General features: G+C 39.7%; 7 protein-coding genes and 2 long non-coding RNA genes across 17 annotated transcripts; 6 read left to right on the top strand and 3 right to left on the bottom strand.

The window, feature by feature from the left end:
* The first annotated feature begins 928 nt into the window (after nt 1-928).
* Nucleotides 929-3,342, top strand: LOC124284291 (clumping factor A-like). Its single transcript, XM_046720363.1, has 4 exons — nt 929-964; nt 1,242-1,311; nt 1,664-2,728; nt 3,206-3,342. The coding sequence occupies exons 1-4, from the start codon at nt 929-931 to the stop codon at nt 3,340-3,342; spliced, it is 1,308 nt and encodes a 435-aa protein (XP_046576319.1).
* A 3,673-nt stretch (nt 3,343-7,015) lies between these two features.
* LOC124284290 (extensin-like) lies at nt 7,016-7,397 on the bottom strand (the record flags this gene model as incomplete). Its single annotated transcript, XM_046720361.1, has 2 exons — nt 7,016-7,162; nt 7,326-7,397. Coding segments are annotated over 2 exons (219 nt in total), but the record flags the coding sequence as incomplete, so codon positions are not given.
* Nucleotides 7,398-22,694: 15,297 nt separating this feature from the next.
* Nucleotides 22,695-27,560, top strand: LOC124284314 (clumping factor A-like). Its single transcript, XM_046720398.1, has 4 exons — nt 22,695-22,782; nt 25,202-25,334; nt 25,753-26,722; nt 26,963-27,560. The coding sequence occupies exons 2-4, from the start codon at nt 25,212-25,214 to the stop codon at nt 27,517-27,519; spliced, it is 1,650 nt and encodes a 549-aa protein (XP_046576354.1). The 5' UTR covers nt 22,695-22,782; nt 25,202-25,211; the 3' UTR covers nt 27,520-27,560.
* On the bottom strand, nt 25,157-37,173 carry LOC124284315. The gene is made up of 3 exons (XR_006900525.1): nt 37,018-37,173; nt 28,623-28,765; nt 25,157-25,366 (listed from the first exon to the last, which is right to left on the bottom strand). It is a non-coding gene; the product is annotated as an uncharacterized LOC124284315 (long non-coding RNA).
* A 145-nt stretch (nt 37,174-37,318) lies between these two features.
* LOC124284312 lies at nt 37,319-41,479 on the top strand. The gene is made up of 4 exons (XM_046720396.1): nt 37,319-37,414; nt 38,624-38,783; nt 40,214-40,320; nt 41,363-41,479. Exons 1-4 carry the CDS (start codon nt 37,365-37,367, stop codon nt 41,367-41,369), a joined length of 324 nt encoding a protein of 107 aa, XP_046576352.1. The 5' UTR covers nt 37,319-37,364; the 3' UTR covers nt 41,370-41,479.
* A 14,614-nt stretch (nt 41,480-56,093) lies between these two features.
* On the top strand, nt 56,094-63,691 carry LOC124284311 (FGFR1 oncogene partner 2 homolog). Its single transcript, XM_046720395.1, has 4 exons — nt 56,094-56,149; nt 57,753-57,888; nt 58,341-58,592; nt 59,745-63,691. The coding sequence occupies exons 2-4, from the start codon at nt 57,754-57,756 to the stop codon at nt 59,973-59,975; spliced, it is 618 nt and encodes a 205-aa protein (XP_046576351.1). The 5' UTR covers nt 56,094-56,149; nt 57,753; the 3' UTR covers nt 59,976-63,691.
* A 1,458-nt stretch (nt 63,692-65,149) lies between these two features.
* LOC124284313 lies at nt 65,150-84,189 on the top strand. The gene is made up of 4 exons (XR_006900524.1): nt 65,150-65,292; nt 71,889-71,895; nt 80,350-80,354; nt 84,178-84,189. It is a non-coding gene; the product is annotated as an uncharacterized LOC124284313 (long non-coding RNA).
* On the bottom strand, nt 67,341-86,778 carry LOC124284309 (transmembrane 7 superfamily member 3-like). Its single transcript, XM_046720394.1, is given in 11 exon segments — nt 67,341-67,658; nt 71,838-71,981; nt 71,984-71,999; nt 73,148-73,245; nt 75,462-75,614; nt 76,496-76,576; nt 79,049-79,135; nt 80,206-80,377; nt 80,974-81,251; nt 83,171-83,479; nt 86,646-86,778. Coding segments are annotated over 11 exon segments (1,686 nt in total). The 5' UTR covers nt 86,722-86,778; the 3' UTR covers nt 67,341-67,386.
* Nucleotides 86,779-94,872: 8,094 nt separating this feature from the next.
* On the top strand, nt 94,873-142,186 carry LOC124284308 (nucleosome assembly protein 1-like 1-A). 9 transcript variants are annotated; one of them, XR_006900523.1, is made up of 18 exons: nt 94,878-94,961; nt 96,636-96,670; nt 105,295-105,359; nt 107,683-107,797; nt 111,870-112,011; nt 112,922-113,011; nt 114,155-114,221; nt 114,812-114,885; nt 115,414-115,482; nt 117,948-118,087; nt 118,995-119,140; nt 119,735-119,760; nt 120,067-120,183; nt 120,798-120,821; nt 122,171-122,224; nt 122,393-122,439; nt 124,218-124,251; nt 139,340-142,186. XR_006900523.1 is itself a non-coding variant. In XM_046720389.1 (18 exons), exons 2-16 carry the CDS (start codon nt 96,654-96,656, stop codon nt 122,420-122,422), a joined length of 1,176 nt encoding a protein of 391 aa, XP_046576345.1. In that variant the 5' UTR covers nt 94,878-94,961; nt 96,636-96,653; the 3' UTR covers nt 122,423-122,439; nt 124,145-124,163; nt 139,340-142,186. The 9 variants fall into 9 exon arrangements, 8 of the variants coding, with proteins under 8 accessions (XP_046576342.1, XP_046576345.1, XP_046576346.1 ...); XM_046720389.1 differs by lacking the exon at nt 124,218-124,251 and adding an exon at nt 124,145-124,163; XM_046720390.1 differs by lacking the exon at nt 122,393-122,439.
* Nucleotides 142,187-144,179: the final 1,993 nt, after the last annotated feature.

Below are 144,179 nucleotides of genomic sequence, written 5' to 3'. Positions count from 1 at the left end.
AATGTCGTGTCGAGACAATCATGAAGTAAATAAAGTAATGTCGTCGAGACAATAAAGAACAATAAATCGAACAATCCGCAAATAATATCGTAAAGATTAATAAAGTAGATATCGTCAGGATAAATAATGTCATCGTAATGTCGTCGAATAATCGTCGAAGCAATCGCCAGTAATGTCATCGGGAACAAAGTAAATCCATGGTAATGTCGTAGAATGATAAACAATCTCGCAAATGTCGTCGAGATCGCCGGAATTTCTTTCGTCAGCTGTCGCCAGTAACAATCATCATTTCTCGTGAAGATAATCGTCGAAGACTCTTTCATCAATAATAAATTAAAGGATGTCGTCATTTCTTCAAATAAAATGCTGTCGTAAAGGATATCATGAGATATCGCGAAATTGTCTTTCGTCGAGATAATAAATAAAGGACAATCGTCGAACAATCGTCGTAACAATAAATATTAACCATTAAAGGATGTCATCGAACAATAAATAAAGTAACAATAAATAAAGGATATCCGCAAAGTTAAACCATGAAGTAATGTCGCGAATAATCGTCGGCAATTTCGTCGTGAACATCGCGATAATGTCGTCGTAATGTCGTCGATTAATCGTCGTGAACAATACCAATCGTAACAAATCGAGGATAATCGTCGGTATCGTATTAACAATCATTAAAGATAATCGCAAAGATGAAAACGCAATAAACAGATTAGAACAAAGTAAATTAATGTCGCAATATTAATAAATTAATTAATGTCGTCGGACAATCGCCAGAAGACAATAAATAATAAGTCAAGGACAATCGTCGGTTCACCAATATTAATGAAGTAAATCAAAGTTAATCGTCGACAATAAAGTAATGTCGTCGGGATTATCGTCGACAATAAAATGTCGTCCGGAAGTTAATCATCGAACAATCGCAGTAATGTCGTCAGGATATCGCGATAATGTCGCGGATAAAGTAAATGTCATAGGCAAATTATGGGATAATCTCGTCGACAATCGTCGTAAGATATAGTGGGGATGATAAGCGGGGATGATAGCGGTGATGACAGTGGGGATGATAGTGGAGGCGACGGTGGTGGCGATGATGATAATTGAAGGTGATGATAGTGGGGACGATAGTGGGAGACGATGAGTGGTAGCGATAAGCGATGATGACGAGTGGGGATGTTAGTGGAGACGATAATTGGTGATGATGAGTGGGATCATAGGGGATGATAAGCGGTGACCAGTAGGTGGATGATAGTGGAGGGAAAGTGGTGACGATAGCTGATGATGACAGTGGGGATGATAGTGGAGACGATAGTGGTGATGATAGTGGGGATAATAAGCGGGGATGATGAGGGTGATGACACAGTGGGGATGATAGTGGTGAAGAAGTGGTGACGATGGCGATGATGATGATTGGGGATGATAATTGGGGACGATGGCGGAGACGATAGCGGTGATGATGATTTGGGGATGATGGTGGAGACGATATAGCGGAGACGATAGCGATGACGATGAGTGGTGATGATAATTAGGGGACGATAGTGGAGACGATAGCGGTATTGATAATCGTGATGATAGTGGGGACAGCGATAGTGGAGACGATAAGCGGTGACGATAGCGATGATGACGGTGGGGATGATAGTGGAGGCGATAGTGGTGTCGATAGGTGGGGATGATAGCGGGGATGATAGCGCTGATGACAGTGGGGATGATAGTGGCGACGAAAGTGGTGACGATAGCGATGATGATAATGGTGATGATAGTGGGGACGATAGCGATGACGATAGCGGTGATGATAGTGGGGATGATAGTGGAGACGATAGCGATGATGATAGTGGTAATGATAGTGGGGACGATAGTGGAGAAGATAGCGATGATGATAGTGGGGATGATAGTGGAGACGATAGCGGTGATGATAGTGGGGACGATAGTGGAGACGATAGCGGAGATGATAGTGGTGATGATAGCGGAGGCGACAGGGGGGATGATAGCGGGGATGATAGCGATGATGACAGTGGGGATTATAGTGGAGACGACAGTGGTGACGATAGCAATGATGATAGTGGTGATGATAGTGGGGACGATAGTGGAGACGATAGTGGTGACGATAGCGATGATGACAGTGGGGATGATAGTGGAGACGATAGTGGTGATGATAGTGGGGATTATAGCGACGATGATAGCGGAGATGATAGTGGTGATGATAGCGGAGGCGACAGTGGGGATGATAGTGGAGACGATAGTGGTGATGATAGTGGGGATTATAGCGGGGATGATAGCGGTGATGACAGTGGGGATGATAGTGGAGAAGAAAGTGGTGACGATAGCGATGGTGATAGTGGTGATGATAGTGGGGACGATAGTGTTGACGATAGCGATGATGATAGTGGGGATGATAGTGGGGACGATAGTGGAGACGATAGCGATGATGATAGTGGTGATGATAGTGGGGATGATAGTGGAGACGATAGCGGTGATGATAGTGGGGACGATGGTGGAGACGATAGCGGTGATGATAGTGGGGATGATAGCGACGATGATAGCGGAGATGATAGTGGTGATGATAGCGGAGACGACAGTGGAGACGATGGCGTTGACGATAGTGGAGAAAATAGTGGAGATGATAGTGGAGACGACAGCGGCGATGATAGCGGGGATGATAGTGGCGATGATAGTGGTGACGATAGTGGTGACGGCAGTGGAGACGACAGTGGAGGTGATAGCGTTGATAGTAAGTGCCAACCCCACAGACATCGAAAGCATCCTTGGCACCATCGTAGACATCACAGGCACGGCTGGCACCATGGCAGGCATCGTAGGTACGGCCGGCACCGTGGCAGACATGGCAGACATGGCAGACATGGTAGACGCGGCATATACAGATGGCGTCGTTAGTAATGCGTCTGGCATTTTGTCAGGTTAGTGTAAATGTTTACTGTTTTACTGCATAGATGTAATTTCACAAATTTAATCTGCTAACTGCTACGTGAGATAACACATGTAATTCTGGATCAGTTGCAGCCAAATTTCACGGAATAAATGTATGTTAACATGTATAGCTTATAAAAGTTCCATTAAGCGAAGACGCCCATTCCCCAACTGGGCGTTGCTTAACATGAGCCTCACAACTACTCTGCCGCACCTTACCTTTCGGAATAAGTCCCTGAATTCGACCTCCAGGAATTCACGGCCCATTCCACCTTTGCAGTGCCTGCGATTGCAGTTGATCTAACGTCGGTTGACGCTTACGCACTCGTCGGCCGGGGTCATCCTCACAAATACTCTACTGAGTTTGAGTTTTGGGCGATTTGGAAGGCCATGAGCACTGTACCGAATAGCAAATAAATTACGTCCTGAAGGCCTACAATGTGATTTGCGTTTTTTGGATAGCTGAAACCCACACCATGACGCTTTCTGGCCAACTATATCTGTGAACCTGGAGCGACACAATCCGACGTCGATGGGCGAAAATACTCTTCCGTCACGGCTTTTGAAGCGAAAACGCCTGATTCGTCACTGAACCATACACGTACCCAGTTTTGTAGATCCCACGGTCAAGCGATCATTGGGCCCGTCGACGTCGATGCCAGGAAATCGCTGCTGTACAGGGCCAAATAGGGTCTTCTTGATCGAAGGTCAGCTTCTCGTAAACAGGTTACGAATGGTTTGCGCCGACAGTCTCCTTGAAACCAGGCACGGCACTTGCAGTTACAGTTACATATGCTGGCGACAGTTCGATTCCGCAAAATGAAGCACCGAGATCCATCTTCCTGCGCTGCGGAAGTGGTTACATCCGAGTCCTACCACTTCGAGAGTCTGGTATTGTACAATTGGTTTTGCTGATATCGATTCCAAAAACGACTGCTGGTACTCTGTTGAACATTGGTACGGCGATGCAACGGCAGGGTGAGACTCCCTAGCCTGCGGGCGTCCAACGGTAATGTTTACAGCAGTGAGTCGCGAAGCATAACGGTATTTCTTTCATTTGGCTAAAATGCCATTTGATGGTCTAAGAGCAAAGTCCGCCTTAAATGAGCAATGTCTCTGTTCACGATTCCTCATAACTGTACGTGCATATTAAGTGGAACCATTTTGACTTTCTAAGCGACATTTTTTATGTAAGTTAAGACATTTTCGAACGTGAAACCTGAATTCAAGTTTCCGTAGATGCGTTTTTGCGCTGTACGCAAACCAGCAGAAATTATAACAATCCACACACTCATTCTTTTTCATATATCAGTTTTACATATGCGCTTCTTATTGGGGAGAGTATATGCTTAACGAATATGAAAGGTCATCATAAGAGGCTTCATTGTGAAACTTTTTGACAAATGGCGATGAAAATATGAAAATATTTTGGTTGCTTTGGTGTCTTTGCTAATAGCGCTGTTGAATAACTCGATTATCCTCCTTACTGAAATTTGATTTAAGCTTAAATAACAAGGGTTATGTCATCTAGTTTCTTAATTAGAGCTGACGGTTAAATAACTGGATTATGCTACTGTCGGACAAAAAGTAACTGTAACTATTAGAGAACTTCGTTATTCTGATACTTCGTCTGTTACTAAAGTGTTCAAAATATTCATTCAATAACTCGGTGTTGTTACTGTCTGAACATTCGATTACGCTTCTTGTCTGATAACGAGATCAATTCTTGGATTGTGATCATAATGTCATTAATTTATGTACCGAAATTTCAAAACGCGACTCAGAGGCGGTGTGGTTGCTCTAGTAACGTTCGCTCTTCATGCCAAGGACAAGGTTCGATTTCAATTAAAGGTAAACTGCGTGGAAGCGCATTTCTGTGTCTCCTGACTGTGATTGAGTTTGGGTTTACGCCGCTTTTAGCAATATTCCAGCAACAACATCACGGCGGGGAACACCAGAAATGGGCTTCACACATTGTAACCCATGTGGGGAATCGAACCCGGGTCTTCGGCGTGACGAGCCAGCACTTTAACCATTAACTAGGCTAAATTCCGCCGCCCCCTATTGAAATGCTCAAATCATATTCAAAGCGGCATGAAACCCAGCTCCCTCACTCACACAAATGGCCTATCAAAGATATCTGAAGCTATTCCGGCTTTTCCAAGTACTGATCCGTAAATTATATTCTTTAGCTCTAGGTGACGTAATGATATCTCAAATCAGGGTAGCATCATGACAGGACGTATGATGTTCTTCACTGCTCAAAGTCAATTTATTTACAATAAATGAACATTGATTTACGCCGCAGGGTAACGGTATTTCATCAATAATTACTTACTTAATCTCAATATGTTTTAGTTCAAAGTAGCACTTCATCATTTCTGTTCTTGCATAGGTTTTCTCTATACCTGTTTGAAATAATACATAGGTTGGAGATATGGGTGGAGACGTGGCTGGGGACATAACGGCGGCGGTAGAGGCGATGATAGTGGTGACGGTAGCGGCGATGGTAGCGGTGACGATAGTGGCGACGGTAGTGGTAGCGGCGACGATAGTGGCGATGATAGTGGGGATGATAGTGGAGATGACAGCGGCGATGATAGTGGGGATGACAGCGGTGATGATAGTGGAGACGACAGCGGTGATGAAAGTGGAGACGATAGTGGCGATGATAGTGGGGATGATAGTGGAGACGATAGTGGCGATGATAGTGGTGACGATAGTGGAGATGATAGCGGTGACGATAGTGGAGACAATAGCGGCGATGATAGTGGAGACGATAGCGGCGACGATAGCGATGATGATAGTGGTGACGACAGTGGGGATGATAGAGCAGACGATAGCGGCGATGATAGTGGAGACGATAGTGGAGACGATAGTGGTGACGATAGTGGGGATGATAGCGGGGATGATAGCGGTGATAACAGTGGGGATGATAGTGGAGACGATAGTGGTGACGATAGCGATGATGATAATGGTGATGATAGTGGTGATGACAGCAGTGATGATAGTGGAGATGACAGCGGTGATGAAAGTGGAGACGATAGCGGCGATGATAGTGGTAATGATAGTGGAGACGATAGTGTCGATGATAGTGGCGATGATAGTGGTGACGATAGTGGAGATTATAGTGGTGACGATAGTGGAGACAATAGCGGTGATGATAGTGGAGACCATAGCGGCGACGATAGTGGTGACGACAGCGATGATGACAGTGGGGATGATAGTGGAGACGATAGTGGTGACGATAGTGGGGATGATAGCGGGGATGGCAGCGGTCATGACAGTGGGGATGATAGCGGAGACGATAGTGGTGACGATAGTGGGGATTATAGTGGAGACGATAGTGGTGACGATAGTGGGGATGATAGCGAGGATGATAGCGGTGATGACAGTCGAGATGATAGCGGAGACAATAGTGGTGACGATAGCGATGATGATAGTGGTGATGATAGTGGGGACGATAGTGGAGACGATATCGGAGACGATAGCGATGATGATAGTGGTGATGATAGTGGGGACGATAGTGGAGACGATAGCGCTGATGGGATGGTGGAGGACAAAGGAGGAAATAGCGGATGAGGGATGGAGGGTGGAGGAGGATGGAGGACAGTGGATGGAGAGACAGTGGTGGAGGAGGGGTGGAGAGATAGTGGAGGAAGGAAGGATGGATGGAATGAGGATGGAGGGACAGTGGATGATATGGAGAGGAAGATGGACAGGTGGAATGGATGGAGGTGGATGATAGTGGAAGGAGGGATGGAAAGTGGATGGAGGTGGTGGAAGGATATGGTGGAGGAAGAATGGATGGAAGGAGGATGAAGGAAGGATAGAGGGAGGTGGACCGGATAGTGGTGGATGGAGGATGGAGGATGGAGGAGTGGATGGAAGTGGAGGATGGAGGAAGGATGGAGGTGGATGGATGGAGGAGGTGGATGGATGGAGGGAAGGATGGAGTGGATGGATGGAGGAAGGATGGAGAAGGAAGGAAGGAGGAAGGAGGTGGATGGTGGAGGAGAGGATGGAGGTGGAAGGAGGATGGAGGTGGATGGAGGATGGATGGAGGAGTGGATGGAGGATGGAAGGAATGGATGGAGGTGGAGGATGGAAGGAGGATGAAGGATGGAGGTGGAAGGATGGATGGAGGAGGAAGAATGGATGGAAGGAGGGAGGGAGGATGGATGGATAGAAGGATGGATGGAATGGAAGGATGGGATGGAGATGGAGGTGGAGGATGGATGATGGAAAGGGAGGATGGAGATGGAGGATAATGGAGGAAAGGAGGATGGAGGAGATGGATGGAGTGGAGGATGGATGGAGGAAGGAGGATGGATGGAGGAGGAGATGGATGGAGTGGATGGATGGAGGGTGGAGGTGGATGGAGGATGGATGGAGGAATGGAGGAAGGAAGGAAGGAGGATGGTGGAGGGAGGAGGATGAATGGATGGAGGAAGGAGGATGGATGGAAGGAGTGGATGGATGGAGGAGGATGGAGGTGGAAGGAGGATGGATGGAGGAAGTGGAGGATGGAGGATGGAGGAGGTGGATGGAGGAAGGATGGATGGATGGAAGGATGGATGGATGGAGGAAGAGTGGAGGGAGATGGATGGAGGAGGAGGGATGGAGATGGTGGATGGAGGATGGAGGAAGGATGGAGGAGGGAAGGAGGGAGGATGGAGGAGGAAGATGGATGGATGGATGGAGGAAGGAAGGGATGGATGGATGGAGGATGGAGGTGGAGGAAGGATGGAGGATGGAATGGAGGAAGGGAGGGATGGAGGGATGGATGGAGGATGGATGGAGGAGGAAGGATGGATGGATGGATGGATGGAGGAAGGATGGATGGAGGATGGATGGAGGAGGATGGATGGAAGGAGGAAGGATGGAGGGATGGATGGATGGAAGGATGTGGATGGAAGGATGGATGGATGGAGGGATGGATGGATGGATGGAGGATGGATGAGGATGGATGGAGATGGTGGATGGATGGAGGAGGAAGGAGGATGGAGGGAGGATGGAGGATGGAGGGATGGTGGATGGAGGATGGGATGGATGGAGGATGGAGGATGGAAGGAGGAGGATGGATGGATGGAGGTGGAAGGGATGGATGGATGGAGGATGGATGGATGGATGGAGGATGGGAGGATGGATGGAGGAAGGTGGATGGAGGATGGAGGGATGGAGGAGGAGGGATGGATGGAGGATGGGGATGGAAGGAGGAAGGAGGAAGGGAGGAGGTGATGGAGGATGGAGGAAGGTGGATGGAGGGTGGATGGAATGGAGGAGGATGGAGAGGATGGATGGAAGGTGGATGGATGGATGGAGGATGGAGGAGTGGATGGAAGGATGGAGTGGAGGAAGGAAGGAATGGATGGAAGGAATGGGATGGATGGAGGATGGAAGGGAAGGGAGGAAGGATGGAAGGATGGGGAGGAAGGATGGAGGAGGAGGAGGATGGATGGATGGAGGATGGAGGAGGATGGATGGAGGATGGAGGATGGAGGATGGTGGAGGAATGGATGGATGGATGGAGGGGATGGAGGAAGATGGATGGAAGGAGGGTGGATGGATGAATGGATGGATGGAGGATGGAAGGGAGTGGAAGGAATGGAGGGAGGAGGAGGAAGGATGGAGATGGATGGATGGAGGATGGAGGTGGATGGAGGTGGATGGATGGAAGGTGGAATGGAGGAAGGAGGTGGATGGATGGATGGTGGAAGGAGGAAGGAGGAAGGAATGGAGGAAGGAAGGAGGATGATGGAGGAGGAGGATGGATGGAGGATGGATGGAGTGGAGGGAGGTGGAGGAGGAGATGGAGGATGGATGGAGGATGGATGGATGGATGGAGGATAGGAAGGAAGGATGGAGTGGATGGATGGAGGATGGATGGAGGATGGATGGATGGATGGATGGATGGATGGATGGATGGAGGAGGAATGGAGGAGGAGGAGGAAGGAATGGATGGAGGAGTGGAGGAAGATGAGGAATGGAGGAGGATGGATGGTGGAGGAGGAATGGAGGATGGAGGATGGTGGAGTGGAGGATGGAGGATGGATGGAGGATGGATGGATGGAGGATGGAGTGAGGATGGATGGAAGGTGGATGGATGGAGGGAGGATGGAGGGGGATGGAATGGTGGAAGGAGGATGGATGGAAGGGATGGATGGATGGATGGTGGATGGAGGAATGGATGGAAGGGAGGAAGGAAGGATGGATGGATGGGTGGATGGGAAGGATGGATGGATGGATGGATGGAGGATGGATGGATGGATGGATGGAAGGAGGAATGGAAGGATGGTGGATGGATGGAGGGAGGATGGTGGAGGATGGAGGATGGATGGTGGATGGATGGATGGATGGTGGAGGAAGATGGATGGTGGATGGAGTGGGAATGGAGTGGAAGGGATGGAGGGATGATAGTGGAGGGAGTGGATGGATGGAATGGATGGAGGAAGATGGATGGATGGAAGGATGAGATAGTGGATGGATGGAGGATGGATAGGAGGATGATAGTGGGGATGGATAGCGGTGATGATAGTGGGGACGATAGTGGAGACGATAGCGATGATGATAGTGGGGATGATAGTGGGGATGATAGTGGAGACGATAGCGGTGATGATAGTGGGGACGATGGTGGAGACGATAGCGGTGATGATAGTGGGGATGATAGCGACGATGATAGCGGAGATGATAGTGGTGATGATAGCGGAGACGACAGTGGAGACGATGGCGTTGACGATAGTGGAGAAAATAGTGGAGATGATAGTGGAGACGACAGCGGCGATGATAGCGGGGATGATAGTGGCGATGATAGTGGTGACGATAGTGGTGACGGCAGTGGAGACGACAGTGGAGGTGATAGCGTTGATAGTAAGTGCCAACCCCACAGACATCGAAAGCATCCTTGGCACCATCGTAGACATCACAGGCACGGCTGGCACCATGGCAGGCATCGTAGGTACGGCCGGCACCGTGGCAGACATGGCAGACATGGCAGACATGGTAGACGCGGCATATACAGATGGCGTCGTTAGTAATGCGTCTGGCATTTTGTCAGGTTAGTGTAAATGTTTACTGATTAATCAATACAAAAGCTACGAGTGTAGCAGATTCTGTTGGAATAGACTTGAGCTATACTCTCCCAAGCGCATAGATGTAATTTCACAAATTTAATCTGCTAACTGCTACGTGAGATAACACATGTAATTCTGGATCAGTTGCAGCCAAATTTCACGGAATAAATGTATGTTAACATGTATAGCTTATAAAAAGTTCAATAAGCGAAGACGCCCATTCCCAATTGGGCGTTGCCAACATGAGCCCTCACAACTACTCTGCACCACCTTGGCATGGCGGAATAAGTCCCTGAATTCGACCTTGTGGAATTCTGGCCCATTCCTCTTGCAGTGCCTGCGACAGTTGATCTAACGTCGGTTGACGTTTACGTACTCGTCGGCCGAGGTCATCTCACAAATACTCTACTGGGTTGAGTTTTGGGCGATTTGGAAGGCCATGAGCACTGTACCGAATAGCAAATAAATTGCCCTGAAGGCCTACAATATGATTTGCGTTTTGGATATGGCTCCCCACACCATGACGCTTTCACAACTATATCTGTGAACCTGGGCGACACAATCCGACGTCGATAGACACGTACTCTTCCGTCACGGCACTGAAGCAGAAAGCATGATTCGTCACTGAACCATACACGTACCCAGTTTTGTAGATCCCACGATCAAACGTCATTGGGCCCGTCGACGTCGATGTAGTCGCTGCTGTTCAGGGCCAAAATAGGGTCTTCTTGATCGAACGTCAGCTTCTCGTAAATGATTACGAATGGTTTGCGCCGACAGTCTCCTGAAACCAGGCACGGCACTTGCAGTTACATATGCTGTGACAGTTCGATTCCGCAAATGAAGTACCCGGATCCATCTCTCCTGCGCTGCAGTGGTAATCCGAGGTCTACCACTTCGAGGTCTATTGTGTACAATTGGTTTGCTGATATCGATTCCAAAAACGACTGCTGGTACTCTGTTGAACATTGAGGTCACGTGCAACGGCAGATTGAGACTCCCTAGCCTGCAGACGTCCAACGGTAATGTTTACAGCAGTGAGTCGCGGCATAACGATATTCTTTCATTTTGGCTAAAATGCCATTTGATGGTCTAAGAGCAAAACCGCCTTAAATAGGCAATGTCTCTGTTCACGATTCCTCATAACTGCACGTGCATATTGCGAACCATTTTGGCTCTATGACATTTTTATGTAAGTTGACATTTTCGAACGTAAACCTGCATTAAAGTTTCCGTAGATGCGTTTTTGCGCTGTACGCAAACCAGCAGAAATTATAACAATCACACCCTAATTCTTTCCATATATCAATTTTACATATGCGCTTCTTATTGGGGAGAGTATATATAACAGGCTTAATGAAGGTCATCAAGAGGCTTCATTGTGCAACTTTTTGACAAATGGCGATGAAAATATGAAATATTTCGGTTACTTTGGTGTCTTGCTAATAGCGCTGTTGAATAACTCGATTACCCTCCTTACTGAAATTTGGTTAAAATTTGAATAACAAGGTTATGTCATCGTTTCTTAATTAGAGCTGACAGTTAAATAACTGGATTATGCTGCTGTCGGACAAAAAGTAACTGTAACTATTAGAGAACTTCGTTATTCTGATACTTCGTCTGTTACTAAGTGTTCAAAATATTCATTCAATAACTCGGTGTTAGTACTGTCTGAACATTCGATTACGCTTCTGTCTGATAACGAGATCAATTCTTGGACAGATCATAATGTCATTAATTATGTACCAAAATTTAAAACGCTACTCAGAGGCGGTGTGGTTGCCTAGTAACGTTCGCTCTTCATGCCAAGGACAAAGGTTCGATTTCAATTAAGGTAAACTGCGTGAAGCGCATTTCTATTGTCTCCTGACTGACTGAGTTTGGTTTAACGCCGCTTTTAGCAATATTCCAGCAACATCACGGCTGGGGACACCAGAAATCGGCTTCACACATTGTACCCATGTGGGGATTCGAACCCGGGTCTTCGGCGTGACGAGCCAACGCTTTAACCACTAGGCTACCCCACCGCCCCCCTATTGTCTCAAATCGTATTCAAAGCGGCATGAAACCCAGCTCCCTCACTCACACAAATGGCCTATCAAAGATATCTGAAGCTATTCCGGCTTTTCCAATTACTGATCCGTAAATTATATTCTTTAGCTCTAGGTGACATGTGATATCTCAAATCAGGGAGTGGCATCATGACAGGCGTGGATGTTCTTCACTGCTCAAGTCAATTTGTTACAATAAATGAACGTTGATTTACGCCGCAGACAGCATTATTCCATCAATAATTACTTACTTCTAATCTCAATATGTTTAGCTCCAAATGTACTTCATCATTTCTGTTCTTGCCTAGGTTTTCTCTATACCTGTTTTGAAATAATACATCTAAATATGTTAAACTGTTACCTGACCCGAGAAGATGCGGGTTAGAATTAGTCTTCAGTAACCCATGCTTGTCGTAACAAGCGACTAACGGGATCGGATGGTCAGGCTCGCTGACTTGGTTGACACTTGTCATCGTATCCCAATGGCGTAGATGCTGTTGATCACTGGATTGAGTAGTCCAGACTCGATTATTTACAGACCGCCGCAATATAACTGGAATATTGCTGAATGCAGCCTAAAACTAAACTCACTCACTCACGAAACTGTTACCTGTAGTAATCATCATTAAATATAACTTCTTGTATCATGTTTCTTATGCAATACATTTTAATCATATTCATATATATCACTCCACTGAAGACCTAAAGATTTTTCCTTTATGTTCCAGCGATAAAACTCACAAAGACCAACTCATGCCCAAAGGACTACCAGAATCCATTTATGAAAATGTATGAAATCATATGTTTATTACACGAAATAAATTGTGCAATGAATTTTCTGCGAGTTTATTATGAATTGTGTTTGTTGTTTCACCGCACTAGCATTATCCCAGCTATATAGTGTTAGAATTGGTTTTCAGCAACCCATTCTTGTCGTCAGAGGCGACTAACAGGATCGGGTGGTCAGGCTCGCTGAATTGATTGACAAATGTTATCGTAACCCATCGTAACTCGATGCTCCTGATGTCAGTCACTAGATTGTCTAGTCCAGACTCGATTATTTACAGACCGCCGCCATATATCTAGAATGTTGCTGAGTGCGGTGTTAAACGATAAACAAACAAGCAAAAAACAAACAATTTTACAAGAGCATGGAGACACACTCTAGAAGTCAATAGAAGATGAAACCAACAATAATGATATCCAAAGCGACAAAGCCGCCATTTTCAGTCGTACAAGAAATCTCTGAAATGCTGCAAGCCGAGTCAGTACTTGATAAATGCACTATCATTTAAAGGTACTTGCATCTGTACCCAAACAAGTACTTGATAAATGCACTATCATATGAAGGTACTAGCATCTGTACCCAAACAAGTACTTGATAAATGCACTATCATATGAAGGTACTAGCATCTGTACCCAAACAAGTGCTTGATAAATGCACTATCATATGAAGGTACTAGCATCTGTACCCAAACAAGTACTTGATAAATGCACTATCATATGAAGGTACTAGCATCTGTACCGAAACAAGTGCCTGATAAATGCACCAACTTATGTACCCAAACACGTGCTTATGTACCCAAAACAAGTGCTTGATAAATGCAATATCATATACAGGTACTTGCATCTGTACCCAAAACAAATGCTTGATAAATGCACTATCATATGAAGGTACTAGCATTTGTATCCAAACAAGTGCTTGACAAATGCACTATGATATAAAGGTACCAGCATCTGTACCCAAACAAGTGCTTGATAAATGCAATATCATATGAAGGTACTAGCATTTGAACCCCAAAAAGTGCTTGATAAATGCATTATCATATAGAGGTACTTGCATCTGTACCGAAACAAGTGCTTGATAAATGCACTATGATATAAAGGTACCAGCATCTGTACCCAAACAAGTGCTTGATAAATGCAATATCATATGAAGGTACTAGCATTTGAACCCAAACAAGTGCTTGATAAATGCATTATCATATAGAGGTACTTGCATCTGTACCGAAACAAGTGCTTGATAAATGCACTATGATATAAAGGTACCAGCATCTGTACCCAAACAAATTAGCTTGATAAATGCACTATCATATAAAGGTACTCCAGCATCTGTACCCAAACAAGTGCTTTCGATAAATGCACAATCATATGAAGGTACTCAGCATCTGTACCCAAACAAGTGCTTGATAAATGCACTATCATATACAACTTGTATCTGTACCCAAACAAGTGCTTGATAAATGCTATAGAGGTACTAGCATCTGTACCAAACAAGTGCTTGATAAATGCACTATCATATAAAGGTACCTAGCATCTGTACCAAACAAGTGCTTGATAAATGCAATATCATATGAAGGTACTAGCATTTGAACCCAAACAAGTGCTTGATAAATGCATTATCATATAGAGGTACTTGCATCTGTACCGAAACAAGTGCTTGATAAATGCACTATGATATAAAGGTACCAGCATCTGTACCCAAACAAGTGCTTGATAAATGCAATATCATATAAAGGTACTAGCATTTGTACCCAAACAAGTGCTTGATAAATGCACTATCATATGAAGGTACTAGCATCTGTACCCAAACAAGTGCTTGATAAATGCACTATCATATAGAGGTACTAGTATCTGTACCCAAACAAGTGCCTGATAAATGCAATATCATATGAAGGTACTAGCATCTGTACCCAAACAAGTGCTTGATAAATGCACTATCATATGAAGGTACTAGCATCTGAACCCAAACAAGTGCTTGATAAATGCAATATCATATGAATGTACTAGCATCTGTACCCAAACAAGTGCTTGATAAATGCACTATCATATGAGAGGAATTTACTAGCATCTGTACCCAAACAAGTGCTTGATAAATGCACTATCATATGTAAGGTACTAGCATCTGTGTACCCAAACAAGTGCTTGATAAATGCACTATCATATGAAAGTACTAGCATCTGTACCCAAACAAGTGCTTGATAAATGCACTATCATATGAAGGTACTAGCATCTGTACCCAAACAAGTGCTTTGATAAATGCACTATCATATGAATGTACTAGCATCTGTACCCAAACAAGTGCTTGATAAATGCAATATCATATGAAGGTACTAGCATTTGAACCCAAACAAGTGCTTGATAAATGCAATATCATATGAATGTACTAGCATCTGTACCCAAACAAGTGCTTGATAAATGCACTATCATATAAAGGTACTAGCATCTGTACCCAAAAAGTGCTTGAAAGCGCTAATGCTATCTTCGAGAAAACTCTGTGTAGAAGAAGGAAAACATATACGTTGCGTTCATTCATTTTAAAAAAGCTTTTGATTTTGTAAATAGCGATAGACACCGGAAATTGCTCTCATCATATGGCGTAAACGGTAAAATGTTGCAAGCTCTTATACTGCATATTCTGTTACCTGTAATCAATAATATATTGATGTTGCATGGTGCTATCGTTTCAGGATCACAAACCTAACCAATCATTACTAACCAATGGTCACAAACCTAACCAATCACTACTAATCATAACTACAAACCTAACCAATCACTACTAATTATAATCACAAACCTAACCAATCACTACTAATCAATGGTCACAAACCTAACCAATCACTACTAATCATAACTACAAACCTAACCAATCACTACTGATTATAATCACAAACCTAACCAATCACTACTAATGAATAATCACAAACCTAATCAATCACTACTTATAAACAAATCACAAACCTAACCATTCACTACTAATCAATAATCACAAACCTAGCCAAACACTACTAATCAATGAATTCTGTCATGGACCCGTGAAGGTTAGAATATTGGCCTTCAGTAACCCATGCTTGTCGTAAGAGGCGACTAACGGGATCTGGTGGTCAGGCTCGCTGACTTGGTTGACACGTCATCGGTTCCCAATTGCGCAGATCGATGCTCATGCTGTTGATCACTAGATTGTCTGGTACATACTCGATTATTTACAGACCGCCGCCATATAGCTGGAATATTGCTGAAGGCGGCGTAAAACTCAATCACTCACCCACTAATCAATGATCACAAACCTAACCAATGACTACTCATCAATGATCACAAATCTAACCAATCACTACCAATCATAAGATGGGTCTTGTCTTTCAGATGAGGATAGTGATCTTAATCGTGACGTTGAATATTAACTCACTCACTCACTATTCTTAATCGTCGCCTTCAAAGATGGTGTGAGGATCATGATATTATCAGTGAATCACAGATAAGTTTCAGGGCTGATTATTCAACGATTGACCTTTTTTTTTCATTGCAGTCCTTAATTAAAAAATATGTTAGCAAAAAAAGGGTAGATTTTATTGTCTTTTTGTAGACTTTCAAAAGGCTTTTTGATACTCTAAGCATGATGTTCTTCTAAAGTAACTCTATGAAGCTGGTATAAGAGGTAAGTTTCTTATGCTGTTAACTTCTATGTATAGTTCTTTATCAGCTTCAGTCAGGACATCTAAGGGTGTATCAAATAGTTTTTCTTGTAAAATCGTTACTCGTCAAGGCTGTGTTTTGAGCCCTCAGATCTTTATTATATCCATAAATAGGTTATGGAGTCTTATGGAGTTCAAGGAGGTCAAGGTATTATAGTTTATTCTTTTATTAGGCTATCTCTGTTCTCTTATGTTTGTTGATGATGTGTCAGCAATAGCTGACACCTGTGCACAGTTGCAAAAAAAAAGATTAATGTACTTGGGAAAAAATTGTGAGCAAACTGGTATGAGCATGAATTTAAAGAAAACCAAGATTATTGTGTTTAGAAATGGTGGTTCCTTGCGCTCATATGAAAACTGGTTTTATAATGGTAATGTTATTGACACTGTATCATTTTGCAAGTACCTTGGAATTATGTTCACTCCTAAATTACCCTGGAGTAAAGCTCCATCTTGTCTTGCATCACAAGCTAATAAGGCAATATTCTCTGTTAAAAATATCCAAAGGCAACTTGGCAGCATTAATTGTACATATTTATTTAAGATTTGTGATTGTATGATATCACCTATCCTATGTTATGGGTCTGAAATATGGGGCACATCCTACTGTAATACTATTGAATCAGTCCATATTAAATTTTGTAAATATGTTTTGAAACTTAGAAAATCCACCTGTAACAATATGGCCTTGGGTGAATGTGGAAAAGTGCCTTTACAGTTTGATTTATACAACCAGTGCAGTGAAATACTGGTGTAGACTTCTAAACATGCCTGGCTATAGATTACCTAAACAATGTTATTTTATGCTATCATCTCTAGACAGGGTAGGACGAAATTCATGGGCAACTAGAATTAAAATTATTCTTTTTCAATTTGGTTTTTGATTTGGTTGGATAAGCCAGGGATTTGGTGATCACAAAATAATTATTAAAAGATTTAAACAGACATTACTGATATTTATTCCCACTTTGGCAAATCATCTTTGGATAGCAGCCATAAATGTTTTTACTATAAGCAATACAAATCTTTATTAAATGTAGAGAGCTACTTGGTACAAAATGATATCCCTCAATATTTAAAAATTATATATGGACGGTTTCGGTGTTGTCATTTTCAACTGGTAGATACATTAATGTATCATATACTGAAAGGCATTGCATGTTTTGTAAATTAAATGGCATCTTCGTTGTTGAAGATAAATGACATTATATATATATATATATATTACAGAGTAAAAATGTTAATATCATCAAGGATGAATGTCTATTTGTATACGCTGTTGACAAGAAAAACTGAATGAAATACATTACATGTGCTCTAATTATCCATCAATTTATGCATATGTATTTTGGGCCGGAGGCCTGTTACTGAAATAAAATTCTGCTCTTTTCTGTTACTGCTATTTAATAATCACAAACCTATCAATAATTCCTCGAAGGCTAGAGGTTACTTTTGAGGAAAAACTGAGAATGCAGAAAAAACCCTGAAATGTTCGTGTTGCAGAGAAACCCACTCACCTTATCATTGTTGTCGACACTGGAGCTTCAAAGTGGTTTAAGTGCTGGCTCGTGACATCTCCATATATTGCACACGTTGTGTTGATGCTAATTCTGATTTGCAGAGATTGATGTGATGATGGTGATAATGATGATGATGACGGCGGTGGCAGCGGCAGCAGTGGTGATTCTGCTGAAGATGATAAAGAATATAGCCGTTATCATACAGAATCAATATGGCATAAAATATATCTTGAAATGAATGACGCATTTGTTGATTAAATCTCTGACACACATGTGATGTTATAGAATATATATCACAGAAGATAACGCTTATCTATATGTGGCTCACAATCTATATAAAGCTATTGTACGTTTATGTGGCCAAACGTTGAAGTCATTAGTGTTGGTAATGCGATTGTGAACCTGTGTCACAGACCTCGTTAATTCGGGCAATTGCGTTTTGCCAATTGGTGAATTAATATAGAATCAGTGTTTATGGTACACGAGGGCAATAAACGTACTTGTCCTAATTATTAGTGGTTTTTAAGGTGCATTTTCACAAAGGAAATTCAAAAACATATTCGTTCACATTTAATCGCAAATTAACTAAACTGACGTACAGTGAAAGCACGTACCTGATGTTTTGGCAATTTTAATCCCTCAAAAATCACAACGTAAATCATTTGAAAAGTCAAAATTCATGCGTTGGCATACATGTAGACTAACAACTAGTCTCTGAAATGAACATATTTTACTGAAAAAAGTTCATAGTAAAAAAAAAAAAATATATATAATGAAAAGGAGCCCTGAGACTTTCTTCATTTTCAGAGCTGAGGAAATCTAGACTTGCCACATTTTCTAGACTTGTGTGGGCTTTCTTGGATATATTTGCTTCAGGGTCTGTACGAGAGACTAGCATACATGCTACCTCTGAGTATATATATGCAGGTTAATCTGTCTACGTGTGCAGATCCCTGTGTGTACGTTTGTACGTTTGCACGTATATATGTTACCTCTCAGTATGTACACTTTCACCTGTGTACGTGTACAGATCCTTGTGTATGTATATGTGTTCCCACTGAGTATGTATACATGTTCACCTGTGTACATGTGCAGAACCCTGAGTACGTACATATGTTCCCTCTGAGTATGTATACAGGTTCACCGGTGCACGTGTGCAGATCTATATATACGTACATATGTTCCCTCTGAGTATAGATACAGGTTCACCTGTGCACATGTGCAGATCCTTATGTACGTACATATGTTCCCTCTGAGTATGTATACAGGTTCACCGGTGCACGTGTGCAGATCTATATATACGTACATATGTTCCCTCTGAGTATAGATACAGGTTCACCTGTGCACATGTGCAGATCCTTATGTACGTATATATGTTCCCTCTGAGTATGAATACAGGTTCACCTGTGTACGTGTGCAGATCCATGTGTACGTATGCATTTTCCCACTGAGTATGTATACAGGTTCACCGGTGTACGTGCTGCAATTTCTACTCCATAACGTCTCAGAACAGTTCGATCCGTTACAGTTCACCTACCGCTCCAAGCGCGGAGTCGAGGATGCAACACTAACTATTCTTAATAATGTATATAAACATTTGGAAAAGCCACGATCCTATGTAGGCATTTTATTTGGTGACTTCTCGTCTGCTTTTAACACAATTCATTCACATATTTTTATTGGAAAGCCTGTTATCTATGAATGTGAATTTTAACCTCTTGTTAAGGATTGAAAACTTTGTAACTGAAAGACCACAATTGTTAGAGTGAACACATATCACTCAGAGACACTGATCACCAACACTGGAGCTCCACAGGGTTGCGTAATCTCACCGGTGTTGTTCATATTGTAGACAAATTACTTTGTTAGCCAGCATGATGATTGCTCTATAGTTAAGTTTGCTGACAACGCAGCTCTTGTAAGCCTGTTGACCAACACCGAGGACGCCTTCAGACAGGAAATCGTGAATCTCACAAGCTGGTGTAAAGACAATCACTTAGAGCTCAATGTGTCTAAAACTAAAGACATGATAATTGACTTCAGAACAAGTAAGCCTGTGCATTTACCAGTCATTGTCCATGGTTCAGATGTTGAAATTGTTAAGAACTACAAATATCTTGGTACAACAATTGATGACAAATTGAATAGGAATGATAATACAAATGCTCTATACATTAAACGTCAACAACGTTTATATTTCGGTCTTTTAATGTTGACAAAACTATTCTCTCGCTGTTTTATCGTACTTTATTTTAAAAAGTGTCTTAACCTTCTCAATCCAGTGCTGGTATGGATCCCTGTCAGTTCAAAACGGAAACAAACTCAACAAAATCGTCAAATTAAGCAGTAAAATCGCAATTGTGGATTTCGACCCTTTGGCTTACTGACTGACTGACTGAGTTTGGTTTTTACGCCGCTGTTAGCAATATTCCAGCAACATCACGGCGCGGGGACACCAGAAATGGGCCTCACACATTGTACCCATGTGGGGATTCGAACCCGGGTCTTCGGCGTGACGAGCCATCGCTTTAACCACTAGGCTACCCCACCGCCCCCCTTTGGCTTACGTGTATGAGGAAAGAGTTTTAACTTTGGCAAATAAAATCTTACATGACTCCTCACACATTGTAAACACAGAATATAAACTTTTACCATCTGGCAGACGTTTCCAAATTCCAAAATTTAAATCAAATAGAGCCCTGAAATCGTTCATCCCGTCCAGCATCGGCTTTTTAAAAAATAAATGATGTTTGTTTACATACAAATCTAATCTTTACCTGTATATGGACATTGTTGTTATATTAATCATAACTGTTTTACCTGCATATCTTTAATCTGTGTTGAATGATTTATGTACAGTACTTTTACCTGTGACAAACGCTATTATATTTATATTATTCATCCTATATTCATATGTGTGCTCTGTGATGATGTACAGCAAATTCCCATTCAGGGTAATACAGTTTTTTTCTTTCATTTTTTTCTTTTCTTACGTGTGCAGATCCCTATGTATGTACATATGTTTCCACTGAGTACGCATACAAGTTCACCTGTTTACGTGTGCAGATACCTATGTACGTATATATATGTTACAGGGAATGTGTAAAACCAGGGATTTCCACTGAGAATGCATACAATTTCATATCTTTATTTGTGCAGATCCCTGTGTGTACTAATGTGCGTAACTACGTATATATGTTCCCTCTCCATATGTTTACAGGTTCACCTGTTTAAGTGTGCACATTATTATTATTATTAGTAGTAGTAGTAGTATTCTTGGATATTTATATAGCGCACATATCCACGCAATAGTGCATGCTCAAGGCGCTGGTATTTTCCCCCCTCGATCATTGGATGTCAATCTCAACGGCACATCGTATTATCAAATCAATCTCCCTGGGGAGCATACAACTCTTGCTGGCGCACCGAGTTATTGCGGCTTTCCCATCCTTACGAGGTACCCATTTACAGCTGGGTGGAGGGGAACACATAGTCACAGTATTTGTCCAAGTTTAATGCACGTTGCTGTACCTGCAACTAGGTGTTTGCACGTATTCATGTGGCCACCATCTGGTCATATACCAACGGATTCGTGGGACTTTTAAGTGCACAGGGTTGTGTAGTGTACACTAGGGGTTGTAACAACACGGAAAGAGTCTGCACACAAAGTTGACTCCAGGGTTTTTACACCCGGTCACAGGTGGGCTCGATCCCGGCACCTCATGCCCGCTGGATCACTAGCCTGGCGCCTTAGCCAGCTCGCCCACCACGCCCCTAAATACGATCCCTAAGCAGATCCCAAAGTATGTATATATCTTCCCTCTGTGTATATACACAGGTTCACCTGTGCACGTGTGCAGATCCCTTTGTGCGTATATATGTTCCAACTGAGTATGTATACAGGATCACATGTGTATGTGTGCAGATCCCCATATATGCACACATGTTCACTCAGAATATGTTTACAGTTTCACCTTTGTACATGTGCATATCCCTGTGTACGTATATATGTTCCCTCTGAGTATGTAAGCCGTGAATTTCTAGATTAGAATATTGATATTCAGTAACCCATGCTTGTCGTAAGAGGCGAGTAACGGAATCGGTGGTCAGGTTCGCTGACTTGGTTGACACATGTCCTCGGTTCCCAGTTTCGCAGATCGATGCTCATGCTGTTGATTACTGGATTGTCTGGTCAATGACTCGATTTTTTACAGACTGCCGCATTATAGCTGGGATATTGCTGAGTGCGGCGTAAAACTAAACTCACTCACTCACTCTGAATATAGATGTACAGTTTACCTGTGTACGTGTGCAGATCCCTATGTATGTATACATGTTCCCTCTGAGTATGTATACAGGTTCGCCCGTGTACGTGTGCAAATCCCTGTGTACGTACATACGTTCCCTTTCAGTATTCGAGACCATTTCACTTCTTCTTTCCATCACCTCACGTTTCTGTTGAATTGTCGCCTGTTTTTTGTTACTGAGTTATCTCTGTTTCTAAGAATAGAGTCATATCTATATATTTGAATATTCATAACCACATATATAAAATAAACCCATCCCAACACCCTATACCTACTGCACACATATCTGACACTTCTAACTTACAACTTCAGTGAGATGCGTTCTTTTCAAATCGAGGGGCTATATCAAGGGTGGCAGCCATGCAGATCCTCGTCAACACCTGGACACGCTTGACCCACTGATAGTTAAGACATCAAACAAGTCAACCATCCAGGTACGTTATCGACTTCTTGGGGAGTACAGGTAACAAATGCTGGCAACTGATCTATAGTTTGTTTTCGTTGCACCAAAACGTATAGTTTTAACTGAATTTAATAAATTTGATTTTATATTTTGAGGTTATAGTTTCTTCTTAAGACGCTCCGTCTTAGGTATATATTGCAAGCATCCCTTCTTAAGTAATTTATATATTGCATGTCTTCCCCCTAAGTATATATTGCAAGCATTTTTCTAAGTATATATTACAAGTAATCTTCCAAAGTATTTATTACTATTATTCTTCTGATGTATATGCTAAACATATTTTTCCTAAGTATAAAATATGTTTATACTAAGTATTCTTCTAAAGCACATATCACAAATATTCATCCAAAGTATAGTATTCTTCTAACGTATATATTGCAATCTCCAATTCTAAAGTGTATGTTTAAATTCTTGTTTTTAAAAGTACATCTTAATGGTATCACTTCCAATGGGTATATACTACAACTATTCCTTCTGAAATGTATTTGAAAGTATTTTATCGAAAGTATATATTGTAATCGACCCTTGCCTGGGTGAATTAACTTGTGCAGGTGACTTACCTTTGGTTTGTAATTGCGACAGGAATGGAAAGCCGGATGATGTGGTTGACATATATATACTCTCCCAAAAAAGAAACGCATCATGAAAATAGCAATTTCATGTAGCAATGAATTAAAACGTGATTCATTTCACAAAAGGTTTTGCTCTGTTTATGAGTCCCATGGTGTTTATGTTTTGAAACATCACAACAAAACGCACCATCCGTAAAATACCCGTATTTAACAGCATGATTTTCAATTTCGGCGTGTAGTGTCACAGAATACACAATTCACATGCAATGCACGTGAAAGTTGGGGATCAGATAGTCTCAATGATAGGTATAGAAGGTTGATCGCTGTCTGTCGATTATTCACTGTATTTGGAATATTGTTGACGAACGCAAAATGCCACGTCTAAGTGAAGCCAACCGTCATATCGCCATTGGTTTGCTAGAAGCTGGCCAGTCTCAACGTGCAGTTGCCCGACGCATGAATGTTCACCAAAGCACCATTTCACGGCTCTGGGAGAGATATCGCCGGCAGAATTCGGTAGCAGATGCCCCTCGTAGTGGGCGACTGCGGCGCAGGATCGCTACATCCGGGTACATCACCTGCGTCATCGAACAGCTACGGCGACCAATACCGCTCGACAAATACCCGGATTGAGGAGGCTTTCTGCACAGACCGTCAGGAACAGGTTGAGAGAGGCTGGTTGACGTACCAGAAGACCTTATTTTGGCCCTGTGCTTCGACAACAACATCGTCGACATCGAGTTCAATGGTGCACCAACGTTCAGGCCTGGAGCCTACCGAATTGGCGTAGAATATTCCATTGACTCATAAAGCCGACAATATGTTTCAAAATAAACAAAATAATACAGTTGAACTTCCTATATGCGTTTCTTTTTGGGGAGAGTATATTTACAGTCGTAACTGAGTTCATTCGGTATTTAAATTTAGTAAGATAGAAATGAGACGTGTTTACATTTTAGTTGAAATGTAAAAAAAGATGAAATGTAAAAATGAAACTGATAAAGTGATGTAACGTCAATACTTGACGGGCATCTCCATTTGAAAATGTCACCGGTCATTTGTATTTAGATGTAGCTGCTACACTGAGCATCCACATATTCTACCATGACAAGACTGACTTGTCGGCTAGGTTTCCGGTGTTTATGCATCAGGATCCAGGTTGTATTAAAATGTAACCACTCATTTGCTGTCCGTGATATTATGAAGTTGGCGGAATGAGCCGAATACATTTTGTGATATAAGGTGCACGGCATACACAAAGAATGGTTCTAAGTGAGTGAGTGAGTTGGGTTTTGCGCCGCTTTTAGCCATATTCCAGCAGGGGACACCAGAAACCCTTGTTTTGTTGAATGTGAAATAGGAGTGCTGCGTGAAGTTATGTTACAGCCAAAGCAGGGGTAACAAATTCACCCTGCACACTCACTGACCCGTAACTGTTAATCTCTTCTAATCCCCGGTAAGTGAGAATGAGCCCCTGCCGCCTCTAATAGTTCTGAGGACGTAATCATGACAAATTAGAATGGCCTCCAGTCCCAGAATCACTGATGCCGTTATGCCTGTTTTCACTGTTAGATTGTTGTATTTTACTTGAAGCATATCTTTACCGTAATTGTTCACCCGAAGAATTGACTTGTCTTTCCATGTGTTGTGATGTGTGGGGCAGGATGCGCCCACCTTTTCGCTAACACCTGTCATCATCACTATTTGCTGAAAGAAACACACTCGTATTTCACCCACATTACAATGGACGAGATTTCTTATGACAGTGGAAAATTGATTTAGTCGCTTTTATTATCAGTTGACGCGTTTTTGTTTCAGATCTGTTGCCATGAAGACCTCAGTTGTCTTCATCTGCCTACTCCTCATCCTTCCAGGATGCACAGCGGAGGCTGTAGCGGGTGAAGGTGCTGACGACCAGCCTCACTTATCCAAGAAAGATGCTGAAGTACCGGTAAGCCCTATTCCATATAACATTTCTGAAACCTATCAAGGACACAGCATATTCAATAAATGTAAAGCAATCTAAAATGATAGCATTGCAAGTGTGAAGGAAAATGTCCCGCACGGTTATAATCAACGCAAAGTCAGGTAGTGGATGGGAGGGATGTTGTTGGCGTAGAGTTTGGAGAGGGAGGTGTGAGGGGGGTGAGTTGCGCTCTGTACATGAACCATATGTGACCTGAGGGCCGATTCCTTCGACCATCTAAGATGTACACGATCGTTCAATAAGATAAATTATACTGCAATCCATAACGAATTACTAATGCGTGTGTCGAGTTAGAGACATTGCAGTGTGATCGTATAAAGATGTCCTTCACAGCATAGCAGTCGTATCACTTGACACCCCGTCACCTTTTGTTTTTGTTCAGGCTGAAGCTGATACAAACGAAGTCGAAAAGAACATTGAATCAAGACACGTAAGATATGGCAGCAGTAACGGCATTGGATGGGGAAGCAGAACTGCGAGGACCTACGGGACCAGAACTGGGAGCACTTACGGAAGAAGAACTGGGAGCACTTACGTAAGGAGAATTGGTGGCAGTAGCAGCGTTGGATGGGGAAGCAGAACTGGGAGCACTTACGGAAGAAGAACTGGGAGCACTTACGTAAGGAGAATTGGTGGCAGTAGCAGCGTTGGATGGGGAAGCAGAACTGGGAGCACCTACGGAAGAAGAACTGGGAGCACTTACGTAAGGAGAATTGGTGGCAGTAGCAGCGTTGGATGGGGAAGCAGAACTGGGAGCACCTACGGAAGAAGAACTGGGAGCACTTACGTAAGGAGAATTGGTGGCAGTAGCAGCGTTGGATGGGGAAGCAGAACTGGGAGCACCTACGGAAGAAGAACCGGTATCAGATTGGGAAGCAGATTTGGAACCTTATTCCGAAGGTGGGGACAGACACGCAGTGGAATACGCCGACAAGGACACCGCAGGGGAGGCATAGGTTGGAGATATGGGTGGAGACGTGGCTGGGGACAAAGCGGCGGCGGTAGCGGCGATGATAGTGGTGACGGTAGCGGCGACGGTAGCGGTGACGATAGTGGCGACGGTAGTGGTAGCGGCGACGATAGTGGCGACGGTAGTGGTAGCGGCGACGACAGTGGCGACGGTAGTGGTAGCGGAGACGATAGTGGCGATGATAGTGGGGATGATAGTGGAGATGACAGCGGCGATGATAGTGGTGATGACAGCGGTGATGATAGTGGAGACGACAGCGGTGATGAAAGTGGAGACGATAGCGACGATGATAGTGGCGATGATAGTGGAGACGATAGTGGCGATGATAGTGGCGATGATAGTGGTGACGATAGCGATGATGATAGTGGTGACGACAGTGGGGGTGATAGTGGAGATGACAGCGGTGATGATAGTGGAGACGATAGCGGCGATGATAGTGGAGACGATAGTGGGGATGATAGCGATGATGACAGTGGTGATGATAGTGGAGACGATAGTGGTGACGATAGCGGGGATGATAGTGGGGATGATAGCGGTGATGACAGTGGGGATGATAGTGGCGACGATAGTGGTGACGATAGCGATGATGATAGTGGTGATGATAGTGGGGATGATAGTGGAGACGATAGTGGTGACGATAGCGATGATGACAGTGGGGATGATAGTGGTGACGATAGTGGAGATGATAGCGGCGATGATAGCGGCGATGATAGTGGGGATGATAGCGATGATGACAGTGGGGACGATAGTGGAGACGATAGTGGTGACGATAGTGGAGACAATAGCGGCGATGATAGTGGAGACGATAGCGGCGACGATAGCGATGATGATAGTGGTGACGACAGTGGGGATGATAGTGGAGATGACAGCGGTGATGATGGTGGAGACGATAGCGGCGATGATAGTGGGGATGATAGCGATGATGACAGTGGGGATGATAGTGGAGACGATAGTGGTGCCGATAGTGGGGATGATAGTGGGGATGACAGCGGTGATGACAGTGGGGATGATAGTGGAGACGATAGTGGTGACGATAGTGATGATGATAGTGGTGATGATAGTGGGGACGATAGTGGAGACGATAGCGACGATGTGGATGACAGTGGGGACGATAGTGGTGACGATAGCGATGATGATAGTGGTGATGATAGTGGGGATGATAGTGGGGACGATATGTGATGATGATAGTGGTGATGATAGTGGGGACGATAGCGGTGATGATAGTGGGGATGATAGCGACGATGATAGCGGAGATGATAGTGGTGATGATAGCGGAGACGACAGTGGAGACGATAGCGGTGACGATAGTGGAGACAATAGTGGAGATGATAGTGGAGACGACAGCGGCGATGATAGCGGGGATGATAGTGGCGATGATAGTGGTGACGATAGTGGTGACGGCAGTGGAGACAACAGTGGAGATGATAGCGGCGATGGTAAGTGCAAACCCCACAGACATCGAAAGCATCCTTGGCACCATCGTAGACATCACAGGCACGGCTGGCACCATGGCAGGCATCGTAGGTACGGCCGGCACCGTGGCAGACATGGCAGACATGGCAGATATGGCAGACATGGCAGACGCAGCATATACAGATGGCGTCGTTAGTAATGCGTCTGGCATGTTTTCAGGTTAGTGTAAATGTTTACTGATTAATCAATACAAAAGCTACGAGTGTAGCAGATTCTGTTGGAATAGACTTGAGCTATACTCTCCCAAGCGCATAGATGTAATTTCACAAATTTAATCTGCTAACTGCTACGTGAGATAACACATGTAATTCTGGATCAGTTGCAGCCAAATTTCACGGAATAAATGTATGTTAACATGTATAGCTTATAAAAAGTTCAATAAGCGAAGACGCCCATTCCCAATTGGGCGTTGCCACCATGAGCCCTCACAACTACTCTGCACCACCTTGGCATGGCGGAATAAGTCCCTGAATTCGACCTTGTGGAATTCTGGCCCATTCCTCTTGCAGTGCCTGCGACAGTTGATCTAACGTCGGTTGACGTTTACGTACTCGTCGGCCGAGGTCATCTCACAAATACTCTACTGGGTTGAGTTTTGGGCGATTTGGAAGGCCATGAGCACTGTACCGAATAAATTGCCCCGAAGGCCTACAAAATTGTTTGCGTTTTGGATATGGCTCCCCACACCATGACGCTTTCACAACCATATCTGTGAACCTGGGCGACACAATCCGACGTCGATAGACACGTACTCTTCCGTCACGGCACTGAAGCAGAAAGCATGATTCGTCACTGAACCATACACGTACCCAGTTTTGTAGATCCCACGATCAAACGTCATTGGGCCCGTCGACGTCGATGTAGTCGCTGCTGTACAGGGCCAAAATAGGGTCTTCTTGATCGAAGGTCAGCTTCTCGTAAATGATTACGAATGGTTTGCGCCGACAGTCTCCTGAAACCAGGCACGGCACTTGCAGTTACAGTTACATATGCTGTGACAGTTCGATTCCGCAAATGAAGTACCCGGATCCATCTCTCCTGCGCTGCAGTGGTTATCCGAGGTCTACCACTTCGAGGTCTATTGTGTACAATTGGTTTGCTGATATCGATTCCAAAAACGACTGCTGGTACTCTGTTGAACATTGAGGTGACGTGCAACGGCAGATTGAGACTCCCTAGCCTGCAGACGTCCAACGGTAATGTTTACAGCAGTGAGTCGCGGCATAACGATATTCTTTCATTTGGCTAAAATGCCATTTGATGGTCTAAGAGCAAAACCGCCTTAAATAGGCAATGTCTCTGTTCACGATTCCTCATAACTGCACGTGCATATTGCGAACCATTTTGGCTCTATGACATTTTTATGTAAGTTGACATTTTCGAACGTAAACCTGCATTAAAGTTTCCGTAGATGCGTTTTTGCGCTGTACGCAAACCAGCAGAAATTATAACAATCACACCCTAATTCTTTCCATTTATCAACTTGACATATGCGCTTCTTATTGGGGAGAGTATATGTAACAGGCTTAATGAAGGTCATCAAGAGGCTTCATTGTGAAACTTTTTGACAAATGGCGATGAAAATATGAAATATTTTGGTTACTTTGGTGTCTTGCTAATAGCGCTGTTAAATAACTCTATTATCCTTCTTACTGAAATTTGGTTAAAATTTGAATAACAAGGTTATGTCATCGTTTCTTAATTAGAGCTGACAGTTAAATAACTGGATTATGCTACTGTCGGACAAAAAGTAACTGTAACTATTAGAGAACTTCGTTATTCTGATACTTCGTCTGTTACTAAGTGTTCTGAACATTCGATTACGCTTCTGTCTGATAAAGAGATCAATTCTTGGACAGATCATAATGTCATTAATGATGTACCGAAATTTAAAACGCTACTCAGAGGCGGTGTGGTTGCCTAGTAACGCTCGCTCTTCATGCCAAGGACAAAAGTTCGATTTCAATTAAGGTAAACTGCGTGAAGCGCATTTCTATTGTCTCCTATTGCTTTTAGCAATATTCCAGCAACATCACGGCGGGGACACCAGAAATGGGCTTCACACATTGTACCCATGTGGGGAATCGAACCCGGGTCTTCGGCGTGACGAGCCAACGCTTTAACCACTAGGCTACCCCACCGCCCCCCTATTGTCTCGTCGTATTCAAAGCGGCATGAAACCCAGCTCCCTCACTCACACAAATGGCCTATCAAAGATATCTGAAGCTATTCCGGCTTTTCCAATTACTGATCCGTAAATTATATTCTTTAGCTCTAGGTGACATGTGATATCTCAAATCAGGGAGTGGCATCATGACAGGCGTGGATGTTCTTCACTGCTCAAGTGAATTTGTTACAATAAATGAACGTTGATTTACGCCGCTAAATATGTTTAGCTCCCAATGTACTTCATAATTTCTGTTCTTGCTTAGGTTTTCTCTATACCTGTTTTGAAATAATACATCTAACTATGTTAAACTGTTACCTGACCCGAGAAGATGCGGGTTAGAATTAGTCTTCAGTAACCCATGCTTGTCGTAACAAGCGACTAACGGGATCGGGGGGTCAGGCTCGCTGACTTGGTTGACACTTGTCATCGTATCCCAATGGCGTAGATGCTGTTGATCACTGGATTGAGTAGTCCAGACTCGATTATTTACAGACCGCCGCAATATAGATGGAATATTGCTGATTGCAGCCTAAAACTAAACTCACTCACTCACGAAACTGTTACCTGTAGTAATCATCATTAAATATAACTGACTGACTGACTGACTGAGTTTAGTGTTACGTCGCTTTGAGCAATATTTCAGCAACATCATGGCGGGGGTCACCAGAAATGGGCTTCACACAATGTACCCATGTGGGGATTCGAACCCGGGTCTTCGGCGTGACGAGCCAACGCTTTAACCACTAGGCTACCCCACCGCCCCTTAAATATAACTTCTTGTATCATGTTTCTTATGCAATACATTTTAATCATATACATATATCATCTCCACTGATGACCTAAAGACATGTCCTATCTGTTCCAGCGATATAAATCACACAGACCAACTCATGCCCAAAGGACTACCAGAATCCATTTTTGAAAATGTATGAAATCATATGTTAATTACACGAAATAAATTGTGCAATGAATTTTCTGCGAGTTTATTATGAATTGTGTTTGTTGTTTCAACGCACTAGCAATATCCCAGCTATATAGTGTTAGAATTGGTCTTCAGCAACCCATTCTTGTCGTCAGAGGCGACTAACAGGATCGGGTGGTCAGGCTCGCTGAATTGATTGACAAATGTTATCGTAACCCATCGTAACTCGATGCTCCTGATGTCAGTCACTAGATTGTCTAGTCCAGACTCGATTATGTACAGACCGCCGCCATATATCTAGAATGTTGCTGAGTGCGGTGTTAAACGATAAACAAACAAGCAAAAAACAAACAATTTTACAAGAGCATGGAGACACACTCTAGAAGTCAATAGAAGATGAAACCAACAATAATTATATACAAAGCGACAAAGCCGCCATTTTCAGTCGTACAAGAAATCTCTAAAATGCTGCAAGCCGAGTCAGTCGTACGTTCCGACTGGATTGGGTATGTCTTCATGTGTCAAACAGTAGCGTATATTAGTTAACTCTGTCTCTGTCAGCTGAAACTTAATGAAGGTACTAAAAATAATATAGCATATGTACCCAAACAAGTACTTGATAAATGCACCAACTTATGTACCCAAACACGTGCTTATGTACCCAGACAAGTGCTTGATAAATCCACTATGAAATAAAGGGACTAGCATCTGTACCCAAACAAATACTTGATAAATGCACTATCATATAAAGGTACTAGCATCTGTACCCAAACAAGTGCTTGATAAATGCACTATCATATAAAGGTACTTGCATCTATACCCAAACAAGTACTTGATAAATGCACCAACTTATGTACCCAAACACATGCTTATGTACCCAAACAAGTACTTGATAAATGCAGTCATATAAAGGTAGTAGCATCTGCACCCAAACAAGTGCTTGATAAATGCACTATCAAATAAAGGTACTAGCATCTGTACCCAAACAAGTGCTTGATAAATGCATTATCATATAAAGGTACAAGAATCAGTACCTAAACAAGTGCTTCTTGCTACTAGCATCTGCACCCAAACAAGTGCTTGGTAAATACACTATCATATAAAGGTACTAGCATCTGTACCCAAACAAGTGCTTGATAAATGCACTATCATATAAAGGTACTTGCATCTATACCGAAACAAGTACTTGATGAATGCACCAACTTATGTGCCAAACACATGCTTATGTACCCAAACAAGTGCTTGATAAATGCAGTCATATAAAGGTAGTAGCATCTGTACCCAAACAAGTGCTTGATAAATGCACTATCATATAAAGGTACTTGCATCTATACCCAAAGAAGTACTTGATAAATGCACCAACTTATGTACCCAAACACGTGGTTATGTACCCAAACAAGTGCTTGATAAATGCACTATCATATAAAGGTACAAGAATCAGTACCTAAACAAGTACTTGATAAAGGCACCATCATATAAAGGTAGTAGCATCTGCACCTAAACAACTGCTTGACAAATACACAATCATATAAAGGTACTAGCATCTGTACCCAAACAAGTGCTTGATAAATGCACTATCATATAAAGGTACTTGCATCTTTACCCAAACAAGTGCTTGATGAATGCTCTATCATATAAAGGTACTTGCATCTATACCCAAACAAGTACTTGATAAATGCACTATCATATAAAGGTACTAGCATTTGTACCCAAACAAGTGCTTGATAAATGCACTATCTTAGAGAGGTACTAGCCTCTGTACCCAAACAAGTGCTTGATAAATGCACAATCATATAAAGGTACTTGCATCTATACCCAAACAAGTACTTGATAAATGCACCAACTTATGTACCAAACACGTGCTTATGTACCCAAACAAGTGCTTGATAAATTCAGTCATATTAAGGTAGTAGCATCTGTACCCAAACAAGTGCTTGATCAATGCACTATCATATAAAGGAACTTGCATCTATACCCAAAGAAGTACTTGATAAATGCACCAAATTATGTACCCAAACACGTGGTTATGTACCCAAACAAGTGCTTGATAAATGCAGTCATATAAAGGTAGTAGCATCTGTACCCAAACAAGTGCTTGATAAATGCACTATCATATAAAGGAACTTGCATCTATACCCAAAGAAGTACTTGATAAATGCACCAAATTATGTACCCAAACACGTGGTTATGTACCCAAACAAGTGCTTGATACATGCAGTCATATAAAGGTAGTAGCATCTGTACCCAAACAAGTGCTTGATAAATGCACTATCATATAAAGGTACTAGCATCTGTACCCAAACAAATACTTGATAAATGCACTATCAAATAAAGGTAATAGCATCTGCATCCAAACAAGTGCCTGACGAATACATTATCATATAAAGGTACTTGCATCTCTACCCAAACAAGTGCTTGATAAATACACTATCAAAAAAAGGTACTAGCATCTGTACCCAAACAAGTGCTTGATAAATGCCCTATCATATAAAGGTACTTGCATCTATACCCGAACAAGTACTTGATAAATGCACCAACTTATGTACCCATCACGTGGTTATGTACCCAAGCAGGTGCTTGATAAATACACTATCAAATAAAGGTACTAGCATCTGTACCCAAACAAGTGCTTGATAAATGCACTATCATATAAAGTTTCAAGCATCTGTGCCCAGAAAAGTGCTTGATGTGTGGTATTGAAACATATCCAAGTTAACGCGTTTATCTCACCCCTAAGTTACATTTACTGTATGGATATCAGATTGCTGGTAATACATGCTGGTAATACATGCCGGTAATACATGCTGGTAATACATGCTGGTAATATATGCTGGTAATATATGCCGGTAATACATGCTGGTAATACATGCTGGTAATACATGCTGGTAATACATGCTGGTAATACATGCTGGTAATACATGCTGATAATACGTGCTGGTAATACATGATGGTAATACATGCTGGTAATACATGCTGGTAATATATGCCGGTAATATATGCCGGTAATACATGCCGGTAATACATGCCGGTAATACATGCTGGTAATACATGCTGGTAATACATGCTGGTAATACATGCTGGTAATACACGCTGGTTATACATGCCAGTAATACATGCCGGTAATACATGCCGGTAATACATGCTGGTAATACATGCTGGTAATACATGCTGGTAATACATGCTGGTTATACATGCCAGTAATACATGCCGGTAATACATGCCGGTAATACATGCTGGTAATATATGCCGGTAATACATGCCGGTAATACATGCTGGTAATACATGCCGGTAATACATGCTGGTAATACATGCCGGTAATACATGCCGGTAATACATGCTGGCTGGTAATACGGTGTACATGCCGGTAATACATGCTGGTAATACATGCTGGTAATATAATACATGCTGGTAATACATGCCGGTAATACATGCCGGTAATATGCATGCCGGTAATATGCTGGTAATGCCGGTAATACATGCTGGTAATACATGCCGGTAATACATGCTGGTAATACATGCCGGTAATACATGCCGGTAATACATGCCGGTAATACATGCCGGTAATACATGCCGGTAATACATGCTGGTAATACATGCCGGTAATACATGCTGGTAATACATGCTGGTAATACATGCTGGAATATTGCTGAGTGTGGCGTTAAACAATAAACTGAACGGGAACATGCTTTACATTAGACATGCAGTCTTCCGTCAATAAACATTCAAACTTACAAACTTTCTGATTTCAGTGATTACATTTTGACTGTATTGGTTGGTTGGGATAAAGCTGGACTGCCTATATTAACTATTTTGGGAGTTTAGAATAAAGCTGGACTGCCTGTATTAACTATATTGGGTGTTTAGAATAAAGCTTGACTGTTTAGAATAAAGCTTGACTGCCTGTATTAACTATATTGGGAGTTTGGGATAAAGCTTGACTGCCTATATTAACTATATTGGGAGTTTAGAATAAAGCTTGACTGCCTATATTAACTATATTGGGAGTTTAGAATAAAGCTTGACTGCCTATATTAACTATATTGGGAGTTTAGAATAAAGCTTGACTGCCTATATTAACTATATTGGGAGTTTAGAATAAAGCTTGACTGCCTATATTAACTATATTGGGAGTTTAGAATAAAGCCTATATTAACTATATTGGGAGTTTAGAATAAAGCTTGACTGCCTATATTAACTATATTGGGAGTTTAGAATAAAGCTTGACTGCCTATATTAACCATATTGGGAGTTTAGAATAAAGCTTGACTGCCTATATTAACTATATTGGGAGTTTAGAATAAAGCTGGACTGCCTATATTAACCATATTGGGAGTTAAGAATAAAGCTGGACTGCCTATATCAACTATTTTGGGAGTTTAGAATAAAGCTTGACTGCCTATATTAACTATATTGAGTGTTTAGAATAAAGCTGGACTGCCTATATTAACTATTTTGGGAGTTTAGAATAAAGCTGGACTGCCTATATTAACTATATTGGGAGTTTAGAATAAAGCTGGACTGCCTATATTAACTATTTTGGGAGTTTAGAATAAAGCTTGACTGCCTATATTAACTATATTGGGTGTTTAGAATAAAGCTGGACTGCCTATATTAACTATATTGGGAGTTTAGAATAAAGCTTGACTGACTGCCTATATTAACTATATTGGGAGTTTAGAATAAAGCTTGACTGCCTATATTAACTATATTGGGAGTTTAGAATAAAGCTGACTGACTGCCTATATTAACTATATTGGGAGTTTAGAATAAAGCTTGACTGCCTATATTAACTATATTATTAACTATATTGGGAGTTTAGAATAAAGCTTGACTGCCTATATTAACTATATTGGGAGTTTAGAATAAAGCTTGACTGCCTATATTAACTATTTTGGGAGTTTAGAATAAAGCTGACTGCCTATATTAACTATATTGGGAGTTTAGTTTGAGAATAAAGCTGGACTGCCTATATTAACTATTTTGGGAGTTTAGAATAAAAGCTGGACTGCCTATATTAACTATATTGGGAGTTTAGAATAAAGCTTGACTGCCTATATTAACTATATTGGGAGTTTAGAATTTAGAAGTTTAGAATAAAGCTGGACTGCCTATATTAACTAAAGTTTGAGCTTGACTGCCTATATTAACTATATTGGGAGTTTAGAATATTGGGAGTTTAGAATAAAGCTTGACTGCCTATATTAACTATATTGGGAGTTTAGAATAAAGCTTGACTGCCTATATTAACTATATTGGGAGTTTAGAATAAAGCTGGACTGCCTATATTAACTATATTGGGAGTTTAGAATAAAGCTTGACTGCCTATATTAACTATATTGGGAGTTTAGAATAAAGCGTCTGGACCAAACAGTCCAGTGAACACCAGCATGAACATCGATCTACGCAATTAGGTTAACCAAGACAGCGAGCCTGACCACCCGATCACGTTAGTCGCCTCTTACGACAAGCATGGGTTACTGAAGATCAATTCTAACCCGGATCTTCACAAATCAAACGCAAACGGATTTACCACAATAAAACAGTTTCGAAGGAAAGAAAAAGCGGAGTGAACCTTGATGGGATGCACATAACTTGAATCAAATAAACCACACAGCAAACTATACGGCTAGGTTGACTAATTTTATCTGTGGAAATCAATAAATGTGCATTTAACACATGCAATGGTGATGTGGTTGCAAATTCATAACATATCGCAGTCTTCTCTATACCAGATTTTACCAAAATTACTCAGCCACAAATGTGTATTTTATCTTTAAAGAATGTTTAGGAATGAGTGCCGGTGTATTAAGCATAATCAAATTTAACAACAGTTCCTCAATTTACAAGTATTAAAAGTCAAACTTTGTATATTCATTTTTGCCTGTTAGTTTCCTAAGTATCGTTGACACACATACAGGGGTAGCCCTGTGGTTTAAGCGATCCCCGTCACGCCGAAGACCCGGGTTCAATTCCTGGGTTCTGTACTTTGTGTGAAGCCCATTTCTTACGTTCCCCATTGTGATAGTGCTGAACATTATACTCACTCACTCACACATGTATGGAAATTGCAGCTATGTAATGATATAATCAGTTATGAGTGAAAATACTGTACCTTTAAACGGCGACAAAACTGCCATTTGTCTGAACAACACGGTGTGACCGGACAACGTCACGTCAGGGCTGACCATCAACACTTGCAATGTGGAGTGGCAAAGGTAGTGCGCACAGGAGAGTGAGGAGGGTGGACGACTACTGACAACTTCCACGATGCATGTTTAAACATACTGATAAATAACAATGTATCTGCTTCAACGGTCATGCGATACCATGTTTTACGTGTAAAAATTCAAACTTCAGAACATGCTGTATCTACCAGACACCGTCATGGTCAGCCGCGTCCGTTGATGTACTAGGGCGAATACTTCGGACTTCAGGATCATCCAGAGACTATTTCTACCGATGCCAGTCCTTGGATGTGTCAGTTCCACTCTGCTTGCTGTTTGTGTAAGGTAAGGAGACAACACTACACAAAATCCCTTATTTTCCCGTTTGAACAGTCAGTGGTATGTCCAGATGTAAATTTTGTATTTGTTTGTTGTCTACTCAGCACTATTCCAGCTATATTCCAGTCTGTGAATAAGCAGGACTAGACTAGACAATCCAGTCTTTGAGATCAAGAGTACCAATGTAAGCTAGTTGGTTACGATAAGACCCATGAAGGTCCGGGTTAGAATTGGTCTTCAGCAACCCATGCTTGTCGTATGAAGCGATTAACGGGATCGGGTGGTTAGGTGATTTGGTTAACGCATGTTCTCGTATCCAAGTTTCCTAAATCAATGCTCATGCTGTTGATCACTAGCTTGTCTGGCCCAGTTCGATTATTTACAGACCGCTGCCATACAGCTGGAATATTGCTGAGCGCGGCATAAAACAACATAAAAACGTTACGATGACATGCATTAACCAGTCAGCGAGCTTGACCACCCGACCCCGTTAGTTGCCTACCACGACAAGCATGGTTTGTCAGGAAACATGTTACCTTAGTTTATATCCTTTCAAGGAAGCATGATGTGTAGCTATATACAGGACTGAGCTTCGGAATGAGTGAGTGAGTTTAGTTTTACGCCGCTTTTAGCAAAACTCCAGCAATATCACTGGACACCAGAAATGGGCTTCATACATGGTGCCCATGTGGGGAATCGAACCCGGGTCATCGGTGTGACGAGTGAACGCTTTAACCACTAGGCTACACCACAGTCCCCATGAGCGCCTGTCTAAATTTACCATTTACTCGACAATGTCAACCGAAAAGTCGAATGTCGAACGCTGTGTACCTGAGGCGGATCTGGGTTAAAATGGGGACACCAAGTGTCCCATTTGGTGTAAATGTCCCATATATTTATGTCGTGTTTAAATGAGTGAACATTGTTTTACAATGGGACATCAGAAATGTCCATTTGATGTTTACCTCGGCATTATTCACCCTTTATAACGACATGCACATAACTGAATCTGTGCAAAGGAAATGATTGGTTCGTGTTAGTCATGTGACTTACTTATTTCTTCATATTGTAATCTTTATTCAGTTGGAGGAAATAAGGAATATGTCTCTATGTAATGTCCCCACACAGTTAGGATACGATGGCATCCAGCCGCTTCCCGAGCCTTATCGAATCCGATACGTGATTACTAAAGTTAACCGTAATATTCTGTTGTAGAATAGACGATACCGAAGTAACCATGAACACCACAGGTCTGTTTCTCTGCATCCTGCTCCTCCTCCCAGCATGCTTTGCGGACACCGATGTGGAGAGTGACCTCTCTGAAAAAATGGCAGAGAAATTGGATGAAGTCGCCAGCCTAAATGCCGCTGATGTCGTAAGAAACTTAAACCTATTTCATCACAATCACCAAGCCAATTAAAAAATTAATTTGTATTACAATCTTTGGTATTTGACTAAACCGAGGGGCTAAAGAAAGTATACATCTATAAAGAAACAGAAAGGTACTTGGTACCTGGATCAAAGTTATATTTTGGAAATGAACTTTGCAGTATTTGGGTAACAGTTTTCAGCTCACTAACGCTTGATAACATCAACACGTGGATCCAATCTAAACTGACGTTCAAAAGAAAGTACACACCTGATGCTTTAGTAAAATGTTTTCCTAAAAACAGCGTAATATTTAGAAACGTGTTTTGATTGCGACTCACAAGTCACAAACATTGTGTACGTGTTGCAATAACATCACAGATATCGTACCCAATTGGAACATTGCTAGCAAAATATTTACGTTTTTAATAGTCTCAAAACACCAGGTGTGTACTTTCTTTTGTACATCAGTATAGTTTTTAAACGTATGCGTATTTTTTCTTTTTCCTTAACTGATAAACAAAATAGTGTCTGTATAACAAATGCATGATTACTAAAAGAATCACTGACTCACCTAGAGACCGGGGCCCACTTGTTTGAGGCGTCTCGATTACCTGTGCAAAGTTGCGTATCTTGGGCAAGGCAGAATCCTATGATCGTAGGTCCGACACCCAGTTCGCGCAAGTTTTGTTTTAAGGTTTGGTAGCAAACTAGCCGTTTTCGTGGATTTTACCCAAATTATCAACGTCTGGGACCTGCATCACTTCGGGCTTTCTTCCCGCAGCACACTTACACGACGTAATAGAACTGGGAAACTGTTTACAGATGCCTTTAAAATACACCATTTGTGTACTCAGATAGTTGGACGCAAACTCAAACTCAAAAATTATGGACCTAAGTGATGGGTCAGTGCCGTCAATTACGCCGCACTCAGCAATATTTCAGCTATATGGCGGCGGTTTTGAAATAATAAAATCTGGACCAGGCAATCCAGTGATCAACATCATGAGCATCCATCTACACAATTGGGATACGATGTGTCAACCAAGTCAGCGAGTCTGACCACCCGTTCCCGTTACGACAAGCATGGGTAATGAAGATCATTTCTAAACCGGATCTTCACGGGTTCCGTCAATTAATTACTGTGTCACAATATATACTATTAGTGAAAAGAGTTTAAGAATTTTCACTAGGTGTCAGCTTAATGTAGATGAAAGCCACAAAAAGTAGACAAATGTTGGGGTCTCTGTACTTTAGTAATCGGCTTATAGACCGTGTAATAACCATTATCGTGACAGATACGGGATTCGAACCCAACATCAGAGAGTCTTAAGAGTATGTTAAATGGTCACCACAGATGATGATTTCCTCTATAAAACTGGACCTAAGTGCAAGGGGCAGTGTAAGTCAAACACATTGTACCTTTACTTTTTCCAGATACAAGATATCCGGGAACAGTTGGGTTATTCCGGATCCGGATCTGGATCTGGATCTGGATCTGACGACACATTTATGGATGGGGTCTATGATGATGATGACACTATGTAAGTATCGCCTTTTGCTGCGTGTTACACCAATGAATCGCCACAATTCACTCACTGAGTTACGTCCCTTAGCCACATCAGGATCAGATAATCTTTTATCCGAATTTCGGTTTGCCCAAAATTTACTGCATTGTGGCCTGTATTTCGCCAGAAAATGAAACTGTAGCCTGTTATGGAATGTGTCTCAGATATCATCTCTGCCATTATTAGAACACGCCGGGTTAACCTGAAATAACTTTCAAAACCATGATGACAAAACCTGCAGTCAGTATTGATCTGGGCTCACATGCACCATGAAATCTCAGCGCTGCTCGGAATCAGTTCGTCGTAGGGTACCCGTGAAGATCCGTGTTAGAACTGGTCTTCAGCAAACCATGCTTGTCGTAAGAGGCGACTAACGGGATCGGGCGACTTGGTTGATCCATGTTATCGTATCCCAATTGCGTAGATCGATGCTTATGCTGGTGATCACTAGATTGTCTCGTCCAGACTCGATTATTTACAGGCCGCTGCCATATAGCTGGAATATTGCTGAGTGCAGCGTAAAACTACAAACCAACCAATCATCGTAGGTTATCAGTATTATAACTGCGGCATGGCATCATCGTAAGCCACAGTAAGCCACACACTACCGCCGTGGGGGCGGTAGGGTTGCCTAGTGGTTAAAGTGTTGGCTCGTCACGCCGAAGACCCGGGTTCGAATCCCCACATGGGTACAATATGTGAAGCCCATTTCTGGTGTCCCCCGCCGTGATTTTGCTGGAATATTGCTAAAAGCGGCGTAAAACCTAACTCAGTCAGTCAGTCAGACTGCTGTGTAAGTTGAAAGATTTTTAAAGCGACTAGGGTTAGCCCAATGGTTAAAGCGTTTGCTCTTCATACCGAAAGCCCGGGTTTGATTACCCAAATGGGAATAATATGTGAAGCCCATTTCTGGTGTCCATTGTCGAGACATATTGGATTAACGGCGTAAAACAGGACTCACTCAAACGCGTATTGTGCACACTGCCTGATCTAATGTCTGTTTGTGGGTTTATTTCAGGATGTAGGACTTGGAGCAGTCTTCTAAATCCGAGTGAGGCACTCCAGACAGAACTAATGTCGTCATACAGCACATGTATTTTGTTTAAAATATTTGTGAATAAACCTGCTTATAAGATTAACATTGTTCAAGTTACTTCTTTCATATAAACATCGATACTCGTGCTGTTGATCACTGGATTGTCTGGTCCAGACCGCAGCCATACCGCTCACGTTTTTATTACTTTCTTTATTAGAACCAGGCGAGCAGACGATAACTACGCCACCATTTTGAAAAAGCAGGCAAGAGCTTCGAACTGTGGCAAGTCCAGTAATTTGCTTAATGGAGAATACGAGAATATTGCAATAAATGACTGGGTGAAAGACAAAGTCATCAGAAACATGGACCCCAATTTTTAATGCAAAAGTAATTTGATTTATATTTTAATCTCTTAACCAGTTTTTGTTATCTCAGCTTCGGCCATTGTGTATATTCCGCTGGCTACCACGTGACCTTTCACTCGTGACGTCATATATGACTGAAGTCCGCCATATTGCTTTTCACTCTCAGGGACAAGAAAGTTTGAAGAAACAATACATCTCAATTGATGTTATCATATGTTGGTGATAGTACACAACCAAATGAACTTTACTGACGCATAGTCAGCTCTCAGAATAGTGCTGCGTGTGTGTTTTTTGCCAAATATATTGTTAAAAAAGCAAACAAAAATAATAGCATAATCTTGGACAGAATTTCTTTGAACCTTTAAACACCTGTGGGCACACATTTACATATCATGCATGATATGCGCCATCAGTGTTCCAAATTCATTTCATGGAACTAATTTGCAATAAAATATAATTTCCCATTCTAAGATTATTTTTGCAAACTGTTGCAAGAATGTGTCACAGTATATTATCATTTGCCCCGCAGATATTTTAAAAGGAGATTTTCAAAAGGAGAGTCACACTTCAACTCTTTTCTTTCACTTTAAACTACTGTTAATCTCTTAAAGGTTCGAAACAGACAGATTAACATAACAATTTATAAATAAAACACATAGTTTGACATTTATTTCGATTTATTTGTTTTACGGATTCAGAATGTTTGAATTTGGTCCATCGTCATTCCAATTGACAGGCACAATCCAATCATTAAACGTTATTATTCAAAGGGAAATGTTTTTTGTATGTACACAATCTGAATTTCATAGATAGTGTGGTCACAATAAGTTTGATAAAACATATCAATATATAATTAACGCAGGCGTAACTGTTGACGTGAAAACAGTTGGTCCAGAAAGTACAAACAATTACATGAACAGGAATGACAAGTTGCTTGAAAACGATGTAAGTATCTATACCGAAACATCGCTATTGTACAATAAAGAAGATGATCAGCCATAAAGACTTGTCATTCCTATTGCTCGCAACTTCTAGAATGCCTCTCAAACAGTTCAATTACACGAACTATGAACAGGAGAGCTAGTCAGAGAGTTACAAATATCAGGGTTAACTGACAGCAGATAAACTGTTGCAAACATTAAATTAAGGCTAACTGGTAAAAGATGAACTATTCAGATAGTTAAAACAATAAGTTAACTATGAATAGATAAACGGTTTAGATAGTAACATATATTGCAGTTACCTGACAAAAGATCAACTAGTCAGACAGTTACAGAGATTAGGGTTTTCTTTTTAACCGGAATCCCACGAGTCAAAGAAAAATGGTAAGAGTGAGTTGTACATTTTGTCTTTAATTACAATTAATATATCCAAGGACGGTTTAGCGACAAGAGCTCGGTTATTTGTTGAAAGTAGTGTACAGGACCTACTGGGCGGACAAATGTGATTATGAGCAAAGCTAATTGAGAATCCATGATGTAGGTGTCTTCCCCTTACACATTTGACCAGTAGAGTATTTGCAGCTACTCGGACTATTCAAATAACTCAGCGTATAGGAATAAACAGACCTGATTTGGCGATGAAATCCCTAATTAAATGTTGATAACAACTATCGGTGGCATCAGGTGTTCGCCAGAAACCAGGTAAGCACGTCCAACCCTAACAGCGGCACCTGTCATTCCCCACACCTGCATATAATCACTGCTTGACAAATAAGAACGGATTACCTGTCCATTGCAGAATACTCTGAAAACATTTGGCCAGGCGATGAAAGCTACTGTTTGTAGCAATAATGTAAAACGAATCCATCATTAATGTAAAGTGTTATGTCACGGATCACATGAGCGTTAAACCTCGCTGCCAATAAAACCCCAGCAATATATACACATGAAGCAAAGGTTCATCTCTTCTTACTATACATTTCTTTATAAAACAACCATATCTGCCAATGGTGTATTGTATCAATTCGTTAACAATTCGCGTTGCATTCGTTTACAGGGTACACCCATATTGAAACACAGCAACTGAAATTGTAATTTCATTCTCTAATTTGTAACTGACATTTAGACAACAGACGCATTCTCCGATTTCAGTGTGTAGCTGCATTACTGCAGCAGATTGAACTGCAGTTAATGGAATCTCAAACCGAACACCCAGCGTTCATAGAGCAACATGGTCGTATCAGTTGTATGCCATGGAGGTCATGCCAGCATGGTGTTTTACCTGAGCAGGTGTGATTACTAAATGTCATGTCATGTCATGGCCTCAGCAATGTTCCAGCTATTTGACGGCGGTGTATAAATAAGTCTGGGTTGGACAATTCAGTTATTTGGATGAGCTAAAGATATGGGGCGGAATCGCCATGACTCCCACAACTCTACTTGATTCTTGTTTAACGCCGCACTCAGCAATATTCCAGCAATAAATTCCAGTCTGTAAATAATCGAGTGGACCACACAATCCAGTGACTGACAACATGAGAAGCGGTCCATATGACATACGATGACATACGATGACATACTTCAACGAACTCTTCTTGCTTGACCATCAGAACAATTAAGTCACCTCACATACACGTATGCAGTTAGGGTTATATACTTTTCAGCTGCTTTTAGCAGTACTAGGGCAGTATGACTCGAATCAGTCAAGTCATCAGTCAGACCACACGACCAGTTAAGTCGCATCTTACAAACAGTAACCATTTATATCCCGTAATCCCTAAGGTCTGACACATGGTTAAAGGTCGCATCACCATTATCCAGTCTTATCGTAAATCACGCTGTCTTTATCTAGCTTCCTTATCTTATTCTGGTAGGTTTCTTTGGCGGAGCATGAAAGTAGTTTAATGGCTCTCCATGCCATTCTCGTTGCCTCAGGTTTCCTTTGCTTGTTTGTTTGTTTGTTTGTTAACGGTGCCGTATGCTTTATGCCCAATGCAAACACGTGGTAAAAAGAACAGTAACTCTCTTGGAGAGTGGATGGGTGTTGTTATAAACAACGATGTATTCTCTTTTTGCCTACACTTTCATTGGCTATAAGCGGATAAACTGGGAGATGGCAAAATACCCCAAAAGTACACAGATTTTGTAACTTATGTGATTCACATTTGACTGGAGAGGAGTTTCACTATTTGTTTAAATGTAATTATTTTGCAGACATACGTAAATCGTTGTTCAAGAACCTTATAGTTCCTGGCCAAATTTGTCAAAGTTCCGTCAACCTTTTTTCAAGTAAAATATCTACCCTTAAAAATGTATCCAAGTTCATTAATATTGTTTGTAAACACTTTAATTGATGTATCATTTAGTCATCTTGTTGTACATTTTGTATGTACTCCTTTGTTATACTCATGTACCACTGATGGTGGAATATTTTGAGTAATAGAATAAACGTGTGAGGATGATTAAGATTAACAGTTGCAAAATTATAGTCTGTTCCAGTAAGTGGAGTTCACTCAAGTTAACTCACTGACCACACTGAACACAGTTCATATAGATTAGTGAACTCAGTCATTAAAAGTTTAGAGTGAAATCAAGAAGAAACCGAACTGTCTAGTGGAGTTGCTGTAAGAAAGGTTGTGTATTTGTTTATGTTACATGCAATATTTTTCAAATGATTCATATTCGTGCATTTATTATATTTCCAGGTGCTATATGCAACAAATGGAAAGTAATAAACTTAACCATTTCTCGTTATTTGCTGGCATACATTCATTTCGAATATAGACCATAGCTTTAATCACCATTGTTATAAGGATTAGTACGGTCCACTGATTTTCATCCCTAAACATTACCTGCAGGCAAAAAGAGAACACCCCTAAACAACATATTCACCATGTGTGTGTATACCATTAGTGTGTTGATTCAAACACGAAACGACGTGTCATTCTATTTTAATTTGCCCTTAAAATGTTATGTGCGTTATGGCATGATTATGAAACAGTCAGATACGGTTGTGTCGAACTGACGGGTGACTCGAAGTAAACGCTTGCCCCTACGTATTCTTTCTTCGTTCATTTTCATTAGTTTTTGGTTGAGTCGACTTCGGATAACTCGAAGTATTTACGTAGGTCCCCATCGACTGCGACACATAAGGGTTTGACTGTATCCTTATCAAAAGTTGAAAAGTATATATACGATCATCTTTAGCAATCAAGGGGCTGTGTGCAGTTACGGAGTTTGTATAAGGATATTAATATCTCTGTGTCCTTGTTAGTACACGATTACAAAAATCAATTGAAGTCACAGACGTACCGTCAACAACAATGGCCCCCGTGGCGCCGATGATGGTGAATAGACGTAATTATCATCACTCACACAAGGAGATGACTGTGTTTTCTCTTTCTAGATGCAATTTTGGGTTTACTTTACAAACTTATGAATGTGAAGTCCCTAAAATTATACAACCAAGAAATATTTTTTAAATGTTTTTAATTACATGAGTTAATGATCTTGGCAGCATTTACAGCGTTAATAGTTCAAAACACTGTGTTAGATCAAACATTTAAGTTTGTTTATTTGACTATTTTGAACATGTAGAAATGTAACATACGTTACAGACATTTAAAAAATAGTCACACGTGTTCTTTTTTCCATTTTAAGACCTTTGACGCTGTTCTGGGTTTTACCCGAGGCAAGACAGCGTGCCCCACTTTCAAGCTGAGAATGGATCATGTGTAATGTGAGTCCTGTACGATGTACATCAGTACCACTTTAAGAATACAATAAACTATGATTATAACGAACACGGATATAACGAGCTGACGGATATAACTAACTATTTTTTCCCTGCCTGTATAGTTTATTCAAAATGCTTTTGACGAACTACGGTTATTACGAACTGAAATTCGTTGTCCGTAAAAGCGTAAAAGGTATTTGTTTAAACATTTACTTTGGCTTATTTGACTGTTTTGAACATGTCGAAATGTTACAGACATTAAAAGCTGCCACATTTAGAAAGATGTCAAATGTAACACATGTTATATTTGGGATTACACTTTCTCAATAAAGTACAGATTCTAGTACTTTAGTTGGGTTGAGTCCAATCCGGGATTCGAACCCACACGCTCAGAGAACAAAAGTACTAGAATGAGTGAGTGAGTTTAGTTTTACGCCGCACTCAGCAATATTACAGCTATATGGCGGCGGTCTGTAATAATAGAGTCAGGACCAGATGATCCAGTGATAAACATAATGAGCATCGATCTACGCAATTGGGGGATACAATGACATGTGCCAACCAAGTCAGCGAGCCAGACCATCTGCTCCGGTTAGTCGAATTTTACGAGAAGCACGTGTTAATGAATATCAATTCTAAACCAGATTTTCCGTTCAATCCCAAATATAACATGTGTTACAGTACAAGACCTACTGATGAGTTATGGGACGGTGGGTTAGCCTAGTGGTTAAAGCGTTTGCTCGTCACGCCGAAGACCCGGGTTCCATTCCCCAACTGGGTAAATTGTGTGAAGCCATTTCTGGTGTTCCCCGCCGTGATATTGCTGGAATATTGCTAAAAGCGGCGTAAAGCTATACTCACTCACTTGACCTACTTGTGAGTTGTGGAGCAGTGATAGAGGTAGAATGACACACGCTGTGATTATTGGCTTTGGCAGAAATGGTAAATGTCAGAGGTGCCTCCCTCCTCATAACGTAAACAACAAAAAGGCATCATTTCGTATGACCTCGATGCAGAGCAGTGTCACCTTGACTTTGACCGTGACCTACTAATGACGTGTGTAGCAGTGATAGAGGCAGAGTGGCAGCACTTGTGATTATGGGATATTCTAGATTCATGTACAACAGAAGTGACAGAATTGGCAGATGTTTCTCTCCTCAGTGTCTAACACTGGGGCTTTGTGTCTGGTCTCTCTGTTCCCAGTGTGTTCCATTTTCGACTTGACTACAGTGGCGTGTTTGGGAATGGGGGCTTCCGCCGAATGCAAGAATTTCCCAAACCTTCCAGTCGAACAATTTCGACATTTGGTACTTTCTTAGTACGCCTTTGGTCCATGACTGGATTGAGACATACTGATCAAAAGAGCATCTTTAGTCGTAGTTTCTATTGTTGTCTTGTTAGATTCAGCTGAAGTGGTTTATTATGTTATTCCCAATTAACGCATGATACGTCCATGTGTTAACGCTGCCCGTGGATTAGAAGATTTCACAGGTAACAAAATAAGGGATTATAGGGGATTATCCCACCCCAGTGATTTCTTCTTCTAAAACAATAGGAGATGGGTAAGTGGGAAGACCCCGATTAGAAATGCTACACTCTCTTCCAGTGGTAATATGACATCGATGACAGCCTGTTAAATTCTCCTCGGCAGTTTACGCTCTCCCATTAAGTCAACGGATTACGTGATACAGAGCTGTTTGAATCTGTTTTTCAAAACTTGGCTTAGGGGGGCAGTTGCACTTCGACGAAATATATGTACAGACCTGTTGGACTGACTGACTGAGTTTGGTTTTACGCCGCTTTTAGCAATATTCCAGCAATATCACGGAGGGGACACCAGAAATGGGCTTCACACATTGTACCCATGTGGGGATTCGAACCCGCGTGACGAGCCAACGCTTTAACCATTAGGCTACCCCACCGCCCTACATACCTGTTGGAATTAAAATATACCTGTTCCACTTTTCTAAAATAATGCTAATGTTAAAGGGTAAAAAAATAAATCATAATTAAGTGCACTCGTCATATCTCTTAATCTTGTGTGCAAACCTTTTAAATTCTTCATTCCATATGAATAATATCTAGGTGCACATTTTTCTTTCTAGGGTAATATCATTCCACATTTTAAGTGCTGATGTAATAATAGATGATGTTGAGTACCTCAGTCTTGTACATGGTTGACTAAAATTATTGGAGTTTCTTAACTCATAACTTGTCCTGTTGCCTTCTACAGGTGGGAGTAAATCCTGAAGAAAAACTCGCCCAATACCTTTTTGAATTTTATTATATAATGTTAATTTGCATCTTCTCCTTCTCTCAGAAAGTAAATGACATACTGTTTCACAATACAACGAACTTGAATATGCATGTCTTGGAAGACCAGTAACTATGCGAGCGTTAACCTCCCAAAACCCCTACAGCCCATAACCCTACAGCTTATAACAACAAAGTTCGTGGTCCAGTGCACTGCTAATCTCCTGCCTGTTACCTATTTCATACAATGGACCAGTCCAAACACTTAGAACTTAAGAGAATGATTTTAATGAGCAATAACCAAACAAAGACTTTGAGATAATGGTTTTAATGGATGATTATCAACCTCAAGCAAATTGGTTTTGCTATGTTCCAGCCTCACGACCCCTACTTTGTTTCACTTGTTATCTTGGTCGCCCGAAAAGCTGCTTCAAGCTGGAGTTTTTCTAATCTACTGGCTTGTTCAATCATCCATCCCATACTTCACACTCGTACACAAAATGTGGCCTTATAAATACAGTATATATTTCTTCTAATGTTGTTCTATTTAGTAGGATCTTGAATTTCCGAAATGCTCCAATCATTTTAGATATTATGATGTCAACTTCAACATTCAGAACTGTCCAGCTTGAAACGATAGACAAATAATAAAATTGTTATTGTTATGACATATCAGTGTTATATATGTCATCGTTCACAGAACATTATTCGAAATTCATCAACCGGGAATTCATTATGACTTCGTATATAGACTTTAAAATCTGATCTTACACACCCAAAATAAAGGTTTATCAAACGAAATCATTTGCAAACTCGATACATATAAGACATCTACAAGCAATTCTAGCAGTTTGATATAACACAACGATTGTCACAGTTTCTCCCACGAACATACACGTTCATTTGTATGTTACCTTGCCGTTGCCATGACTACTTCATACAATCGAAGATGTAACGATTCAAATTGTTTTTGTTAATATTTAATGAATACGTAAGTTTAGAAATTAAGAAACGTGAGGGTTTTCTTTTCTTCAGTGAACAAAAATGTGATCAAATGACAACAATGATTAGTTTATAACAAAGGCTGTCCTCCACTGTGCTGCAAATCAACAATGAGTGAGTGAGTGAGTTTAGTTTTACGCCGCACTCAGCAGTATTACAGCTATATGGCGGCGGTCTGTAAATAATCGTGTCTGGACCAGACAATTCAGTGATCAGCTGCATGAGCATCGATCTACGCAGTTGGGAACCGATGGCATGTGTCAACCAACTCAGCGAGCCTGACCACCCGATCCCGTTACTCGCCTCTACAAGCATTGGCTGATGAAGATAATTTCTAACCCGGATCTTCACGGGTCAAATCACCAATGGGTGTTACTGGTGGTTGTGTGCCGGGACATATGACCGGTACATATTCAACACACGTGTGTGTACCATATATAACCTAATGATAAGTAGATACGTAAATAATTAAAACTATTCTCCTTCGCATGTGTGTGCGTGTGTGCGTGTGCGTGTGCGTGTGCGCGCGCGCGCGCGCGTGTGTGTGTGTGTGTGTGTGATGGGGTAGCCTTGTGGTTAAAGCGTTCGATCGTCCCACCGAACACCCGGGTTTTATTTCCCACATGGGTACAATATATGAAGCCAATTTCTGGGTTCGACACTAGCGTTACGGATAGTGACACACTCTGTCGAACGAGTCGACGGCAGCATTGAGATTTTCGAGAAGTCTCTCAACATTAACAGACGCCAATGTGTTGGCCTTGACAAAAATATGCCTCTGATATCTCTGAGAGTAGCAAAATGACTATCCAAATCAGAAGACTGGTTCGTGTAAAATTATATACATTGGTGTGAACATGAACAGATTGATAGGTTTAATATCTGAAAAAGTGTACACACATCATGCCAGATGAATCAATCGTCTAGAAAATGCTCACCTATTCGATCTTGTAGTCATTGAGTGAGTGAATGAGTGTGATTTGACGCCGCTTTCAGCAATATTCCAGCAACATCGCGGCGAGGGACACCAGAAATGGTCTTCACACATTGTGCCCATGTGGGGAATCGAACCCAGGTCTTCAATGTGACGAGCGGACGCTTTAACCATTAGGCTACCCCACCACTATCGTTCTTGTAGACTACCTTATATGTATTGATCCATACTATAACAACTGTGTCAAGTCACTTGTTTGTCTTCCCAGAATGGACCCGTGAAGATCCGGGGTAGAATAGGTCTTCAGCAACCCATGCTTGCCATAAAAGGCGACTTTGCTTGTCGTAAGAGGCGACTAACGGGATCGGGTGGTCAGGCTCGCTGACTTGGTTGACACATGTCATCGGTTCCCAATTGCGCAGATCCATGCTCATGCTGTTGATCGTTGGATTGTCTGGTCCAGACTCGATTATTTACAGACCGCCGCCATATAGCTGTAATATTGCTGAGTGCGCCGTAAAACTAAACTCACTCACTCTTCCCAGAATGATGCTGTAACTAAAGCTGTTGTTTCTTCAAAACTTCCATGTAGGCCCATCATTGCTACTTCTACAAAGCTGCCTGAATCTTAGAATACAATCAAGTTACGTACAAAAAACATTAATCCAGACCATGATGATGATCAACGAGTTATTAAAATAGACACTAACCAAGTATGAGGATTGTGCAAGTAAGCGGCCGTATATGCCAAGGTGATTGTGCAGTTTGGCTTTGTGTAGAGCATGTTAAACTATCATAAATCTTTTCTGTACCATGGAAAAATATGTCATGGATTGAAACCCACGCCACAAGCTCACTTCGGTGATGTCAATTAAATAGATACGTGTCGTTCACAAGATGTTCTTATGCAACGTTCTTGATGCAGTGAAACGTCATAAATGACACATCAAAACTCTTCAGGCTGAGCGAGAAGAGAAGAGAAAACCCCATTTAACACATTATTACATCCATTTACAAAAGTACCGGCAGTGAAAAGTCACAAATGACACATCAAATCTCTCTTCAGACTGAGCCAGAAGAGAAAAAACCCTTTAACACATAACATCAATTTACAAAAGAATCGGCGGTAGCGTTGTCTATTCGGTCAGGTTAAAGAGAGTGATTGGGTTGGCTTCCATAATTATTCGTTTGTACTTAAATTAAGATGATTTTATTTTACTGAAAATCCTTATTCACATTAATTGCTCACACTTTCTTTTCATACGAACTGACAGCCACGCTGTTACGTCTGTTGCGCATAAAAAGGCAGAAATATCGCCTGCCAAGTGGTGTTTAGGTGACTATCCATTCATGATAGGATTAACCGAAATTCTTACTGCGTTTTCACACATAGTACCATATGGAGAATTTAAATCATGTTTTTGGTGTCATGAGCAAATCGTTTCATCTGCTAGACTATTCCTCGGGATGTTGTCACGATTAACATGATTACTTTTACCATTTGTGTTTGCAGTGAGTGAGAATTATACACATAGAACAAAGTAACGCAACACTCCATATCTGTCATAGTATCGATATCTTACCATTACCTTGGCAACGGATATTATCCAAACATCATGTCAACTTACTATCTGGAGAAGCTGACCCTCAAGTAATAATTAAATGGCAAATAATCTTAACGCAAAAAGAACGAAAAACCAAGTCAAAACATTGATTACACAACAGTATCGTTTCCCGTTGACTGGGTTCCGTCCTATTGCGCAACTTAGTACAATAACCCGTCCAGAATTTTGAGACCAATTCATTTAACTGGATACAGAAATATTAATCAGTATTATTTGATACATCTAAGCACCTGTATATTGCAACACTACGCTCCTTCTAATCCTTGCAAACACGTCGTGCAGCGTGCTCTGTCGTACAGCGAGCTCCGACAAACGGAAACATGGAACTCGTGGAAATCTCAAAACGAGGCTCTGCAGCTAGAAATGTTTGGCGGTCTGGTACGGAATTGATATTATATCAATCACATTGTGTCTTACAGAACTATTCTGAATAAGCAAAAAACACATAACAGGTGTAACCAGTGAGTCAGATACATTGTGAATCATTTTACGACCTCATCAAACAGGGTCAGTCTGTGGCATCTTAGTTAAGGTCATGCTGCCCACACCTCGCCATAAAATATCAAAATACGATGTTATTAAAGTTTAAAATTAAACTTCATTTGTAAATACCATTTTCTTATGAAACAGGGAATTGGAATTCAGTGTAAACATAGTTGTTTGTGATGTCTAATTTCTCTTTCACACGAGAAAATTCGGATCGGCTGAAAAGTAGGTCATTGTCTGAATAGGTTAATGAGACTCATGTTTCGGTTTGGTAGTTTATTTCGAGAATCAAACATGGCAACAAATGTATTCATTCAGTAGTGAGTAAGTTTGTGAGTTTAGTTTTTAGCAATATTTCCGCAATATCATGGCGGGGGACACCAGAAATGGGCTTCACACATTGTACCCATGTTGGGAATCGAACCCGGGCCTTCGGCTACCACTAGGCTACCACATTGCCCACATTTACTTGTGATGATAGCTGTGGTCATGTGACGTTAACAAGTGCGCCATTTCAAGATTCTGGCATACAGTCTTCAAACAAATCATGAAAATACCAATAACCGAGGACAATGTCAGAATCTGATGTATCCCCCGACAACTGCAATAGCGTCCCTGACCCTCCTCCTCCTCCTCCTAGACGCTTTATGTGACTTTGGGGTATTGCTGGAAGCCTCCCCTGACGTGTTTTCGACCTATAATGCCCAAACATGTGGGTTTGAGAACTGAACCCTGGCGGGCCAAAGTATTAAGAGTTGCTACCGCCTGTTGGCGAAAGAAATCACCAACAGCACGGGCACGATGTGACCTAGCAATGTCGTCCATGAAGACTGGCCTTGTGTTCAGAGGATGTTACTATATGTGGCACAGGAACCCTGTCTAGGATGTCAGTGATGTACCGTTGTCCATTCAGAATTTGTCTGAATGATCACATTTACAGTCATGTGAGAGGCACCCCTACACCGTCAATGAACCCCTGCCAAACGGTACTTGCTCTAGATACTCCGTTGTGCATCGACTATCGACTGACCAGTGGCCCGTTCCCAATGACCTCGAATTCCAGTGACGTCGAGCTTCACATCAAACTAGCCGTGGTCCTTTGTGCTCGGATACCAACGGACGTTTGATAGGTCGGTTTCAGGTGATTTCGGGCCGCTCTGTTAAGCAAACGGCTACGTGGACCCCACTTGACAAGAACGGGCGACTGTGTTTCTGAGAGAGTCGGTTAGATGGCTGGCTTTGTGTGCTGGCGATTGGGTGCATGACTCGGAGAGTGTGGGTTCGAATCCCAGATGGGACTCATCCCAACGAAAGTACTCGAATCAGTACTTTACTGAGAAAGTGTAATCCAAAATATAACATGTATTACATTTGACCACAATGGCATTGTGTATTCATGGCCATATAGCTGGAATATTGCAGAGTGAGGCGATCAACAACCAAACATCATAAATGGTATGAAGAAGTATACACCTTTTACTGCGTACATTGCTGCAGCTTGGGTCAGGACTCGTCTTTTCTTTTTCTGCGAGTTCTTAATTTGCTGAAGAAACAAATTCACTGTTGAAGAAGATGGACTCCGCCGTTGCAGTGAACAGCATGACGCAGATTTCTACAGGTTACACATAAGATATGAAAACATACATGTAGGAGTTAGATTATTTAAAAATGTTTTGTGTCTGATCATGCCTCCAGAAGCTTAATTTACAAATAATCATGTCACCGGGTTTTTGCTTTTTGAGAATTTACACTTTAAAAAACATGGTTTTAGGATTTGACAGGAAAACAAGATATTCATAAAACTGATACATAAAAAAGCACATAATAACGACGGTGTAAAAAGAAAATCAAATATACTTTCATCTACGTAGATATTTACCTAAATATTATAATCTACTTAGGAGAATGTATTATCTGCTATCGAATTGTAATTTTGGTAACCATAATTGTTCAATTATTTTTGGGTCTGTTTTATGTAAGCTGTGGTTTAATTAATAATGACTGTTTTGTTTTCGTTTCAACATTAATACGTCTTTATTGAGGTACTATCAGTACATGCAACAAATTAACTCTTCTTCATTTAGATGTGTTGAAATTTTGGTAAATGGATTTATTTTAAGATTGCGTAAATTCGGAAAAGACTAAACGAAAATAAACGACATGCCACCAAACATATATCCAACTAGGATTGCAACTTCACAAGAGTGAATGAGCGAGTTTAGTTAAAAATACGCCGCACTCAGCAATATTCTAGCTTTATGGTGGCGGTCTGTAAATAATCAAATCTGGACAAGACAATCCATTGATCAACAGCATGAGCATCGATCTACACAAATGGGATACGATGACATGTGTCAACCAAGTCAGTGAGCCTGACCACCCGATCCCGTTAGTCGCCTCTTACAAGCATGGGTTTCCAAAGACCAATTCTAACCCGGATCTTCATGTGGTTCAACTTCACAAGACAATACCACGGTCTGAGTAAAGATTATAGCCTATATATAGTTATATGTATGATCTACGTAGGTGAATTTTTAACTAATGGACACAAAATAATGTCTTGCTTTTAATTCTCCATGCTGACATTTAGCCATTTGTTGTACATGTACTTGATGATAACAGGACCAGTGCCTTGAGAAACTCGTACACGAATGTTGGATAACCTGTATCAAGCAAAACCTAATCACATGTATTGCTTGTTTACACAAAATTCGTATTCTTACACAATGACAATTTATATATACTGATAACATTACTCGCTTCTATTGCTGTGTAAGTAATGACACTGAAATTTGTAGATGCGGCGCTCTTGTGGATTGAGATGTTATGATGAAACAATCCTAAAATTCCGGAATATTTGAAAGTATTGCTTTCTCAAAAGCATAATCTTTTGTGTGAGACGCTGAATGTGTTAACTGATGCTTTCTCTCAGGGATAATCGCCTATTATCCGAATCATGATAGGCTAGTGCTCTTGAAGTTTTATTGAATGTTCTTGAGGTCTGACTTTTTTTAAATCTAAAACGAATGAATGATTGTAATGGGTTTAATTATTTTAGTGCTCAGAATGTTTGAATGCATGTGTAAAAGTGTCTGCCGTGAAGATATGTCTGTGAAATGATTAATGGCTGCTTAGAAATTGTCATAAATAAAAGGTATTAATATGCATGCTAGTTTACATATTGTGTGAAAGGTCTAATGTTTTTCTTCTTTCAATTTAAGTCGCAAATTGATCGCACAATATTAGGTGTCTGTATTATTATGTTATGAGAACTGGATTAAATTATGCTTTCGGCATCTCAGGAACCTGTAACTCGTTCGCTGACATTCGCGGCGACAAAGAGTTACTTCCCTTGTGGAACTCTTTGCGATGGAAAGTAGTTTTCATTAACTTCCGACTATATCGAGACTGTCAAATTTTTCAACAGGTTTGTTGTTTGTCAGGTGTTGCACGGGCTTTACATAGTCGCGATAATAATTAGGTTGCTTAGTTTCACAAGAAATAGCGACAATAGTATTTGGGCCAAGTCTATTAACTTTCAAGAGTGTATGATTGCGCAATATCTTCTGAAAATGCCTTTGATTTAGCGATGTTACTGTGTCAACATGACCATGATTACAATTTACATTGTGCTTTCAGTATATTACAGTCAAACTTTTCTGTTCATTATGATGTCATTTGGTTAAAGTCACGCCAATGAAGTTAACAATAGGATCGGAATTTACAAGTTAAATTAATAACAATTCTGGATTTAATTTGCCATTTGTAAAATTACCTCTAGTATTAATAGAGAGAGGCTCATAAAGATGCAAATGCTGTGTTTATTCTGTGAACTAATTAAGATGTTTCAATGAACTCATTAGAATTCAGGACATAATTAGCCCCTAGTAACCTTTCATACCTAAATGGTGTTGTTAGAATAGAATAATATGGATTGGTTTGTTGAATAAATTAGTGACTAAAGTGAATATCTTCATGCAATGACAGTTCAAGATATCAAATATATTTTAACAGGTTTCATTTTGATCAGTGGATTATTACAGGCATCCATGACAGAACTGTAATAGAGAGTGATGTGTTAACAATTTCAATACCAGAAGAGAGACACTAACATTTTTTAACCGATTCAAGTATAACAATATTAACATCACCAATTCATAGGTCATAGGTAGTACTACTAGTGGACAACTGCCTTTCTGACAAATATGTGGTTACATGACAGGAGTGCTATTATTGCACTACAGACATCATAGGATGTTGAAAGTGTTTTTAAGGAATGTTTGGCCACAAAAAATAACCTGTTTTAGATTTTCATCTGAGTCTGACTCAGTACCACACATGCCATTTCAATTGTTGTCCCCAAGTAACTACAGAGTCAGAGCTAAGAAAACTGGCTAAGTGTGTTCTCATCTCATTGTATGTGATTAAATTATATATAGAGTCCGACCAAAACACAATGCTTCAAGTGAATCACTCCTGTTGACAGTTAATGAACACATGTGTCTTGATTCTTGAACATGTCATGCAGTTCTTTAAAAACAACAACCAAGTATAACGTCTCTTGGGTGTATGGCCATGCTCTTAGTCTATTCTGAAGGATCACTCCTTTGAGGTGAGGTGAAATTGGGTTTAACGTCGTGCTTGAGAATATTTCGCTCATATGACGACGTGCTTGCGTGTGTATGTGTATGTGCAGCTGCTTGTACTAGCCCAGACTGAAGCTGGTTTTATAGTGCTAGCCCACTGAGATACCATGCCGCATTGAAGCATGAATACCCCACTCAGACACATTATGCTGACTCCGAGCCGGCCAGTCCTTGTTGTACCCATTAATGCCGAGCGCCAGGCAGGGACCAACAAGTACCATATTGTAATGTCTTTTGGTATGACGCAAGACTCAAACCCGCGACCTTCCGCTCTCCGGGCGGACGCTCTAACCACTACACCACGGAGGCAGTCGATCATTCCATTGATGTACAGAAGTGTTATCCTTTGACTCTGAATTTCTGGATTATGTGTTATCATTTCAGGATGGCCTTGACAGTAGAGAAACTCTTGAGTGATGCCAGTTACCTCATCAGTCGCCTCAAGGAACACGACTCATCAGCTGATCTCCTCATTGCCAATGCCCAGGCATTGAATAAACGAGTAGATGCCATGAAACAGGTTAGCTCTGAAATGGTTGAATATTCCATCTAGGATGTTCATTTGCTTACAAAACTGACTGATACAAGCAGATGAAAAAACAGAAATTTGAAGTATGTTGGAACTTCCTTTGCCTAATGAGTTTGAAGCGACACTGATTAACAATTTCAGGGTGTAGTCCTAGGAGGGATTAACTCGTTAATTTACTGCAGCTAGTTGGGCTAAACTTTATTATTGGTGGTTTGAGAACAGTGCAAAACTAAATTCATTTGTTATGGAAAATATGTGTTATGTTCCCCAAACTGTATTATGAACTGCTGAAGATAACTCCAGAATGTTAATTGAAGGATCGATGATGATGATGATTTGGAAATTTAACAACCGTCTTTTTTTTAGGGATCTTTCCTTCCCTTTACTACATGTCTTTGATCATGCTGATGTAGCAATTCATATCTCTTCTCAACATTCTCCAGTACCAAGATGACATAACAGAGCTGAATGAGATCGCCAAACACCGGCCTCGCTCAGCCTTGGTGCTGGGCATTGCACAGGAGAACCGGCAGATTCGGGAGCTGCAGCAGGAGAACAGGGAGCTGCAGATGTCCCTGGAGGAGCACCAGTCAGCTCTTGAGCTGATCATGCAGAAATACAGGGAGCAGATCATGCAGCTCATCCAGAGCAACAGGGTCGAGAAGCTCATTTCGCAGAAAGGAGACAACTCAAAAGTAAGAAATGTGTTCATACTCTCGTTATCTAACCTTACATGTGAATGTCAGATTCTGATTGGCAGAGACCTTTTCTGTTATGTTCAATATGGTTTTAAGGTACATTTCAATTGATTCCCTCTCAAATTGATGAACTGTTCTCATTGGATTACAACATACCAGCAAAATATTGTATCTTAAATAAATTATGTAAGATTCCATTCTCCAGATATTTCCCTTGTTTTCTGAACAATTTCATGAAATACTTTGAGATAGTGGAAAAAATGGGTAGACAATTAGCATGCATGCTCTGACTACTGTAGGGGCGGTGGGGTAGCCTAAAGGTTAAAGCGTTGGCTCGTCACGCTGAAGACCTGGGTTCAAATCCCCACATGGGTACAATGAGTGAAGCCCATTTCTGGTGTCCCCGCCATGAGGTTGCTGGAATATTGCTAAAAGCGGCGCGTAAAACCAAACTCAGTCAGTCAGTCTGACTACTGTAAGACAATGAATTTCATGTCTGCCACCACCCTGCAATATCCAAGGTGATATATTTCCATGCTGTTATAAATGCCCTGGACCAAATCATTACCTTGAATGTAATCTTGTTGGCTTATCAGAAACTTCAAACACACAAGTATGCTCTGATTGAACTGCCGTTTTCAACATCATGTCTTTCAAATGAGACCTAATATGAAGCTCTGGGAGCAAATGGATCTTGGATTTGTGATATGAGAATTGAGACAGATATCATTCAGTTGATAAGTGAGGGTGGTATGCAATGAATTCCAAGCCAATTTTTGCTCCTCCTGACCTGTGAACCTGATTGGTTGTACATAGTGATGACCCAAAGTGTAAATATTAAAGTGAGTGAATGAGTGAGTATGGCTTAACGCCACTTTTACTAGTTTTAGCAATATTCCAGCAATATCACGGTGGGGACACCAGAAATGGGCTTCACACATTGTACGCATGTGGGGACTCGAACCCGGGTCTTCGGCGTGATGAGCCAACGCTTTAACCACTAGGCTACCCCACCGCCCCGTAAATATTAAAGAAATATTTCAGGCTTTCATTGCCCTGCACGCTGTGAGGTCTGCCATAATGTTTATAATTCTATGCAAATGTTGTGTTAGATACGTTTAACATGGATGCATGTTTTTCTTCGGCCAGGAGGAAGTTGTGCAGCTGCTGGACAAAATTGATGAAATGGCTGCTGTGATGCACAAGGCTGTAAAGATCGATGATGATTCTGTGAGCAAAGAACAAGAGCAGGTGAAACAACTACAGACAGAGAACAAAGCCCTCCGTGAGATCCTTGAGGTCTGCACAACTTCGGGAGATCGTATTCTTAAAGAAAGGGTAACTGAAGATTCAGCTTGTCAGACTGCAACTGAATCCTGATCAGTTGTCTCCCCTTGAATATTCTACAGACAAATATGGCATAATAGGTGATAGAATAATTGTGCCAAACCAAACTGAGTCTGAGAAAGTGTATTTATTTCCTAACATTGCATGCAAAGTCTGCTATTTATGCGATCAATATGTATCACCATGCCAACAATTGCAAGATTGGAAATAATGTGTGGGATGGGATAGGTGTGTATCTGTTGCTATGGCAGCCAGTCGAGAAGGGTGGGATCGATAGTGATGCAAGTATATCCCTGTGATCAGTGAGAGATAGTGCCTGCTGAAGTTGTGACGGTACAGGATCTGCTGATCACAGCATGTTTGCTTGTGTTCAGTATCAATGTTCAGATATAAAGCTGCAATTTCTTCAGCATCAAAAACTTAGCTGTCAAAATTAGTAGAACCCCTCCGTCACTGCTGAATACAGTGAATGCGTTTTCTCACTTTGTGGAAGTCCTGAATCCCTTTGTGGGGTGACAATTAGGCTGCCTGGGGTTGGGTTAGCAGAACATGGAGGTGGGGTCCCTAGTGAGAAGGGGATTATTGGATGGGGGTGCTGAGAAGGTGGGGTGGGGTAGTGATAGGGTGATTTAGGAGAGGGGATGACTATGGAACTGAGATTCCTGGAGAAGGCAATGGGGTAGAGGTGGTGAGGGTTTATTTGTGGGTGTGTGTGTGTGTGTGTATATTTGATGGGGAGGTGAGGTGACTATGGAGCTGATTTCCGTGACAAGTGGGGTTGCATGGGATGGTTACGACTATAGAGATATTTCCATGAGGGCCAGGGTAGGGGGAATGAAGATTCAGTTGCCTGAGGGGTGAGGTTGATCATGATACAGCTGACAACAGAACTAGTTACCTGTGGGAGCTGTGTTTGCTACAGAGCTGGTCAACCGAGGGCTAGTGCAACACAATAATTATACATATGTCTGTTTACATGACGGGATGGGTTGACCATGATATATCTGGTTGAAAGAGTTGGTTTAACCAGGGCTGGGATGGGGGAAGGGTTGGATTAAACAGGTCATTTACCCGAGGGATAGAGTAACCCAGGTATTACTGTGTTATGGTGGGATTTGAACATTTGCAAATAGCAGGCAGTGGATGGGTAAAAGAATTTATCAGTCATGTTGCAATTATGTTTGAATTGTCATCCTGATGAAGTCATCATTACCTGCGTTCTAAGGAATCAGTAATTACAGCTTGTCACTGTTAATTTGCTTCTCAATGAAAATACAAGTTAAGAAAAAAGCTGATCATTTTTGAAATATTTGTCCATGTTTTTGTCCACCTCAGACTGAATTTGACTGTATTGAAATATAAACCTGAAAAGTATGAATGTCTTTTTAAATCTTATGAAAATAATAAAAATAATGCACTTGAGTGAATTCATCATGCAAATGTTTGTTCACATTACACGTATCACTAACCACTGATGTTTCAAACCGCCCACTTCGATGTTGTGAATTTTCTTTAATGTCAAACACCGCCACCATATAGCTGGAATATTGCTGAGTGCGGTGTAAACCTAAACTCACTCACTCACTAATGTCAAACATACATGCATATTGGTATTTCTAATCTGTACACAACCACAATTATGATGAAATTTCATTTCAATAATTTTAAAGAATATCATCCAGTAATTTTTCAGTTTCCATGGTTACTTTGATCATTCCAGCATTGTGTCTTTTAAACCAGGAATTGTGTGTTAATCACATTCATTCAATGTGTCGACAAAGTGGTTCTTTGTTTCCATTCATATTTCCATATAGTCGCTGTGAAGTTACAACACTTTATCTCACGCCTTTTTTTCCAAATTACTGTCAGAAAGTGACACTGAATGTAAATTCTGTATTTTCAAAACTTACATGGAATGCACAAAACTATTAAAGGAAGTTTGCAGTTTCTTTATCAAAGAAGTTTATTGTGCTTGTTTCTCTCTTAAAGTGAAAGCATGTTCCTATGAGTTGGGTGGGGTGTTGTTTTTCATTTTTATTCTATAAGCCACTGCATGTTACACCTGTGCACCTATGACTGGATAAGCTACAGATTTGTACAACATATTTTGGTCACCACTTTTGGGCTTCCAGCATGACGCTTGCTTTTGTGCACCAACAATGGAACCAATTTATGATAACTGAAATTGAATCAGCCATTGTCTGAACATGAACAAACAAGATTGCTGATTCAGCATTAAACATGTCAGTCAATAATCACTCACTCTCTCATGAGTGTGTCTATGTTGTGTTGCATTTGAATGGCCTGTTGGTAAGCATTATGTAAGGCTGAGGAGTTGATGTTTGCATGATATATTTTCAAGAATGACTGCAAGACACACTTAGATGTTGTTAGATGATAGTGTATCAGAGGGGTTTTCTGTGATAATCATGAACGGAATAATGATGTTTTATGTTGGAGCTTTTTGCTTGAAATTTGTCTTGAAAGCTTGTTTTGAAATGTTTAAAGACTCTTTTCTTTTTTTGTGATGACAAAAAGAAGAAAACTAAAATGGAACTTCATGATTTTACTTCTGATGGTTAAGTGTTACATGCACCTTATTATCACACTGTGAAGTGAACATATTTATCTCCCTTTATGTACCAGGATCAACTGATGTCTGGTTTGAACTCCAAATTCTCCATAAATAAGATCTCTAATTCTACTATGAAGGTGGACATTACTTGATCCTCATTGGTCCAACAATAGCATCAAATAACAATAAACTCAAAAATTTTAATAACAGACATCTGCATCATTGTGGAAGATAATATTTCCTGGAAAGACGTTTCTGCTGTTCCATTTTAATATTTTTATGATGGCGGTGGGGTAGCCTAATGGTTAAAGCGTCCACTCCTCACACTGAAGACACGGGTTCGATTCCCTACATAGGTACAATATGTGAAGCCCATTTCTGATGTCCCCGCCGTGATATTGCTGGAATATTGCTAAAACTAGTAAAAGCGGCTAATATTTTTATGTACAATTGTAGGTTACCAGATTCAGAGTATTACAGAATGTAAATTGTGTGGCAATACATTTTGGGTGGAGGACACAATAATCAACTATATTATACAACTTGTTAGGCTCACACGTTCAAGATTTTTCAGGGGCGGTGGGGTAGCCTAGTGGTTAAAGTGTTGGCTCGTCAAGCCGAGGACCCGGGTTCGAATCCCCACATGGGTACATTGTGTGAAGCCCATTTCTGGTGTCCCCCGCCGTGATGTTGCTGGAATATTGCTAAAAGCGGCATAAAACCAAACTCACTCACTCAAGATTTTTCAACTTATCTCAAATGGAGAAGGTGGGAAGTGCAGAGATATAGTATAGACTTGTAAAACAATGTAAGGATAAACATTTGTCACTTATATCATAGCCATGTCGATATTCGATGCCATTGTTCGCAAAAGGACAGAGACATGTTATAACTAGATCCCCTTCAATGGGTTGTCTTCCAGTAGTTTCATTGTTGAATGCTGTCAACAGACAGGACTTAATATTTCCCTATTCAGTTTATAAACAGGTCTGTATCGAGGTCTGAATGTGTTGAATGGAGGCCATGTTTTGCTGTCTTGTTTTGACTTGTATATACATGTATTTACTCTGTATCTACATGAATCTCAGCATTGGTTGCTTACTATTAGTGTCGTTTAACATGTAAATAACAAGTGTATGCTTCAGTGTCAAATCAAATAAACTAACAAACATTGCGTGTTTGGTTGTTTATTTCTTCTAAATGTTACCAATTTCATAGGGATGAATCATGTTGGAAACAGGACTGACAATGTGTCATAGCTCATTTGTCTGTTTGCCAAATCTTATAGAGATATTAAAATATGAGAATGATTTGGCAAGTGCTTCAGCTCCAGGCCTGAAATTAGGCATTGTACTGGGCTGAATTTGAATTTCATTTTCACTTTGTAGATATGTAAATAGATGGGGTTTTTTAAACCGGATACCTTTCTATGGGTGAAATGTCTGAATGTCTGAATCCACACAGACTTTATCCAGTATTCCTTGGGGTAGTGGGAGGGAGCCAGAGAGGGCCTCAATGGTGCAAACCCACCTCTTTTTCTATGGCCACATCTTTACATTGTTACATCCCCTGCCACCCGTGAAGGTCCGGGTTAGACTATTGTTCTTCAGTAACGCATGTTTGTTCTAAGAGGCGACTAACGGGATTGGGTGGTCAGGCTCGCTGACTTGGTTGACACATGTCATCGGTTCCCAATTGCACAGATCGATGCTCATGCTGTTGAACACTGGATTGTCTGGTCCAGACTCGATTATTTACAGACCGCCGCCATATAGCTGGACTATTGCTGAGTGCGCCGTAAAATTAAACTCACTCACTCACTACATCCCCTGCCAGTGCACTTTGTGAGTATAATAATACTCAAGTTACAAACAGTAGTATAGTGAATGGTGGTACGGTGACGGTTATAGGTACCTGTCACCGTGCCACCATTCACTATACTACTCAAACACTAACACATCCTTCCAAAAACATTGGGGATGGTGGGGTAGCCTAGTGGTTAAGTGTTTGCTCATCACGCTGAAGACCTGGGTTCAATTCCCCACATGGTTACAATGAGTGAAGCCTATTTCTGTTGTCCCCTATCATGATGTTGGTGGAATATTGCTAAAAGCAGCGTAAAACCTCACTCACTCAAAATCAATGCCGGGAGCTATCTACAATGCGACCTGAAGAATTGGTAAACCTCAGTGGCTTTGTTGCTTGCATGTCATTGCATGGATCCTTGCTCATATCAATCACCGGAATGTATAGTCCAGACATAAGGTGAAATACTGAGGTCATTAAAAAACATGACATTGATCACATAAAAAATTATCTTTTATTTACATTTCTTTTGTAAAGCCATGCATTCATTTGTAAAACTAAAGCATGTAATGAGTATGAAAAGAGAGTATAATTGCACATGTCAGTGATTTTTTTCTGATTTATATACAGTCATACATTCATAAAATATATTATCTATGTACAGAAAACAAAACCAAATAGGTCATGTTAATTGAAAGTATACTGCTCCAAGGAAGTTAAGATTAAGTCTTCATATAAGGCCATACCAATTTTATTTCTTGTTTTACAGATTCTCCGGTCGGATTTTTTCAAGAAAAATAAAAAGACATAAATTAATTTTCCCCGCTCAAAAAATAAAATTTTAATATATTTATTGGCCGAAAATGTAAATGTGCAAGAAAATGTTTTTAGATTGTTTTTTGCCCCATATATACTTTATAAATTGCCAAAAGTAAAATAACTTGAGTATTTAAAAGGAATGGTACTTTGGTGATTTTATGTTTTTTTTGTTTTTTTCCCCTCCTTCCTTTAGGTTTTCTGATGACAAAAATCCATAAAACAAGAAATGAAATTGGTCTGGCCTAACTATAGTCAATATGTTGTGGAAGGATTTTAACTTGTTTGGAACAGTATACTAATAAAATTACTATTCTCAGATAGCTTTGCATTTTTTTACCTTTACATGTATTTCAGGAATGTCACTTAAGTGTACATAAAGGGGTACTGACGATGAAGTCAGTGGGTCTGGCCAGCCAATCTTGCAAGTCGACTCTTACAATATATAAGGTTGACATGGATTTATTGTAACCTGGATCTTTACTGGGGTAAGACTAGCACATGTTGCTGAAGACCAATTCTAACCTGGATCTTCACTGACGTAATACAAGCACAGATTGCTGACGACCAATTCTAACCTGGATCTTCACTGAGGTAATACAAGCACAGATTGCTGAAGACCAATTCTAACCTGGATCTTCACTGGGGTAATACAAGCGCAGATTGCTGAAGACCAATTCTAACCTGGATCTTCACTGAGGTAATACAAGCACAGATTGCTGAAGACCAATTCTAACCTGGATCTTCACTGGGGTAATACAAGAGCAGATTGCTGAAGACCAATTCTAACCTGGATCTTCACTGGGGTAAGACTAGCACAGGTTGCTGAAGACCAATTCTAACCTGGATCTTCACTGGGGTAAGACTAGCACAGATTGCTGAAGACCAATTCTAACCTGGATCTTCACTGAGGTAATACAAGCACAGATTGCTGAAAAACAATTCTAACCTGGATCTCCACAGGAAGAAGACTAGCACATGTTGCTGAAGACCAATTCTAACCTGGATCTTCACTGAGGTAATACAAGCGCAGATTGCTGAAGACCAATTCTGATCTAGATCTTCACTGGAAGAAGACAAGCACTAGTTGCTGAAGACCAGTTCTAACCTGGATCTTCATGGGTCGCATTCATTCATCAAACATATCACATATTTGTATTGTAAGTATATAATTATAATGGGATGCAGCATTAACACAATAAACAGAAATACTGCTGGTACTTGATCAAGACAATGATCAATCACGTAGATAAACAAGAGCATTATTTTATCAAATAAACCACCTTCTAAGGAAAAAATATTTACACTTGAAGGGAGATAACTCTAGACAGCTTTAACAAAAGGAAGCGCACAAATCAGCTTTGAAAAGCACAGGCCCATGACATTCAGAAATACTTCTATAAACAAAGCATTCCTGCAAATATACTTTAAGTACTGTTAAAATCATCTTTTAATCGTTCTGGTTGAAATACATACACAAAAACAGGATTGAAGCCCAGAAATATCTGCACTTCATATAAACACTATTTTTATTGTGAAATATTTTTTTTCATCACAAAAATGTGAAAATTCATAATTCAGCTGGCTTCCAAGAATACTTTCATTGTAAGCAATATATCACATTTTCACCAAGCTAGCAAGGAATGTCTCCACTTGTATCTGAATGATGTTTACTGACACCATTACCATCACCTTTTAAAGCAGTTAAATACCGATTCTTATTAATAAAGGGTCACCTATGTATGCTGAATGTCAAACATGTGCCACAAAGCGTCAATAGGTCCAATGTGATTCACAGTCAAAGTACACCTTGTTTATGCCTGTGTTATACTGACAGGATGTGTCAATGAAATTTGAAAATGGATGACTATCAAAAAGAATAAAAAAAATTGCAAGAATTAAGGTTAAAGAAACATCCACAAGACATGTGTCGATGCAACCAGTGGTTTCATTCACGTATGTGCAATGGATGACAAGTAACAGTCAGTGTGGGAATAAAATGGTTAATTCCAGATGCAACCAAACTGCAATTTTTGGGTAGTTAAATTTGATGTATTTTTAAACATGCTAATCTCATTTTATTGATTTGACCCTTCGATAATGATCCTAAGTACAATAAGTGTGACAGTGTAACATTGATTTTTTTATCAATGCCCAGCACATTACACAGGCAGCTGGATATCCAGTGTTTCTTTCCACAAGACAACAAAACCAAAGCATCAAATCAAACAGGAAACATAAATATTCTCAAGTTGGCTGATTGACTTGAGCTGTTGGGACAGTTTGCTGACGATTGCCAATGGTCCGACCTTGATCTTGTGTGTAATCTGGCCTTGACCTTTCACTCAAGAGAGGTCGTCGCTCTTCCTCATGTGGATGTGACAGAGGTCTTTCTAGTCGTTTTGCTTTTTTCACATGAGCTGGGCAAGGCGGGAAAGGAGGTTTTTTCCTTTCTCGATAAAACTGGAAGACCGTTCCCACGATACAAAGCCCCGCCCACACCACCGACAGGATCACCTCTGGAAATACAGATGACATCTGATGAAGACATGGAGGGTTATTTCAAGATGTCAACAGTACTGTTACCAATGAGTGGATCTTTTGAATAATCCTTTCATTCAGATGCCTGAGATAAATTTTGCTCAATAAAATGCAGATCAAACACAGAATAAAACAGTTTTGCTTTTAGTTGAAGGTAAAACAACTACACATTCTGTCACAAATGTTGCACACATCAACAAAGGCTTTTCTCAAACTTAAACCCCACAACATTACACACAAAAAATGAAATAAAAACATATCAATCAAATGAAGGTTAGGCCAGACCAATTTTATTTCTTGTTTTACGGATTTTTGTACTCAAAAACCCTAAAGGCAGGAGGAAAAAAAAAAAATAAATAAAAATAAATGCTAAAAGTATTTTACTTTTGGCAATTTATAAAATGTATATGGGGCAAAACACAATCTAAAAAAAAGCCTTTCTTGTAAATTTACATTTTTGACCAATAAAACCCCCAAAACATTAGGATTTTATTTTTAGAGCGGGAAAATTAACTTGTATTATTTTCTTATTCTTGAAAAAATACGACAGGCAGATCCATAAAACAAGAAATAAATTGGTCTGACATGAAATATCACTCAAATAAGATAGTGCTAAAAAGAGGATTCACTGTAAAATACCAAACACAAATGTATATCCCAAAGTTTGAAATGATATGAACCAATAAGAAGGCCTGGTTGTGATCAGTGAAAATAAGTTATCTTATTAGGGGTATGGGTGGCCCAGATATGTCCATTTTACAGTGTTGTGTACCTTGGACATGCAAGAAACCTATGATCACAGGTTCGAATCCCAGTTTCAGTGGCATTTCATGTTTCTAGGTTTACCATCACCATATCCCTGCTCACTGACTTCACCAACACACCATAATAAACAGGAATACTGTTGGTAGTGGTGTCAAACTCACCTCACTCACTCACTCACTGACTTCACCAACACACCATAATAAACAGGAATACTGTTGGTAGTGGTGTTAAACTCACCTCACTCACTCACTGACTAACTCACCTCACCTCACTCACTCACTGACTTCACCAACACCACACACCATAATAAACAGGAATACTGTTGGTAGTGGTGTTAAACTCACCTCACTCACTCACTCACTGACTTCACCAACACACCATAATAAACAGGAATACTGTTGGTAGTGGTGTTAAACTCACCTCACCTCACTCACTCACTGACTTCACCAACACACCATAATAAACAGGAATACTGTTGGTAGTGGTGTTAAACTCACCTCACTCACTCACTCACTCACTGACTTCACCAACACACCATAATAAACAGGAATACTGTTGGTAGTGGTGTTAAACTCACCTCACTCACTCACTCACTGACTTCACCAACACACCATAATCAGGAACTGTTGGTAGTGGTGTTAAACTCACCTCACTCACTCACTCACACACCATGACTTCACCAACACACCATAATAAAGAGGAATGTTGGTAGTGGTGTTAAACTCAATTCTCACCTCACTCACTCACCGACTTCACCAACACACCATAATCAGGAATGCTCTAAACTCACCTCACTCACTCACTCACTGACTTCACCAACACACCATAATAAACAGGAATACTGTTGGTAGTGGTGTTAAACTCACCAAACTCACTCACTCACTAACTTCACCAACACACCATAATAAAACAGGAATACTGTTGGTAGTGGTGTTAAACTCACCTCACTCTCACTCACTCACTCACAATCTTTGTACGTAGATTCAGAGATAGGATATGTATTACAAATATACAATTTATTGTGAAAATTTTCAATTTGGTCATAATCAAAGTGAGGTAACCATAATCTGTTCTCTTAGCGAAGAAAATGCTTCAATGCATGTCATCTTTTGAAAACTATCTATACTGAGTCAAAAAAGAAACTTCACAAAATGTAATTTATAAAAAAAATAATGAATAATTTTTCTCTGATGATACATCTATATATCTGAAATGGGATCCCTATCTTTCGACTCTAGAGAAACGTTAGCAAAACCCACTCAAACCCATCCATTCGTCGTGCAAATGACGTTAGTGCAAAATCAGGTTTTGCATGTGCAGTCGATCACGTTATCTTCGCATCGAAGTTTTCTTCATATGCACGTGTTTGCATTGGCTTCAAGAATTGAAAAAACACTTTTAACCCACAGTTCTAACGGTACTTGAAATGCCAGGATTGTCAAATGTGCAACGTGAACGTGCTGTTGGCATGTTGCAAGTGGGAAGACGTCGCAAGAGCAATGGGATGCAGCCGTCGTGCATTGCTGTGTATGACTTGCGCAGGTCGCTTCAACAAACTGGCACCACTTCTGATCGCCCAAGGTCGAATTAGATCCACGCGTGACGCCATCCGCGAGCAGAAGACCGATCAAACCGTCTCTACGCCACCTACGTGACAGATTTCTGCCGGCTACACGAACCAGGGCTGAGATGTTTAGAGGTCGACTGTCCTCACAGACCATTCGAAATCGGTTCGCGGGCTGCCAATCTCTATTCTCGATGTCCATATCGGGCCAATATTGACGCCGTTTCATCAACGTCAACGTCTGCTGTGGGCCCAACGTCACCTCCGATGGACCCAGAGAGACTGGAATCGAGTCGTCTTTAGCAATGAATCCAGGTTTACCCTCAGATTCGCGGACGGCAGGCATAGAGACGACGTCGGTGGAGACGACGTTGTGAACGGTATGCCCAATGTTGTGTACAGGAAGTCGACAGATTCGGGGGCGGAAGTGGCATGGTGTAGGGTGCTTTCTGTGGGAACAACCGTTCCCGACTCCCGGTCATCCGTGGAAACCTCACAGCTGCTGCTTACCGCAACTAGGTGCTCACCCCTGAACTCAATCCTTTCATGGCGGCTCATGGCCCAGGTCTACAGTTCCAGCATGATAATGCTCGACCGCGATACCGCGATGTTGACACGAAATTTCCTTCAAAACGCTGGAATCAACGCCATGGACTGGCCATCGAGGTCCCCTGACCTTAATCCAATAGAGCACGTTTGGGATGCACTTGGGAGAAGGCTTCGTGGTCTTAGGAACCAACCTCAGAATTTGCAGGAAATTGGCTGCCTTGCAAGAGCAATGGCATAGAATCCCCAACCATGTGTTCACAAGCATCAGGCAGTCGATGAGGAGACGGTGTTTGGCAGTGGTGAATGATGCTACTGCCATACACGATATTGAACTGAGAAATTTCGCATTTTTATTCTTGTGACTTGACATTCTGTATACCCATGTTTTGGAACGGCGGTGTAGCCTAATGGAACTGATTATGGCACTGTCAGTGTATCGAAAGTACATCACACAGATCTCTAAAACCCCAAAACATTAGGATTTTATTTTTAGAGCGGGAAAATTAACTTGTATTATTTTCTTATTCTTGAAAAATACGACGAAGGCGGATCAAGTAAAACAAGAAATAAATTCGTCTGGCCTTAACATGAAATATCACTCAAATAAGATAGTGCTAAAAAGAGGATTCACTGTAAAATACCAAACACAAATGTATATCACAAAGTTTGAAATGATATGAACCAATAAGAAGGCCTGGTTGTGATCAGTGAAAATAAGTTATCTTATTAGGGGTATGGGTGGCCCAGATATGTCCATTTTATTTTTACAGTGTGGGGTTGTGTACCTGTGACATGCAAGAAACCTATGGTCCCAGGTTCAAATCCCAGTTTCAGAGACATTTTATGTTTCTAGTTTTACCATCACCATATCTCTGCTCACTGACTTCACCAACACACCATAATAAAACAGGAATACTGTTGGTAGTGGTGTTAAACTCACCTCACTCACTCACTCACTGACTTCACCAACACACCATAATAAAACAGGAATACTGTTGGTAGTGGTGTTAAACTCACCTCACTCACTCACTCACTGACTCACAATCTTTGTAGGTAGATTCAGAGATAGGATATGTATTACAAATATATAATTTATTGTGAAACTTTCAATTTAGTCATAATCAAAGTGAGGTAACCATAATCTGTTCTCTTAGCGAAGAAAATGCTTCAATATGTTTCATCTCTTGAAAACTATCTATTAACAAGGTCAGAAATATGACCATATATTGCAATTCCAAGATGTCTCCTGCTTGAATATGAAACACATCTGAATACCTACCGTTGGTGTTGAAGGGGAAGATGTTGGTGATGTTGAGGTAGTTGGGGAGAGTCTGGTGGTTCACGGAGTTCAGGATGACGTACTTGAGGCTGCTCCAGAGGAACACATCCACACACAAGACAAACAGGTACGAGCCCAGAATGTACACGACAAGATGTTGAGCTGAAGTACAATAGAATAGCGTTGTAAAATAGTAGCGTTATTGTAAATTTATTGCCCCTTAATTCATAATACTGCGTTAATATTGAAATTTCTTCCTGAAATCCCCATTGTGACACACCTACATTATTACTAAAACCCATATTGTCATTGGAGACCCTGGATTAACATGAAACTGTGTGTTCATGTTTGTTATTTAATGCTGCACTGAACAAAATTCCAGCTGAATGACAGGGTCTGAAAATAATTTCCACATTTAATCCTGTGATTGATATTATGAACATCGATCAACACCATCTGGCTCCTTACAACACTGTCAAACCAAGCCGCCAACCCAATCAGTTTGGTCTCCTCTAACAAATATCCATTTGGGAAAATATTTTTCCAAATATTGTCTCATTGAAAAAATGCAATTCTAGAGTCACACTGAGTGGGCTATTCAAACCAAATGTTCTGCCCTAATTTCCATGTCAGAGGTGGATCCAGTTTTTTTTTCAGGAGGATCGGATTGCTAATCCAGGATTTTGTAAATGGAGGTATTGTGGAACCTGGTTTTGAAAACAAATGAGATTGGCATTCTGATAACAATGAAAGGCCTTGTACCTGCGGCTTGTGATTCACCAGCTTCAAGTCTATCAGTAGTGCTATTTCTCCCAATATTACTACGTCTTGGCATCACAATTTTCAAAATTCTCTTTGCTTGCAATAAGTACCCATTTTGTCCATTTTTTAAGCACTAAGGACATACATTGTGTCAAATATGGCAGGGCTCAATTTAAGAGATGTTAACCTACTTGCACCAGGTGCAACCTAAGATAAAAACCTAGTTGCACCAGTCAAATTCCAGTTGCACTGTTTTTATTGCAATATGTAATATCAGAAATATGCTATTGAATTATTTAGATGTTTTATTCAGAAGTTTACCCACTCAAAAATTGACTTGCACCTGGTGCAAGTTAGACTAATAACTAGGTTCCATTTTGTTATATTGGGTTGCACCAGTGCAAGTTACAAAGCACTAAATCGAGCCCTGTATGGTAATAAACATTTTCAATGAAACTAAATGTTTCTAAATGTGCTCATGCAGTCGTGACTTTATGAGGCCCAGTGGCACTGTAAAAACTGGAATTTCTAACTGAAGCAACACATACAGTTTTAGTGAAGCACAGCAGGAAGACAGGCCCGATGAGAACAGCACAGGTGAAGGTCAGGCCATAGGTCATGGTGGTGTGCCAGTAGGACAGATTGCCTGAAATCAATCGAAAGTTGTACTGAAATTTAAACCATACGACATCACTGTCTTTATCATGATGGACCCGTGAAGATCCGGGTTAGACTTGATCTTCAGTAACCCATGCTTGTTGTAAGAAGCAACTAACGGGATCGGGTGGTCAGGCTTGCTGACTTGGATGACACATGGCATCGGCTCCCAATTGCGTAGACCGATGCTCATGCTGTTGATCATTTGATTGTCTGGTCCAGACTCGAATATTTACAGACCGCCGCCATATACTGCAATCGTATATATTTTCACGGGGTGCAATTTCCACGGAAAGTTCACAAAAGACCTATTAGCGCAGTAGTTTTTTCTGTGCATTTCAAATGCCTGAGTGATGGTGTCCATCACAAAGTTTTCACAACCCATAGACATGCAATGATCAAAGCTAGCCGCCACAATTGAATAATGTTTACTAAAACAATCACAGAGAGAGGTGGGATTATACTTTTGTCAACATGACAACACCTGTCCCAACAAGTGACGTAAGTGAGCTTCGTTCATTTTGTGATTACGAGTAATCAGCTATCAATAAACTGACAAACTGATAACAAACATTTGCCTATTATGATCGCTATTACTAGTATACTAGTATATGCCTCTATTCCTTTATATATAGTTTTGATGTTGTTATCTGAGAGAATAAACAAATTGCAAGTTGTTCCTACTTGAGTATTTGTCATGACTTCACCATGAATATTTCGCTTGGTATGATTATTGATGCACAATCATTTTGCGCGAAAAGCGCAAAAATTAATCCCACGCAAAAATAACTACGATTACAGTAGTTGGAATATTGCTGAGTGTGCATAAAACTAAACTCACTCACTTACTTTAACATGACCGAAGCTGAGAAAATGAAGTCAAGAAAATTCTGTAGAATTGCACTATGTGAGACAGCATAAGTTTTAAATTATTCAAGGATCCATGCAATGGCATGCAAGCAACAAAGCCACTGAGGTTTACCAATTCTTCAGGTCGCATTGTAGATAGCTCCTGGCATTGATTTTGGAGTGAGTGAGGTTTTACGCCACTTTTAGCAATATTCCAGCAATATCACGGTGGGGACACTGGAAATGGGCTTCACACATTGTACCCATGTGGGGATTCGAACCCGGGTCTTCGGCATGACGAGCCAATGCTTTAACCACTAGGCTACCCCACCGCCCCATTTAGATGTTGTGGATTTTGGTGCCAAACTGGTTGCACTATACTCAAGTGTGCACTCAAGGGTTATGTCTCTTGCATTGATTAATCAAACAGTATCTCTCTGTAGTTGAATGAAAAATGACCTAAGTAAAATCATTTTGAGTTTTGTTTTTCACAGGAATTAGAGAAATATTAGCTGGAAGATCCATTATACATAGAGAGAAATTGCTCTGGCCTTAAAATATGATTTGTAGCCTGGCAAATTCAAAGTTACAAAATCAAAACTTAACAAGCATTGTCACTAAGGTGACATAATCCCCTGCCGCAAATTATCAAATCAAACTTATAAAGTAATGAAAGTTTAAGTTAAATGTCAACAAAAACATGACCAGTCAACCTCTCTTGATATCTTGCTCTTTAGGTGTTCAAACATACACATATTTTCAAGACTGACTTTGACCTTGACATGAATGTCATAGTGTATGAAATATGCAAAAATAGTACTAAAGAAATTGCTTATTGAAAAACATTTAAGGGAAGTCTTGAAAGTCTTTGAAGAAAATCCAGTCAACCGTTCTTGAAATATCTAGCTGACAATTCAGGTTAACATGCTGAAATCTTCAAAGTGTCGCCATGACCTTGAAAAGTATGTGAAGGTCACAAAAATCGACTGGGCCCTGCGCCTTCCCTTTGTATTGAATATGAAGAAAATCCAGGGAACAGTTCTTGAGATAGCTTAACATGCAGGTAAAATGTTAAAGTCCCCTTGTGACCTTGAAATGAAGGTCAAGGTCACCAAACCTGACTTGGACCTTTTTTTATAATGTGATGAACCTAGTTACCAAATATGAAAAGAATCTAGTGAACGGTTCTTAACATATTCCAATTCGTACGTACGGACAGACGGAGCCTAATACTATATCCCCCGCTTCACACTAAACGCGTGGCGGGGGATAAAAATAATTACCTCCTGAAAGATAATCTGTAATTCCTCATATCATGCAGGTCATTTTATAAATTATTATTATTGGCATGCTTACCAAATGGAGTGAAGAACAGAAGGCTGGAGAAGAGGTAGCCTGAAGTGAGGCCAACTAGTAGAACAGATACCACAGGGAGGCCGCAGAAGTACCAGAACATCAGGAACAGTGCCCCGCCCACTAAACCCACAACAGCACTGACACCAACAGTAGCTGCAACAACAACAGAATCATTTAGCATCCTCATATACAAATTATCATTGTCATCATCATCATCACCAACTTGTGTAGATGATGCTCATGTCAATCATTGGATTGTGTGGTCCAGATTTACTTATAAATAGACTCCTGTCATCATGTTTGAGTATTCTTGATTGTGGCGTTAAACATCAAACAAAACCAAAAATGTAATGGAAAGATTTACCTCTTGAATGAAAATTGTTAACAAATATCAACAATACCCATGAAATAAAGTTCAAAGAGGCAATATTCGAAACTCTTTTAAACTGAAGTAGGAATTTGATGTCAACATCATCATCATCATCATCATCATCATCATCGTCGTCATCGCCATTACTATCAGCACCACCAGCAGAAGCAAATTCATAAGCTGACAACATCATTGCGTATCAGTTCATCAATATCAGTGCTCGAAATAAAAGATAGATCTGTACCATATACCCCCCACCCCTACAGTTGTGATGATCCCCATTCACAGAATAATTTTGTCAAAATTCACCACATACCATTGAATTTCACCGGCCAAGTATCATCTATATTTAATGACCAGTCACCCATGAAGATCTGGGTTAGAGTTGGTCTTCAGCAACCCATGCTTGTCATAAGAGGCGACTAACAGGATCGGGTGGTCAGACTCGCTGACTTGGTTGACACCGTTATCATATCCCAATTGTGTAGAATTGTGATGATCACTGGATTGTCTGGTCCAAACTTGATTATTTTCAGACTGACTGGAATATTGCTGAGTGCAGCATTAAACAACAAACCAACCAACTAATGATCATTCTCTACAGTGTCACTATTTTTTGTTCCATGTTGTCACACACTATCCGAAGCCTAGGTCTCATACATACCATCTGAGTTGAGTTCTGACAGTTTTGTGATCGTGATGTATGACATCAATGCAAAGGCCAGGAATCCAAATATGAAAAATTCTGCAAAAGGAGAGGAAGAAAAATATGTTTGTTGGTTGTTTTATCAGAAATATTTGTGTATGTGGGGCACAGACGGTCCAGTCCTCTCCAGCATGAAATATGCTATGCAGAGTTGTGTCCCTTGGGCACACCTCACACCTATGATCATGGTTACAATACAATTCCCAGTTCACTCTGATGATCTGAGTGAGTGAGTGAGTGAGTGAGTGAGTGGGTGGGTGGGTGAGTGAGTGAGTGAGTGAGTGAGTGAGTGAGTGAGTGAGTGAGTGAGTGAGTGAGTGAGTGAGTGAGTGAGTGAGTGAGTGAGTGAGTGAGTGAGTGAGTGAGTGAGAGTGAGTGAGTGAGCGAGAGTGAGCTCTACCAGCTTGAGCGACTCAGGTTTTACCGCCACTTTTAGCAATATTCAAACAATATCACTGATCGGAGGACAACAGAAAGGGGCTTCACACGCTTCAAAGGAGTGAGTGAGTGAGTGAGTGAGTGGATCGAGAGATGCTTTTAGCAATATTCAAAATATCCATCAGGCTATGCCACTACGCCCCGCTTAGATTTGTATGCACCATGACTGTGCCTGTTTCCCTCGGCGATATATGCCAGAGATCACTTCAGGCTTTTTTCCAATATTACATGACATGCTGTGATATATAGAGAATATACACTGGTCTCATTACATTAATAATTATACGAACGAAGTGTCCTTTATGGTATCTGACCGAAAGTTTGCAGGTCAGATAACATAGGAAGGTCGCGAAGTTTCAGATAATTTGCATGTAATGAGACCGAGTGTGGTATTTTATTTATTACCCACGTCTTACATGCATTTAAATTGACAAAATAGCGTATTTTTGTTATGTTTTTGGTTTCAAACCGAAACCGGTTTTATAAAGAGATTGCGGAAGAGTTTTGTACTGTAGTACAATATTTGCATGACGTCACACTGTAATGACGCCACTGCCTTGGTAACCGGCACGCCACGACGATGTCAGTTGTCATCGCCGCACAGCCTCCTACAGTAAACTACTCCGTAGCACCTCGCTCCTTTGGTTTCCAGTTGCTTCATTCGCTAACATCACTGGTGGAAACATTGCGTTTATGTTTTTCTACAGATATAATGTCTCAGTTCGACTCACAATTAAACAGCGACATGGCAACGTTCGCAATGTTTACATTCCCACAATGCATTTATGTTGTAGAATGAATGAATTCACGTGTTTGTTATGAATGAAAAAATAGTTACGTCAGAATGTGACCTAATTGAGAGGTCATCGGTTATCCAATCAAATCGTTAGAATTTCAGGTCAAGTCGTTGCGACACAGGTCAACGCAATACGACACTCGTGTGACGTACGAGATTAATATGCAACTACCCATACGTTGACCACGTGGGTAATAAAACTGGAATACTGTCCCTCACCCCAGCTGTATCACAACAGTCAGACAGACCAGAGGTCGATATAATGAGCAACATGTTGCCTTCAGGGTATACTGACTCATGAACAGTCAGACAGACCAGAGGTTGATATAATGAGCAGCATGTTGCCTTCAGGGTACACTGACTCATAAACAGACCTCACCACTTGTTCTCATTTATCTGTCTCTTTCAGTAAAAGAGCGATGGAGAGCCTGTGAGTATGCCTTTAGATCACTTTCGCAACAGTCCAACAATATCAAGGCAGGGACACCAGAAATGTGCTTCACACATTGATCCATGTATCTTGGAGAATCAAACCTGGGTCTATGGTGTAACAAGCAGATGCTTTAACCACTAGGCTACCCCACTGACCCAGGGCTTGAAGAAAGGTGTTGCAAAGGAACAAGTTACAAACATTACAATATTACAAGCTGATGTTTATCAATCTGGCAACTCGTGAAGGGCCATGTTAGAACTGATCTTGAAATAACCCCATAGTGTCTCAATAGGTGACTAACGGAATCAGGTGTCAGGCTCACTGACTGGTTTGATGCATGGTATCCCAATTGCTTAGATTGATGCTCATGACTTCGATCACTTGATTGTTGGGTTCAAACAACACTATCTGCATACTGTCATCATAATGCCAAGTGCTGAGTTTAACAACATACAAACAAAGACACATCTCCTGTCTGTCATGTTTTCTGTGAGTGAGTTTAGTTTTACACCGCACTCAGCAATATTCCAGCTATATGGTGGCGGTCTGTAAATAATCGAAATCTGGACCAGTCAATCTAGTGATGAACAGCATGAGCATTGATCTGCATAATTGGATACAATGACATGACTGTGTCAACCAAGTCAGTGAGCCTGATCACCCAATCCCATTAGTCGCCTCTTACGACAAGCATGGGTTACTGAAGATCAATATTCTAACCCAGACCTTCATGGGTACATGTTTTCTGTACAAATGCTGTTATGATGTGAAGACATCAATATCAAGTTTCAAATGCCACTCAAAGAAGAAGATATAAGTTTGTTTGTAAATTCACCATACGTACCTGTTTTCAAATATCTATGCCCAAGAAAACAGAGAAATAATCCGCAGATAGCACTGACGACAGCTATTACACCATCAACAGCATCAACTGAAATGTACAAGTTATCTGAATGTACTGATTATCACTGAAACTACTGGTGCTTGTATTATGTCATAAATATTTGGTAAGTGATAACCTGGCATTTGATTTGCCAAGCAATTCTTTTTGCAATAAAAAATTAACGTACGTGCCATTAACAGATAAATGCTTCCTGACAGACTGATAACAGAATGGGTGCACTGACTTACGACATTGTCATATGCTAGTCAAATACCTGAAAATATATATATATATTCATACTATTTCTTATTGTTCAACCACTGTTTTTTTCAGTTGCTTCACTGAACCGATTGTAAATTTTGTTCAAACAGGAAAAAAATGATAAATCCTAATTTTTCTTCTCTGCTCCGTATATTAGTTCACAGCATCATGCACCATTTTCTATACAAGGATCCACATTTAAGAAATCTTGCATCAATGTTTCAAAAACACACATAAAGAAGTGCTACATGTTTGCGAGTTCAATTAACAATCAATCTCTAATTCCCTTCTCAAATAAGTCACGGTCTCTTTAGTTATTAAAACTTCTGCAATGTAAATATAAAGTTGGGCCTAATGCTACAATGAAAAATAATTCAAAGAAAATAACGCTCTGCTGCCATTGTCTCCCAAACATCTACAATATTTGGTTTTCAATCAAATGCTCAGTGGTATGGGACATTATTAAGGCCAAATAAAAAATGTTGTGGTTCCGATTACACCTCTTTAAAATTTAGGGTAGGTAGGTCGGATTTTTTTTTTTTACATATTTTTTTTAGAAGTAAAGTACAAACTTATAACACATTTATCAATGTGTAATTGTTTATACAATCAAGCTTGCGGGCATCATATCGACTTTCTCTATCAGAATGACAGATATCTGTTGGTGCCAGGACAAAAAAAATGGTATCTGAAAGCTTATTTTATTCATTCCGCTTTAAAAAAATAGGGTCGGCACCAGAATTCAAGGGTCGGTCGGGTAATCGGAACAACAACATTTTTTTATAGGCCTAATGAAATAAACCCATTATCTACACTACAGCCATTAATGTGGGTGATAAATAATTTATAGCCCCCACCTTTCCTGGAACATGATCCATCTCCAAACGGACAGGAATAGGTGTGAGCAGGTACATATACAGCTGAAGTTCCAGCCTTGGTATCCGTGACAACAACGGTCAGCACTACACCTTGACCCACCTCTGATGATACTGACCCTACAGATTTGGTCGATTCAGCGATAGTCATCACCTGAATAGCAGAATAAATATGCAAATTAGAGATTATACATGTTTATCTTGTCTACTGCATCTGACAAAATGGTTAAAAAAACCTCAGCCAAACGATGATGGTGGTTGATACAACTGATACTGACTCTTGATATTTAAACAACTTTAAAGTCTTATTGAGTATTGCTGACTGAGAACGTTTGAAGACAATTGGAACTCCAGACAAGCATTTCTTCTTTTGAAGACAATTTTAGTAGCTATATAGAGAATAATACTTATGGACTTAACTAAATGTCATCTGGTGTATCATTTGACAGACATCCATCTTTGTGGAACTTGCAGTGACTCTGTGGGTTAGATGGCAGTTAGGTGCCTGACTTTGAGAGTGTGGCTCCGAAACCAAGATTGGACTCAACCCCCAAAAGTACTAGAATCTTTACATTAGTGAAAATATTTCTAAAATGCCATTTAAACTTTTACTATTCCATGGCGTTCCACTATTTCGATCCCTGTAGTGATTAAAGTCTCAGGCCATATTCTACCCTGTTATATACAATGTTTAACCTTGTTTCCTTCAATTGCAGAGAACAAAAACATGTTTCAAGTGAAAACCTTCACCTTTATCCCATTTTCCACAACATCACTGACATTTAACATCTTGCGGACATTGATGAGAAACGTGTCTTCTGACTGGTCCATCTCAGGAAGGTAGAAGACGTAAATGTCATACGACAGCTGCTTCTGGTGCAGTTCACAGTCGCCTTGAGGAGCCTGCCTGGTAAAGCCCAGATTGCCCCACTGGAACTGGAAGTTTGTGGAGTACTTGAAGGTCTCCAAGTGAATGTTGGGGTCATTTTCAAGCTTGAACACTTCATTGCAGGCCCCTGGCACTGGATCTGAAGACATAGTAACAGATAAATTGCAAATATGCACAAGGCCAGACCAATTTTATGTCTTGTTTTACGGATTTTTGTCCTCAGAACACCTTAAGGCAGGAGGGGAAAAAATAAAAAATAAAAATCACCAGTCAAAGTAATACATGTATTCCTTTTAAATACTAAAAGTACATGTACTTTATTTATGGTAATTTATGAAGTGTATATGGGGCAAAAAACAATCAAAACATTTATTTTTTTGTAAGTTTACATTTTTGGCCAATGAAGACTTGGGGATTTTATTTTTTGAGCGGGGAAAATTAATTAATTTTTTTTATTCTTGAAAAAGTACGACCGGCGGATCCGAAAAACAAGAAATAAAATTGGTCTGGCCTAAATTGACAATACAAGTTATCATTACCCAATAATTTTTGATCTGCTTGTGTACAACTATGCATTAACAATAAGTCTGTCTCTCAGACACTAGAGAATATAATAGACCTAAGTCAAACTCTGAAAGGCTGAAATTAAGGAATGTTCTGGGCTCCATCTGAATATTTTTCATTTTGACGATAAATATTTTAAATTTATTTCCGGGATTTAAAACCCAAGAGAACAACACTCTGTGTAAGTAACCAATGTATGTTGTTCAAAATGCATTTCCCTTTTTCTTACAGATATGCATTTAGTGATTGAAAGAAGGCATTACACTCTCTGCTACTCATCCACTACCTGATGAACAAACAAGGTGAGGTGAGGTGAAATTGGGTTAAATGTCGTGCTTGAGAATATTTCGCTCATATGACGACGTGCATGCGTGTGTATGTGTATGTGCAGCTGCTTGTACAAGCCCAGACTTAAGCTGGTTTTATAGTGCTAGCCCACTGAGATACCATGCCGCAGTGAAGCATGAATACCCCACTCAGACACATTATACTGACTCTGAGCCGACCAGTCCTTGTTGTACCCATTAATGCCGAGCGCCAGGCAGGGACCAACAAGTACCATATTTTAACGTCTTTTGGTATGACACGGTCGGGGATCGAACCCGCGACCTTCCACTCTCCGGGCGGACGCTCTAACCACTACACCACGGAGGCGGTCTAACAAACAAGGAAATGACCTAATATTACAAAGAAAAAGATCTATAAAAAGTTTCATGTCCTATGTTGACCTTTGAAGTCCTATGTACTTCAACTTTCATGATTAAGAGGGTGTGGGAGTGGGGGAGACGCTGGACGTCTCTGAAGTTCACTGTATATCCTTGTACTTCAACTTTCATGATTAAGAGGGTGTGGGAGTGGGGGAGAGACGCTGGACGTCTCTGAAGTTCACTGTATATCCTTGTACTTCAACTTTCATGATTAAGAGGGTGTGGGAGGGGGGACGAGACGCTGGTGTGGAGTTGGGGACAGACGCTGGACGTCTCTGAAGTTCACTGTATATCCTTGTACTTCAACTTTCATGATTAAGAGGGTGTGGGAGTGGGGGACAGACGCTGGACGTCTCTGAAGTTCACTGTATATCCTTGTACTTTTACTTTCATGATTAAGAGGGTGTGGGAGTGGGGGAGAGACGCTGGACGTCTCTGAAGTTCACTGTATATCCTTGTACTTCAACTTTCATGATTAAGAGGGTGTGGGAGTGGGGGACAGACGCTGGACGTCTCTGAAGTTCACTGTATATCCTTGTACTTCAACTTTCATGATTAAGAGGGTGTGGGAGTGGGGGAGAGACGCTGGACGTCTCTGAAGTTCACTGTATATCCTTGTACTTTTACTTTCAAGATTCAGATGGAAGAAGGGTGGGAACTGAGGAGATTGGGGGAGGGGGATGGGAGGTGGAGCAAGAAGTATGACAGTCTGTTGGGAATGGTCAGACAAAGTAATCTATATATTTGGGGAGGGTCATCTACGAACATTATACCACATGAAACCCACCAGAAGGAGTGTGAAGGTCAGTAGATACCAGTACGCTGAGAGAAGTGTTGACATCTGACCTTAAGTACATTGTCGCACTGGTGTCAGGTACTTTCAACAGTACCACTATTCCAAGATGGCTGCCTGTGATGGTCACAGTCTCGTCAAAAGTTTGTGTTGACGAAATTGATACATTCTCTGACTGAGTGTGTGCTTGGAAGAGGACAAAGCTGTAGTTTGACGGAATGGCCTCTACTGTGACCGCAGCCTCACCCTGGCCTGGGAGGGACACAACTGTAGCGTTCCATGGTTCGATGAAGACATCTTTTCCTGAAAATGAAAAGGAAGTGTTTCCATGGTGTCTTAATATACAGACATGGTGAAATATACCAATAGAGTAAACGGCTTCGGTTGAACATCAGAAGTGTATAAAATAAGTTTTGAAACATGGCCTATCCAAAGACTGGCTGTCCAAAAGAGTGACCAGTCCTGAACAAACACAGCCAATCCCAAACACTAAAACAATGAAAAACATAATAGATAAGACAAAGTTCAAACCAAGTTAAGTTTATTTTCTCAAATATTTCCCCTGATCAAAGAACGGCCTTACTTATTTAATAGACCATCATTCACTGACTGAGTTTGGTTTTTTACACCGCTTTTAGCAATATTCTAGCAACATCGCGCCGGGGGACCCAGAAATGGGCTTCACACATTGTACCCATGTGGGGAATCGAACCCGGGTCTTCGGCGTGACGAGCCAACGCTTTAACCACTAGGCTACCCCACTGCCCCCTGTCATTCACAAAAATAGACCGTCAAGGACAGTGGGACGGGCTATGTTTTTTATACACTGACATTAGTTTCATATATTTCAGTTATATGTTTTAACACTGCTTTAAATAGAATTCAAGTCAGTGTTCGTGGTAGGTTTTGTACTAGTGCGTGCAGAAAAAAGATTAGAAACATGTAGTCCAAATCTTTTGCATGTGAAATTTTGATTACAATAACATCATTATCATAACAAGTAATTATATTTACAAACTTTAACATACGTTCCAGTGTTTGAATATAATGAGCGACCATGAACTGTGTAGTATTGGCACCCTGAAACGCAAGAACGCCATTAAAAGTTATTTCTTGTAGTTTCAAATTAAAGGAAAACTTTCTCTCCGGCATTTCCTCCTTGGCCATGCCATAGACTGTGCCAACATCACTTTGTAATTTCTGAACAACTTGATGAAGATTTAAGCCCACTAATATAGAATCGGTGAGTGCGTCATTAAATTAATCATCTATCCTGTCTGCACTGAGAGCTGACGTACCATTCTTAGTGCATGTATCAGCATCAGATCTACTAGTCGAGACAAACATGGACGCCTGTTGTTTTGACATGATGATTGCGTGGTGTCACTTCACTTGTAAATTCCAGACGATAAAGATCAAACAATATGTTACCCAATCATAGCCCCTGTTATAGCGGCGTGATTCAAAGCACCATCTGGTGGCAGGATACGTTCTGTTTTTAACAATGGGAATTTCCAAACTTCAATTTATATTTTCATCTATGAGCAGCCTAATATATTTGTTTTAATTGCTGTTTAAAGGTACTTTTTAAAATTAAGTAGATCAGAATCTCTGCGTGCAAGACACGCACTCACAATATTTTTTGTTTTTATGTTTTAATACTGTATATTTGTCATTTTTATCATATGTGATAATAGTGAGGATTAATTGAAAGATGTCATCTTTTGTGTTTGGCTTCTGTGAAAAACATGACTTTAGGGCGCATATACAAAAACTTAAAAACTCCTTAATATAATATTTTTCATAAGTTTTAATTGTCATTTGAGGCAAGATTGTACAAAATTACAAACAACCCACGTCTACATTGATCAACAAAAAAATGTGTACAAAAATAAATACTGACAGACTACCAAGATATAGAAAAGATGACAACAAATCCTCACAATCTTTCCAAAATTTGGACCCACTTTTTACACTAATGTACTGTATTTTACCGTAGATAAGCCGAATTTTGAGGACCAAATATAGCAGTCTGTAGAAGGGGGTTGGCTTATCTATTGGTTACACTTTCATCAATTTTTTTCAGGGGATAAGAAAATGACATTGTATCGCTTTACATGAACAGACAGACAGGAGAAGACAACCTTGTCAGTAAAGATGTCAAATTTGCAAATTAAACCTCACTAGACAAGACTATTTACCTTTTCAGTTCTAATTTGTTTTGCTAGGCATTGTATTATATACAGGGATTAAGATTACTGCGTGTATTTGTCTTGTATGTAAAGCCGGAAATAGCAATCACCCGTGCACACGTTTCCCGGTGATCTAGTTAAAACATACCCAATAATATAACGGGATGAATTCTGCCGCAGTAACTGATAAAAAATAATATCTAAGCAAAAAGCCTACCCTCACGAACATGGTAAGCGAAAGTTGTAAGCTCATGAAATGGGGAGGTGAAATACACATGCCAGTTTGTTGTGATCGCCAGCTACAATAAATATGACACTTAGCAAAATAGAATATGTCCATTTCTGTCAACTACACTTCATTTCGACGCGTGAGTAAACGCAATATTATTATGATTATGATTTCTGTGAATAATGCAGATAGATGTTATACTTATCAGTGACCGACCCTTGTCTTGTGGTCTGAGTTGTGTATTCATTTCTGTTTTTTTCTAAGAATTATTAGTGACAATCGATTATGAAATGTTGCAATCGATTTTCGCATCGGAAAAGGGTAACCAATCAATTATCGATTATAATCGATCATCAGAACACCACTAGTGAGTGAGTGAGTTTGGTTTTACGCCGCTTTTAGAAATATTCCAGCAACATCACGGCGGGGGACACCAGAAATGGGCTTCACACATTGTTCCCATGTTGGGAATCGAACCGGGGCTTTCGGCATGACGAGACAACGCTTTACCCACTAGGCTACCCCACCGCCCTAGAACACCACTACATGCAGGTATTCGAAAACAGGTGATGACCTGCGAGTGCAGTGAAATGTTACAGAACAGACAGTGCAAGTCACGCCTCTTATTAAGGACACTTTTCCAGTCAGTATATAGCTTAGCATTCTATTGCAAAAAAGATCACCTACCGATGATGATCAGTGTAACAGCCAAAAGCAACTTAACTGTTAAAAACTGGAGTGAGCATGGATGATATATCAGTGTGAGGTTAGCTTGCACATTGTCCCTGTGTAATTAGGCTGATGAGTTAAGTATTACTTTTTGTGCATTAACGGTTATTTTTTAGTTTCAGGACATATTTAATCTGTTTACTTTGATAATTACGGAAAGGATTTTCAAAAGTATAATTCCGTGCGTCTAATAAAGTGCATAATTTACAGATAATGCAGTGTCGTTTGATACTGGACTGATCAATACGATCTACTGCTGAGAAATCTGAAAACTCTAATAACGATCATTTTTCAAACTGAATCCCAGAACATGTCATACCTTCAACTCGTACTTGGAATAAACCAAAGACTGCAATTAAAAGATAAAAGTGTCGATATATAGCAAGCACTGTCATCTTCTTCCTGACATTCGTGTTTACATATCTTGTTTTCGCTTTCCGGATTCATGTGACGGCTCGGAAATCAAAGGGACTTAACTCTATTTCCCAAATGATTAAGCATACCACTATATATGTTTTTCAAAAGCATTTACTGTGCATTAATGGCAAAAACGACTATGTAATTGTGTTTGTATATCCATCCTTTCCAAACTTTCAGCTACCATTTCACAATAACATAGAACGTAGGTACCAGTAATGTTAATGCCACAATATATATATATATATCTAAAGGCGAGAATATATGGATGTCAACTTATTTATTTTTTACGGACGCGATGTTTCGGAATATATTTTTACTCCTTCATTTGGTGTGAAACCATATATTTTAGAACAAGAAACGTTTTCGTTTTTTCCTCCACTCTTTATTAACACGTATATAAGACCACGATTGTTACATGTCGACCAACATATGCCACGTGGTCAGGGCACCACGGTCGTTTTCAGACATATAGCTTCATTCGACATACATTGAATACAAGGTTATCGGTTTTTAGTGTAACATAAGGTCAAAAGTGGTTAACATTATAATTTTGTATTTATAAGAACTACGATTTATTACTTCTAGCTGTTTGATAAATTCCCTTTTAAAAGCTTTGAGTGTTGGAATAGTATTTGACACATTGCACTTGTAAACATGAAATTTTGCCTCTGTGAAGACATAATTAAGACTAATAATATTAGCTTTATCTAAAGAATCTGTTTCCTGACAACCAAGCAATACATTCTCTCTGTACTTTTGTGGTTTGAAATGTCTGCAAAAAGTCTTGCTGACGCCTTTTGTGGGATTACGACATGTAACATTAAAACAATAATGACTCAAAAGCAAGAATCCCGTGATCTGTACACGACTATTGCTTTTCCTTAGAGGACATGATCTTCTGTGTCCCACCTTCTGTCTGGGGCCGAGGTAGCCTTGCCCTGACAGCGTTCGATTTGCACACCGAACTGTCGACTTCTCATCTGGGTATAATGTCTCAAGCCCATTCCTCTGGTGTCCTCTCCAAGGCGTAAACTTCACTCTCTCACTCATTCGCGTTCTTGAATAGTTCTTGGCTATGTGTAAAATGAACAAAATCCTACGATGTTGGTTCTGATATATATGGGAAATGTGTTTTGCAGTGATTCAAACATTTATGAAATTGTATTCTGTTCTATTCAGCCTCGTAGTTAAAGCGTTCGCTCGTCACGCCGAAGATCCGGGTTCGATTCCCCACGAGTACAATGCGTGAAGCCCATTTATGGTGTTCCCCGCCGTGATATTGCTGCAATATTATTTAAAGCGGTGTAAAACTAAACTCCTTCGCCCACTTTTTTCTGCAAGTGTACATTTTACGCGGACCCAAGGATTGCCTCAGAGCTGGTGTATATATATACAGTGTCTTGGCATCACGTACTGTCTGCCAGCTGATCTAGAACGGTTACGATCTAACTAACGTTACGTCTAGGCATACTTTATTCCGAGTATTATTCCTAGTATTGCCCTCTGTATCTTATAATTGATTTATTAGATCACGTATCTACACACGGAGCCAATCATAAGAATAAGTTTTATTATATTCTTAAGGGTGAAATTCTGTAAATATTGGTGAAAATAGAAATGGTATTTTCACTGAGTAGAACAACATGTTATTTCACTGAGTAGAATATCACTTTTGCCTGGAACTACTTTCTGCTCAAGGGCTAGACTGTAGTTGGGTTGAGTAATAACATGCAGACATACTCGATGTCTCGATCATTTATAAACAATTATCAAAATATAATAAATAGAATATTTTGTTAATGTTGTCAAATAACATGTATATTTCATCTCGTCACATTAAAAGAGCCACTTAGCAAGCAGTTATTCTTAGCGATACACCGCATTCCTCAATAATACTGACAGTCACTTCAAATACACTGCATCATCCACGAGTAGTCCAGCATATAACTAGACGACTTTGCACTATACCAAGTTGTAGGCCTTGGCTGTAATACGAGTATATTTATATGATGCGGTGGTGGTGGAATTGGGTTTAACGTCGTGCTTGAGAATATTTCGCTCATATGAGGACGTGCATGCGTGTGTATGTGTATGTGCGGCTGCTTGTACTAGCCCAGACTGAAGCTGGTTTTATAGTGCTAGCCCACTGAGATACCATGCCGCAGTGAAGCACGAATACCCCACTCAGACACATTATACTGACTCCGAGCCAACCAGTCCTTGTTGTACCCATTAATGCCGAGCGCCAGGCAGGGACCAACAAGTACCATATTTTAACGTCTTTTGGTATGACTCGGTCGGGGGTCGAACCCGCGACCTTCCACTCTCCGGGCGGACGCTCTAACCACTACACCACGGAGGCGGTCTTTATTTATATGAACTACAACCACTAGTTAAAGACTTGATTTTAAAAAGCAGTTGATTCCTTTGTAGTTTGGCTGTGATCAATGTTGTCTCATCACTAATGTTCACATCATGCAATTAACAAGATCAACTCCAAAACCGTGAATCTCAATCCAGAATATGGTAATGTCGGGGGAAATTCAATCCGAATTATCAGGGTTTCGGTGTATTTTCTCAAACTAAAAAGACAGAGATAGGTTTTCTCTTTCCGTTTTAAGTTGGTTTTCTTTTTAGGGGTTAATTATAAATTTTATTGTTTTGTATTGTATGGGATTTTTTTTAACGATAAGGTTCACCACTTACGTAGTCGGCCGCGATAACAAAGTGGCTACAAATGATAAGGTCAACGACAAAAGAACAGAAACCTGGAATTTTTACGTTTTCCCGGTGGCTTAACAACTGAACACTGCTTTCGTAACTACTATAGGCAGGGATAGTACTATACGACGTTCAACCAACATCACTGACAAGTTCTACCGTTAGGATATCGATCGTAACAGCATTTGATGTACTCATGCAGATGAGCAATCATATTTTATTAGGTATACTTGAGTATGCATATGAATAATATACTGCAATATCAGTTTGAAGATGACAAACCGAAACATGAGTCTCATTAATGACCTACTTTTCAGCCGATCCGAATTTTCTCGTGTGAAAGTAAAAACAGACACCACAAGCAACTATGGTTACACCGAATTCCAATTCCTTGTTTCATAAGGAAATGGTATTTACAAGTTAATTTTAATTTTAAACTTGAATAACATCGTAGTTCTATATTTTATGGTGAGGTGTAGGCAGCATGATGTTAACTAAGTCGTCACAGACTGGGGCGGTGGGGTAGCCTAATGGTTAAAGCGTTGGCTCGTCACACCGAAGACCCGGGTTCGAATCCCCACATGGGCACAATGTGTGAAGCCCATTTCTGGTGTCCCCCCGCCGTGATGTTGCTGGAATATTGCTAAAAGCGGCGTAAAACCAAACTCAGTCAGTCAGTCACAGACTGCCCCTGTTTGATGAAGTCGATGATTCACAATTCATCTGGCTCACTGGTTACACCTGTTATGTGTTCTTTGTGCTTATTTAGTGTAGTTGTTTAACGCACAGTGTGATTGATATAATATCAAGTCCGTACCAGACCGCCAAACGTTTCTAGCGGCAGAGCCTCGTTTTGAACTGTACGACAGGGCACGCTGCACGACGTGTTTGTAAGTATTAGATGGAGCGTAGTGTTGCAATATGCAAGTGGTTAGATGTATCAAATAATCCTGATTAGTATTTATGTATCCAGTTGAACTCAAAATTCTGGACTGGTTATTGTACTACGGTGCGTACTAGGACGGAACCCAGTCAGCAGGAAACGAGACTGTTGTGTAATCAATGTTTTGACTTGCCAATCAACTAAGGCGGAGTGATTCGCAGAGTTGGTGTAGACTGGGAGTTCGAATCCCAGTTCGCCCTGATTATGGTTTAGTTTTATCAGCTCTATACCTGTACAGGCAAATTGTAGCGCAAATAAGGTTGCGCAACAGAGAGAAAAATGACCAGTCTTCCTACATGTTTCGCTTGCACTTAATAAGACTGATCATTTTTCTCTCTGTTGCGCAACCCTATTTGCGCTATGTACAGTTTACCTGTGGTCGGAGACTGCATCATTTGGGCTGTTCCTTCTACGGTAGGCTGACGCGCCTTGACACATATGGAATGCTGTTGTAGGCGGCATTGGAACCCTACGAACTTACTTAAGTAAAGAAACATATTTGGCAGGAGATGTAATGGATAACTCGCTTTGGTATATTGAGTAGCCTCCCTTAGACATCCAAGGATCCACTTGTAGTGTAACCCATGCTTGTCGTAAGAGGCGACTAATGGGATCGGGTGGTTAGGTTCGCTGACTTGGTTGACACAGTCATGTCATTGTATCCAATTATGCAGATCGATGCTCATACTGTTGATCACTGGATTGTCTGGTCCAGACTCGATTATTTACAGACCGGCGCCATATAGCTGGAATATTGCTGAGTGCGGCGTAAAACTAAACTCACTCACACACTACAGCTGGTTTTATAACCCTGGCCTTCTGAGAAACCAGTTAACGTGGATGACCGACTCTGACACAATATTAATAATACCCGTGAATATCCGGGTTAGAATTGGTCTACAACAACCAATACTTGTCGTAAGAGGTGGCCAACTGGATCGGGTGGTCAGGACTAGGTTGGCATATAGCGTATAGGTCAATGCTCATCATGTTGACCACTTGAGTGTCTGGTGGACATTTGACTGGTGCTGGAATATTGCTGACTGTGGCGTAAAACGACAAACACCCCTAACCCCAACCCCAAATACAACCCACACCAAACAAAAAAAACAAAACAAAGAAAAGACAACCCCCAGTATTAATACTCCGGGTTGACCACTCCCTGTTTCAGGATCTCGGTGCCAAGGTCCAGGCACTGTACCATCTTTTAACGTCATTTTGTATGAATAGACCGGGGATCGAACCACCGACCTCAGCTCCCCTGGTAGACACTGTATCCACTAGACCATGGAAGCGGTCCACCCAGGTTATGGAAACGTTTACTATACAATTGCAGTACGCTTGTCTTTCAGTAAAGTTGGTTTAGCTGTACAGGTTGTGACATAGAGGACACAATGCGGTAACAGAGTGCTCTGGGCAATATTCTAACACAACCATGTGGAGGGACACCAGAACTGGCCTTCACGTAGCGTGTGACCAACGAACACTTTACCAACTTGGTTGCCCCAAAGCCCCACTGATCTGTGTTTATATAATTCTTAGGCGGAACTCTGTGTGTGTGTGTCTGTGCCTCCCCCCCCCCCTCTCTCTCTCTCTCTCTGTCCTGAAGGTTTATATACATAATGACCACTGAAACTCTTGAAGACGGGTGAAAATGAAATGTGCACCCCCTTCCTGAGCTGTGCCCCCCCTTTCTCAAAAAGTTGTATCCGCCCCTGTAATTTACAGAAATATCATTACATAAATACATTCATGTATGTAGCACACTTCTCACGTAAACTAACGCTCATGAGTCTCTGAATATAGGGAAATCTAGACTTGCTTCATTTAGGGCTTTAGCATTGTAGGGAGGGCTGGACTGAGGGACAGTGAGACAGACTAAGTACTGACAGAATTAAGATCCTGTTGTGCGTCACATTGGACATGTGGAACCCGTTGAATATATAAAGTTTCTCCACGGTTATGGAACTTTGCTCACACGAACTTTGTCCACAGGAGTTCTGGCCACCACAGTTGTTACAGGGGAGGAAATTTGCCCAAAATATTAATATTTTCTCCACATGCATTTCGACAGAGAGTTTGAATTAAACTAGTTTACTGCAGATTGCTAAGGCAGGGGTCAGTTTGGTAGTTGGTTGGAACTGACTTTCAGCAACCCATGCATATCGTAAGAGCTAACGGGATCGGGTGGTCTGGCTTGGTTGACACATATATCGTATATCATATTACTTTGGTCGATGCTCATGCTGTTTGCTGACAGGACTGGCTGGTCCAAGCTCGATTATTTACAGACCGACGCCATATAGCTGGACTATAGCTGTGTGCACTGTTGAACAACAAACCAACAAAAGTTTAGTGTTGGAATCCAGTTCTGGGTATAGAAACTAAAGTAGCCCCCGGATCAAATGACTGATGATGTGTGTAGATATTACCCATGTAGTGACCACTGTAGAACTTCTGAATGAACGTAATGTATTGTTTGTGAAACCAGGCCCCGATTTCTCGAAACAAACTTAAGTCTGAGTTTTGACTTAAGTTCGAGTTTTTACTCAAATTTGAAAAACGCAGGAAAATGCATTTCACAGAACGAACTGAAATCGGTATTAAACTCGAACTTTAGAAGATAATTTGAGTTTGGTGGATAGATTACTTAAGTTGTTTAAGTTTAGTGTTAAAATCCAGTTAAAGTATAGAAACTAAAGTAGCCCCCGGATCAAATGACTGATGATGTGTGTAGATATTATAACTTCTGAATGAACGTACTGTATTGTTTGTGAAACCTGCAGAACTGTTAGTTTCATTTCATTGAAATACATTTAACTGCAACAGAGACGAACGTTACTCCTATTGCATGGTTCAGTTGTCATGCTTCAACGTTTGTTGCCGTTTACTCCTAGGCCGGTTTGCCACACACCATCGCCTGTCCCTCTATGAAACATATTTGCTGAACTTATGTTGAGTGATGTTGGCACGTTTGTTCTTGGACGTCTTATGTGAACCTATTGTATAAAATATTTATGTTGCATCTTAATATAAACCGCGGTATTATAAACGGAATTTGCATTTGATGAGCGAGAGGTATGAAATTTTCTCTCAGAGTATAACCTTAGTTGAAGACACGCGCATTAATATTTGATCGGACATGTCCAGAAACGGTGTTGGTGTATGCTTAAATGTCTTGTGCGTCGCGTTACCTCTGCGAATCCAAAATGTGCCAAAAACAATAGTTGTTAGTTAACAATGGCATTTACAACAGACAACATGTTATTAATGTATTACTCAGAACTGACTTCGAAACGTTGTGTTCCTCTTGTGTGACACGCATAGCGTTTACACCGTTATAACTGTTAATGAATTATTCTCACAACCTGGCCTGTTACGACTTGGACTGGTCTGTTCCAAAATGACACCGCCAAAGTATCAATTCCGCTATTGTTTAAGTGAGTGAGTGAGTGATAATTTAACGTCACCTCGGCAATATTTCAGCCATATATAGTGACGAGAAATGTTGTATATACATTATAAATACAAGTAGTTAAATAACCAGTCATCAACGGACTGTAAAATAACTAGAGTGTCACAAAAAGAGTTAAACTGGCTTGCGTGTATTTTTAAAGTAGAAAACTACCACGATGTAAAAATGGGCTATTGGTCGCCAATAACTGAAGGTAGATTACCACACTAGCTGGGGGCCGCTATTTTTTAAAGCAGTGGTTGGTGTAAAAGAATGTATATAGTTACTAAGCAATAATATCATAGGCGGATCCTGAGGAGGGGAACGCCCCCCCCCCCCTTTTTGTCCTGAAAGTTTATTAAATGACCATTCAAATTCTCGTGAAAAACGGTCAAAATGAACTGTGCACCCCCCTTTCTCAAAATTTAAAGCTGTATCCTCCCCTGAATATTATAGCAATGTAATGCATTAGGTATATATAACAATGCTACTCTTTGATGAAGAGTATGTAAATTTGTTGGTGCTCATTTGTTACCAATTTTTTAAATCTTATATAATGCTATCAATATTAAATCAGAACAATATGAACAAAACTAATGTTAGAAGGACGTATTTGGTGATTGTTTCCCTAATGAATTTTAATTGGTTTGAATACATAGTTCGATTTTACTGTTGCTTTTAACCTGAACCAGTTTTTCACAATTTTTTAAATGTGTTCTTGTTTTATATACAGTAGGGTTTGGGATTTTAGAACACTTTACGTCTCGCCTTTGTCAGCAGTATCTGGAACGTCCGGGTACCGAGGCCATTGTGCTTTTAAACTAATTTTCAATACCATTTTCTTTGATGAACCGCTTTATTGCATAATGTTACATACATGTTCATATGATGACACAGTGACTAGGAATGATTACAGTGCTGAAGTGACCCAATCGCGAGTAAGAGCATTACCCGCCAAGACATTTTCCATCGCCAGTAAACCAATCCATGATTGGTTCATTGTTAAGATCCAAATAGAGCTGACCAATGAAATTTGCTCTCTCATCCTCCGTCGATCTTTTTCCACCATATTTTCCTCGTGCTCTGCACAGAGAAGTGTAAGTAAACATTATTGTAATATATTACGGTTATGCGGTGTAATATTTGGATCAATGACAAATTATTGACAAAGGCGTAACAGCTCCATCACATCTGTGCGAATAAGTTACGTTTTGATCTGTAATTTCTTCTGCGATCAAAATTTGTCTCGAGGTAAAAAATTGTGCGCTTTCAATTGCAGCCATTTTGGTCGGTGCTTACGCTGAAGGTCGCAATAAAATGCGTTTTCTAAATAGTACAATCTCGAAATGTCGTTTACATGTATTCTAATTAAATTATAGTAATGTTCTCGTAGATACGATCGACGATTTCTTAGTCAGCATGTGTCTTTTCGCGTCCATAGCATCCATTACCGATACCGCTGCTGTACTGCTGTAGGCACGTTGTCGTGAGTGAGACAGACGAGAGGCATGTTGGAGTGGCGTACATCTTCAGTTACTAACCAAAACTTATATCATCCCATATTTCCTGTCAGAATTGATGAAATCTCTGAGACCGTCTGGTTACCACTTATGTTCGAACAGCGCGGATATTGGGGAGATGCAGCGGCCCCACGTGTTTCTATAAATAGAAATCCGATTTGAGTATATCTTATTACATATGGGCATATTTCATGTTTTTGTAAAACCTTTTCATATGTGTGTGATTTTAGTTGTGTCCTTTTCTTTACAACGTATTAATGTGGTAATTTGATGACTTTCAGACTTGCTCAAATGGTCAAATTGGAGTATTTCCTTTTTAAAACCAGATCATAACAAATTGTCCAAAATGATATAAAATTAGTGAAGGTGCCAAATGTATGATCATTTGTTGTGATCATTGGTTTGGAGAACATGCTATGAATATTGTATTCTTTTTTTCCTGCGATATATTTCTTAACTAGTATAAGTAGGTTTCAGTATTCTTGACAGTAGAGGAAATTATTCTGTCATATACAACTGGTTTATATGACAGATTGCCACTGGGTAAATTCCTGTGAAAATCCAAGTTAGTATTGGTCTTCAGCATCCCTTGCTTGTGTAAGAGGTGACGAACTGGATCGGGGGTGCTCATGCTCGCTGTCTTGTTTGTTGCATGTTACAGTGTTCATGAATGGTGTTTCAAAGTAACAGGACATTGGGTCCTGTAAGATTCAGATGTCTGTCTGACCCACTGAAAATTCACAGGACCCATAGAATAAAATTAGACACACATTTCAGATTTAACATTTCTCTCATAATTGGCATTGAAATTATTGGCACAGATAAGATTTATAAACAGCAAACAAGTGTCACATGTGACATATAACAACTTCAGTCAAAGTCATTGTGAAATATACAGTCAGACACTGGGGCCGGCAGGTTGTAGACTTCTATCGGACCGTTGGCGAATCTGCTGGATTTGTCAGAGGGTCAGACGCTATTTGTGAACACTGATGTTATTGAATCCCAGTTGCATAACTGAATTTTCATAATGTCAGTCTTCAGGATGTTTTGTTCAGGTTCATTTATTGACAGACTGCTACCATACAGGGGGGACATATATTGCTTAGCGCTTTCAGTAACATATGGATTTGAGAAAGTATTATTTAATGTATAAATGTGTATGTCAATGAATGACTGTTCCATAACATAGACACAAACTGTGTCAAGTATTTTTATGTACTTATGATTTGTATTCTTTTCTTTTTCCAGATTCCAAATTTACCAACAATGGCTGAACCAGAGAGGTATGTTCATGACACATTTTCTGGTCTTTATACTTTTTGCCTTGGTGAGACCACATTGTTAACCAGCCCCTTTGATAATGCTGGAATATTTCTGAATGTTGCTGACTGCCTCCATGGTTAGAGCGTTCACCCAGGGAGCGGAAGGGCGCAGGTTCGATCCTTGGCGGCCCTATTACAAAAGACATTAAAATATGGTACTTGTTGGTTCCTGCCTGGCCCTCGGCATTCATTCGTTGTCAGCATAATGTGTCTGAGTGGGATATTCTTGCTTAACTGTGGCATGGTATCTCAGTGAGCTAGCACTATAAAAACAGCTGAAGTCGGGGCTAGTACAAGCAGCCTCACATGCACACGCATGCACGTCGTCATATGAGCGAAATGTTCTTCAGTACAATGTTAACCCATTCAACACCGTAGGCCGGAAAACCGGCCAAGACGTCATGAGTCCCCAGACGCCGTAGGCCTGTATACCGGCCATGCAGTAGTCGCATCAAAATGATATATAATTTTAGGAACCTAACTAACATAAGATTCATTTATTAAATCTATCACTTTTCACAATGTCTGAAAACACCTATTACATTTCAAATGATCATATATCATCGACAGAATTAGAATTATATACTATTTTTTGCAATGTTATTGAAAATACCCCAATTCTCGGACACATGCTTCGGCAACGGGTCCACATCAAAGTTGTCAAAGAGTCAAGTAACGATGTTTCGAGATAATAATTAAACAAATTGAATAACCTGATGAATAAAATCAACAACAGTACTCATAAAAGTTGTCAAACGTACATTATAACTTACTATTTCCATCTTTTTTGGAACGATCATTTAATGTAATTCAAGTGACATCTCGACTTTCGTCGCCTCGAACTTCGTGCTCGGACACGATGTTTAATGCTAAAATATATATGCATGAAGCATTTTTGTCACAGGTCATCACCTAGCACGAGCACGTCCGCTAAGTTCACTAAGTTCCAGGTAATGTAACACGCTCAGAATGTCTGAATCTAAAACTTTTTCTGAATTAAAAGTTTTCGTTAATGAGGATGGTATCCATTGCTGTAAGATGATTGGCTGCCTTAGGTCACGTGCACGATTTTGACCAATCATGACCCTCATAGCAGAAAAGCGTCATTAGAAACCAATCTTTATCCAATAAAATCCCTTCTTACAACTCTGAAAATACTCTTGGCAAGGGTACAGAGATATTGTTGATGTTCAGAGCTTTCGAACGATACCTGCCATCAATTTTCGAATTGCCTCGAATTGCCATGTTATTCGTACGAAGCTTCGAAAATGGAGGTATTTCCCGCTGTTGTATCGCGTTAGCCAGGGGAAGCTACTGATATCGGGAAATAGACGACCATACATATTATTTGATAAATATATTTTATAAAAAAAATTCGATTACGTAGAAATGAAAATACAAAAGAAAAAGGTAAGGGGATATTATGACATGTTACAAATAGAAAAAATCGCAGCATTTTTTGCTCCCTTCATGGTTTTTCTGGACATTATGAATGTGTAAGCTTGCATTTTGATTAAATATTAACTTATTTACGTTGTAGTTGTATTATTTGAATATTAAGATAAAAAATAAATTTCATATTCATAAACCGTAGGATTAGACCTTTCAAATGGTGTATGATATGTAGTAGCAATAATGCTTTACAAGCTGATATTTTCCTTGATAAACACATGCTTCACTTATGACCTCAGAGTCTCTGGGAACTCGGTGTCATGGCAGTAAATGCCTCTGGTTGACTGGTGCTGAAAGAGTTAAACCCCATTTCACCTCACCTCTGAATGTAGCTTAATCAAAATTCATTCATGAGACGGGTAAAATAAGGGCTGGCTGGAAAGATGGGTAATTGAAAATATTGTTGATGGGAAGAATTATTGGTATGAAAATTGCATCATTGATGATATCTTACATAATCTGTTGTGAAGAATTACGTACCATAAAGATCATTGTTAGAATTGGCCTTCAGCACCCATGCTTGTAGTACAAGGTGACTTGGGATCGGGTGGTCAGACTTGCTGACATGGTTGATGCATGTCATCGTATCTCGTGATGTCAATCACTGGATTGTTTGGTCCAGACTTGTGTTACAGACTGGAGTACTATGAACTGTGGCAATAAACAACAAACAAACAGATAAAATACATTTTTATTTTACACACAAGTAATACCCAACGTATGACAAAAAGGCATAGTTTAACAACACAGTAAACAGCCTGAGTATAGTTAAAAAGCAGTTGTAGGTATTCTGCCTACACTAGTGTTGGGAATTGGTTAAAATCTCATAATTGATGATTGGTTCATTACAACCGATCTATCATCGAAAATAATTGGCGTCATTTATGAATTGTGTTAATGCACACAAAAATAAGGAAAAAAAACATGTATTTCTTTGGGGTTTTCACATCTTTAAAGGATGACTAGTATGGAGGAACATAAATTTCTTAGAGTCTTTAAGATAAACTCAATCATGACTTGGAACGAGCTTGTAGTGCTTATGAAATGTAACAGACAAAACCAACCTAGTGAAAAATACTGTTAATGAAAACAAGTGTTCTAGAATTGTTTGTGTTCGATTATGAGAAAACATGATCGATTTCTTGGTCGTTAAGGCACTGCGACCAATTTTCGATTATTTCAATTAATCGGACCACCACTAGTCTACACCTTACTAGAATCTCCCTTTGGGGGTTCCAGGTTAGAATAGATGCCTAACAACCTATGCTTGTCTCAGAGGCAGCCAGATGTATTGATGTATTGATTGTCAGACTCTCCGATTTGGTTGATTGTTCATTGTTGTACCCTGACTATATGGATCATTGCACACAATATCAATCGCGTTATTGTTTGGACCAGACTGGATAAATTACGAATAGTGATTGAGTTTAGTTTTACACCCCACTCAGCAACATTCCAGCTATATGACGGCGGTCTGTAAATAATTGAATCTGGACCAGACAATCCAGTGATTAACATCATGAGCATTGATCTGCGTAATTGGGATAAGATGACTGGTATCAACCAAGTCAGGGAGTCTTACAATCCCGTTAATCGCCTCTTATGACAAGCATGGGTTACTGAAGATCAATTCTAACCCGACGAACAGAATCCTTGAAGTTTGAATGTTGCAAACTTCACACTTATGTGAAATAATCTTTAATATACAAAGACTACTCTGAATCTTTTTGGCTTGGTATAGGGTATTTATTGAATATTGATTATTTTGTCCAGTATCAATGAGGATGATTTGGGTGGAGTGCACATTACAGCAAATATGGTACGGTTGTCTTATGTACATATTGCTATGGGGGAATTCAGTTTTTATTGATTTCTCTGGAAGATAAATTTGTCTCTACGAGGGAAATTGTTTCGCTGCCATATTTTATGCCCCTTTTTTCACGAGTAATTAATTTTGTTGACATTAGGTTTATCTTTTTTTCTAACTGCCTGTTTCCCATTTCATCTGTGTCACAAAAACTATTCACAACTCCATGCAGGAGTGCTGGGATTTCTTTTGTCAAATAATTATGCTATTTGCAGGGCATAGAGTGTACAAACTTCTGATATTTGTAGACTGTCTCAGGCTACTTGACATTTCAGTCGACAAGTCACTTCCATCTTCACGCAGCATGATAGAAAGATGTGTTATAAGTGAAGACAGTGACAACAGCAACATTGAAATGACGAGTAGTGATAGTGGATTCAATTGTTGGCTGATAAGACATATGAAAACATGAGACTCTCTATGCCGGCAATCCTTGAATGTTGATCTATATTTGGGTTTTTTTTGGAATGAAATATTAAAAGGAATTATTAAGGAGGTATGCATTTGTAAAGTACCATTCCATGACTTACCCTATGACTGCATATTCTGCATTTTGTGCCAGGACCATTTTCATAGATGGTGGGCCAAATTTTCGTAAAGGAAAGCCAAGCTATATACACTGTTGTGTGAAGCACATGCATTTCAGAGACATTTGTGTAGGCAATGAAGAAAAGAATTTTTTTTAGAAGAAATAACTTCAGATGTTTTAAGGTCTTTAAAATATTGGCCCAGCTTCATAATTGTGGTTGCCTGGAAAAAAATATATGTAGCCACATGACAACTTAGTCAAAAATAAACATTGAGGCCTGTCATTTCCATAGTGAGTGAGTGAGTTTAGTTTTACGCCACACTCAGCAATACAGAGGAACAGATAAGCTGCGTATCTGCGTAAATTACGCAAATATTCATGTGAAAACTCAATTCCTATTACGTCTATTGCGTACATGTACGCTTGATTTTTTGTAAATACTCAATATATTTGATCTTACATGCGTACACACAAAAATGTTAAGGTATATTGAGAGGTTCTATTTCAGCACATGAACTCGGCAACTTGCAGTCTTTCTTATCGTTTCTTATATTACTGATCAAATATAAACAACAAAAACTTAAACCAACATTTAAACTATGTTATATTTTTACGATTAATGTAAAATGACAAAACACCCAACTGAGTTTGAGTGAGGTGGGTACAATTTATTTGGTTACTTAAAGAAAAATCAGTATACCCAATTGAGATGAACACAAGCGAGTACATAACTCAATGACCCAAAAAGTTATCTGTAGCTCTGGCAATATTCCAGCTATATGACGGCGGTCTGTAAATAATCGAGTCTGGACCAGACAGTCCAGTGATCAACAGCATGAGCATCAATCTGCACAATTGGGAACTGATGACGTGTCAACCAAGTCAGCAAGCCTAACCACTAGTGATGGTCCGATTAATTGAAATAATCGAAGATTGGTCTTGGTGACGAAACGACCAAGCAAACGATCATGTTTTCTCATAATCGAACACAAACAATTCTAGAACACTTGTTTTCATTAACAATATTTTTCACTAGGTTGGTTTTGTCTGTTACATTTCGTAAGCACTGCAAGCTCGTTTCAAGTCATGATTGAATTTATCTTAAAGATTCCAAGAAATTCGTTCCAAAGATACTAGTCATCCTTTAAAAATGTGAAATTTTGCCAAAAAACCCCTTAAAACTACATGTTTTTTCTTATTTTGATGTGCATTAACAAATTTCATAAATGACGCTAACCAATTATTTTCGATGATTGATTGGTAGTAATGAACCAATCATCAATTATGAGATTTGAACCAATTCCCAACACTACTAACCACCAGATCCCGTTAGTTGCCTCTTACGACAAGCGTTGGTTACTGAAGATCAATAATCTAACCTGGATCTTCACGGGTCCATTTCCAAAGAAAATAGAACAAATGGTGTGAATATTCTGAAATTTAGCATATACAACGCAATAGACTGCAAAATTTTATAATACACAAAATATACAAGTCATTAAATACAATTAAAATAGATAAGTTTTAATCTCCCAGATAATATAGAACGTGTCATTAAATCATTTATCGATTTTAGGCTTAAGCTGTCACAGCGCACAGAAGATCACTACCTGCACACACTAATTTTAAAACTACTGTAATATTAAAATTGCTGTAACATGATAGATAGAAATGCAATTTATTTCGAAGGATAATGGCATCCTTCGAAATAATAATTATTCAATTTATAGGGGTTTTCTTATTCCATCAGTTAACATCCTGTATATCTGCAAACTTGAGTTGTATTTCCTGAACACACTATCAGGCCTACCCAAAAAAACTTTGCCACTGTGCAGAAAAACACCCACATTAATCGAGGAAATAGCAACATAAACATAATACCTCGCTACTGAAACTCTAAAAACGGCAACTTTAAATCGCTAAAACTGCATAAAAACAACGAAGTGCCTGCAACTTTGATTTTGAGCATGTGCACATGGAAGAGGAAGTCTCGACCGCATGTTGACATTTCCCAGCTTGGACAAAAGTTACATTCCCTTTTAAGTATTTCTGTTGTGTTATTTGGCATTTATCATGATACTTGTGTATTACTTTCCATTTGTATGAAATGACTGACAGCAATTATTTCGGCATATTTAATACTTTTTTCCAATTACACCTCTTTAAAATTAAGGGTAGGTAGTATTATTTTTTTTACATTTTTTTAGAAGTAAAGTACAAACTAATAACACATTTATCAATGTGTAATTGTTTATTCAATCAAGTTTTCAGCCATCATGTCAACTTTTTCTATCAGAATGACCAATGTCCGTCGATGCCAGAAAAAAACAATGGAACCCGAAAGTGTATTTTATTCATATCGCCTTAAAAAAAATAAGGTCGGCACCAGAATTCAAGGGTCGGACGGGTAATTGGAACCGCAACAAGTTTTTTTAGGCCTTGTGTCACATCAAGAATGTTGTCACTATTTGGAGCATACTGTTTGTGGCGAATGTACAGTTAACAGGCAGTATGTGCATACCAATTTATGCTTACATGAGCTGCATAATAATGCCAACAGTAGAAGCACAGGCAGTTAAATGAATACAAAGGGCATTAGGGCAGTTTCGTGATTTTACTCTTCATGTGCCGTTGTTCTAGGTCTCAGCCACATTTGAAACATTTCCATGGATGATAGTGTCATGGAAAATTATCGCTTTGGATAATAAGAGTTTTCTTGAATTATTTGAGGATTTTAATTCAGTATTATTCAGGATTTGCTGTTGTGTTTGTAGTCACATTATTTGTTATTTTTGTGTGGACAGGTAAAGGCTCATTTTTGGCTTTTGATGTATGTTTGGAGAAACCTTTCTGGGTCATTGTCTTTGTCAGAGATCAGAATTATTCCAGCTTGTGGCCATTTTAAATTGTCTTATGTACATGGTACAGGTGGTTTGTTTCTGAAAACAGGTTAATAGTTCTCAGGTTAAGATTCAATTACAAATTTGTGTACACATCTGATTTTTTGTGTGATTGTTTTGTTTTGTTTTGTTTGGGTTTTTTTTGTGTTTTTTTTTCTATATTCTTATTATTTCTATATTCTTAGGTCCTGGGACCTTTGTAAATTCATTTTAGATTTCTTCAAAATTGGTGTCCCAAAGCAACTGCTGTAAGAACAGCAAATAAAATATGCTGATGGACTCTAAAAAAGGACTGACTGACTGAATTTGGTTTTACGCTGCTTTTAGCAATATCACAGTGGGGGACACCAGAAATGGGCTTCACACATTGTACCCATGTGGGGATTTGAACCGGGGTCTTCGGCATGACGAGCCAACGCTTTAACCACTATGTTACCCCACCGCCCCTCTAAAAAAGGAACACATTAAAGTGTTTAAGTATTTATTCCCGGAATTTCCCCTAAAGTGCAGTACAAAGCATGCAAGGAAATCTGGAAATAGGATACTTTCTGTGTTGATTGATTGTTGTTACATGCTGTACTCAGCAATATTCAAGCTAAGTGGCGGCGGTCTAACCAGACAATCCCGTGATCAGCAGCATGAGTATAGATCTAAGCAACTAGGATACGATACCACCATGTGTCAGCCAAGTGACAGAGCCTGACCACCTGATCCCGTTAGTTGCCTCTTACGACAAGCATGGGTTGCTGAAGACCAATTCTAACCCAGATCTTCACGTGTCGATACTCTCTGTAAAATAGGAAATGATCTGAGTATGTCTGATGCCGTAATGATTAGATGGGAAATGTCTTTGTTTAGTGTGAGTGAAACCTGTCTGACATGGACTGTTCGAACTTTGATTGTATTTCCATCAGAGGAGAAATATTTGAATGTTATTAACTCTGATAGTTTTTGAAGATTCAGTCATACCGACATACACCCTATTGTGTTAAGTAGATATTTTGTGCATCCATTCTGTATTATTTATTTTTTATGCAGGATATGCTATTGTGCATCTGGTAGAACCCTGCTGAAGTTTTGTGGTCTGAATGTTTTATTATTGGATTGTCAAGGTGTTGTGTGAAGAATGGGCAACACGATACTTCAAACTTGGACCATGTTTGTGTATGATATATTTTCACACATCATTCTGGCTGATGTCAGTGTGTTTTATTGGGCAGCGTTTAGCTGAGCACATTTCACGTCAACACTGTTTGACTTGGGCATGCTAGACTGTCTAAATTTATTGACAGATTTCCTCTAGTAAACTGTCTATATCTTTTTACGAAGATAGAAATTATGATATCTTCATACCTAATAAGTACCTGTGTCATTTTATGGGCCGCCAGTTAATTTGCGAAATTGGATTTTGGGGAGCGTGTCCCTGAAATCTTTTAGGCTGTCTCTAACTGGGTTTGAAATTGAAATCTTTCAGTTTTAAGAAGGTTTTAAACAGGTGCCCTTGGCGCTTGCGTTTTTGTCTTTGGCATTATGTTTTTAAAACATTGTTTAATACCAGTATCATTATTCTGAGCTCCCGATATTTGGAAACATTGGTTCATTTATTTTGGTGACCCAAAGTTGAAAATGGGGGCTGAAAGGCATTAGAAATGCATTAGTTTTTTTCAGCAATCTTACTGCCACACCTGTTTATTATGATAAGGTTGTGCATACAGTTAAATAAAGTCCAAACTCTGAACCTAGACACTGAAGTCTCAGTTTGAAAAGAAAGTGGTCAAGTTTGCTGATTCACTTGTTAAGAGCAGAACATATTTGATGGTATTCCTGATGTTTTCAGTAAACCACCAGCTGAAGGGGAAGAGGAAGTTGAGGAGGTTGAGTCCGGAGAAGAACAGGCAGATGGTAGGTTACCTCCCTTGAACTGAACTGTTACTTACCTGTTACTCATTTACTGTACTTGCCCTGTCCAGTAAACCGCCTCTGTGGTGTAGTGGTTAGAGCATCCGCCCAGAGAGCGAAGGGCGCGGGTTCAATCCCCGGCTGCATCATACCAAAAGATGTTAAGATATGGTACTTGTTGGTCCCTGCCTGGCGCTCGGCATTAATGGGTACATCAAGGACTGGTCGGCTCGGAGTCAGTATAATGTGTCTGAGTAGGGTATTCATGCTTCACTGCAGCATGGTATCTCAGTGGGCTTGCACTATAAAACCAGCTTAAGTCTGGGCTAGTAAAAGCAGCCTCACATACACATGCATGCACATAGTCATATATTCTCAGGTACGATGTGAAACCCCATACCTCACCTCACTTTGCAGGGCTCGATTTAGTGCTGTTACTTGCACTGGTGCAACCCAATATTACAAAGTGCAACCTAGTTATTATCCCCGCAACGCGTTTTGAGGGGGGTATTAAAATGGACTCCGTCTGTCCGTGCACATTTGTCTTTTCCGGAGCAGAACTCTAAAACCGTTCAATATTTCTTCACCAAACTTGGCACACACATGGATCTGGTGGTGTACTGGTGCCTTTTGGTAGTTTTGGAATTCTGAATAATTTTTTTTTGTCATTTCCATGGCAACAAGTTTGACTAAAACTGAAATTAGTGGTAGTGCTCTTTTCCGGAGCAGTACCCTAAAACCGTTCAATGTTTCTTCACCAAACTTGCCACATACATAGTTCTGGTGGTGTACTGGTGCCTTTTGGTAGTTTTGGAATTCTTAATAAAATATAATTGGCATTTCCATGGCAACAAGTTTGATTTAGACTGAAATTGGCGATAGTGCTCCTTTCTGGAGCAGAACTTTAAAAACCTTTCAAAACTCTCCTTCCACTTTTCTATATACTCACCTAAATATTTGACATAATCATAACTCGTAGACATAATCATGAAGAGTATTTTGCCATTGCGGGGGATATTGATGACTTTGTCTTCTTGTTAGTCTAACTTGCACCAGGTGCAAGTCAAGTTTCAAAAAATAAATCAACAATAAATCTAACATTAAAAGCATAAATATGTCGGCTCATATTTCTTCTAAACTTTGAATAGCAATGGCACCAAAACATTGCTATTTATAAACACCTCTTGGCTATGACAGCTCCAATAAACTGAAACCAGTAGTGTCTCTGTGTTGCTATGGTTTCATTGGTACAACATCACAGATATATGTTTTTGTGCACTGAAACCCCTGAGGTCTTAACACACTACGTTGCAACTGGAATTTGGCTGGTGCTACTAGGTTTTTATCTCAGGTTGCACCTGGTGCAAGTAGGTTAACATCTCATAAATCGAGCCCTGCTTTGCCCAGTGCGCACATATGTAGAAAATAGACGCAGAAAAAAAATCACTCCATATTCATTGTACCCACAACACATCTATGACTTTGCTAAGTGGTTGCTTATTTTATCCATCAGTCCACATGATCAATGATTCATTCCTGGCTCTCAAGAAAGTATCAAAACATAGAGTTCTCTACACTGTTCCTTCACAGGACTGTTATATGGCCCTCAAGGACCCTTAAAATTAATAATTGGGGGTCCCGGGGGACCCTGATGTTTGTAGTCGAGGTAAAACCCAGGTTGATATTAGAATCACAGTGTCACAGGGTTTGACACAGCCACTTACCTGCTAGTTCTTCGTTAAAGGAGATACCTGGAATGGCCTGGTCATCCATAAATCCAGTACTGAGTGGACATGCTGGTTGTAGTTTATTCTGCAGGGCTCCAAGTTCATATTTTCGCTTCCTTGTTATTAGCTATGTGAAAATTAGAATTTACTAGCCAAACTTTAATGTTAGTTGCCATATAGATTTTCAGTTATTGTTCAGATATTGTCAAATTTACTAAGTTCCACTATTAGAGATCAATGTTAATAAATATTTTGTAAATAGTCTTTTAGACTCTTGAAGATCGGTAAGTCAGTCATAGCTAAACCTATCAATCATTGACAATAATTCTTAATTGAATCGAGGTCGGAATTATTTATGATGAAAACTGGAATAACTGCCTTAATTTAATTGAATTTTTACCTCTCTCGCCAAAGGCTAAGTGTTACATATCATTTGGTTGTATTTCTCAAATTTTACCTGCAAATGTGACCAATTCACTAGCAACTTGGAGCCATGCTCTGGTGCCGGTTGCTGTGAGAGGTGGTGAGGTAGCCATGGCTGACTCGGTCGGCTTTGCTGAAGGTGATACAGGTAAGCTAAGAGTGTTCTGATATTCCAGATGATGCCCAGACTGCAAACGCCCTGTCAACCATGATGCAGAACCCCCATGTCCTAGCAGCCATTCAGGACAAGCTGGGCAGCATCGTTGGCACACCATCAGGCTACATACAGAGGTGAGCTGCGTAATCTACATGTGCAATGGTCACTTCAACAGTGAGTGAGTGAGTGAGTTTAGTTTTACGCCACTCTCAGCAATATTCCAGCTATATAGTGGCGGTCTGTAAATAATCGAGTCTGGACCAGACAATCCAGTGATCAACCCACTTCAACAGAAGTCGATAGTTAAGTTTAATTTCCTTGTCGATGATTACACCATAGGTAGGAGAGGGGAAGTATATAAATTCACTTTGAAGAAAAATAATCATTATCACTGTATTACTGCTTTGATTTTGGGAGATGGGACGTCAAGGAAGCCATCATGCTTGTCTTCACTTCAAGTAAAGAACTTTGTAGGAGCAAAAGGGAAATACAATCCCTTCCTGTCCTTAGAATTACTTTACAAGTCACATGTTAGACAACTTGTTAAAAAGGTCTAGCTTAACGTGTCAAAGCCAAAGAGTATGGCCAAATTTGAACTAATTCAAGATGTTTTCACTTTCTGGATCAGATTTATAGCACAAACTGAATCTACAAGGATGTATTGTGAATAATTCAATAAATAATAATATATTTTGTTTGCATCTGTTTGTTTTTTTAAATTCATCAGGTACTAAAACGGGAAAGAAATGTTCAAACAAAATTCCTTTAATGCTTCAGTTTAATTCTGGCACTGAACTATGGGAAAAGATTGAAACGCTGCATTAACAACTGGCTGCCCAAGCTGTTCTAGAGGGAGCTAGATATAAATGTTAACTACGGATCGGTTGAACATTATTCGTCGTAATTTCGCATATGTTGACAATGTTATCCTAACCAGACAAAAATACAGACAAAATACAAATTTAACCAAATGACTAATTAAGATAAATGTAGATAAAGATACCTCGTAGCCAGGATGAGATGAGAATATTTCCGAGGCCTCTTGTTTGTGAATATATGTAGTGGAGTGCCGAAGTACGTGTAGTTTTCTTTAAGTGAGCGATATGAAAGGAGGGAAAGCCATCTGGAACTTGTTGACTGTTGTCGTCATTTATAGTTAGTCACTTTCTTTAGATGAATTGTGAAGCTGGGTTTGTAATTTCAGCTTTACGACATGCATTTGGCACATATAAAGCTGTAATTATAGTTTCGGGAGGTACAGATGTTGCCACTTATTGATGACAATATGGATTGGCCAGTGTTATGAACTTAATCTCCATTGAAGGGAGAGAATCAATAATTGTGTTGTGTATGTGTGCGTGGTAGGGTACGTCAGTTCTTGGGAAAGACTGGTTGAGAAAAGGTGTCAGGACCAACACATCCACAATGAGTACTTTATCTGACAAATTGGATGAAATTGATGAAATGATTGCAAAGTAAGTATTGTTTATGAGGTTTGATGGGTTTAATGAAAGTTGTGTTAGTTATGTTGAACAAGATCTCGCCTCCCTGGAGGACAAGGTTCTCCATTATGTTGTATCGTCTTGTAAAGGTGTATGTACTTGTTCTATAGGGTAAGATTATATATGTATTGCATAGGAATTATGGAATATTGTGCAATATATTGAATTACTTCCCTTAATTAACAGCTGATACCATTTATCTTTTTATTTTTAAAAAATGTTTTTATTTGTGTTGTTCTAATTGTGAGACTTGTTAATATTCATAGGTAGTAAGTATGTGGTATTTATGCTATTAAGTACTGAATATTAACTAAGGACGAGAATATGTGGACATCACAAGGAAAACGATGTTATCGCAATTGAAATTTGAGGGGTGTATTTCAGGTTGGCCTTTTCTGGGTTGTGTGTGTGTGTGTGTTTCAATCAAGTTACATTTTTCAGGTTACAAGGCCAGATGACATGTAAAATCTGAATTTTTGTTGTTGGTATTATGCTTTTGGACTATTGATTTTTATGCCCCCGCCATATATGGCAGGGGGCATATAGGGTTACCCTCCGTGTCCATCCGTACAAAACAGGGAATGTACTCTATCCACTTCTCCACAAAAACGCTCTGTGGAATTCAATGAACATATACATGGGCTTTCTTGGGACTTTAATGGTGTGCATCTCATATTTTGTTTTTGTATTTTATTTGTTTTTTTTTTGTAAGTTTAGAGACATTTGAACTTAGGTACATTTTGCTGAATTTCTCTATGATGATAGTGTAATAGGTCTATCTACTTCTCAACAAAAACTGCTTAACAGAATTGAATGAACTTCTACATGTCTTTCGTAGGGACTTGAAAGGTGTGCATTTCATAATTTTGTATGCAATTTCTTAATTTTGTCACTTTTACAGATGTTTGAACTTAGTTGAATTTTGTTCTATTCAGCCTGTTCGTTCCATCCAACAGGGGGTGTACGTTGTCCACTTCTCCTCAAAAACTACTCTATGGAATTCATTTAGATTACACATGTGATTTATAGGGACTCTAAAGGCATGCATCTCATATTTTGATTTTGTATTTTATTTATTTTTCCAATTTTAATGCCGTTTGAACTTACATAAATTTTGTTGAATTTCTCTCTGAATATAGTGTTATAGGGGATGAAGTCTATCCACTTCTCCACAAAAGCTGCTCAACAGAATTGATTGAGCTTCTACGTGTGTTTCATTGGGACTCTAAAGGTGTGCATCTCATACCTTGTTCATCCAATTTCTTAATTTTGTCACTTCTACAGATGTTTGAACTTAGTTGAATTTGATTCTATTCATCCTGTGCGTCCCATACAACAGGGGGTGTAGTTCATCCACTTCTCCTTAAAAACCACTGCACAAAACTCATTTAGCTTACATGTCTTTTATAGAGACTCTAAAGGTGTGTATTCATATTTTGTTTTTGTATTTTGTAGTTTTTTGTATGTTTAGAGACATTTGAACTTAGATAAAAAAAAATATGAATTTCTCTCTGATGATAGTGAAATAGGATATATTTATTTTATAATCAACCATGATATTTATTTAGTAGAAATAAATCACCAGAGCACACTCAGTGTAGGGAACTCTTCCTACAGCAATTTTAACGATGAGGAAACATTTCTAGAAGTTTGATATGTTTTTCAGTACGTTCAGATACCATAAAAGAAACGCGTTAAAACTCATCCTTATCAGATGAGGAATGTATATTCAGGTGATATGAGTTGACTAGAATGAAATTTAAGAGGGGATACGGGCAGAAGTCTTTCCAAATGTACTCGATAACAGTAGATGACACAACCATGTATACCTTTCCAGGGCTCCAGATAATTTTTGAACACCAGGAGTACGTACTCCTTTTTTTTTCAATATAGGAGTACTCGAAAACCTTAAGCCTACATTTAGAGTACTGAATCTTGTGTTTCGTTTCATATATGCACCACAACATTGCTAGTCTTGTGTAAACAGGTCAATAAACAATAAAACAATACTTTTTCAGATAAATACCTCTGTAAATAATTCTAAGACCGTACGCCATTGCCGTGGTGCGTATCTGCTACGTTTATCAATTATTTCCTACCGTATCGTGCAAATTTTTTATCCGTACATACGCCGATACGACCCTTATCTGGAGCCCTGCCTTTCCATTCATCTATTGTGGGGCGGTGGGGTAGCCTAGTGGTTAAAGCGTTAGCTCGTCACACCGAGGCCCATTTCTGGGGTCCCCCACCGTGATATTGCTGGAATTATGCTATAAGCGATGTAAAACTTAACTCACTCACTCACTCACATCTATTGTTTTTTGTAAAAATACAAACACTGATCAAAATTGGAAACAAATTTTAACCAGGGGTTTGATTTGATTTGGAATAACAAGATGTTTAATATTCATGATATTTAACCATAAATTAAGACATGTTTCTCTGTTCCCTAAGCTCTAAAATATCAAAAACTGGGATTTCGGGGAACAGTGTATGGTAAGGTCATCAGGACAACTGGTATCCTTGTTTAAGTCCTCGTAATTGTGGGTTCAGGAGCCTAGTGGTTAAGTCGTCATGTCGTAAACCAGGTTCAATTCCCCAAATCGGTACTATGTTTGTGGTCAATTTCTTGGTGTCCCCGCCGAGATATTGCTGAAATATTGCTAAAAATGCTGTTAAACCATACACATTATTATTATTTCAGTTTGCCGAAGGTGGTGAAGCGGCGTCTGAAGGCTCTAAAGAAACTACAGTTTGATGTAGTCAAGCTGGAGTCTGAGTTCTACAAGGAAGTTCATTCTCTTGAGTGTAAATACGCATCCAAATATGTGTCTCTATTTGACAAGGTAAGTTGATATCACCGTCATTATTCTGTTATGCATAATGCATTATCACAGCACTGACTAAAAGCAGTGGGAGATGTTTTTATGCTAACAGAATACAAATAGCTTGTATTGTGGTGAGAGGTTTTTCATGTCCAAAATGTAGTGAATGTAATGTCCCTCTTCTAATGCCTGTCATACTTTTGGTTGACCCTATATGTGTCCACATTGTCCTATGTGTTCTTTCACAACCTTTTCATAACAAAGTATGTTTGTTTTTTTATTATCATCCTCTGCTATAGATTTGATGTATCTATATATATTTTGATGATCCACCAAGTTACTCTATTCCGTTCGAGACCCTGGTGCAGAGCTCCAGATAAGATTTAGCTCATGTGGGTACTGTACCCACTGTATTTTTTTGGAGTGCGTAATATGAATGTTGAGTGGGTATTTCATTTTCCGTTACCCACTGCTTTCAAATATGTGCGTATTTCAGTCATTTTACTCACCTAAGTATTCTGTGACTGAGTAAGTTTACTAAGCAGGTATGTTCTGCCTTATGACTATGTCATACCTAATCAAAACCAACTTAAATATAATGGAAATGAGTTCATAAAAAATCCCTCATCCTAAATGGACAGTGCAGCACTTGTCCTATACTAACAGTACAACTTGATAGCAATCGATGTCTTTTTCATTACGCAAGCGATTTTTATAATGTATTCCGTACGCATTTGTTTTAAACTTTTTGCATATCTAACATTTTAAATGCGTAATTGGTACGCAACAATTATTTTTCAATGCCTAATTGGAAATTTTCTATGCATATTTTACCTGGATACGCAGCTTATCTGGGCCTCTGCTGGTGTACTAAATCTGGCTCGCCGCTCAAAGCAGTTTTAAAACCACACACTCTCATTTTAATTTACAGAGAAAAGACATTTTAAATGGGATAACAGAGCCTACAGAAGATGAGTGTGATTGGCCGAGTGAGGATGAGAAAGATGACGAGGAACTGGCTGTAAGTAGTAGGGAGTGAAACACGACCCTGAAGGACAACACGTCCAAAGTTAATGATGACCCAGTTAGTGACTGGTTTCTGTGACCTACGTGGAATAGTGTTGGGAATTGGTTAAAATCTCATAATTGATGATTGGTTTATTACAACCGATCAATCATCGAAAAAAATTGGTTAGCGTCATTAAAGAAATTTGTTAATGCACATAAAAATATGGAAAAAACGTAGTTCTTTTGTATTTTTGGGCAAGATTTCACATCTTTAAAGGATGACTAGTATGTCAGGAACATAAATTTCTTGGAGTCTTTAAGATAAATTCAATCATGACTTGAAACGAGCTTGTAGTGCTTATGAAATATAACAGACAAAACCAACCTTGTGAAAAATATTGTTTATGAAAACAAGTGTTCCAGAATTGCTTGTGTTCGATTATTAGAAGACATGATCGATTTCTTGGTCGTTTAGATACTGCGACCAATCTTCGATTATTTCAATTAATCGGACCACCACTAACGTGGAAAATGAACAATGGTCAACCGCTTTACTCCCCACAAGATGCATTACACCCCACTATTACAACAGAAGTTAGAGATCATCCGATTAATGGCTTGACAGGGTAATAATGTAAACATTAAAGAGTTGTATGGTCTTGGACTGTTTTTTAGTCTTTTGTATTAATCGCTAAAAATACTGCTGACTGAATGAAAAGTTCTAATTGGTCACATACAAAGTTACTAAGGTTGATGCATTGTTCTTTAGGGGGTGGTGGGGTAGCCTAGTGGTTAATGTGTTGGCTTGTCGCGCCGAAGACCCGGGTTAGATTCCCCACATGGGTACATTGTGTGAAGCCCATTTCTGGTGTCCCCTGCCGTGATGTTGCTGGAATATTGCTAAAAGCGGCGTAAAACCAAACTCAGTCAGTCATTGTTGTTTAATGTCGCACTCAGCAATATTCCAGCTATATTTCAGTAAATATTACAGTCACTAAGACGTTAGTATAGTTATAATACAGTTCGCTTCTGTAGATAAATAGGGTACAGCCTCGTCAGTATGCAGAATCTACTAATGGAAGTGGCTGTAAAATCTCCATGTATATGGTGTGTTAGTTACACTTGTCTGACATTTTAATCCTCTCTTTCCGGCAAGGAGGATATGAAGAATAAGGCGAAGGTTGAAGACGAGAAGAAGGAAGAAGACAAGAAGGAGGAAGAGAGTGAGTACATGGTGGATATTTATCCTGAACCACTTGGGAAGTTTAACCTCTCTCCAGCTACCCCTGATTAATCAATCATGTGGTCATGCTCACCAGCTATTGATCTGGCCTGCAGCTTACAACAGTACTGAAATGCAATCCTTTACAATTTCAGGAGTTGAGAATTCTGTTCAGTTTAACAGTGTTCCATATGGTTGCATGTGGGAGGATATATTGACAGAATATTAAGGTCCACAAAAATTAATACTTGCTGTTAAAGGGGCTGTGGGGTAGCTCCGTGGTTACAGCGTTCGCTTGTCATGCCGAATTCCTTGGTTTGATTCCTCACATGAGTACAATGTGTGAAATATTTCTGGTGTCCCTTGATGATATTGCTGGAATATTTGCTAAAAACGGTGTAAAACCCTACAAACTCACTCATCTGCCGTAAAAGGCCACAAGTGTGAACTTATTTTTGGTGTGCCATAATGCTTTGATGCTAGTGCGGTCAGCCACTGCATGTCTCAGGTAGCTATGATGAAATTGGATAATGCTGACCATGGTGCTTGTATCATCCTAAGGTTTATTTAACTCCATGTATTTGTTTCCAGGTGATGCAAAGGGAGTCCCTCACTTTTGGTTAACAGTTTTCAAGAATGTAGATATGTTGTCAGAAATGGTCCAGGTATGTGTATTGCAGAATTGAATCTGGGGCTTTAAATATCACAGCTAATCAGTTTTAGTTTGAGTTTGACCACTACTGCTGATTTTCTGATGATCGTTGAAATTAAATGTTCTTCATAGACTTCCTCCATATGACGGGGCGGTGGGGTAGCCTAGTGGTTAAAGCGTTTGCTCGTCATGCAGAAGACACGGGTTTGATTCCCCACATGGGTACAATGTGTGAAGCCCAAATCTGGAGTCCCCCGTCGTGATATTGCTGGCATATTGCTAAAAGCGGCGTGAAACTAAACTCACTCACTCCATATGACCCTGTAGGATACGTGTTGTGAGAAGGTCAAAGGTGAAGGTCACTTGATTAAAAAAATGTCACAAGAAAGATGGATTAGATTTTCTCTATTTTATCCATATTTTAGGAGTCACCCTGCTTGAGTGCTTTGGTCAGGATAAGTTGAAGGTCAACTTTCAACAATTCATACAAATGTGTCTGCAGGCATGAAACAGTGGTCCATGATACCAGTTTTGCTTTCAGGATCAGGATGAACCTATACTCCAACATCTTCAAGATATAAAAGTCAAGTTCTCTGAATCAGAACCTATGGTGAGTACACTGTGTTGGTGGCAATGAGGCAAACGCAGGTATCATATCAATTTGAAATGAGGTGCTGTGAAGTGACCCTGAAGGTGGGGGCTTCCTTAGATTCTTCAGAGGCTTCATTCCTCATGAAGCTAGGGGTAGCCTAGCGGTTAAAGCGTTTGCTCGTCACGCCGAAGACCCCGGGTTCGATTCCCCACATGGGTACAATGAGTGAAGCCCATTTCTGGTGTCCCCCTGCCATGATTTTGATGGAATATTGCTAAAAGCGGCGTAAAACATACTCACTCACTCATGAAGCTAAACCAGTTCTCAATTCTTTATTTTCCTTTACAATTGAACTGAATAAAAGTACCAGAAAATACATACACGGTACACTTTTTGTTTTGTTCAAGCAGGTTTAGGACACCTCTGAACTTCTTTCTAATTTGATATGGCTGCATCATACCTACCACTAGTATAACTATATTGAACTTGAAAGGATCTCCAGCTGCAGCATAGAACAAACCTGAGATACCTCTAAGGCAGATAATTATCTTTGGTGATGTCCTCCCAACATCTTTTGAATAGAGGGGCGGTGGGGTAGCCTAGTGGTTAAAGCGTTCGCTCGTCACACCGAAGACCCGGGTTCGATTCCCCACATGGGTACAAAGTGTGAAGCCCATTTCTGGTGTCCCCTGCCTTGATATTGCTGTTATATTGCTAAAAGCGTAAAACCAAAACACACTCACTCACTCTTTTGAATAGAGCATGAAAGGATCATCATGGACCTTCAGAAAGAAAGGATTTCATGAGATATAAGTACTGTATTGGGATACGAGTCGTATCACCCCATAGTATGTGGATGGATAGGTGTCGTATCGAAAGGATGTGTGGTAGTGTTGGTTTATCAGTTTATTGAGGTTCATTCTTTCTACGTATGTCAAAATATTATTTTTAAATGCTCAATATGTTGTGTGGTTTGAAATGGTGAAGTTCATCATGTGTTGCACACTTGCTGAACACCTTCGAAATGGTGTAATTCGAGTAATTCCAAAATGCTGTAATGTGCCATTGCCATTATGACCAGCATTTTGTTTTATTTATGAACTACAATGAATACAATGATGTGTCAGATTGCTTCTGAATACAAAATTTGAATTATGCAGTATATTGTAATACATATCGCAACACACGACCTCATGTATCACAATATATTGTATCACAAGTCCAACGCTTTACCAACACACCAGGAGACTTGCTGTTATATCTTGTAATACACTTTAAACCTTCAATACCCATACCACCTCCCTTTATCATTATACCTCAGGTGAGTAGGGGAGGGTATTTCACATATCCTGTGTAACAGCTCCTGCTTGAAAAGGCTAAATATAATTCTGACGAATGTCACCAGAAATGCCAAGTTGCAAAATGTCACAATTATTGGCGGGAGTTGCTTTGTTCAGCTCAATTAAGGGGCAATAATAGATGGTGATTATTCATTAGCAGCAGTCGAAGTAACAGGTGTAGACAGTGAATTAGAATGTAACATGTTGCAGTAGCCGGTATTGATCTTGCAAATAATACCTTCTGAAGTTCTGTGGGAGATCCATTGAGACTGATTTCACATGCATAGTGTGGAGAAATGTCTTATAGATTATATTACATGCTGCTTGTTCATGGAAGCAAGTTTGCAATACAATTTACCACTCCTGTGCAGTTGTTGCCTAGTATTGTTACATATTAATAGAGTGAGAGATTAGATACAGTCATTACTGTTCCTAGACAAGATGACATATGTTTAGGTGTGTTTAAATTAACAGTCTGAAATACAGTATTGGGTTGCATAATGCTTTTTGCATGTGCGCTTAACCTTCCTATATTTTATATCCGTCGCAATTCGTTTTATGGGGGATATTAAAATGGACACAGTCCGTCCATGGGTCCGTGCAAATTTGTCTTTTCCGGAGCAGAACATAAAACCGTTCAAAATTTCTTCACCAAACTTGGCACATCCATAGGTTTGGTAGTGAACTAGTGCCTTTTGGTAGTTTTGGATTTCTTAAAATATTTTTTGGTTTTCCATGGCAACAAGTTTAACTTTGACTGAAATTGGTGGTAGTTCTCCTTTCCATAGCAGATCTGTAAAACCATTGCTTCTCATGTAAATTACCCAAGAAGATCCGGGTTAGAATTGGCCATCAGTAACCAATGCTTGTCGTAAGAGGCGACTAACAGGATCTGGTGGTCAGGCTTGCTGACTTGGTAGACACGTCATTGTATCTCAGTTGTGTAGAATGATGTTTATGCTGTTGGCCATTGATGTGTCTGGTCCAGACTTGATTATTTACAGACCGCCGCCATATAGCTGGAATATTGCTTAGTGCGGCGTTGAACAACAAACCAACCAACCAAATGTCATGTTAATTGATGTAGGTAAAATTTTTAGAAGAGGTATAATTTTTTAAGTTGTTTTCTGTCTTCTGTTGCAGGGATTTACTTTGGAATTTTACTTTGAAGCAAATGAGTATTTCACAGAGACACTGCTAACAAAGCAGTACACAATGAGGTTCGAGCCAGACACGCAAGACCCACTTGCGTATGAAGGCCCCGAAATAATCAAATGCCAGGGGTAAGTATGCTGCTTTGGGATTTAAGCAAAATGATTTATTCCTTTTAAGTCTAGGGGCGGTGTGGTAGGCTAGTGCTTGAAGCGTTCGCTCATCATGCCTAAGATCTGGGTTCGATTCCCCACGTGGGTACAATGTGTGAAGCCCATGTCCAGTGTCTCCCACTGAGATATTGCTGGAATATTGCTAAAAGCGGCGTAAAACTAAGCTCACTCACTCAACTCCTTTTAAGATTGGGTTAGAATTGATCTCCAGAAGCCCATACTTGTGGTTGGAGGCTATTCATGGGACAGAGTGGTCAGGCTTGGTGATGCGGTAGATGCAGATCGTGGTATCCCAATGTTGTGAAGATTGATGTTCATTAATGTTGTGAAGATTGATGTTCATTATTTCATTCACTGTAATGTATAGTCAAGTCAATTATTTATAGACCGCTGTCATATATTCTTGAGTGCAGCAATAAACATCAAGCTGATGGCATGGCATCACTGAACTGTCATAAGATGAAATTTGATGTTTTTAAACTTAATATCTGAGTTTTTTGTGTCATGTAAATTAGTTAAATTTTGAGATTCTGGAGAAAAGTAATGTAACTTGGCACAGATTCAAGGGAAAAAAACCCTATCCTTCTGTGTAGAAACTAGAATTATTTTTAGGTGTTTATCTGCAATCAGGGGCGGTGGGTAGCCTAGTGGTTAAAGCGTCCAGCTCGTCACGCCGAAGACCCGGGTTCGATTCCCCACATGGGTACAATGTGTGAAGCCCATTTCTGGTGTCCCCTGCCATGATATTGCTGGCATATTGCTAAAAGAGGCATAAAACTGAACTCACTCACTTATCTTGAATTCCATGTCATAATGTCCAGAGAGATATTTTGAACCTGGGTTTAATGGCAAGAATTCATTTCAGTTGCAACATCAGCTGGAACAAAGGCAAGAATGTGACTGTGAAAGTGGTGAAGAAGAAGCAGAAACACAAGGGCAGAGGCACGACTCGCACAGTCACCAAAACTGTACAGAATGATTCCTTCTTCAATTTCTTCAACCCCCCATCAGGTACAAAGTATAAGAATTACTGTCAAACTACAGTTAAATATGGTCATAACAAACTCAAACGGACCTCACACATTTCAACTAACATATACAGCATGAGGCCATGACCAGGGAATCACCAGTAGATGGTGCGATATTGTTTCTGAGAACCGATTTTATGAATATTGTGATTTTCTCTATGATTTAAATAAAAATCTACACTTGCATACTTTACTTAGCATAGATTGTATACAATAGGAACATGAAATCCCCGACCATCCAGGGGCGATGGGGTAGTCTAGTGGTTAAGGCGTTAGCTCGTCACACTGAAGACCCGGGTTCGATTCCCACATGGGCACAATGTGTGAAGCCCATTTCTGGTGTCCCCTGCCATGATATTGCTGGAATATTGCTAAAAGCGGCATAAAACTAAACTCACTCACTCACCCTGACTATCCAACCAACGTTTATATTTAGGGACTTCGTATGTAGAAACTTGGTGTCATTAGTCACTGGCAAACATTCAAGCTCCTAATATATTGCAAAAATGATTTATTTGCCATTACACAGCCCTAAGAGTGTCCAATGTATAACCTTTCTTCTTCTTTTTATTTTCAGTACCAGAGGGTGAAGAAGCTGACATGGTGAGTTCACGACCATAAAAAATGAACTCATCTCATTTTCATTTGGTTTTGAGGGGAGGTAATCAGCTCATGTAATAGCTATGCAGAGTTGTGTCCCTTGGGCATGTCAGAAACCTGTCATTAAAACAGGCTGTTCTCAATCTTACCAACTTATTTCTGTATTCCATGCAGCATATATAGTTCTTGAGAAATTACCTGCGTAAAATGGTATGAAACTTGCCACATAGTTTCATGGGATTTCAACTGGTCCCTCAATGCCTGATGGGGTTTGTATAAAGTGTCATGGATTTTACTATTGTATTTCAGGATGAAGACTTGGAGGCCTTATTAGCGGCAGATTTTGAAATCGGACATTTTATTCAGGAGAGGATAGTACCCAGGGCCGTGTTGTATTTTACTGGAGAAGCTTTAGAAAATGATGAGGTTTGAAATCATCTTGCTTTGATTTGACTGGAGTGTTTAATAGCATATTGTGTTTATTACGAGAAATGAAAATATTTAGTTCCCATGAGTACTCATCAGAAAAATATTCTTACTCTGGCTTTATAAACAGAAAATTGTGGCTGTGCAGAAAGAAAATGTGTTGTTAATTATTCAGCCCTTCCTTCAGGTAATATAATGATTGTGTTGAAGCAATGACCAACAATATATTTGCTGTCTCTGAACACTGGACGATGTCATGCATTTTTCTGGACAAGGAAGGACAGTAAAGTAACTTGAAAATATCTAATGTGCAGAATTCTGAATGTTATTCCACATGGCTAGCCTGTCCTTATGGTTTATATTAATTGGGGCGGTGGGGTAGCCTACTGGTAAAGCATTCACTCGTCACGCTGAAGACTCGGGTCCTATTCCCTACATGGGTAAAATGTGTGAAGCCCATTTCTGTTGTCCCCCGCTGTGATATTGCTGGAATATTGCTAAAAGCGGCGTAAAACTTGACTCACTCGCTCATTACTTTGGTTCACTGTACCAGTGATTATGGGTAGGGGGTATAGATGGATTTATTTAATAACTTATTTGAATTTCTTTTTCAGTATGAGGAAGAGAATGAGGAAGAGGTAAGAGGCTGTTAATATGGGATGATTTTGTCCATGCGCTACTCAACTTTGATTTCTGTAGCCTAACTTTGGTTTTAGTGCTTCAGCTGTAAACATTTAGTTGTTGCCTCCTAACTGGTGTATAACTGGTGTCTCTTGTTGCTGCTTTTCATTGGTTGACAATGATGTATTGTGATGGAGAAACGCTATATGTTTACAACATTGGTACAGGTGACAGACAACAAAACATACTTTCTGTGAATTTATTAATACATGGATTTTCCACAGTGAAGACCTTCAAAGCTTATTACACTAAGTATTGAAGTGCAGGTTCATATAAATTAGGGAGAATTGAGTATTTTTGGAGTTCTTGTTTGGGTTTCATTTGGGATTACAGCCAAAGACAAAGTATGTAAATAATGTTGTTACTTGTTCAAGAGTTTTAGATAGGGGATTGTTTCTTGAGCTTGTGTAGCAGCTGAGAATCATTGTATTATCAGTAAATATTTGTTACGGACTTTGTGGTTCTATGGTTCTAAAGTTATGGTTACTCAGTGCTGAAGACTGGGTAGGAGTAGGATTATACAGTAGAACCGTGTTGACTGTCATCCTTAATGGTAATGGTGCAAATGTCTTTGGTACATATGCATTTATATATCCTGCTGATGCTGCTCTTTAAGGACATGTATCTCAGTTATGTACATAGGTAGCACTGACCACTTAAAATTAGGATATTTTAAAAAATAATTGGACACAATAAGATGACAGTAATATGGCCATTATAATTGTTCTGTTTCCTAACAAGAACTTTACCAAACATTGCATTGGCTTCCAACAAAACAACTGTCCTAGAACAAAATAGATTGTCCCCAGTTATTGAACTACTGTCATTTATTTTGAGGACATTCCAATAGGCTGGTTAGATTGTTTTTGGCAATGTTAAGAAAGGATAAGAAATGGGCTGTAACATTTCCATTGCATCGGTCACTTATTTATGTTCTAATTTTTTTGATGGACCCTGAGCATGCCGAGACGTGACAGAGCTCAATATACGTACTAATCTGTCAGACAGCTTGCTTTTTAAAACATTCTTGCCGTGTTATGCAAGGATTCTGAAACTTAGCTGTCCACGAGTTTGAAATAATTTCTCGTGTATACCTTGCTTCACTACCGATATTAATCCATAAGTCTACCAGGGATGCCAGTCAATCAGGTTCTTCTCTATACCAAAGAATTACCCTCACTGCTCCTGATGGAGGTGTTGCTTGTAGAGGGTGTAACCCTGCTAGGAGTGCCCTTGTGTTGTGGTTTGCTGTCTTGTGTGCCTGTCTGTGTAGCACTGCCGCACTAATGCCTATTTCTGTCCTCAGCATGACGAGGAAGGCGATTACAATGAAGATGACGACCCAGATTTCAACCCACAGGTGAGATGATTCAGATATTTTTGAATGAAAAACATGATATACCAACAGGAATTTCTGCATTCCTTTCAATAGACTTGATACTGTTTTGTGTTTGTCTCATCTATGTGCATTAGTGTAATGATCTTGTTACTGGAACTCTACATTGACCTTTTAAAATTTATATCTCAGGGCACTGGGAAAAAAAGTGGAAGAAAATAGAGCGTTTTTAGCTTCTGGTGAGAAGTAGACAAAATCATTTCTTATTTTTGTGGGATCTTTATTTCGAACCATTTGTTTGCGTTATAGGTTTTGACTTTCAGTTGGATATTTTGTCACAAGATTACTAAAATCTGAAGGTTATCGGAGTCTTCTATAAATTCAGTGTTCATTATGGAGAGGAAATACCTGCATCCCCTCTGCCTAATAAAAAATGCATATTATGCAGTTAAATACTTTCCATCTCTGGGTTCTTTGGGTTGATTCTGCAATGCTTGTTTGCATTAATTTCATTGGGGAATTATTTGTTTCGGATTTGCAGTCTGTGCCTTTTAATTTGCTTCAAAATAACTTCTTTGAGCATCATTGAGAAGTTGGAGTTTGAAGTAAGAATATGGTTTATGGATGAACAGGTTCTTTATTGCAATTCAGAGTGACATTTCTTTGTAGGTTTAAAAACTTGTCTTGATAGCATGGTTTAGAACTGCACTGAAATGACCCGTGAAGATCTTTGTTAGAATCGGTCTTCAGTAACCCATGCTTGTTGTAAGAGGCGACTAACAGGATCGGGTGGTCATGCTTGCTGACTTGGTTGGCACATGTCATCGGTTCCCAATTGCATTGATCGATGCTCATGCTGTTGATCACTGGGTTGTCTGGTCAAGACTCGATTATTTACAGACCGCCGCCATATAGCTGGAATATTACTGAGTGCGGCGTAAAACTAAACTCACTCACTCACTCTTCGTTAGAATCGGTCTTCAGTAACCCATGCTTGTTGTAAGAGGCGACTAACAGGATCGGGTGGTCATGCTTGCTGACTTGGTTGGCACATGTCATCGGTTCCCAATTGCATTGATCGATGTTTATGCTGGTCCAGACCACTAACCTTATAGCTGGAATACTGCTGAGTGCGGCATTGAACAGCAAACAATGGACTGAAATGTGTCTTGTGGATGAAATATTGAAGTTTTTCATCTGCATATCATACCCTTACTTCAAAACAGTAGGGTTCTTCACTGAGCCATGACTCTTTGTATGCTATGAATTCAAATTTCAGATGTAATAATTTCTTCATGTAGCATTTCATCTTTGATGAACATCATCCTGCAAATATGAACATAGTTCTGCAGGCTCAGGGATTAAGGCACAGACTGTAGTTTTTGTTCAGCCTCACAGCCTCATACTAATGCGAAAAAATTGCTTTGAGATTTTCAAAGCTAGTGAACCTTATTGATTTTTGATTTTAAAAAGTTCACATTCATGGTTCTAATACGTTTAAATGTATTTCATCTCCATCAGCTGCTCCAGATTTTCAATTTGTAGAAATCCCATTGCATTACTAAGATGAGTCTGGGTTCAAATTGTTAATTTTTTTGTTATCTATCCTATAACTGCAGTGTGTGTTCACTTAGTTAAGCATTGTCTGTTTTTTGTTAGGAAAGTAAACTGCATGCAGTATTAACAAAATATTCTTGAGTTTTATCAGGAAAGTATCTTTCACAGCTTCAACTTTCTCATTACAAAGAATGTCAAGTACTTTACGATTAAAATTCAAGTGTTTTTGATGGAAATCTTTTGAATCAGCTGATCAAACTATTTTGATGTAAATTGTAAATGAAATTTGTAACGAGGCGCATGTTCGTCACGTTTCAAAAGAGCAGCAGTTTCTGTTGTATGGCAGCTAATGGTGTATGCCTTGAAGGTTCTTGTTTCCTCTTCCAGTTCATCATGTAGTTATTTGGTATGTAATTTCAGAATAACCTTAACTTTTCCTTTTTCTTTTTCTCTCCCCCAGGGATCGGAATAATCCCATACCCATACCGAAATAGGTATATGGTTTTTGTATGTGGTCAATCTGTTGCTTTTATTAATAAAAAGCCACCCTCGACAGCGTTAGAAACAATCCTAAAAAGTAGCCTTCTGTAAATTTCAAACTTTTAATTTTTGCACTATTTATATATTTTTTTTTTATACTGTTGTCATCTCGGGGAAACATTTTGCTTGAGTGGATTGTGCATTTGATTTGGAAAATGTAATATATATATTAAAATGTTGATGTCGATTTTGAAACACACATGTTGAAATTTTTACCAGAAATTTCCAGGGATGGAACACAATTTTCAATTGAGTTGTATGTATCTGCTCAACAGAAAAGATTTCTAAATGTTTCGGCTCCAGGAATGCAAGCCTTACTACATGCTCCGTGCCAAACATTTCAAGGATATTTTTGTGACTTCTATCCCTGTGAACCTTTACTGAAATTATTCGAATCAAAACCACCAGCAGGATGAGATAGGCTATATTCCATGCATATTGTCATGGAAGGGACTTGCGTTATTTCTAACGCTGCCTATGTATGTCTACCCTCCCTTGTGCAAGGATGTATACAGACCTAGACTCATCTGCATGACTGTTCTGTACCAGTTTGCATGGGATTTCAATTTCATTTTTCTTACTTCACTGGTTTTGGTTCTGCTAGTCTCATTTTGTGCCCTTTGCTTTTAATTATTATGTTCTTGTACTCACATTGTGGAATGGATGTGTTGGTATTTATCCATTGTATTTCAGTGCCGGCTGTTTCACAGTTATGTTTCTATGGAGATATCGATAGATGGGGTGGTTATTTTAGAATATTATTCTGGTAACCATGGTAACGAATGATCAGCTTTTTTGTAATGGAATATGGATAGTTTGGGACAGTTATTAGAATCCAATTCAGGTAAGGAATTATCAGCTGTTATATAATGGAATATGAATAAGTCGGTCAGTTATTGCAATTTGACTTTGTATTCAGTGATGGCTGTTGTAAAGGCATTGAATGGGCAGCTGTTGTAAAGTATCTGAATATGAATAGGTGGGACAGGTGTTAGAATGTGATTCTGGTAATGAACAATCAGCTGTTGTAAAGTATCTGAATATGAATAGGTGGGACAGGTGTTAGAATGTGGTTCTGGTAATGAATGATCAGCTGTTGTAAAGTATCTGAATATGAATAGGTGGGACAGGTGTTAGAATGTGGTTCTGGTAATGAACAATCAGCTGTTGTAAAGTATCTGAATATGAATAGGTGGGACAGGTGTTAGAATGTGATTCTGGTAATGAATGATCAGCTGTTGTAAAGTATCTGAATATGAATAGGTGGGACAGGTGTTAGAATGTGATTCTGGGAATGAAAGATCAGCTGTTGTAAAGTATCTGAATATGAATAGGTGGGACAGGTGTTAGAATGTGGTTCTGGTAATGAACAATCAGCTGTTGTAAAGAGTCTGAATATGAATAGGTGGGACAGGTGTTAGAATGTGATTCTGGGAATGAAAGATCAGCTGTTGTAAAGTATCTGAATATGAATAGGTGGGACAGGTGTTAGAATGTGGTTCTGGTAATGAACAATCAGCTGTTGTAAAGAGTCTGAATATGAATAGGTGGGACAGGTGTTAGAATGTGATTCTGGTAATGAATGATCAGCTGTTGTAAAGTATCTGAATATGAATAGGTGGGACAGGTGTTAGAATGTGGTTCTGGTAATGAATGATCAGCTGTTGTAAAGTATCTGAATATGAATAGGTGGGACAGGTGTTAGAATGTGGTTCCGGTAATGAACAATCAGCTGTTGTAAAGTATCTGAATATGAATAGGTGGGACAGGTGTTAGAATGTGGTTCTGGTAATGAATGATCAGCTGTTGTAAAGTATCTGAATATGAATAGGTGGGACAGGTGTTAGAATGTGGTTCTGGTAATGAACAATCAGCTGTTGTAAAGTATCTGAATATGAATAGGTGGGACAGGTGTTAGAATGTGGTTCTGGTAATGAATGATCAGCTGTTGTAAAGTATCTGAATATGAATAGGTGGGACAGGTGTTAGAATGTGGTTCCGGTAATGAACAATCAGCTGTTGTAAAGTATCTGAATATGAATAGGTGGGACAGGTGTTAGAATGTGGTTCCGGTAATGAATGATCAGCTGTTGTAAAGTATCTGAATATGAATGGATGGGGCAGATATTAGAATGTGGTTCTGGTAATGAATGATCAGCTGTTGTAAAGTATCTGAATATGAATAGGTGGGACAGGTGTTAGAATGTGGTTCTGGTAATGAATGATCAGCTGTTGTAAAGTATCTGAATATGAATAGGTGGGACAGGTGTTAGAATGTGATTCTGGTAATGAATGATCAGCTGTTGTAAAGTATCTGAATATGAATAGGTGGGACAGGTGTTAGAATGTGATTCTGGTAATGAATGATCAGCTGTTGTAAAGTATCTGAATATGAATAGGTTGGACAGGTGTTAGAATGTGGTTCTGGTAATGAATGATCAGCTGTTGTAAAGTATCTGAATATGAATAGGTGGGACAGGTGTTAGAATGTGGTTCTGGTAATGAATGATCAGCTGTTGTAAAGTATCTGAATATGAATAGGTGGGACAGGTGTTAGAATGTGATTCTGGGAATGAAAGATCAGCTGTTGTAAAAGCATCTGAATATGAATAGGTGGGACAGGTGTTAGAATGTGGTTCTGGTAATGAACAATCAGCTGTTGTAAAGAGTCTGAATATGAATAGGTGGGACAGGTGTTAGAATGTGATTCTGGGAATGAATGATCAGCTGTTGTAAAGTATCTGAATATGAATAGGTGGGACAGGTGTTAGAATGTGGTTCTGGTAATGAATGATCAGCTGTTGTAAAGTATCTGAATATGAATAGGGGGGACGGGTGTTAGAATGTGGTTCCGGTAATGAACAATCAGCTGTTGTAAAGTATCTGAATATGAATAGGTGGGACAGGTGTTAGAATGTGATTCTGGTAATGAATGATCAGCTGTTGTAAAGTATCTGAATATGAATAGGTGGGACAGGTGTTAGAATGTGGTTCTGGTAATGAATGATCCGCTGTTGTAAAGTCTCTGAATATGAATGGATGGGACAGATATTAGAATGTGATTCTGGAATGTATAATGGAATATTGGTGTATTCAAGGACCTTGACATTCATGATCTTTCGTGAGAGTTTATGTTAGAGACATTTTACCTGAAATGAAGGCTGTGTTTTCTCTTGACATTTGTTGTTAGGTAAGAAAAGATTTGTAGCTCCAAACATCTTGGGTGTGTTTGTAACATGTAGCTGTAAATAAAATTAATGGCTTAAATTTGGTCGGAAAGGTTGTTTTTGTTTTCTAGAGTACTTTCTGTATGGTTGTTTCAATGACTGCCTTGATCATGCAAAAGAAATAAAAGTTTCTTGTTTTAAACATACTTTATTGTCCAAAAGATAAAGGATTGGGCACAAGTGCACCACTTATGGCCGCCTTCTCTCCAAAGTTTCTTCTGAAATGCTGGTGGTTAGAATATGGTTTGGGAACAACAAATGTAAGTTCGTGGAGTTTGTTTAATATAATTGATATTTAATACTTAAATCCTGTACTTTTCTAAATGCCCTTCAAAGACCTGTACTTTTCATTGATTATGGTGATTTTAGGACTGGTACACATGAAGGTTGTGGGCCGTGGGGACCAGATGTTAGGCCTTGTTTATGGGTGACCGCCTCCTTGGTGTAGTGGTTAGAGCGTCCGCCCGGAGAGCGGAAGGTCGCGGGTTTGATCCCCGCCCGTGTCATACCAAAAGACAGCAGGTATGGTACTTGTTGGTCCCTGCCTGGCGCTCGGCATTAATGGGTACAACAAGGACTGGTCGGCTCGAGTCAGTATAATGTGTCTGAGTGGGGTATTCATGCTTCACTGCGGCATGGTATCTCAGTGGGCTAGCACTATAAAACCAGCTTAAGTCTGGGCTTGTACAAGCAGCTTCACATACACATACACACGCATGCACGTCGTCATATGAGCGAAATATTCTCAAGCACGACGTAAAACCCAATTTCACCTCACCTCACCTCACCTTGTTTATGGACCACTACTCTTGCATTTTGCGTCTTTTTTTCAAGTTTTATACTCTTTTGTTTCCTGGTTATTTGGTATGTCTAAGGTACTGCTAATCATGTGATTAGTGATGGGTTATAATCTGGTTTGCCCACAACAATTCTCACTCAGCACTGAATTGATGAATGCCTTCAGCTTACACATTCATTTAATCATCTCCCTTTTCCCTTGGGGTCGAACTGTTAATGTATGTAATTACTTACCTTATGATTGTAATACATCAAAAGGAAGTGAAAAAGTCCCAACTCTGATAGCCTTGTCAGTAGTATGCATCATAATTAAAAGTTTTAAGAATCACCATTAAAACATATCAGATGTCAGAAATCTGTCGTTACAGATGAATTTCAAACCTGTTTCACAGCAAAGATTACAACTTCAGAATTGAGTTTTCTTTAGTTTGAGTAGCATCGGGTGGTACCATGGCTTTGATATTGTTGGCAGAATTACCTTGATTAAAGTAGTTAACAAGTTGGTTTAATACTATGGTAATAGTGAAAATATCCATAATAGTCAGTATACCCAATCATGCTAGGAGTGGGATTGATCTGCTTCAATGTGACTAGTGGCATGTCATTGTGCCCAGATAAGATAATTTCTTTATTATTCCAAGGGAAATTTGTGTGATAGTGAAGAATAGTGTTCGTTGTTCTTGTCTTCAGACACGGGTTTGTGTAGTCCACACTTGGTCCTTTACTGGCCACTGTCATATAGCTGGAATTATGTACACATTCATATTCACAGGAGATATCTTTTAAACATCTAAGAATTTGTACCAGTAATGAATTTTGTTGTGGTTTAATCACTGGTTTGATAGGAATTTGTTCTGTAAGCTGATAAGGATCGTAACAACTTCAGATATGAAGTTAAAATTTGGAAGGGGCTTTGTCTTTGAGACAGTTAATGAAGCTCCTTGAATTGTTTACATTACTAAAACAGATTTTTGTTATTTTCTTGCACATTAGAATTATTTGTGTCATGAGGGTGACATTTTTCAATCTTTGATTTTACAAGTATGCAGACTTGAAATCTAACTTAAAGACTTTTCTTAACAATTTTTCTTAAAAACAAATTAAGAAGAAACACCCATTGTGATGCCCCTACTTTTTCTACCTACTTTGGGCCGGTGGGGTAGTCGAGTGGTTAAGGTGATCGCTCGTCACGCCGAAGACTGGGGTTTGATTTCCCACATGGGCACAATGTGTGAAGACCATTTCAGGTATCCCCTGCTGTGATATTGCTGGAATATTGCTAAAAGCGGCGTAAAAGTAAACTCACTCTACCTATGTTACATTTTAAGGAAAGGGAAAAATATTTTTAAAATAATGTATTTAGACGAAGATTGAAAAACTAGTCTAACCTGCAGTGTACTCAACAAACAGTATGATAGATTCAGGGATGGGTATCTGTTGCTGCTTGAGAGCGTGTGTGATCTGTGGCCGACCCTCCCTACACAAGCATGTGATTATTGGTTGTTGTCATGGTTACACCAAACTAACATGAGGCTCTGCTGCTTTTGAAATTTTTGTGTTCCTGTTTTTATTTGTTTTACAATCTCTGTTTTCGAAATGATGTAAAACAAACAGTATCCACCATGAAGATTATCCCTGATTGGAAAGCTTTCCATCTTCAATACAAGCCTGTAATTTTAAGGTGACAGGTGTCTCATTGAAACATTTTTTGTTTGTTTGTGGGTATCCAAAATCAACATTGGTGATTCAATATTTGATATAAGTTGTTCAATTCTTTCATGTTGCTATAAAGAGGAGCTGAAAGACCAACACAGAATTTCAGCCACCGTGATATTGCTGGAATATTGCTAAAAGCAGCGGAAAATTGCTCTCACTAAAAATGCACACTCAGAATGTTCTTTAGATCATGAAGGTCTGTCCTCTCGTAGTTTAAACGTTTGTTCCTCATTCTAAAGGTCTGTTTTTGAGGGTTCAGTGTGTGTCCTGAACTGATGGGGCAGTGGGGCAGCCTAGTGGTTAAAGTGTTGGCTTGTCACGCCAAAGACCCGGTTTGATTCCCACATGGGTACAATGTGTGAAGCCCATTTCTGGTGTCTCCCACCATGATATTGCTGGAATATTGCTAAAAGCGGCGTAAAACCATACTCACTCACTCACTCACTCTGAACTGATGTCTCTGGAATATTGCTGGAAGCAGCGTTAAACTACTTGCTCGCTCATACCAAGCAACCTGTTGATAAATGCAGTTAATGCACTGGGATTGAAGTCCAGGAGTCTGTCAGCTTCTGTTATCCCATATTTCACTTTGGTGTCACATGCCATTGCAATACACTCATGAATCTTATAGTTCAGTGACTCACTACATGTATTTTTCAAGAACTAGAAATGCTGTGCATCGTGGAGCTAATGAATTAACAGGTCTAAGCTGGAACACTCTCATGTATAACTATTGTAGTGAAAGACAGCTGGATTTATCTTCTGCAGTGGTCACAAGGTCTGATTATCACTTACACACATCTAGCCCCGACTCAGTTTCACACATTTTGGATGAAATTCCAAAGTGTCTTTTACTAGAGGTGTAAGAGTTACTGGTACATGTTGTAAAATATTTCCAGGAAGCCAGTTGGTTAGGTTCATGGGTAAAGTGTTTGACCAGGTTTAAACCTGTATTGGCCTTGTTTAACAGGAATAGTGTTTATACCTGGGCTCGATTTAAGAGATGTGAACCTACTTGCACCATGTGCAACCTAAGATAAAAGCCTAGTTGCACCAGCCAAATTAAAGTTGCAGTGCTTTTATTGCAATATGTAATGAAAGAAATATACTATTGAATCATTTAGATGTTTTATTCAGAAGTGTATCCACTCAAAAATTGACTTGTACCTGGTGCAAGTTAGACTAATAACTAGGTTGCACTTTGTAATATTGGGTTGCACCAGTGCAAGTAACAATGCACTAAATCGAGCCCCATTATAGTGGCGTAAATATCTATTCACTCACTTCTCCAGCATTTTTATAAGTGTGTGACTTCTGTGACTTTTTTCCAGAAGAGTATACTAAAGTTTCCCGCTGTTTTATAATCATCTTAATTCATGCACATACTGATTATCAAATCTATTGAAAAGTATTTCCAAATGCAAGTTGGTCCATATGGACTCAACATATTCAACAGGTTCTTTTGAATGTCCTTTAAGTCTAGATAAAGGTGGGCTGTGGGGTAGCCTAGGGGTTAAAGCGGTCGCTCATAATGCCGAAGACCAGTGTTCGATTCCCCACATGGGTATAATGTGTGTAGCCCATTTTTGGTGTCCCCAGCTGTGATATTGCTGGAATATTGCTGAAAGCTCATAAAACCATACTCACTCACTCACTCACTCGAGGGCATTATGATAAGGCAGACGGTAGTGACCACGATGATGGCTGTGGCTACAATCACGTGATAATAGCCTACCAGCCTCCCTGTTCCTTACTATTACTATTTCGTAAAATAATTTTATAAATGCATCATACCATTGGCTATATTGGGTTTGGGCTATTGCTTGAGTTGGAAATTGGAAATTACTGACATAACTTTGTTTTTTGTCAATAGTTGTTCGCCATTGCATACGAAGATATCACTCAAGACACCTGTTACAATGCACTAAAAACTTGCTAATTTGATAGATTTGTGGGTTTTGACAGGTTTCATGCACGAAACTGTCACCATTGTTGTAGCATGTTTTTTGAAAATGCCAAAAATCTCCATATTTTAGAGTTTGTCTCGTGCATCAGTCTGTTGTGACACTGATATTGTTTGCATGTTCGGTGTTGTGCATATGGCTGCCAAGTGTTCCTAGCATTAGCAGTTCTGCAAAACTGTATCACTTCATGTTTATTGTTGAGAATTAGCATCTGATAACAGACGCATTTGGGACTCTGGGTCAGTATAGGCCTTTAGTACCCGATGCTTGTTGTTTTGTGGGGATTTGTGTTAAAACAGGTTCCATCAACGTACTCCGGTCGTAAGTGGTGACCGGGTGGATTTGGTGGTTGGACTGGGTGGTGTAGCTGATTGTGTATTGTTGTACCCTGATGGTGGGAATCGATGATCATACTGTCAATCACTGGATTGTCATCCTGTCAGTTATGTAAGGCCTGGAAAAAAATGTGGTTCCGATTACCCGACCGACCCTTGAATTCTGATGCCAACCTTAGTTGTTTTAAGAGGTATGAATAAAATAAGCTTTCAGAAACCATTGTTTTTCCTGGCACCAACTGACATTGGTCATTCTGATAGAGAAAGTCAACATGATGGCCGCAAGCTTGATTGAATAAACAATTACACATTGATAAATGTGTTATTTGTTCTACTTTACTTCTAAAAAAAATTGTGAAAAAAAGAAAGAATTCCTACCTACCTACCCTAAATTTTAAAGAGGTGTAATCGGAACCACAACATTTTAAAATTTTTGGCCTAAATTGTGATCATATATAGTATAAGTTATATTTGGGAATACACTTTCCCCGTAAAGTAAAGCTTCTAGTATGTTTTTTAGGCTTGATTCCCATCCGAGATGTAAACCCACAGTCTCAGAGTAGCACCTTATCACCAGGTCACTGACTGTGTGTACTGGTAATAAGGTGCCCTGCTCTGTAGGTGTGGATTCTAATCACAGAATGGGCTAGATCCCAAAAAGTACTAGAATCTGAGAAAGAGTAATCCCAGATATAACATGTTACATTTGACCAGTTTCTGAAAGGCATGGTGTACTCATGTGGTCATTTAGCTGAAACATTGCTGAGAGTGGAAATGAGTGAGTTTGGTTTTACGCGGCTTTCAGCAATATTCTAGTAACATCGTGGCAAGGGACACCAGAAATGGGCTTCACACATTCTACCTATGTGGGGAATCAAATCCGGGGTCTTTGGTGTGATGAGCAAACAAACACTCAAGAAATGTAAAGCTGGCTGTTAAAATATTGGGACTGAGTGCCATGTGTTAAAACATTATGAAATTAAGTATTGGGTTAATGCTGAGTTTGCAACAATGTGCAGAGGCCCAGATAAGCTGCGTATCCGGGTAAAATACGCATAGAAAATTTCCAATTACGCATTGAAAAATAATTGTTGCGTACCAATTACACAATTAAAATGTTAGATACGCAAAAAGTTTAAAACAAATGCGTACGAAGTATATTTATAAAAATCACTTGCATTATGAAAAACAAATCGATTGCTATCAAGTTGTACTGTTAGTATAGGACAAGTGTTGTACTGTCAGTATAGGATGAGTGATTTTTTATGAAATCATTTCCATTATATTTAAGTTGGTTTTGATTAGGTATGACATAAGGCAGAACATACCTCCTTAGTAAACTTACTCAATGACATAATACTTAAGTGAGTAAAATGACTGAAATACGCACATATTTGAAAGCAGTGGGTAACGGAAAATGAAATACCCACTCAAAATTCATAATACCCACTCCCAAAAAATACAGTGGGTACAGCACCCACATGAACTAAATCTTATCTGGAGCTGTGATGTGTTTAGACATGTTGAAACATGGCTGTGATGAAGCTGATGTACCCAGTGTCTTCTATTTTGGTGACAGCCTAAATTGGGGATTACCCAGACACCAGTCGATTTGGGTGACCTTTGAACACTTTTCAAACTCGTGTTAACGCGACATCTCATGGACTGTTGTACCCAATGTCTTCAAATTTGGTGACAGCCTACATTGGGGGATTACGCAGACACTGCTTTATTTAGGTGACCTTGACCTTATCTTCAAGGTCACCACGACACTTTGACCCCTTTGCAAACTTATTTAAACGGGATATCTCATAAAACATTGCACCCAATGTTTTCAATTATGTTGACAGCCTACATTGGGTGATTATGCAGACACCAGTCATTTCAGGCATCTTGTATGTGACCAAAAAATAAAAAGTAGTAAATATAGATATTCCATTCTTTAGCGGCGGGGGACATTGGCATATCAGTGGCAAACACTTGTTCTAATATTGATTATAATAAATTCCAATGTCTATGTGACAGGAATGCGGTCGTCTCATTGTAAATTAGGTAAATTACATGCATTAGCAGCATTGTGTGACATCTTGTTATGGATGTGAATGTTCTGTTCTAATGTGTTTTATTTTATAAATATCTAAAATTATAGGTACACAGTAAAAGATTAAATGAGGTTAACCAGTTGTTTTAGATGATGTGAACGGTTTGATTGTTAGCATATTTCCTGTTAAGACAGTCATTGTTGGTATTCAATGATTGACTGGGTCCATGGCTACACTGGTGTCGGTTAACTGCAAATTTTGCTGACTTGAGAGTTTTTTGTTTTTCTCTCCTGAGATATCCATGACTGTTGGAACCTAAATTCTTTGTATATCCCCCTTACAATATACTGGAGCTGTTGAGTGGAGTTCCTGTGGTGTCATACAGTTTTAACCCAATGAGGTTCAGGAAAAGAATTGGCACCAAGTATCCATCCTTGTTGGAAGAGCTGGCTAAAACAGTCGTGTCGTTAGTCTCTTGAGTGAGATTGTAGCGTGATGATGTAATGGTACATCAATTAGTGTTTGGAATTGGTTAAAATCTCATAATTGATGATTGGTTTATTACAACCGATCAATCATTGAAAAAAATTGGTTAGCGTCATTAATGAAATCTGTTAATGCACTTAAAAATAAGGAAAAAACATGTAGATTTTTGGGTGTTTTGGGCAAAATTTCACTTCTTTAAAGAATAACTAGTATGTCAGGAACATCAATTTCTTGAAGTCTTTAAGATAAATTCAATCATGACTTGAAACGAGCTTATAGTGCTTATTAAATGTAACAGACAAAACCAACCTTGTGAAAAATATTGTTAATGAAAACAAGTGTTCCAGAATTGTTTTTGTTCGATTATGAGAAAACATGATCGATTACTTGGTTGTTTAGTCACTCTGAGCAATCTTCGATTATTTCAATTAATCGGACCACCACTAACATCAATACAGTATTGTATCATGATACAATGTTCCTAATGCAATACATCGATTACATCTGCATCGCAATATATGATTTATTACATAAGATATATTGATGTACTAACAAACAGTCAAAGAACATGTACATGCAGATGCTCTAGGTTGCTGGTTGGGTATAAATAGCAGTGTGCAGTGTCCCAAAGCTTATATATTATATACCTATATTATTGTATCCTGTCGCTGGCTGTCCATATCCTTACACCTTTGCTGATGAAAATTTTTCTTGCTGTCAGATACTGGCATATCATATACAGAGAAGGTTTTATAGCTTTAATATTACAGAAGCATTTTTTCTGACAAGAGGTTAAATATATCAGATGTTGTAAAAGTTAAAAGAAACTGATTATACTGTGAGCTATCTGCACCTATAGGTTTGGGAAACACAAATGGAATTGTCTAAGATGCTGCAGCATGTAGAGCACCATCTGTGCCATGAATTTGAATCCTAGGTTTGCACTGACGACCTTGGCCTTGCTTCATCCTGCAGGCAGCCTTTCCTTGGCGGCTATGTCCACCGTTTCTGTGTAAATTGCAATCCTGTTTCCTTCCCCTGGCACTAATCTAAAGCAATAAACAGCAATACCATCACACTTCCTGAAGGATAAATTCTGTTTTATCTCTAAAGTGTGAAGTTAGGTTAATTGTAACTGTGTCAGCTTCATTTGTTCCCGGGGCGGTGGGGTAGCCTAGTGGTAAAAGCGTTTGCTCATCACGCAGAAGACCCAGGTTTGATTCCCCACATGGGTACAATGTGTGAAGCCCATTTCTGGTGTCCCCTCCGTGATATTGCTGGACTATTGTTAAAAGTGGCATTAAAAGGACATGTTTTCCACTCTTACTTATGCCCAAATTTGGAAATAAGTTTTTCATGAAATTAGTTGCGTATTCTTGTCAGAACTAAGATTTGAAATTATTAAGTCAGTTGACCCCATGATATGTTTTAAGAGTGTTGGGGGCACTTGCGACTTTCTGTAGTGGCAAAGGTGACCCAGGAATTTAGGTCACCACAACTTGGTGTGCAGAGTTGCTTTTCTTTTCTGGGAAAGAAACTGTTGCTTATGATCCTTGAAGGGATTTATCTTCGATTCTAAAGTTATTGCCTCTGGCAGTCGAGATGCGAAAGATTATTATTTTACTAAATTCTGAGGTATTTTAACACTGAATTCAGTGAAGTAAGGTACAACTAAGAATTAAGGCACTTTTCTGTTTTGAGTGCCACAAGTTAGTTCTTCAAACCCAATAGAAGTTGGAGTGGTGAGGTAGCCTAGTGGTTAAAGTGTTCGCCCGTCATGTCGAAGACAGGGGTTCAATTCCTCACATGGATACATGTGAAGCCAATGTCTGGTGTCCCCCGCCGTGATATTGCTGGAATATTGCTAAAAGCGGTGTAAAACTAAACTCATAAACTCACTCAGTTATATAAGTTATTAATATCTTAACATTTTTGGGAACATCTTACCGAATAGACCCTCGGAGCAGATATATATATATATAAACTGTTGCCAGGGGATGTCGTGACTGTTCCCACTTAAAGGGCCACTGATCCAGAGCGATTAATGTTTCCCACCTTGGCAGAATTTCTTCAACCTAATCAGCAGGACATAAGGAAGGGTGGATGCCCATCAGATGCCGTTATTTGAAAATATCCCCTACAGTTCTTGTCTGATTGTAATAAAGTATCCCAGCAGCTTAGACTTTTTCAGATTTTCAAATGTTTGGATGGTATAGTGACTGATCCAATTTGATCCTATTTCTGTGTTTTTTAATCATGTAAAAATATTATGTCTATTACATATGCTATGATATCAAAAGCACACATTTGATATATTTGTAGTCTAAGTAAACTTAGGCTCAGTATTATTCGTTACACTGCTATACTGAGTCTAACAAAACCTTTTGGAAGGTCGCGTCAGGTAACCTTTTCAATTGACCAATCAGAACACAGCTTACCAAATCGCGAAAAGTTGACTTGAACTTTGAACTTTTTACCTCGAATTTTTTTTGTACCCGAACGATTCCGAATGCTATTTTCCGTACGATCGCTTCCGAGTGATGCACATGGAGCACGCCACAACAGTGAGTAAACAGTCGCAGAAAATAGCGTTTGTCAGTATTCAAGGGTGTCAGCTTGCGGAAATATTAGCTAATGATAACCATGTCATCAGAAACCCAAAAGCGTATATTCTGCAGGTCATATATCTGTGTTTTATGCGGGGTTTCATTTGTTGTGAGATCAGTGTTGGTGACCAGGGAAGAGAAAATCGCCGAACCGTTGTCTGATTGGTTAAATCCTTTTGGTCGTCTCGCGTTTGATTGGACGGTCATAGGTCGCTCAAAGGTTACCTGACGCGACCTTCCACAGTATAGCAGTGTAACGAATAATACTGAGCCTAAGTTTACTTAGACTGGATATATTTGAATCCATATTTTTAACTAAACAACCCCACTTTGCCATTGCTAAAAAAATCTGAAAATTTACATAGGTATATGCAGTTTTTAACTAAGTACATTGATTGATTGCTCATTATTGGCTACTAAATTACTTTTTAAAGAATGACGGACATCATGCAATTAGTTGCCAGGTGACCAATGGGATACACCAATGTGAAAAACCTGAAACGATAGATCACTTTTGCGCATATTGGACTGTTGAAAGACACATGACATGGAACAGGATTCTTTGTCAGCTGCAGATGAATGGCATCTCATTCCTTTATGTGGATATTGATGGATACATTCCTCGAACAAGGCAATAGCCTGATATTGTTGCTATAACTTTAGTGTGTTTTAATTTTAATATTTGCATTTTGTTTCTATTTATTTGTTATGGCATTCAACAAAATAATTTATTTATTTTTTGCTGTGAAGTGTAATGAGACAGACAACATACACTAGGTCGCACTTAGGGCGTCTGTGTGAAATATGATTCATGTTGGCAATCTATAAAATATCTAGATATTACAGTCATATTATAAATTCACTAAGTATAAGCAGATTGTGTGCATTTTATTAAATTTCAAAATGCATACAAATATGATAAACTAATTAGGATTATAAGACAAAATATAAAGACGTACATTGACTTCGTTATTTCAGTCCTAACATTTTTTACCACTGGCAGATGGTTAAACTTAAAATATTTTCATTTGTTATCAAAATAATGCCATTTAATACAACATTCAGATTGACTAGTAGTGAACCCAAGCTCACTACTCTCCCCAAGACTCCCCATGTACTTAGTTAGCCTTACTTTCAAACAATGGTATTAAATCAGGCTTCTCACCAAATTCAAGGTCAAACTATTTCTTAAATCAAATTCTACATCCATTTACGTTAATATTTTTATAAAGTCAACATTACTATGAAATTAAAATGTTACATCAAAATCAGCATTTTTATCAAAGTGAATATATTGGGGTTTTTAAGAAACCAAATTAATCATCACAGTCTACATAATTTTACAAAAAAATCAAGATTATCGAGTGAAAAAGATTTAATCTTTACAAAATTGACAAACTTTATAGATAACAACTTCTTTATTATGAGAGTGCGACAGTTCGATAGATTCTTGTACCGTTGTCAAGCAGGGACAACGGTACAAGAATCTGTATCGAAACGTCGCACTCTCGTAATAAAGAAATTGTTATCCATAATGTGTGTCAATTTTGTACTTCCCAGCTTCTAAAATGCCACTCAAAGAAGATTTAATCTTTGTTGATCAGTCTATAGTTATACTATCAATTTGCGCATGAGGGTGGCGCAGCAGATGTAACGAACCAGTCATGAATTCTGGGATATCATCCGGGTACTCACGGGAGAAAAACAATAACAAAAGCAACAACCAGTCCACGGAAATTGCTCTGGATCAGTGGTCCTTTAAGACGACCCAGTACAACAGGTTCTAGGTCACTCAGCCCACCTTGTCAGGTATTTGTCCCACTTAATCACTTTTTGTTCACCTTCTTAATCACTGTTCTACATTTCAGGGTGAAGGAGGCAAACCGGCTGAGTGTAAGCAGCAATAACCAGGTCATCATGGACGTATCTACAACAACATTTCTCTGAAGCACATGTGTCTTCTGCTGGTCCAACATTTCAGTCAAATTTACCTCAAGTTCTGTGAATATCAAGCTTTTCTAGAACCCTTGTGTGGCTTTTGCAGTTTTTCAACTATTTATGGCTAGATGAACAGAGGGTGATGATGAAAGCTAATACCATATGTAAAGGTGATCCTGATTGGAAAAGAATTGTAGGAATAAATATATGTCTTAATTTATCCGATTTATTGATAATATGCAACTAGTAAGTCCTCCCGTGCCAGTATTCTGAGTTTGTAGGCTTACAGCAAAAACGTGATGTTCACAAGACACATTTAGGTTGCTTTGACTTGAAAACGTGGGATCCTAGTCTGGATGGAAGAGTCCACTTCAGACAGAACATGCCTGAATACTGGTTGCCTCACTGAACACCCCTTGTTCAAAATGGAATGGACCTTGTGCATGCTTCGAGTTTCAGTCTGGACATTTCCGGAGGTGCATTGAATGTGTGCATACTATATCACGGACAACATATATTTTGGAATCTTCCACTGTAGATGGACTTTTCGAAAGGATTGACTACTTTACTGCTCATTAAAGGACCAGTGTCGATGTCGACTGGTTTCCATGGTTACGCTGTCGGTTGTGTCACAGCTTTTGCATTTAACTGTTTCTTTTATCATTCATAACACCTCTGTTGATCTTCTGTGTTTGGACATTTCTGAAATTCTGGTTTAGAATTCATGTTAATTGCTCAGAAGTCCCAAATCTCTTATCCCGTCAAAGTTGAAATTTTGATGTCCTAGTTACTGTTTGGTGTTAAATGTTGGCAAAGTGAGTTGCTAATTGTGCCAGGTCCAGTCATCTAGCTTGAACTGCTACTGGTTTAGACCTGTTAATGACTTGGGACTCAGCAGTTCAAGATGCTGCGAAGACTCTCTGGAACTTCAGCCTGTACTTAAAGACTTCAGCAATTTTTTGTGAATTCTATACTTCTAATACAGCTTTTTCATGTCGCAGTTTTTAATGTGAAAATGAAATAAACGCCTCTTATTTTCACAAGTATTTAGTATTTACTTGAGAGCATATTTTTCTAACGAATGAAACGATGAATGCAAGGTAAAGGTGTTGAAATTTCAGGATTGTTTTGATCTTTCATTTGAGATGCTGGCAATCCGAGAATGATATTAATTTAACAGACTTCTTCGAATCATCGAAGGAGTTATTGTTTTAAAGTCAGCATGTGATCTGTCATAAGTCAACGCAGTTATTAATGTCGGTGAAATGCAGGAAGACAGAGCATGATCAGTAGTTCCTTCCTACTTTTTGAATGGCTACTCTGGAATGGAAGCGTTGGGATTTTGAATTATGTCAAACCATGGTGAAGTGAAATGATGTAAATAAAATCCTGCTATTCCACCTTAGTCAATCCACAATTTAACCCAACAAGCCTTCCATGCCAAAAACCATGGCTGGCTGCTTAAGAAAATTCCCGTCATATTCGTCTCTATGAGCCATTGAACTTGACTGGGGTAGTGAGCTCGTTCAATCCCTTAATGATCAATTTTGTGGATGAAAATATCTGGATTTGAATACCCTTATATGGAGCTCAGACATTTTTAGCACATTTGATTTTGTAATATCACTACACCCAAAACCAAACTCTTCCTTATGAAATATGAAAATTGGTGATTCCTCTGAGGTAGCTTCAAAACAGCTGTCAGATTATCTACTATTGTCAAGGACAAAACGTGGACCATTGTATTTTCTTCTTTCAAAGAGATAAACATTCTATGCATGGAATTTCTGGGGCAGAATGAAGGAATGATGTTCTGTGTCTGTCATACGTCAGAGATGGATAAGCTGTCGCAGGATCATGTCATAAATTTTCTTTGTATTTAATGATGTTGGTGAAGTTATTAATCATATTTGTGCATTAAATTGTGGGCATTTTTTCATGTTGTGTGTTTGTACAGCTTTGTCAAACTTCATGATTTTATTATTTAAATTATTCACACAGCTCCACACATTCTGAATCAAGCCTTAAAATTTAGAGAATCTTCTTTTACTGAAAAACAGTCCAGAAAATATATTTTTCTTTTACTGGAAGAGGGAATCTACTGTTAAATTTTGTATTCTGTTTTCCTTGAAGCATTTTGTTTGCCGAGTTTGTAAACGTTAAATACAAGGTGTAAGATGATAGTGTTCAGTGAGGTTATGTCATGATGGGTGGAATATATTTTGAAAAAATATAAAATCTTTGTTTTTGTTGTGTGATGTTAAAAGAGTTCATCTCATAACAACTTTGGTTATATTTTTGCATCTCCCTGATGAAGTCCAGTATTTAATGTCTTGTTGAAAACCACATTTTCTGTGATATGATAATTGTAACTATTTTAAGCAGCAGGCACCCAAACTAACATGACATCCATTTGTCATATGCATTCTCAAATTTGGGCCCCTATTTTTGAACAACACCACAGGGATAAAGCTGCTAGCAAATTATGCATGATTTTTTGTAGTCTATACAAATCCATAATTATTTGTCGTAAATTGATTTTATGTAGTTTTCATTCTGGTTCACATAAAGTTATTTCTGTATAGTTTATTTTAGTGTGGATGTTTTATATAAAAAAGGAAAACAAACCTATCTTTGAAACTTAAGCTGGTTTTGTCAGGAAAGATTGTCAGAACTTGTTTAAGTTTCCACATTCTGTTATGTTAAGCTTATCCCATTGTGACCTGGTATTCAACTGACTTTTATTGCCTAAAAGCTGATAAACTTGTCTAACTGTACACTTGTGTTTGTCGTTACTAATCCACTGGTACTAAAATGACAGGCAAGAGCATGTTGGAAAGGGAGATAACCACGTTGGGTCTTTATAGCCATGGACCCATTCATCGCCATTTCTTTGTTTTAAATCGTGGGAGATATTCTCAATAACACCAGAGATTTTAAAACCAAATGTTTTATCAACATTGTGAGATACAAGTTTTTCGTTGGAAGTAGTCACATTTGCAGGGCAGACATGGTGTCACTAGAATGCAATGAAGCAGTACCCAGGACCCTTATTCTCGAAACGTCCGTAGCCCTAAGAATTCTTAACTTTGATCGTAGGCAATGTGGTGAGGTGAAATTGGGTTTAACGTCGTGCTTGAGAATTTTCGCTCATATGACGGCGTGCATGCTTGTGTATGTGTATGTGCGGCTGCTTGTACTAGCTCAGACTGAATCCGGTATTATAGTGCTAGCCCACCTGGATACCATGCCGCAGTGAAGCATGAATACCCCACTCGGACTCATTATACTGACTCCGAGCCGACCAGTCCTTCTTGTACCCATTAACGCCGAGCGCCAGGCAGGGACAAACAAGTTCCATATTTTAACGTCTTTTGGTATGACGCGGCCGGGGATCGAACCCGCGACCTTCCGCTCTCCGGGCGGACGCTCTAACCACTACACCACGGAGGCGGTGCCAATGTGTTAAGAATGGGCTACGAACGTTTCGAGAATAGCTAGCCTGGGCACTTATTCTCGAAATGTTCGTAGCCCTAAGAATTCTTAACTCTGATCGTAGCCAATGTGTTAAGAATGGGCTTAAGAAGTTTCGAGAATGGCTTGCCTGGACCACTTGTTTGTTGGTCAAGGCTACATTCCTCAGTTTTCAGCGGTATGAAGCAATATGTAAGTAATCTCGTCTGGATCAGACATTTGAGTGATTGTACCCGTAAAGACCGGGTGAAAATTGGGCTTCAGCAACCCATGCTTGTAAGAGGCGACTAACGGAGGCTTGCTGACTTGGCTTAAACATATCCTCGTAGATCAATGTTCATGATGTTGACCATAGGATTGTCTACTCCAGATTCGATTATTTACAGACATCCATATTGCTGAGTGTTGTTTAACAACAAACCAACAGACGTTTCTGTGATTGAGATAATGAGCATCAAACTGCAATTATGAGCGATGACATCCATGAACGAAGTTAGCGAGCCTGACCATCACCCATTTGTCGCCTCACAACACGCATGGGTTGCTGAAATCAATTCTATCCCAGACCTTGCAAGAACCATAGACCATACCACATGCCACATTCTTCCCTTTTGGTAAGCTGATAGTTGGAGGAAACAATACTTCTAATTATTCTCGGAAATATTTAACGAACCAATCATTTGTGTATCGAGGCTTCCGTTTGGACAACTTGAATGACACTCGTCGAATTTCGTGATTGTGAAACCTACAATCTGTTTGCAGTGAAAACGTACCGATGAATGGCACTTTAAACCAAAAAGTAAAACAAATAAAGTGAAATTAAGACTGCGAATCCCCATGATTTTACCTTGCCAATTGAACATTTAAATCTCAGAATTTTAGTCGACTTAGGATAAAAGTTGTTTAGCAAACGATCATAGTTTCACATGGCTATTGTTGGTTTGTATGTACTATATGTACAAAATAAAAAATAACCTGGCTTGAATTTCATTTCACAAGTTTTACCGATATTTTGTACATACATGTCACAATAACACCATGGTGGAAACAGTCATCAAGTGACATTACACTTCGGATATTATATGCTATGATTGGGATTGAAGTAAAGTCATGAATAGAGTCGTGGTATAATTAACTCCGCACACAGCAATATTCCAGCTAACAGGATGGGGTGGTCATGCTTGACACATGTCATCGTATCCCAGTCGTGTAGATCGATACTCATACTGTTGATCACTGGATTGTCTGGTCCAGACTCGATTATTTACAGACCGCCGCCAAAAAGCTCAGTGCGGC

The sequence above is a fragment of the Haliotis rubra genome, unplaced genomic scaffold (assembly GCF_003918875.1).
Source record: "Haliotis rubra isolate DU_JTF1 unplaced genomic scaffold, ASM391887v1 Scf333, whole genome shotgun sequence".
Lineage (NCBI taxonomy): Eukaryota > Metazoa > Mollusca > Gastropoda > Lepetellida > Haliotidae > Haliotis > Haliotis rubra.
This window is presented reverse-complemented; position numbering and strand designations above follow the sequence as displayed.

What these genes read in the sequence shown, in the direction of transcription:
- LOC124284291 (XM_046720363.1), top strand. Translation starts at nt 929, where the DNA reads ATGTCGTCAGGATATCGCGATAATGTCGCGGATAAA. An exon ending in GCGATAATGTCGCGGATAAA is followed by an intron (nt 965 to 1,241) that starts GTAAATGTCATA and finishes GGTGACCAGTAG; the next exon opens with GTGGATGATAGTGGAGGGAA. An exon ending in GGATGATAGTGGAGACGATA is followed by an intron (nt 1,312 to 1,663) that starts GTGGTGATGATA and finishes TGGTGTCGATAG; the next exon opens with GTGGGGATGATAGCGGGGAT.
- LOC124284314 (XM_046720398.1), top strand. Translation starts at nt 25,212, where the DNA reads ATGAAGACCTCAGTTGTCTTCATCTGCCTACTCCTCATCCTTCCAGGA. An exon ending in AGAAAGATGCTGAAGTACCG is followed by an intron (nt 25,335 to 25,752) that starts GTAAGCCCTATT and finishes GTTTTTGTTCAG; the next exon opens with GCTGAAGCTGATACAAACGA. An exon ending in TAGTGGTGACGACAGTGGGG is followed by an intron (nt 26,723 to 26,962) that starts GTGATAGTGGAG and finishes ATGATAGTGGAG; the next exon opens with ACGATAGTGGTGACGATAGC.
- LOC124284312 (XM_046720396.1), top strand. Translation starts at nt 37,365, where the DNA reads ATGCCAGTCCTTGGATGTGTCAGTTCCACTCTGCTTGCTGTTTGTGTA. An exon ending in CTGCTTGCTGTTTGTGTAAG is followed by an intron (nt 37,415 to 38,623) that starts GTAAGGAGACAA and finishes ATTCTGTTGTAG; the next exon opens with AATAGACGATACCGAAGTAA. An exon ending in GCCTAAATGCCGCTGATGTC is followed by an intron (nt 38,784 to 40,213) that starts GTAAGAAACTTA and finishes TACTTTTTCCAG; the next exon opens with ATACAAGATATCCGGGAACA.
- LOC124284311 (XM_046720395.1), top strand. Translation starts at nt 57,754, where the DNA reads ATGGCCTTGACAGTAGAGAAACTCTTGAGTGATGCCAGTTACCTCATC. An exon ending in GAGTAGATGCCATGAAACAG is followed by an intron (nt 57,889 to 58,340) that starts GTTAGCTCTGAA and finishes AACATTCTCCAG; the next exon opens with TACCAAGATGACATAACAGA. An exon ending in AGAAAGGAGACAACTCAAAA is followed by an intron (nt 58,593 to 59,744) that starts GTAAGAAATGTG and finishes TTCTTCGGCCAG; the next exon opens with GAGGAAGTTGTGCAGCTGCT.
- LOC124284308 (XM_046720386.1), top strand. An exon ending in CGGAGAAGAACAGGCAGATG is followed by an intron (nt 105,360 to 107,682) that starts GTAGGTTACCTC and finishes CTGATATTCCAG; the next exon opens with ATGATGCCCAGACTGCAAAC. An exon ending in TCTCTGAATCAGAACCTATG is followed by an intron (nt 115,483 to 117,947) that starts GTGAGTACACTG and finishes CTTCTGTTGCAG; the next exon opens with GGATTTACTTTGGAATTTTA.